A 144179-nucleotide genomic window follows, 5' to 3' on the forward strand; every position below is an offset into this window, starting at 1 on the left:
TGGGATAATGATGCTAATTATGCCATCTTCGCCGCTCACCATATTGGTGGAGTCCTTAAAGTTTTGGAGGATGGCACAGATGTCAGATATCCATGCCATCTCATCAGCTCTTATGTGCGGAGGCTGACCTGAATGCCGACGGACGTGTTGAAGCTGGTACCCAACAACTGCCCTCTGCTGCTCACAAATCTTTCCAAACATCAGTAACGTTGATATCCAACGCATGGTCACATCGCACACCAGTCGGTGAGCTGGAAGCTGCAAATGCTGCTGAAGCACTGCCAGGGCGGCGGAAGCTGTAGCTGACTTTCTGAAATGGGCACAGACGCTGCGTACTTTCACAAGCTGCTCTGACAGATCTGGGTAGGTTTTGAGAAACCGCTGAACCACTAAGTTGAACACATGGGCCAGGCATGGTACAAGTGTGAGCTTGCCTAGCATCAGAGCCACCACCAGGTTCCGGCCATTGTCACACACGACCATGCCTGGCTGTAGGTTCAGAGGTGAGATCTACAGATCTGCCTTCTCTGCTAGAGGTTTCAACAACTCTGCTAGAGTTTTCAACAACTCAGCAGCAATGTCACCTACAGTTCTGCTAATTGTTATTGGCACCCATGAAGTTTAAGTAAATAATCTGGAATATCTCCTAAAAAAAATGAATCAAGAGATGGAGGCTGAAGAGGAGGAGGAGGTGGTGGTGGTGCAGGAGCTGTAGAAAGTGGGGACAACCCTGATTGACCCAGGACCCGCATTCCTCTGCATCGGGAGGATGTGTTCTGTTCCAGGGTTGGACTGGGTCCCAGCTTCCACAATATTAACCCAGTGTGCCATCAGTGAGATGTACCGTCCCTGGCCACAAGCAGGTGTTGACTTGTTTTGGTTAGGCGGTCCTTCCCAGAAACTGCATTGGTGAGGGTACGGTAAATGTTCTGGGACAAGTGCTTATGTAAGATTTGGATGCCACACCGGGAGCAATGGAGGCGGCAGGGGACCGGGGACCGATGGACAGCTGTCACCATGAGATTGTGAAAAGCTTCCACCTCCACGAGCCTAAGGCCATGGCCCCACTATCAGTATTTGATCAGTATTTTTTCTCAGAAGTGGGAGCCAAAACCAGGTGAGGAACAATCAGAGAAAAGGTATAATAAAAACAAGTGCACCAATTCTGTATTTATCACCCACTCCTGGTTTTGTCTCCCACACCTGAGAAAAAATCCTGACCGAATACTGACGACATACTGATAGTGGGGCCATGGGCTAAAAGGCAAAATTTCTAGTGCAAGCAGTCAAGAAATGTGGCAGTTTAGTAATGTGGCCTGTATTGGTTGCATATTTGCGCTTGTGTTCCAAGGACTGGGGTGGGGACTACTGAACGCTGTACTGGAAGAAGGATGTGGTTGCGGACGGTGATGGTTTCAAGTGTGCAACAAGAGGTGCACGGTGAGAGATAATGGACAGAGGATTGGCGTGCACGTACAACCGGGGAAGAGGCAGTGGTGTCACCCACAGACACTGTTTCTGGACCCTGCCGTTTGGCCCATCAACTTCATCGTCCACCACCTCATCTTAGACTTCCGCACCCTGGTCCTCCTCCTGACTTGCTGTCCATTCTGTTTCATCATCATCTACCTCTTGCGACAGTAATTGCCCTTGGTGACCATGGCTGCTCAAATACTTGGGCATCGCTACATGCGATTTTCTGTTGCGCCGCTTCAAGCGGACCAAGCCAGAGGACAGAATCTATAAATGGAAAGATGGACACTCCGAAGAGCTGTTCTGTTCAAGTGTGGGATGAGTTGTCTCCGGGCACTCGGCATGGTGGGAGGAAGGAGGATCATGGTGTGGAATATGCAGACTCAAAGCAAAAACACATTCCTCAAACCATAATCTGCAAAAACACTAGGAGCATGCCCTCATCATCTCCTGCAACTTTCTGCTCTGTGGCCTCCCTTCTAACACTCTTGCATTCTTCCAATCCATCCTAAACTCTGCTGCCTGACTAATCCACCTGTCCCCCCGCTATTCCCTTGATTCTCCTCTCGGTCAGTCCCTTCACTGATTGCCCAGAGACTCCAGTTCAAAACCCTAACCTTGGCATGCAAAGCCATCCTGTCTCCTCCATACATCTGTGACCAAGCCTCCTGGTACTTACCTGCACGCAACCTCCCATCCTCACAAGATCTCCTTCTTAACTAACCCTCTTATCTCCTCTTCCCACAATCTCATACAAGATTTATCCCATGCATCCCACTACTCTGGAACTCTCTACCCCAAGATATCAAACTCTTGCCTACTGTTGAAACCTTCAGGAAAAGAAACCAGAAGACCCACCTCTTCCGACAAGCGTAGAATCTGCAGTAACCCTCGCTCCACCATATCGCTGCATAACCAGCTCTACCCTCACCTACTGTATCCTATTCCTCAACCATCCATTGTAGACTGGGAGCCCTCGTAGGCAGGGTCCTCTCTCCTCCAGTACCAGTCGCCGTCACGTTTTTATTAAGATTATTGTTGCTATGTATACACCTTTTTCACATGTACAGTGCCATGGAATAAATGGAGCAATAAAAAAATACTACTACTAATAACAAAAATGTGATACAGACTCACGACATGATGTGGGTGCATGTTGTGCTCCCTCAGCAAGCACAGTTTCATCTTACCCACAGCCTTGGCCTTTGCGTGCACCATCACCATTACATCCATTTCCCTGTCCCTTGCCCATGTTAAATCAAGTTTAATATTTGTCATGTAACCAAAAAGGTCTGTATTATTACCGCAGTAATATAGGATCACGTCTAATGACCAAGGTTTTAGGCAGTGACCTGGGAGTCAGATGCTTCCAGGGGTCTTCCCCATGGAGTTCCCATGTCTTTTCAGCACTGTATGGATGTGTCTGATCAGGTTTCACACACCACATGGCTAGATAAGGTTGTAAAATGTTAAAGTTACATTTACTGGTGAATGTAGTTTTCACTGTTGAAAGCAATGCGGAAGTGCTAAAACGCACGAAAAACACTATGTGTGAACATAGCCCAAGGTGTGGAGGAGCATCTTTTTTGCCTTATTCACAAGTCATTACCCTGGAAAGAATGTCCCTTAATATTTTTTCCAGGAAAATCCATGTTAGTTTCGTTTTTGTATGTTTTATTGTGAGTCCGTAAAAGTGGTGTATGCTTCCAGGGGTCTTCCCCATGCTGTTCCCATGTCATTTCAGCACTGTTCCCATTGATTAGGGAAATTTTTAGGTCCCTTGCAGACCTCCGGGAGGGCGAGGGGAGGGGGGCGCGCGCGCCAGAAAAATGCTCAAGTTACCCATAAACTTACATTGGGCTTGTTGCTCGGGTCACCCATGAATGTATCAAGTGCATCTTTTTGCCTGTAATAAGATGACTGCTGAAAAAGGAGTCAAATATTTTAGCATTTTATTTTCAAGTTTAGAGAAAAATAAATAAAAAAAAATGCATTTAAAAAAAAAATGTAGCAAACAGTTGAGTTAAACAATAGTCTGTTTTCTGACTATTATTTTTACAATTGTAATGTTATTTTGTCGTGTCTTCAGCACATATAGTCAGGAAAGAAAAACAATGTAAAATATAAAAGTTAAAATACAGTTAGAACTGGCCCAGGAAAATAAACCTTGGTCGAGGCACAAAGGTTTTTACATGGGCACCTTTGTGCCCACCATGATTTTATATGTAGGATTCCAGGAGCACCCTGGATGAAAATGCTACTTAATAAGTAATGCATGTAACTTGGCAAGTACAGTGGGTACGGAAAGTATTCAGACCCCTTTAAATTTTTCGCTCTGTTTCATTGCAGCCATTTGGTAAGTTCTAAAAAGTTCTTTTCTTTTCTCATTAAAGTACACTCTGCACCCCATCTTGACTGAAAAAAAACAGAAATTTAGAACTTTTTTCAAATTTATTAAAAAAGAAAAACTGAAATTTCACCTGGTCATAAGTATTCAGACCCTTTGCTCAGACACTCATTTAAATCACAAGCTGTCCATTTCCTTGTGATACTCCTTGAGATGGTTCTACTCCTTCATTGGAGTCCAGCTGTGTTTAATTAAACTAATAGGACTTTATTTGGAAAGGCACACACCTGTCTATATAAGAGCTCACAACTCTCAGTGCATGTCAGACCAAATGAGAATCATGAGTTCAAAAGGAACTGCCCAAGGAGCTCTGAGACAATTGTGGCAAGGCACAGATCTGGCCAAGGTTACAAAAGAATTTCTGCATTACTCAAGGTTCCTAAGAGCACCGTGGCCTCCTTAAAGAAGTTTGGGACCACCAGAAGTCTTCTTAGTCCTGGCCATCCAGCCAAACTGAGCAATCGTGGGAGAAGAGCCTTGGTGAGAGAGGTAAAGAAGAACCCCAAGACCACTGTGGCTGAGCTCCAGAGATGCAGTAGGGAGATGGGAGAAAGTTGCACAAAGTCAACCATCACTGCAGCCCTTCGCCACTCAGGCCTTTGTGGCAGAGTGGCCGGACAGAAGCCTCTCCTCAGTGCAAGACATATGAAAGCCCGCATAGAGTTTGCTCAAAAACACATTAAGGACTCCCAGACTATGAGAAATAAGATTCTCTGGTCTGATGAGAAGAAGAGAGAACTTTTTGGTGATAATTCTAAGCGGTATGTGTGGAGAAACCCAGGCACTGCTCATCACCTGCCCAATACAATCCCAACAGTGAAACATGGTGGTGGCAGCATCATGCTATGTGGGGTTTTATCAGCTGCAGGTACTGGACAACTGGTTGCAATTGAAGGAAACATGAATGCGGCCAAGTACGAGATATCCTGGATGAAAACCTCTTCCAGAGTGCTCTGGACCTCAGACTTGCCCGAAGATTCACCTTCCAACAAGACAATGACCCTAAGCACACAGCTAAAATAACAAAGGAGTGGCTTCAGAACAACTCTGTGACCATTCTTGACTGGCCCAGCCAGAGCCCTGACCTAAACCCAATTGAGCATCTCTGGAGAGACCAGAAAATGACTGTTCTTCACCAAAGTTCACCATCCAACCTGACAGAACTGAATAGGATCTGCAAGGAACAAAGGCAGAGGATCCCCAAATCCAGGTGTGAAAAACATCATTCCCAAGAAGACTCATGGCTGTACTAGCTCAAAAGGGTGCTTCTACTCAATACTGACCAAAGGGTCTGAATACTTATGACCATGTGATATTTCAGTTTTTCTTTTTTAATAAATTTGCAAAGATTTCTACAGTTCTGTTTTTTTCAGTCAAGATGGGGTACAGAGTGTACTTTAATGAGAAAAAAAAATGAATTTTTTAGAATTTACCAAATGGATGCAATGAAACAGAGTGAAAAATTTAAAGGGGTCTGAATACTTTCTGTACCCACTGTATTTAAATATATTAAACAATGAATACTATACAGCAATGCTCTGCTTGACAATGATATATTAGGACAATAATTTAAAATTATACTAACATGGACATTTTTTTAGCTACTTTGACATGGTTTAAATCATAGGTTAATATCCCTCACTGTTGAATAAAACGTAGTCTTTTCAGATGATAAAAATCAATGTTGTAGAAGTGACAGTCTAGCTAGCATCACATCACAATAGCTTTTGGAAAAGCTTATACTCCATACCATTCTCCAATCTGGGAGCATGAACCAGATCTAAAGCTATACAGCGTAAAAGATTAACCTGATGAAAACAAATCATCCCCCCATCCATGTTGTGCCTATGTTGTTCTGTTCAAACCCATCAGCTGTTAATGCTCAGGGCATGCCATCTTTTCACCAATTCTTTGGGTTTGTTGAGCATTTCATTCCAGTGTTCCAGCTCTCGTCCTCTAGTATACATGAATGGTCCAACCACAACACGGCCCAGTAAGTTACCGGCACTTTCTAAATTCGAAAGAAATCACAATAGTTAGTCCATGTAAATATAAATGGGTACTCCAATTATCACTTGGAGATGCCATAACATTCTGATCTCCAGGGCTCACACTTCTGGTACCCAACTAATCTGGAAAACAAAAGATTTAGGGTTTTCCATTCACATTGACAAATTTCCTGCACAGGGATGAGGTGTGCTATACAGTTGCAAGTGAATGGGTGGTCTAGACTCTAGAGTACAACAGGTGAAAAATAACATTGGAAAGGAGCCAGAGATTTTAGCTTGTGATCTTCTCAGTTTATGCATTGTTGGTAAACTGGTTGTCAAACACAAGTGGTTTGTGAGTGATTCCTAGCTGTCACTATGATGAGAATCTCCTTTTATTCCACAAGTTTGTTCAAAGTAAGAAATATACTCCTGGCTCTTCAACTATACAAACGTCCACTAGGTATCTTTATGTTTGGCCCGGGTATTAAAAAAAAAAAAAATAGTTAAACAGGAGTGCAATCTGTTCTTTAATTCCTTCCAAATCCTTATATAATTACATTTTAGAAGGTCAAATAAGAAATCAAGGCAACAAACATCTTCTCAATCAAATTATTGCTGGGCTTTTAAACAGTCATTCCGTATTTTTCCCCCTACCCCTCCCCCTCCCTAACTTACACAGCGAGCAGTGTCTAGATTACGCTAACTGGCATTTAAATTACTTCTAAAAGCCTTATTCTTAGCTCTGCTACATAATGTACAATTATTTTGTAAGCTAAACTTCTATACATGCTAGATGCTTAGAGAGCATGTGTTTCTAAAATAAAAAATACTAATAATTATTTGCAAATATAAAGCGCTGTGGGAGCCATTCGTGACCATATTGGTCTACCCCAGCTTTCCGAGTAACAAATTAAATTGGTTGCCAAGGATCAGTGATAAGGTAGATTTTTTTTTTCAATTTCTCCCTTAAAAAAAACAAAAATTCTCTTGTCCATGCGCTATATCTAGTGTATTGAATGAGGATTCAGGTGGATGGGGTTGAGCTGTAAAATCAGTTATAACCACTAAGAATGGTGCATATTGTGGGGAAAAAGCAGATTCTTATTAATCCTGGACAATCCACTTTTAAAATTATAACACAACTGACTAAGATACACTGTTTAAATGGACATCTGTGCTCGATATTTTCCCGATATGGTGTAAAAATAACTGTGCTGAACCCTAGACAATGTGACGGCATGTACCAAGCCCTGACAGTAATATGTTTAACTAGTGAAAAATTATATGGGCCAGGTGAAGGTTGACTAAACAGGTGGGAAGGCAATGCTATTTCACACAGTTCTGTTGTTGGATTTTCCATTTATGTTATAGGATATGGAAATATTTAACTAAGATTTGAAAAAAAAATGTATTCCTAGCTCTGATCAAGGTGCACTCCTTAGGGCACAATCATACTTCCATATTTGCAGGATGTTTTATCAAAATATTTAACAAAACAAGGATTCAATTGCGGCAAATGAAAGATGAAAATCTTTCCCATTGTTCAGTTTGTTGGGATTGCCATTACATGAAGCAGAAACGATTGGCCGATGAACCATAGAATGCGAAATGTGACTTCTTGGGGTCTCTTCACTGAGAAACCTGCTGATCAAAAGAACAAAAAAGTCTTTGGTCCTATTTGAATGGAGTGGCGGACACACACACACACCTGGTCAGTACCAAGTCTATTAAATTAAAGCTGCACTCTGTAACGCTACAGTATGCAAACATGGAATATATGAAATTGGAATTGCATTGCTGCTCTAGAAAAAAAAAAAGTTAGAAATGAAGATACTTAGCGCATAAATTGGCCAATTCATGTGTGCCCAAGAGCCATCAACAAGGTGACCTTCTTTGCTAGTAACCTAACCTAATATAATACCTTTCCTCGGGTGATAGCCTACAATAATATGGGTAGCATGAAAAATCCCTAACAGTGAAATGACGGCTGCAGGATTAAAGAGATTCTAGCGGAGCTTAAAATAAGTATTTTATTTAATTACAAATTAAAATATACACACACACACACACACACACACACACACACACACACACACACACACGCACACACACACACATTAAAAAATAGGGTAGTGAACAACCTTCAAAAAAAGGGGAGGCACCTGTACATCACAATTTCCAGTGGTTAGTATTATGACTACATGGTTACCTATGTCTCATATAGGGCTGACATGGTAATATAAACATGTAATATGTTAAGTAGCAAGTGGTGTATCATTATAAGCAGGAAACCATAGTCTAAGTGTGCAAAATATGGGTCAATAAAAGGTGCTAAGTGCTTTACACAAGGATAACAGTTTCCTGCATCATAGTTAATACACTAAAGTTCAAAGTATCAGAATACATAGCATAAGAATACAGGATCTAGATCAATAAAGTGCTACGTGCCAATTGGTTTTACACTAGGATAATAGTATCCTGCACTAAGTTCGTATACTGCAACTCAGGGTCAAAATATCAGCCAACATTACCTATTTGATATGAGAAACCAGAGGAAAGGAGAGTATGGTGCCATGCCTTCCAAACTCCAACGCCATTTTGCTACCACTTCTTCCAGACGCCCCCAGAAGAAGCGGTAGCCAAACAGCATTGGGGTTTGGGAGAGTTTAAGTAGAAAGTAGAACTCTCACTGGCACTACAGGCTCCAGGTACGGGCAACGACGCAAAGGTAAAAACCACGTCAAGTCAACGAGCCACCTCCAGGTCAGGTATCTAGAGGCACCGGTAGTGGTGCACAGCTTATAAATTGATATTGTCCATAATTCAAACAGAATAGCAGCACCCAGTACCAACGGATAGTGTTAACCTTTTATTCAAACATAGTAAATGTAAGCTGTGCCAGGCAGAAACCATCCCAAATCGAAATCGGCCATTGTGATAGTGTCTGCCCAGCAGTGTCTACATATTTTTGGATAGAAGCTCAGCACTATCCATTGGAACGGAGTGATGCTACTCTGTTATATGGAGAGGTGTCCTTTTTTTTAAATTAATTGTAAATCAAATATTGCCAACTCAGTGATGGGATGACAAATGTACGGCAGCCTAGCCCCTCTAGTCTTCATTTCAGGTACAATAACAGCTCAGCATTAAATTGATTTCGTTGTGGAACCAATGGTGTGGCCATTTCTCCAAAGTGTTCCAGGAGCAGATTTCTAACACAACAACGCCAGGTTGAATGTTGCTGGTGCTATTGTGAGCAGTCAGCATAGCATTAAATGTTGTACAATGGCCTGCAGCATCTACCATTAATCAAACCTGGGATGTCATTGGTCAGCAATTACAAAGTGCAGCCAGCAGTGAATCTAGATAATTGGCCCAAATGCATTCAGTGTGGCAGAGCATTGCTCAACCATTAATAATCCAGGTAAGAATAAAATAACAGCACTCAATACCAAATAAAGTGCTGACCTTTTATTGAAGTATAAAATCGCTAAGCCCTCTCACTATGAGCAGAGCACCAACCACTGCCTGTTTCCTTTTCTACCTGCCTTGAGGAGTGGAGTGCTTTTAGATCTGTGGATGGTTGTTTCCCTCTCTGTCTTAGGCTCTTTGACTCGTCTGGATATTTCCAGTACTGGAAAAAACAGATAGCCGTGTCTGTGTGTGATACATGTGGCATATGTGTGCTGCATCACTAGCACACGTACCGGCGCCTGGGAATCAGGGGTGCAGTTTGCGCTGTTCCCAAGTGCCGGGTGCTGAATGCTGCCCTAATCAATCATTGCCCCCTGCTTATGCTGCAATAAAGCATCAGTTTCATCAGTGTTCACGTGTGGGGAACGTTTTGCCGCCCATGCTGCGGGTAAAATAAAAACAAAAAAAAAACATACATGTCAGCGCATTTAGCCTACGGACACAAGGTCCATGAAAAACACATTGACATGTGCGCAGACCCATTCATTAGAACGGGTCTACGTGTGTCAGTGTCTCCAGTGCGTGTGAAAATGGTCACCACACGTACCGGAAACACTGACATGTGAAAGAGCCCTGACTAAGTAGCTATTTGGAGTTTGTAGTGTCGGTGAGCATTACTCTTTTTTACAACCATTAATAACCTCATTGATAGACAAAGCATGTATGTGCGAGGATGTTTGCATGTGGTGCTCAAACCAGATACTGAATAAATTAAAAAAAAAATGTTGTGTTAAGGATTTGTAAATGTTTTATTTTTTCTCCTATCATTTGCATATCAATCTTTAAATTTTCATAATTGCACAATTTTCCTGCTTGGTGATGCAACTTCAACAAGGATGTGCATATGATAGAGAGTTATTGCCACCTCAGCCATGAAAGGTGGAGAAGGGAATATACCTTTAAGATCAAAGTTTCAAATTACTTACTGTCTCCTTCAATATTTTGCAGGATAGAAAGACTAAGACTTGCTGTATCTAATTCACTCTGTTCCAACTTAAAACTGAAGGTTTCATTATAAACAGGATTTGGAGTTCCAAGGAGAGCAGCAGTCTTCTTGCTCTTGATAAATCTGTTGTGATTCATAAGAGACACCTTAACATATGCAGAGCCTAAAGAGTGCAAAAAAAAAAAAAATTATTAACCACACTGAAATATTCCAGACTGTAGGTACAAGTCCACCACAAATAAATGTACTGTACTGCTAAGTCATGTTGTGAGGTGTCACACTGGGCATCTTGCTAATGATCCTAAGGAAGGAAGAGTTCAGTATAAAGTAATTTATGCACCATTTAAACAAAAAAAAAGAAACCTTACAATTTTTATCAACAGGGAAAAATTACTACAAGCATATTTCTTTTAAAGGGGCATAAGTTAGCAAGATTTCACACTGCAAACTATATGCACATGTTCTTTCAAAAACAAGTACAGAAATACTTTTACATGGCCAGTCCATTCCTCAATTATTGAAAAATCGAAATCCTTTGCCTGAAGTCATACAGCATAGAGGCTGCCAGTCAAGCAGGAGAAGGATTCACTAGGCTGGTAAAAGAGCTGGAATGACAGAGGCTACAGATCTATAAGTAGTTTTTCAACCTCTTTTGCATATCAATTCAAATGCAGATTTCTCAGTGACAGAGGAATTAACTGGTTGTTATGTAAATGTAATGCTGGTCTTGTCTTTGAAATATATAAATAGTTTGGGAGGGGTGAAATCCTGCAGACAGATTCTCTTTATTACCACTGTAGTACATTGGTTCACTAGGCTGCATATAGAGGTAGACACAGTAACACTGTCTCTTTAAATCATCTGCTGGGTTTATTAAGACTGCTGCATAAACCACGGTAAAGTTAGCAAAAACAAACACTGCCTTCCCGGCCCAACAGGAAAAAATAAAACAAAAACGTATGAGAGTCCTTGTTGCTACGGGTAACCGCCCACTTCAGGAACAACCAACCCCCTGTTTAGCTTTCCTTTACATGCCAAAACAGCTCCAGAGCTTTCACCTCCAAGCCCACTGACAACTGGACTGATGGGAATTCTAAATAAAGCCCATATAGATATGCAGTTACCAGAAAAAAAAACAACTTTACATATGTGAACCCTCATATGGCGAGCACTGCAAGGATTTTACGATGCTGGTGCCAGGAGTGGCCCGTCATGTGACCGCAAACATGCGATATGCGTACTTCTGGCCACAATCCAAATAGACTGCTTCCAGCTTCACTCAATACACTTGGAGTGAGTGAGGCCATGCCCATCTAGTCTGATTGTGGTCAGAAGTATGCGTATCACATACTTGTTGTCACATGACCGCCATTCTTGGCGCTGATATTGCGCACAGTTTTACACTGGACAACATATACACACACACACACATATATATATATATATATATATATATTTATATTTTTTTTTTTATTTTTTTTTTCCATTCTTTTGTTGATTTACATGTTGGGTAATGTGACAAGACAATGACATTTAAACATACATCTCTATCTTGAGGTGGTTTTACCTTAACTTGTGCAGCAAAATTACTATTTTGCCTTGTCTGTCCATAGAACATTTCCCAAAGTATTGTAGAAGGCCCAGATAGTTTCTGTAAAACTTGAGAATAGGCAGCAATTTTTATAGTGAAGTGGACACCAGAATGTAACTTTGTCTCGTCTTTCCATGATCAGAAGGCTCCCTCATTGCTTTTTTTTTTTATTATTTATAATGGACACATGAACAAAGGTTTTTGCAGTTTGTATTTATCCAACTGTGGATTTATGTACAGTATGTCCAGGTCTTTAGGAATGCATTTGTAGCCTTTTAAAAGCATCATGTACAGTATCTAACATCTTCCAAATGCTCCTGAAATCTGCTTTGCTAAAATTGAAGACAAATACAAAATCAGACTACATTTTATTTTATTAGTCATTAAATGCAGAAATACGGGTAATTCCAAAGGGTTATTTCTTGCAACTATTACGCACCAGTTCATTAGGACTTTATTTTTCATAGGTGTTTTGTGAACCTGAAAAAAAGGGTTTCTACTCTCCACAAAAACTGTTGTTATTTTAGTGAACAATGGAGGTATAACTGTCGAAAAGTCACAATGTCCTAAGAATTGAGTGGTAAAAGTAAAATTGTAAAAAAGCAGCTGAATTAAATAGGTAAGGGCCTACATTTTTACACTGCAGAGACCATTTTACTCTACACAACACCCTTAAGAAATTGCAGTACTAAATCTAACACTATGGTAATATTTCAGCTTCACCACAAGAATATGCAATGAAAAATGTAGATACTTTGCAATAAAAAAAAATGTGTTTATTATTGTGTTTCCCGAGTTACAAGTGACTTTGAAAGGAAGAAAGAAGTTCCATTACTTGTATTTCCTTCCTTTATGGAATCTGCCATATTTCTCTTCAAGGATAATCAGATTTTGCTAAAACCAGACATCAAGACTAACAAGCAATAATGAAGATAGTTGAAAATGGGAATACGTCAGACATATTGCAGAATGAAAAAGTTCTACATTTTATATGTCTGATAAACATAAGGAATTATTCTGCATATTCCAGTTAGCCCCTTCTCTGGCTAAAGTAGTCCAGCTGTCCTCTATAAGTTCCCAAATGCCTACAATACACATTGCCATTTGTTGTAATTTTAATATTTATTCAATAAATATTTTGCATAGCAAACAATGCAAGTTATACTACTTTATTACAAAGCACAACAAATTTGAAGTTTATACAGTAATTTGCCGTCTCTCTATATCTGCAGATGGACACAGGTGCTCTAGTGCACATCACATGACCTTCCAGAAACCATCATGTGACATTTCAGATGAAATTGGGGTGCCCACGCACTTTAAACCGCCCAGGGTCCTGACTATCCTTAATTCACCCCTGTAGAAAAAAAAAAAAAAAAAAAAGTGTTCCCTTTCATTATCACAGACAGGATTACAATGAGACTGCCCAAAAAACCTATGGTACAGTATACCAATTCACAGACTAAAAAAGATAAGCCCTAGCAGCCAGTGTGAAAACAGATGTTTCAGGATTTTTTTAAATGGTTATCCATTAACAAGCAAATAATCCTCCTGCTCAGCAATTCCGAGAACGACGGAACCTTGAATGGGCTCTGCAGTACCAAGGCTTGAATGGAGTGGAGGAGCACAGGCTTGACCTTTGCGCCTTTCAGTCTCAATAGGACTTTTCCAGATTGCAATTTAAATTTTTTTTTTAATATTATATATATATATATATATATATATATATATATATATATATATATATATATATATATATATATATATATATATATATATATATATATATATATATATATATATATATATATATATATACACACACACACACACACACACATACATACATATACATATATACACACACTGCTCAAAAAAATAAAGGGAACACTCAAATAACACATCCTAGATCTGAATGAATGAAATGCTCATTGAATACTTTGTTCTGTACAAAGTTGAATGTGCTGACAACAAAATCACACAAAAATCAATGGAAATCAAAATTTATTAACCAATGGAGGCCTGGATTTGGAGTCACCCCCAAAATTAAAGTGGAAAAACACACTACAGACTGATCCAACTTTGATGTAATGTCCTTAAAACAAGCCAAAATGAGGCTCAGTATTGTGTGTGGCATCCACGTGCCTGTATGACCTCCCTACATTTGTGGCCTGCTGGAGGTCATTTTGGAGGGCTCTGGCAGTGCTCCTCCTGTTCCTCCTTGCACAAAGGAGGAGGTAACGGTCCTGCTGCTGGGCTGTTGCCCTCCTATGGCTCCCTCCACATCTCCTGGTATCTGCTCCATGCTCTGGACACTGTGCTTACAGACACAGCTACCCTTCTTGCCTCAGCTCGCACTGATGTGCCATCCTGGATGAGCTGCACTACCTGAGCAACTTCTGTGGGTTGTACTGTAGACACCGCCTCATGCTACTGTACCTCTAGGGGTGAGAGCAATGGCAAAATGAAAAAAGTGACCAAAACAGCCAAAAAGGATGAGAACAGAGAAATGGTCTGTGGTCACCACCTGCAGAACCACTCCTTTATAGGGGGTATCTTGCTAATTGCCGATCATTTCTACCAGTTGCCTGTTCCATTTGCACAACAGCAGGAGAAATTGATTCACAATCAGTGTTGCTTCATAACTGGAAAGGTAGATTTCACAGAAGCGTTAGCGACTTGGAGTTACATTGTGTTGTTTAAGTGTTCCCTTTATTGTTTTGAGCAGATAGATAGATAGAAGATTTTTTTTCTCTGATGTCACATTTCCTTTAAGAATTTACAATTTAATGTTTGTTATCCATTATGGTTTTACCCGTCTCTAAATTACATTGGAAGCATTTGTTATTATGATGAAACAGCAGCTGTTATTGTGCATCAGGAGCAGCTGGTACATGAGATTATTAAATAAATGTTATAATTATAACGGCTATTAGATATCTGCTGGTTGGGCCATGTTAAAGTTAAAAAAAACAAAAAAAACTTTTATTCTGTTTCTTCACATGATCATGACAGAATTAAGGGCAGAAGACTTGATCGAACTGAACCTCTGGAAATCGACAGTCAAATTTCATTAAAATTCACAGATCCCGGCGAATTGGTGCAAATTGATGTGAATTTGTGAATTGCAAAAAATAAAAAGCCTAGCATTACAAATTTACACATTATTGAAGATTGCATCATCCAGAGAGAAAATTCACATTACGTCAATCATGGCCTTCCCAGTAACGCCTTGAGGTCATAACATGGTATAGCACAGCCAATCAGGGGGTGGAGAGAGGAAAACTATCAAAGGCACTATAAAAAGGTGAGGGCAAGGAAAGCAGCAACCATTTTAAGGTTTTAGATTATAAGGAGAGGAGGTCAGGGTGCACAGATCGAGACAGAAAGGCCAAAATCTGAGTTTAATGCACAACTGCAGTGATACAAAACATAGAAAATGGGAGTGGTAGTCTCGGTTTGTGTATAGGGAATGATGGGGAAGTACAGGAACTACCTAGTGTGTGATTGAATTGATTGATCTGTATATACTGCAATACAGTGCCTTAACCCCTTCCTGAGATTGAACATATCGGTATCCTATTTTGAAGGTGTTTTCCATAAATTAATGTACCAGTACGCCCAGGTGATCATATAGGAACAGGAGTTGTTCCCACACAACCACCACTAGGTGCTCAGCTTAATGGCTGAACTCCTGCTTTAAACAGCCAGGACTGGTGCCAGAGCCACCCCCTGGCTTAACCCTCAAAATGGATTGATCACTAGCAATCGCAGCATTTAGAAGGTTATGAAATAGAGGGAGCTCTCCCACTCCATTGGCACAGCGATCACAGGAAAACAATGTTTGTCATGCCAGCTGGATGGCAAATAATGACATACTGGTCTACCAAGTATAACGGCCTGAGTGAATGAACAAACTGGAGACAATAAGCGCAATAGGGTCTTAGAGTGGAAAATGGGGAGATAAAAGATTTATGCTCACCTTAGGGGGTTGTGAGAGTCACAACCCCTATATCTGCTTAGAGAATAGGCTGCTGTAGATCCACAATATGAAGATACTTGTGAGGTTGGAAATAAGTGGGTACAAATCAGTGCTGCCGACCCGCCCCCAGGGCCGTGGGGTACTCTGTGCCGGGCCTATAGATGCTGGGAGAGGGATATGTCACAGTAGCGGCGGCGGCCCAGTCCGTGGCCCAGGGCGGTCAACAAAAAGGGGAGAAATATTTATATGGGATTTGTAGTTCTTAGGAAGTGTTCGTGACGCCACCTGTGGTTTCTGGTAATAGGTACCAGCGCTGCTTCAGACCTCTGGGGTGGTTGATAGGGCAGCAGGGTTGGAACGGCTCCCCACAGGTGGAGCGGGCCCCAGGGCAGTGTAGTAGGGATGGTGGTGATGCTGGGGCTTGTAGTGCAGGAGAGATGGCGCAGCGGAAATAACTGACGGAGGCAGTGGAGTGCAGTCATCCGAGTTTACTCACAGTTCTGTTTAAGTTCCTCAGGTACACTGTACGGGTGTCAGCCTCCCGCGTCGCACTGCATCTACCAGCCAAGGGGTTCAGCACTTTCTCAAGTATATCGGGAACGCTTGACAGAAGGCTCTTGTATGCGCCATTCTAGACAGACTTCCCGCGCTGGATGTTCTCCCTTCTGCCCTGCGCTTCCCCACACACAGTCCCTATCGGGTGCTCTGAAGTCCCTCTGGGCAACCTGGAGTTCCCGGACCTACTTGATGCCCTTCACGGTGACTAGGGTGAGACTGTGGCAACTGTACCATGGCACTGCAGAAGCCTCCGGTTTTCCAGCCGAGACCTGGAGTAACATGGCTGGTCCAGGGACCGGTTCCCTTCCTGCGGCCTGAACCCTCTGACGCTTGGCAGATTCGGGCATACGGGTGCCGTCCTGCACTCACCGTACCCCCTGGGATCCCTTATGTTACCGGAGCCTTTCTCCTCTGCTCCCCTCCTGGGCCTCTCTTACTAGTAGTGTTGAGCCACCCCCGTAGTGTTCGAGTTCGGTTCGGTTCGTCGAACACCCGTGTGTTCGCCGAACTGTTCGTCGAACACCTTCGAACACCGTTAAAACCAATGGCAGGCAAACAAAAACACATAGAAACACATAGAAAACACCTTCAAAGGTGTCCAAAAGCTGACAAACTGCTCAGAAGACATAACTAACACATGGAAAAGTGACAAGTACATATAGTCATGCGAAAATAAAAGAGGTGGAGGAGTAAAAGGAGGGGGAGACACAGATATAGGCATGTCATGCCCTTCTAAAATCCAAAAAGTGAGAAGCCGACACGGCCAGTCCGCTCCTGCCCGTGCCACCTCCGTGTCGCCGGGTTTGTGCCAGAGCCACGGTGAACCCTGACGGCCAGCCCCCCTCTCCCAATACTGGTGCCTGTCCGCTGGTGGGTCAAGCAAGCCCCCCTGTGATGGAGGCAGCTCTAAGCTTTTTAATTTAAAATTGTCTCTCTAATTTGAATGAATACACTTTAAATCCATTTACAAGGATCTATTGGAGGGCAAGTCTCATGCCAGCAGCCGCGTAATTCCAGCTCCAGTAGCGTCCACTAAAGCTGCTGCAGCTAAAAAGCTTTTAAAAAGGATCGAGCTCGGCTGTCCACCTCAAGGCATCCTACTGCCAGTCCCAGCCCCTATGCCTTGGGGTGCCTCCTGATGCTCTTCACTAAGTATCCCATGGTCCCGAAGCATTTCCTTTGAAAAAATTAAGTGTCCAAACTACAGGTGGTGTAGCTTGCTTAACAGCCGGGATAATCCGCTTACTAGCAGACACTGCTACTAGGCACAAAGTATTTCCTGGGCTAGATGCAGTTAAAAATTTGTAATTAGATACTCTCGTTGGATGCTGAGAAAGCATTCCATAGAGTCTCCTGGCACGCCATATATGATTCTCTTAAAAAGCTTGGGGTAGGGGTCTAGGGGACCCTTTTATAGCCAAAATCACGGCCCTGTATTGCAATATGTCACCTAGGCTGAAGATAAATGGAACTGTAGCACCCTGAGGGCTCGGTTGCTAAAGACGTATTGCACCTCACCCAGAGGTGTGATATCTCACTCTCAGGTAAGGATGGAGTGTGGATCAGGACCCGACACCTGCATGCATTACACCACATTGCCGTGGGGCAGGGCGACCAATATGCCCCTGAGATGGGCACGACAGTCCCTGTCCCTGGCTGGAGTGGGGGGAGGGAACACTGAGGAAGGGGAACCCTGTAGTGCAGGAGCAGGGAGGAAGCAGTTCCTGGGTGCATTGAGAAGGGAGTATAAAAGGTGGGCACCATCTTAGTTCAGTGCAGAGAAGTCTGAGCAGAAGTGGCAGGGAGCAGGGGCTCTGCATGAGCTCTGCTCCGGAGGCGGGCCTAGTAACAGAGGCCCAGGCCTGGAAGAGGGAGAAGGAAGGAAGAGGAGCGGAGAAGGCTCCAGGAACGAGGAATGAAGGGATCCCAGGGGTGCGGACGGGCGAGTCGCCACCGCACGCCCGAATCCACCTGCGTGGAGGGGTCAGGCCAAAGGGGGAGACCGGTCCCCGAACTAGTGGAGGCAGGAAACGACCCTCAGCTAGAAACCGGAGGCTCTGACATTTTATGTGGCGCAGCCCCTCGCTACACCCGCTAGGAAGGCACCACATAGGGTCAGGGAAACTGGCGCCAAGTTTACCAAGAGGAGGCCCGAGGCAGCCGGACAGAAGTGTTGGTAAGAAAGGCCAGACAAAGGACACACAAAGGGGGTCCTGTGAAGTGCTCCAAAGTTATCTGGGAGTTGTCTGAGCCCCTCACCTGGTGAGCACAGTACGACGTGGGCAGCCGTTACCTGCAGACGTGGTCTGGATAATAAGAACTGTGAGTAAAGGCCCTGAACTGCATCACTGACTCCGTGTCGTTACTGCTGCTGCCCTGCACCATCACCCCCATCCTCCGCATACACTGCCCTGAGGCTATACTCCTCCCGTGGGGAGTTATGCTACGCTCTGCTGCACCCACAACACCAGCCTCAGTGGTCTGCCCTGTAGCGGCGGTTCACTCTGACCGCAATCCACGGGTGGCGTAGTCGGACATTTAAACATGAAAACCACATAAATAGTTCCGCCACTGGTTTGACCGCCCTGAGCCACGGAACTGGGTCGCCGCCACGAAGACTACAACCACCAGCATCCACCAAAAAGGGTCCGGCTCCGGGTGTCCCAAGGCCCAGGGGGTGCGTCAGAACATTTTCATCACCTTTCACAATCACCAATGGGACAAGGCAGTGATGTCCTCTGTCCCCTCTCTTATACATCCTAGTGACGGAGCACCTGCTCTCATCAATTCGCCATAACCCCAATATTAGGTGGATTGAGGTGGGAGGCACCGAGTACAAGTGCTCTCTATTTGCTGATGATGTCCTAGTATATATCACTCAATCACATATATCCATCCATGCTGTTATGGCTGAAATAGATCACTTTGTTACATGGTAAAATTTTAAAATCAATGCAGCGAAGTCTGAGGCCCTCGATGTCTCCCTCCCCAAATCCATATAGGATTCCATCCAGTCCAACTTTCCCTTTGCCTGGCCCTCACAGGGTATCAAATACTTAGGAATTCCTATTCATAGAGACCTCTCCCATCTATGTTATCTTAATTTTGGGCCCTTTATTGAACAACTCCATACAGACCACGGTTGGCAAGTTAGAACTGTAAGATTCACTACGTGAACCACTGGTGTTTTGTGGAAAAGCACATGTACACTGCGTTCCAAATTATTATACAAAAAGTGTTTAGGAGTGATAAGGGAAGAATTTGTTTGTTTGTCAGTTAAACTCATTGATGGTGATGTGTGTCAGGGCTCTTTATATCACTGTAAGCAATTGCAGACACCTGTGCTAATTAGTTTGGCAGGTGTGTCCAATGAAAGGCAAGACTACTTAAGAAGGCTCTCTCACATTATTAAGCAGCCTACATTTTCTGCCAAAATGGGAAAGAAAAAGGATGTGTCGGCTGCTGAGAAGCAACAAATTGTGGAGTGTTTAGGTCAAGGCATGACTACAATCAACATTGTGCGATGATCAGGATGAAGTGTCTTGGCAATCAAGAAGTATGTAGCTGATTCACAGTACACACTTGTGCGTGCTGATAAGGGCAAATTGAGGACTCTTTCCTACAGGCAATTACGTCAGGTTGAAAGAGCAGCGGCAAAAAAGCCTTGTCATAGCAGCAGACAAGTTTTTGAAGCTGCTTGTGCCTCCAACGTCCCCCGAACAACAAGATGCAGGGTCCTTCAGAGGTTTGCAGCTGTGCATGCGCCATCCTGTCGACCTCCTCTATCCACTTCACACAAGCAGAAACGGCTCCAGTGGGCCAAACATTACATGAAGACTGATTTCAAAACTGTTTTGTTCACGGATGAGTGCCGTGCAGCGCTCGATGGTCCAGATGGATGGAGTGGAGGATGGCTGGTTGATGGACACCCCACGCAAACACGGCTACAGCGCCAACAAGGAGGAGGTGGAGTAATGTTTTGGGCTGGAATCATGGGGAGAGAGATTGTCGGCCCCTTTAGGATCCCTGAAGGCGCTAAAGATGAACTCCATAATGTATGTGGATTTTCTCAAACAGCACTTCCTGCCATGGTTCAAGAAGAAGAACCGTGTATTTCACAGCAAGATCATTTTTCTGCATGATAATGCACCATCTCATGCTGCACATAAAACATCTGCATCTCTGGCTGATATGGGCATAAAAGGGGACAAACTTATGGTGTGACCCCCATGCTCCCCTCACCTCTACCCCATTCAGAACCTTTGGAGCATCATTAAAAGGAGTGTCTATGATGGCGGGAGGCAGTTCACATCTAAGCAACAGCTCTGGGAGGGTATTCTGTCCTCATGCAAAACAATTGAAGCAGAAACCATCCAAAACCTGACAAATTCAATGGACGAGAGAGTTCAGAAGCTCCTTTCGAACAAGGGGTCCTATGTGAAAATGTAACATCACCTAGAATAAAGTTTTGAGTTGAAAACTGTTTGATTTCAGTTTCTAACAACCTGCTAATGCTTATAATTTCAAAAATGACCATTTTTTTGGTCTTTATTAAAATGAAAAGGTTGATCGAAAAGTTTGGGGGATCTAAGAGTGTGGCAACCCAGTAGTCATGATTACTTCGAATTCTGACAATATGAGGGTCATGCTGCAGGTAGTGCAGCAAGAAGGCACTTATGTGCCTTGCGCATCTCGGAGCCCCAAAATTATTTTCCGGGCTAGATGCAGCTAAAAATTATTTTTTATTTTAAATCTGGTGAAGCTTTAGTATAGATGGCCTAATAGGATCAGTGCTGCACACTGCTACAAAGCCCAAATTATTTTCCAGTCAAGATACAGATAAACATGATTAGTAATTTGAAAGCTTAAAACGGTTGGTAGGGTGATTTTAACCAATCATCAAGCTTTTACTCTCCCCAGGATGACACAGGGGTAGAAAAGTCGTTTCGGATCCATGATTTGTTCATCTTTATGAACGTGAGTCTGTCTACATTATCAGTGGAGAGCCGCGTGCGCTTATCTGTCAGCACACCACCAGCAGCGCTGAACACACGTTCAGACAGAACACTGGCTGCGGGGCATGACAAGATCTCCAAGGCGTAAGTGGCTAGCTCCGGCCATTTATCCAGATTGGAAGCCCAAAAAGAGCAAGGGTCCAGTGACACAGTCGTGGCTTCAATGTTTACTTGGAGATACTCCTGTACCATCGTCTCTAGGCGTTGACTATGTGTCAGACTTCTTGTCTCCTGTGGCCTTGCAAAGGATGGGCTAAAGAAGTGGTGAAATGATTCCGCAAAATTGATGTTACCAGCAGATACTGTGGTTCTGTCACGGTTTGAGTGCTGAACACTTGACGGTCCCACGGTTGGCAAGTTCTAACTGTGAGATTCACTACGTGCACCACTGGTATTTTGTGGAAAAGCACATGTAAGATTCTGCAACAGTCTCTGCTGATACTCCTGCATGCGTGCATCCCTTTCTATGGCAGGAATAATTTCTGCAAATTTACTTTTGTACCGGGGATCTAACAGTGTGGCAACCCAGTAGTCAGGATTATTTCTAATTCTCACAATTCGAGGGTCATGTTGCAGGTAGTGCAGCAAGAAGGCACTCATGTGTGTTGCCCATCCAGGAGCACCAAGTCCCTGTTGTGTTGGTGGCGAGGTAACAATCATGCTTCCTTCCTCTGTCCTCTCCCCCCAACCTCGCACAACAGAAATGTGATCAAGGTCTCCCTCATCTGATGAGTCTTCCATCAGTTCGTCCTCCACTTCTTCCTGGGCTCCTGCACCTTCCTCACTAGTTTGGCTGCTACCATGCGCCCTGGTAAAACCATCTCCCCCACCCTCACATGCCTGCCGCCTTGGTGCTGCCGACCGTCTGGACCTTGCAGATGTTAGCCCTTCCGCATACAACTCCTCCTCCTCTACTTCCTCCACCTCCTCTTGTGCCACCACCTGACTCCGAATTCTGTTTAACATGTGCTCCAGCATGTAAATCACCGGAATAGTCATGCTGATAATGGCATCGTCAGCACTAAACATCTTCGTCGCCATTTCAAAACTGTGCAGAAGGGTGCATAGATCCCTGATCTGAGACCACTCCTCCAGCGTGATTTGCCCCACCTCTGAATCTCGTTGGCCCAGGCTATACGTCAGAACGTATTGCACCAGGGCTTGTCGGTGCTGCCACAGTCGCTGCAACATGTGCAGAGTTGAATTCCACCGGGTAGGCACATCGCATTTTAGCCGGTGAAGTGGCAGGCCCAACGACTTCTGTAGAGATGTAAGTCGCTGAGCTGCGGGATGCGAACGGCGGAAGTGAGCACACAGCGACCGTGCCCTCTGCAGAAGGCCATCTAGTCTGGGATAGTGGGCTAAAAATTGCTGGACAACCAGGTTCAACACGTGAGCCATACAAGGCACGTGTGTGACATTGCCCCGGCGAAGGGCCGCACCCAGGTTTGCAGCATTGTCGCACACGGCCTTCCCTGGTTTCAGGTCCAGTGGAGACAACCATTCATGAAATTGGTTCTCCAGAGCTGACCACAACTCCTCAGCTGTGTGACTCACATTTCCCAGACATTTCAATGTAAAAACCGCCTGATGACATTGAGCCCTACTGCCAGCATAGTAAGGAGGTGTGCAGGATCCCTTCTGCGCAGTTAGAAAGCTTGTGGCATGACCAGACAGGCTTTGGGTGCAGGTGGAAGACCGAGAGGAGGTTGAGGAGGCAGAAGCAGTGGTGGAACTTTGACATAAAGAGGATTGACGCACAACTCGTGGGGACGGCAAGACTTGGACAGCAGCCCCTTGTCCTGCTGTCACCATATTTACCCAGTGCCCAGTCAGCGACATGTAACGCCCCTGTCCATGCCTACTCGTCCAAGTGTCTGTGGTGAAATGCACCCTGTCACACACAGAGTTTCTCAAAGAAGCGGTGATGTTGTGTGCGACATGCTGGTGGAGCGCAGGCACACCTTTCTTTGAGAAGTAGTGCCGACTGGGCATCTGGTACTGGGGCACTGCGACGGACATAAGGTCTCGAAAATCCTCTGTGTCCACCAGGCGGAAAGGCAGCATTTCTGTAGCCAAGAGCTTGCAGATGGTGAAATTCAACCTCTTAGCTTTCTCATGGCTAGGAGGAAATGGTCTTTTACTTGTCCACATCTGAGGGACCGAGGGCTGGCTATTGTGCTTAGACGGGGTTGATAAGGGTGTCCCCGGCAAACTGCCGGTCTGTGAGGAAGATGCAGGCGGACATGTTAGGTTGCCTTGATCCAAAGGTGGTGCTATCGATGTCGGACAGCGCTCAAGACCAGCTGGTGTTACCACCTCCAAAGAAAATGATGACCTGCCAATCACGCTGGCTGTTGCGGGTAAAGAGGTGGCAGGTCTGCGCCCCAAAACAGGTGTGACTGCTGTCCCCCCAGTCACAGAGGATGAAGAGGCCGCGGATGCACAAGATATGGCAGACGGTGGTTGGCCCGGCCGGCTAGACCGCATTGTAGCACACTGAGCTTCCCACTGCAACTTATGCTTCATGTCCATGTGCCGGTTCATGCATGAAGTACTCAAACTATGTATTTTTTGGCCTCTACTTAGCTTTTGCTGACAAATGTTACAGATAACACGAGTTGGGTCATCTTTATCGATCTGAAAAAATGCCCAGGCTATGCAAGGCTTAGCACCCATGCGACCTGAAGAGCCACCACGACTTGTGGTGAGAGGCAGAGTTGTGTTTGAGGATGCAGTTGTTGACGTGCTTCCAGTACTACGTCTCTGTCCAGGAAGGCGCAACCTGACCTCGTCGTCACTAGCATCTTCCTCCACCTCCTCTGCTGACCTCATCTCTTGGCTGACTGTGGGTTGACAGTAAGTGGGATCTCCGACCTCATCATCATCACCCTGTGCGTTATCACACCCGTCGTCCTCAGAGCCAACCTGTTCCTGCCCTGACAAAAAACTAAAGTTGTCGCTCCAATCAGGTATTTGAGTCTTATCATCGTCTTCCTCATTGTCTCCACCAACAGGAGTTACAGTTTGGGAATGAGGGTCTACATTATGGTCAGAACCTTCTGCGTCTGGTCCTGGATCCGACTCAAAGATTCTGGGCATCAGTGCAGGTCATTTCCTCGTCTGGATTCACAGAAGCGCTGGAGTCGACCTCTGATTCCCAGGCTATAGTATGAGTAAACAGCTCTGCAGACTCAACCATCTGTTCTACCTCATACTCAGACGGGCAGCTGGAGATTTGGGAGCTGTGAGGAAGCAAGTGCGATTTGGGTGACACCTTTGAGGACTGGAGTATTTGTGATGTTGAAGTTGATGTGGAGGAGAGCCCACTTAAAGGAGCACTTGATATCCGTTGAAGCACCTGCTGTTTTTGTGCCTCATCTGGAATTTGTAGCGATTGGCGTGGCCGTAAGAAAGGGATCTTATCACATTGTCCGCTAAAAGAAGTAGACATTTTAGTTTGGCTGGAAGATGGTCTTTCTTCTGCACCTACCCCACGGACACAACCTTTTTTCCCCTTCCCAACATGCCTATTCCCCTTTCCACCAGCAGCAGGCCTTTTTCCACTCATTTTGGTGGTTAACTAATTCACAACTCTGGAGTTGTTTGCACAAAAAAACAATGGATGGTAACCGAGCAGAGCTGAGTGGCCAAACTGTGGTATTAGGCCAAAACTATTGGCTGGGTTAGATGCAGAAAAAAATTATTTTTAATTTGCAACCTGATGGAGGTCAGTATAGATGGACTAATAGACCAAGTCCCACACACCGCTAGAAGCCCAAATATTTTTTCAGAGCTAGATGCAGAAAAAAATTATTTTTAATTTGCAACCTGATGGAGGTCAGTATAGATGGACTAATAGACCAAGTCCCACACACCGCTAGAAGCCCAAATATTTTTTCAGAGCTAGATGCAGAAAAAAATTATTTTTAATTTGCAACCTGATGGAGGTCAGTATAGATGGACTAATAGACCAAGTCCCACACACTGCTAGAAGCCCAAATATTTTTTCACAGCTAGATGCAGAAAAAAAATATTTTTAATTTGCAACCTGATGGAGGTCAGTATAGATGGACTAATAGAATGATGCTATGCCCAAAAGATTTTACTTCACTAGGTGCAGTAAAAAAATTGGTATTCTATACACAGGTGGTATATCTTGCAACACAGATAGGCTACTCCACTGACTAACACACTCTGCAATAGGCCAAAAAGGATTAGCTTTGCTAGATTCAGCCAAATGCTGTGAAAAAAACTTGCACAGCACTGGCACAGACCTGCCTGGCAAAAACTGATAGGAACTGACGTAACCTAGTCCTGAAAAGGACTCCAATTACAATTAGTCTTTACTCCCACAATCTATCTATTTAAGAGCACAGACCTGCTTGATAAAAGTCGTAGGAAATGCTGTAACCTAGTCCTTAAAAAGGACTGCAATCACAACTATTCCCTACTCCCAAGCTATCTGTATATTTGTGCGAAAATTGGCTTGAAATTAACAAGGTATAGCGCACACAGCAACAGCGGTGCCGTCTAACACGCAGCTGCAGCAGTGAGAAAATGGTGGCGACGGGGAAAATGGCTTGGTCTTATAGGGCAAGGACATGTGACATACACTGCCAATCACACATGCCCTTGCTTGTGTGAAAAAAAGCACTTCGCTCCGTGTGTGCGCTGCTGATAGGCTGACAGATTGCACCTCCCCACTGCAAATGCGGGAAAGAGAAAAAAAAATGGAGCTCTTCATTGTTCCTGCAGAGATCCATCCCCTGCCCCTCCCCCCGCCCCGCTGTACACTCAAACTGCGTATTAACATTAATTTTCATCATTACTGAGAAAAAATCCAGTTATGATTTTGGTGCACGAACAGTTATCGAACATAACCTCGAACAGCCGAATTTTTCTCAAATTGTTCGTGTTCGCCGACCGGCTCGAACACCGCCCAAAACAGCTCGAATTTGAGATTGGCTAACAGTTCGAGTAGAACAACGCTCATCTCTACTTACTAGGCCCCACTCATGGAGCAGAGCTCCTGAAGAGACTCTGCTCCCCTCCTTTCTCTCACTGAATCCACACTGACTAACTCCCTACTCTAAGATGGCTTCCCTTTATATACACCTATAAAAGTGCTCCCCTGTACTGCGTCCTCCACCCACACCCACTACTGGTTCCACCTCTCTTTGGTTCCCCCCACTCCAGCCGGGGACGGGGCAGCAGAAGGAGTGCATAATGCCCTTCCAGCCAGCCTGGAGTAGTGTAGTGTTGAATGCGGGTGTTGGGGTCCTGGGCAGCACTCCCTCCTTACCTGAGAGAAGGATACACCACACCTCTGAGTGAGGTGCAGTACCTCTGTGGCGACTGAACGCTCAGGGGCGCCACACTGCCAATGCTCCAGCAAGGAGGAAACCGGAATGGTTGAAATGCGGTTATATTTGTCAACTCGTTTCAAAGTAAACATACTTAATCAGGACTAGTGTTGAGCCACCCCCGTAGTGTTCGAGTTTGGTTCGGTTCGTCGAACACCAGTGTGTTCGCCGAACTGTTCGTCGAACTGTTCGTCGAACACCTTCGAACACCGTTAAAACCAATGTCAGGCAAACAAAAACACATAGAAACACATAGAAAACACCTTCAAAGGTGTCCAAAAGATGACAAACTGCTCAGAAGACACAACTAACACATGGAAAAGTGACAAGTACATATAGTCATGAGAAAAGAAAAGAGGTGGAGGAGTAAAAGGAGGGGGAGACACAAATATAAGCATGTCATGCCCTTCTAAAATCCAAAAAGTGAGAAGCCGACACGTTCAGTCCGCTCCTGCCCGTGCCACCTCCGTGTCGCCGGGTTTGTGCCAGAGCCGCGGTGAACCCTGACGGCCAGCCCCCCTCTCCCAATACTGGTGCCTGTCCGCTGGTGGGTCAAGCAAGCCCCCCTGTGATGGAGGCAGCTCTAAGCTTTTTAATTTAAAATTGTCTCTCTAATTTGAATGAATACACTTTAAATCCATTTACAAGGATCTATTGGAGGGCAAGTCTCATGCCAGCAGCCGCGTAATTCCAGCTCCAGTAGCGTCCACTAAAGCTGCTGCAGCTAAAAAGCTTTTAAAAAGGATCGAGCTCGGCTGTCCACCTCAAGGCATCCTACTGCCAGTCCCAGCCCCTATGCCTTGGGGTGCCTCCTGATGCTCTTCACTGAGTATCCCGTGGTCCCGAAGCATTTCCTTTGAAAAAATGAAGTGTCCAAACTACAGGTGGTGTAGCTTGCTTAACAGCCGGGATAATCCGCTGACTAGCAGACACTGCTACTAGGCACAAAGTATTTCCTGGGCTAGAAGCAGTTAAATATTTGTAATTAGATACTCTCGTTGGATGCTGAGAAAGCATTCCATAGAGTCTCCTGGCACGCCATATATGATTCTCTTAAAAAGCTTGGGGTAGGGGTCTAGGGGACCCTTTTATAGCCAAAATCACGGCCCTGTATCGCAATACGTCACCTAGGCTGAAGATGAATGGAACTGTAGCACCCTGAGGGCTCGGTTGCTACAGAGGTATGGCACCTCACCCAGAGGTGTGATATCTCACTCTCAGGTAAGGATGGAGTGTGGATCAGGACCCGACACCTGCATGCATTACACCACATTGCCGTGGGGCAGGGCGACCAATATGCCCCTGAGATGGGCACGACAGTCCCTGTCCCTGGCTGGAGTGGGGGGAGGGAACACTGAGGAAGGGGAACCCTGTAGTGCAGGAGCAGGGAGGAAGCAGTTCCTGGGTGCATTGAGAAGGGAGTATAAAAGATGGGCACCATTTTAGTTCAGTGCAGAGAAGTCTGAGCAGAAGTGGCAGGGAGCAGGGGCTCTGCATGAGCTCTGCTCCAGAGGCGGGCCTAGTAACAGAGGCCCAGGCCTGGAAGAGGGAGAAGGAAGGAAGAGGAGCGGAGAAGGCTCCAGGAACGAGGAACGAAGGGATCCCAGGGGTGCGGACGGGCGAGTCGCCACCGCACGCCCGAATCCACCTGCATGGAGGGGTCAGGCCAAAGGGGTAGACCGGTCCCTGAAACTAGTGGAGGCAGGAAACGACCCTCAGCTAGAAACCGGAGGCTGTGACATTTTATGTGGCGCAGCCCCTCGCTACACCAGCTAGGAGGGCAGCACATAGGGTCAGGGAAACTGGCGCCAAGTTTACCAAGAGGAGGCCCGAGGCAGCCGGACAGAAGGGTTGGTAAGAAAGGACAAAGGACACACAAAGGGGGTCCTGTGAAGCGCTCCAAAGTTATCTGGGAGTTGTCTGAGCCCCTCACCTGGTGAGCACAGTACGACGTGGGCAGCCGTTACCTGCAGACGTGGTCTGGATAATAAGAACTGTGAGTAAAGGCCCTGGACTGCATCACTGACTCCGTGTCGTTACTGCTGCTGCCCTGCACCATCACCCCCATCCTCCGCATACACTGCCCTGAGGCTATACTCCTCCCGTGGGGAGTTATGCTACGCTCTGCTGCACCCACAACACCAGCCTCAGCGGTCTGCCCTGCAGCGGCGGTTCACTCTGACCGCAATCCACGGGTGGCGTAGTCGGACATTTAAACATCAAAACCACATAAATAGTTCCGCCACTGGTTTGACCACCCTGAGCTACGGAACCGGGTCGCCGCCACGGAGACTACAACCACCAGCATCCACCGAAAAGGGTCCGGCTCCGGGTGTCCCAAGGCCCAGGGGGTGCATCAGAACATTTTCATCACCTTTCACAATCACCAATGACAAGGCAGGGATGTCCTCTGTCCCCTCTCTTATACATCCTAGTGACGGAGCACCTGCTCTCATCAATTCGCCATAACCCCAATATTAGGTGGATTGAGGTGGGAGGCACCGAGTACAAGTGCTCTCTATTTGCTGATGATGTACTAGTATATATCACTCAATCACATATATCCATCCATGCTGTTATGGCTGAAATAGATCACTTTGTTACATGGTCAAATTTTAAAATCAATGCAGCGAAGTCTGAGGCCCTCGATGTCTCCCTCCCCAAATCCATACAGGATTCCATCCAGTCCAACTTTCCCTTTGCCTGGCCCTCACAGGGTATCAAATACTTAGGAATTCCTATTCATAGAGACCTCTCCCATCTAGGTTATCTTAATTTTGGGCCCTTTATTGAACAACTCCATACAGACCACGGTTGGCAAGTTAGAACTGTAAGATTCACTACGTGAACCACTGGTGTTTTGTGGAAAAGCACATGTACACTGTGTTCCAAATTATTATGCAAAAAGTGTTTAGGAGTAGAGATGAGCGTTGTTCTACTCGAACTGTTCGCCAATCTCAAATTCGAACTGTTTTGGGTGGTGTTCGAGCCGGTCGGCGAACACGAACAATTTGAGAAAAATTCGGCTGTTCGAGGTTATGTTCGATAACTGTTCGTGCACCAAAATCATAACTGGATTTTTTCTCAGTAATGATGAAAATTAATGTTAATACGCAGTTTGAGTGTACAGCGGGGCGGGGGGAGGGGCAGGGGATGGATCTCTGCAGGAATAATGAAGATCTCCATTTTTTTTTCTCTTTCCCGCATTTGCAGTGGGGAGGTGCAATCTGTCAGCCTATCAGCAGCGCACACACGGAGCGAAGTGCTTTTTTTCACACAAGCAAGGGCATGTGTGATTGGCAGTGTATGTCACATGTCCTTGCCCTATAAGACCAAGCCATTTTCCCCGTCGCCACCATTTTCTCACTGCTGCAGCTGCGTGTTAGACGGCACCGCTGTTGCTGTGTGCGCTATACCTTGTTAATTTCAAGCCAATTTTCGCACAAATATACAGATAGCTTGGGAGTAGGGAATAGTTGTGATTGCAGTCCTTTTAAGGACTAGGTTACAGCATTTCCTACGACTTTTATCAGGCAGGTCTGTGCTCTTAAATAGATAGATTGTGGGAGTAAAGACTAATTGTAATTGGAGTCCTTTTCAGGACTAGGTTACATCAGTTCCTATCAGTTTTTGCCAGGCAGGTCTGTGCCAGTGCTGTGCAAGTTTTTTTCACAGCATTTGGCTGAATCTAGCAAAGCTAATCCTTTTTGGCCTATTGCAGAGTGTGTTAGTCAGTGGAGTAGCCTATCTGTGTTGCAAGATATACCACCTGTGTATAGAATACCAATTTTTTTACTGCACCTAGTGAAGTAAAATCTTTTGGGCATAGCATCATTCTATTAGTCCATCTATACTGACCTCCATCAGGTTGCAAACTGAATATAATTTTTTTCTGCATCTAGCTCTGAAAAAATATTTGGGCTTCTAGCAGTGTGTGGGACTTGGTCTATTAGTCCATCTATACTGACCTCCATCAGGTTGCAAATTAAAAATAATTTTTTTCTTCATTTAGCTCTGAAAAAATATTTGGGCTTCTAGCAGTGTGTGGGACTTGTTCTATTAGTCCTTCTATACTGACCTCCAGCAGGTTGCAAATTGAATATAATTTTTTTCTGCATCTAGCTCTGAAAAATATTTGGGCTTCTAGCAGTGTGTGGGACTTGGTCTATTAGTCCATCTATACTGACCTCCATCAGGTTGCAAATTAAAAATAATTTTTTTCTTCATTTATCTCTGAAAAAATATTTGGGCTTCTAGCAGTGTGTGGGACTTGTTCTATTAGTCCTTCTATACTGACCTCCAGCAGGTTGCAAATTGAATATAATTTTTTTCTGCATCTAGCTCTGAAAAAATATTTGGGCTTCTAGCGGTGTGTGGGACTTGTTGTATTAGTCCATCTATACTGACCTCCATCAGGTTGCAAATTAAAAATAATTTTTTTCTGCATCTAACCCAGCCAATAGTTTTGGCCTAATACCACAGTTTGGCCACTCAGCTCTGCTCGGTTACCATCCATTGTTTTTTTGTGCAAACAACTCCAGAGTTGTGAATTAGTTAACCACCAAAATGAGTGGAAAAAGGCCTGCTGCTGGTGGAAAGGGGAATAGGCGTGTTGGGAAGGGGGAAAAAGGTTGTGTCCGTGGGGTAGGTGCAGAAGAAAGACCATCTTCCAGCCAAACTAAAATGTCTACTTCTTTTAGCGGACAATGTGATAAGATCCCTTTCTTACGGCCACGCCAATCGCTACAAATTCCAGATGAGGCACAAAAACAGCAGGTGCTTCAACGGATATCAAGTGCTCCTTTAAGTGGGCTCTCCTCCACATCAACTTCAACATCACAAATACTCCAGTCCTCAAAGGTGTCACCCAAATCGCACTTGCTTCCTCACAGCAACCAAATCTCCAGCTGCCGGTCTGAGTATGAGGTAGAACAGATGGTTGAGTCTGCAGAGCTGTTTACTCATACTATAGCCTGGGAATCAGAGGTCGACTCCAGCGCTTCTGTGAATCCAGACGAGGAAATGATCTGCACTGATGCCCAGAATCTTTATGAGTCGGATCCAGGACCAGACGCAGAAGGTTCTGACCATAATGTAGACCCTCATTCCCAAACTGTAACTCCTGTTGGTGGAGACAATGAGGAAGACGATGATGAGACTCAAATACCTGATTGGAGCGACAACTTTAGTTTTTTGTCAGGGCAGGAACAGGTTGGCTCTGAGGACGACGGGTGTGATAACGCACAGGGTGATGATGATGAGGTCGGAGATCCCACTTACTGTCAACCCACAGTCAGCCAAGAGATGAGGTCAGCAGAGGAGGTGGAGGAAGATGCTAGTGACGACGAGGTCAGGTTGCGCCTTCCTGGACAGAGACGTAGTACTGGAAGCACGTCAACAACTGCATCCTCAAACACAACTCTGCCTCTCACCACAAGTCGTGGTGGCTCTTCAGGTCGCATGGGTGCTAAGCCTTGCATAGCCTGGGCATTTTTTCAGATAGATAAAGATGACCCAACTCGTGTTATCTGTAACATTTGTCAGCAAAAGCTAAGTAGAGGCCAAAAAATACATAGTTTGAGTACTTCATGCATGAACCGGCACATGGACATGAAGCATAAGTTGCAGTGGGAAGCTCAGTGTGCTACAATGCGGTCTAGCCGGCCGGGCCAACCACCGTCTGCCATATCTTGTGCATCCGCGGCCTCTTCATCCTCTGTGACTGGGGGGACAGCAGTCACACCTGTTTTGGGGCGCAGACCTGCCACCTCTTTACCCGCAACAGCCAGCGTGATTGGCAGGTCATCATTTTCTTTGGAGGTGGTAACACCAGCTGGTCTTGAGCGCTGTCCGACATCGATAGCACCACCTTTGGATCAAGGCAACCTAACATGTCCGCCTGCATCTTCCTCACAGACCGGCAGTTTGCCGGGGACACCCTTATCAACCCCGTCTAAGCACAATAGCCAGCCCTCGGTCCCTCAGATGTGGACAAGTAAAAGACCATTTCCTCCTAGCCATGAGAAAGCTAAGAGGTTGAATTTCACCATCTGCAAGCTCTTGGCTACAGAAATGCTGCCTTTCCGCCTGGTGGACACAGAGGATTTTCGAGACCTTATGTCCGTCGCAGTGCCCCAGTACCAGATGCCCAGTCGGCACTACTTCTCAAAGAAAGGTGTGCCTGCGCTCCACCAGCATGTCGCACACAACATCACCGCTTCTTTGAGAAACTCTGTGTGTGACAGGGTGCATTTCACCACAGACACTTGGACGAGTAGGCATGGACAGGGGCGTTACATGTCGCTGACTGGGCACTGGGTAAATATGGTGACAGCAGGACAAGGGGCTGCTGTCCAAGTCTTGCCGTCCCCACGAGTTGTGCGTCAATCCTCTTTATGTCATTTTTCCTCCACTGCTTCTGCCTCCTCAACCTCCTCTCGGTCTTCCACCTGCACCCAAAGCCTGTCTGGTCATGCCACAAGCTTTCTAACTGCGCAGAAGGGATCCTGCACACCTCCTTACTATGCTGGCAGTAGGGCTCAACGTCATCAGGCGGTTTTTACATTGAAATGTCTGGGAAATGTGAGTCACACAGCTGAGGAGTTGTGGTCAGCTCTGGAGAACCAATTTCATGAATGGTTGTCTCCACTGGACCTGAAACCAGGGAAGGCCGTGTGCGACAATGCTGCAAACCTGGGTGCGGCCCTTCGCCGGGGCAATGTCACACACGTGCCTTGTATGGCTCACGTGTTGAACCTGGTTGTCCAGCAATTTTTAGCCCACTATCCCAGACTAGATGGCCTTCTGCAGAGGGCACGGTCGCTGTGTGCTCACTTCCGCCGTTCGCATCCCGCAGCTCAGCGACTTACATCTCTACAGAAGTCGTTGGGCCTGCCACTTCACCGGCTAAAATGCGATGTGCCTACCCGGTGGAATTCAACTCTGCACATGTTGCAGCGACTGTGGCAGCACCGACAAGCCCTGGTGCAATACGTTCTGACGTATAGCCTGGGCCAACGAGATTCAGAGGTGGGGCAAATCACGCTGGAGGAGTGGTCTCAGATCAGGGACCTATGCACCCTTCTGCACAGTTTTGAAATGGCGACGAAGATGTTTAGTGCTGACTATGCCATTATCAGCATGACTATTCCGGTGATTTACATGCTGGAGCACATGTTAAACAGAATTCGGAGTCAGGTGGTGGCACAAGAGGAGGTGGAGGAAGTAGAGGAGGAGGAGTTGTATGCGGAAGGGCTAACATCTGCAAGGTCCAGACGGTCGGCAGCACCAAGGCGGCAGGCATGTGAGGGTGGGGGAGATGGTTTTACCAGGGCGCATGGTAGCAGCCAAACTAGTGAGGAAGGTGCAGGAGCCCAGGAAGAAGTGGAGGACGAACTGATGGAAGACTCATCAGATGAGGGAGACCTTGATCACATTTCTGTTGTGCGAGGTTGGGGGGAGAGGACAGAGGAAGGAAGCATGATTGTTACCTCGCCACCAACACAACAGGGACTTGGTGCTCCTGGATGCGCAACACACATGAGTGCCTTCTTGCTGCACTACCTGCAACATGACCCTCGAATTGTGAGAATTAGAAATAATCCGGACTACTGGGTTGCCACACTGTTAGATCCCCGGTACAAAAGTAAATTTGCAGAAATTATTCCTGCCATAGAAAGGGATGCACGCATGCAGGAGTATCAGCAGAGACTGTTGCAGAATCTTACATGTGCTTTTCCACAAAATACCAGTGGTGCACGTAGTGAATCTTACAGTTCTAACTTGCCAACCGTGGTCTGTATGGAATTGTTCAATAAAGGGCCCAAAATTAAGATAACATAGATGGGAGAGGTCTCTATGAATAGGAATTCCTAAGTATTTGATACCCTGTGAGGGCCAGGCAAAGGGAAAGTTGGACTGGATGGAATCCTATATGGATTTAGGGAGGGAGACATCGAGGGCCTCAGACTTCGCTGCATTGATTTTAAAATTTTACCATGTAACAAAGTGATCTATTTCAGCCATAACAGCAGGGATGGATATATGTGATTGAGTGATATATACTAGGACATCATCAGCAAATAGAGAGCACTTGTACTCGGTGCCTCCCACCTCAATCCACCTAATATTGGGGTTATGGCGAATTGATGAGAGCAGGTGCTCCGTCACTAGGATGTATAAGAGAGGGGACAGAGGACATCCCTGCCTTGTCCCATTGGTGATTGTGAAAGGTGATGAAAATGTTCTGACGCACCCCCTGGGCCTTGGGACACCCGGAGCCGGACCCTTTTTGGTGGATGCTGGTGGTTGTAGTCTTCGTGGCGGCGATCCGGTTCCGTGGCTCAGGGCGGTCAAACCAGTGGCGGAACTATTTATGTGGTTTTGATGTTTAAATGTCCGACTACGCCACCCGTGGATTGCGGTCAGAGTGAACCGCCGCTACAGGGCAGACCGCTAAGGCTGGTGTTGTGGGTGCAGCAGAGCGTAGCATAACTCCCCACGGGAGGAGTATAGCCTCAGGGCAGTGTATGCGGAGGATGGGGGTGATGGTGCAGGGCAGCAGCAGTAACGACACGGAGTCAGTGATGCAGTTCAGGGCCTTTACTCACAGTTCTTATTATCCAGACCACGTCTGCAGGTAACGGCTGCCCACGTCGTACTGTGCTCACCAGGTGAGGGGCTCAGACAACTCCCAGATAACTTTGGAGCGCTTCACAGGACCCCCTTTGTGTGTCCTTTGTCTGGCCTTTCTTACCAACACTTCTGTCCGGCTGCCTCGGGCCTCCTCTTGGTAAACTTGGCGCCAGTTTCCCTGACCCTATGTGGTGCCTTTTCCTAGCGGGTGGAGCAAGGGGCTGCGCCACATAAAATGTCAGAGCCTCCGGTTTCTAGCTGAGGGTCGTTTCCTGCCTCCACTAGTTCGGGGACCGGTCTCCCCCTTTGGCCTGACTCCTCCACGCAGGTGGATTCGGGCGTGCGGTGGCGACTCGCCCGTCCGCACCCCTGGGATCCCTTCATTCCTCGTTCCTGGAGCCTTCTCCGCTCCTCTTCCTTCCTTCTCCCTCTTGCAGGCCTGGGCCTCTGTTACTAGGCCCGCCTCCGGAGCAGAGCTCATGCAGAGCCCCTGCTCCCTGCCACTTCTGCTCAGACTTCTCTGCACTGAACTAAGATGGTGCCCACCTTTTATACTCCCTTCTCAATGCACCCAGGAACTGCTTCCTCCCTGCTCCTGCACTGCAGGGTTCCCCTTCCTCAGTGTTCCCTCCCCCCACTCCAGCCAGGGACAGGGACTGTCGTGCCCATCTCAGGGGCATATTGGTCGCCCTGCCCCACGGCAATGTGGTGTAATGCATGCAGGTGTCGGGTCCTGATCCACACTCCATCCTTATCTGAGAGTGAGATATCACACCTCTGGGTGAGGTGCAATACGTCTGTAGCAACCGAGCCCTCGGTGCTACAGTTCCATTTATCTTCAGCCTAGGTGACGTATTGTGATACAGGGCCGTGATTTTGGCTATAAAAGGGTCCCCTAGACCCCTACCCCAAGCTTTTTAAGAGAATCATATATGGCGTGCCAGGAGACTCTATGGAATGCTTTCTCAGCATCCAACGAGATTATCTACTTACAAATTTTTAACTGCATCTAGCCCAGGAAATACTTTGTGCCTAGTAGCAGTGTCTGCTAGTCAGCGGATTATCCCGGCTGTTAAGCAAGCTACACCACCTGTAGTTTGGACACTTAATTTTTTCAGAGGAAATGCTTCGGGACCACGGGATACTTAGTGAAGAGCATCAGGAGGCACCCCAAGGCATAGGGGCTGGGACTGGCACTAGGATGCCTTGCGGTGGACAGCCGAGCTCGATCCTTATAAAAGCTTTTTAACTGCAGCAGCTTTAGTGGACGCTACTGGAGCTGGAATTACGCGGCTGCTGGCATAAGACTTGCCCTCCAATAGATCCTTGTAAATGGATTTAAAGTGTATTCATTCAAATTAGAGGGACAATTTAAATTAAAAAGCTTAGAGCTGCCTTCACCACAGGGGGGCTCTCTCGACCCACCAGCGGACAGGCACCAGTATTGGGAGAGGGGGGCTGGCCGTCAGGGTTCACCGCGGCTCTGGCACAAACCCGGCGACACGGAGGTGGCACGGGCAGGAGCGGACTGGCCGTCTCGGCTTCTCACTTTTTGGATTTTAGAAGGGCATGACATGCCTATATCTGTGTCTCCCCCTCCTTTTACTCCTCCACCTCTTTTCTTTTCGCATGACTATATGTACTTGTCACTTTTCCATGTGTTAGTTGTGTCTTCTGAGCAGTTTGTCATCTTTTGGACACCTTTGAAGGTGTTTTCTATGTGTTTCTATGTGTTTTTGTTTGCCTGCCATTGGTTTTAACGGTGTTCGAAGGTGTTCGACGAACAGTTCGACGAACAGTTCGGCGAACACACGGGTGTTCGACGAACCGAACTCGAACACTACGGGGGTGGCTCAACGCTATTTAGGAGTGATAAGGGAAGAATTTGTTTGTTTGTCAGTTAAACTCATTGATGGTGAGGTGTGTCAGGGCTCTTTATATCACTGTAAGCAATTGCAGACACCTGTGCTAATTAGTTTGGCAGGTGTGTCCAATGAAAGGCAAGACTACTTAAGAAGGCTGTCTCACATTATTAAGCAGCCTACATTTTCTGCCAAAATGGGAAAGAAAAAGGATGTGTCGGCTGCTGAGAAGCAACAAATTGTGGAGTGTTTAGGTCAAGGCATGACTACAATCAACATTGTGCGATGATCAGGATGAAGTGTCTTGGCAATCAAGAAGTATGTAGCTGATTCACAGTACACACGTGTGCGTGCTGATAAGGGCAAATTGAGGACTCTTTCCTACAGGCAATTACGTCAGGTTAAAAGAGCAGCGGCAAAAAAGCCTGGTCATAGCAGCAGACAAGTTTTTGAAGCTGCTAGTGCCTCCAACGTCCCCCGAACAACAAGATGCAGGGTCCTTCAGAGATTTGCAGCTGTGCATACGCCATCCTGTCGACCTCCTCTATCCACTTCACACAAGCAGAAACGGCTCCAGTGGGCCAAACATTACATGAAGACTGATTTCAAAACGGTTTTGTTCACGGATGAGTGCCGTGCAGCGCTCGATGGTCCAGATGGATGGAGTGGAGGATGGCTGGTTGATGGACACCCCACGCAAACACGGCTACAGCGCCAACAAGGAGGAGGTGGAGTAATGTTTTGGGCTGGAATCATGGGGAGAGAGATTGTCGGCCCCTTTAGGATCCCTGAAGGCGCTAAAGATGAACTCCATAATGTATGTGGATTTTCTCAAACAGCACTTCCTGCCATCGTTCAAGAAGAAGAACCATGTATTTCACAGCAAGATCATTTTTTTGCATGATAATGCACCATCTCATGCTGCACATAAAACATCTGCATCTCTGGCTGATATGGGCAGAAAAGGGGACAAACTTATGGTGTGACCCCCATGCTCCCCTGACCTCTACCCCATTCAGAACCTCTGGAGCATCATCAAAAGGAGCGTCTATGATGGCGGGAGGCAGTTCACATCTAAGCAACAGCTCTGGGAGGGTATTCTGTCCTCATGCAAAACAATTGAAGCAGAAACCATCCAAAACCTGACAAATTCAATGGACGAGAGAGTTCAGAAGCTCCTTTCGAACAAGGGGTCCTATGTGAAAATGTAACATCACCTAGAATAAAGTTTTGAGTCGAAAACTGTTTGATTTCAGTTTCTAATAACCTGCTAATGCTTATAATTTCAAAAATGACCATTTTTTTGGTCTTTATTAAAATGAAAAGGTTGATCGAAAAGTTTGGGGGATCTAAGAGTGTGGCAACCCAGTAGTCATGATTACTTCGAATTCTGACAATATGAGGGTCATGTTGCAGGTAGTGCAGCAAGAAGGCACTTATGTGTCTTGCGCATCTCGGAGCCCCAAAATTATTTTCCGGGCTAGATGCAGCTACAAATTATTATTAATTTTAAATCTGGTGGAGCTTAGTATAGATGGGCTAATAGGATCAGTGCTGCACACTGCTACAAAGCCCAAATTATTTTCCAGTCAAGATACAGATAAACATGATTAGTAATTTGAAAGCTTAAAACGGTTGGTAGGGTGATTTTAACCAATCATCAAGCTTTTACTCTCCCCAGGATGACACAGGGGTAGAAAAGTCGTTTCGGATCCATGATTTGTTCATCTTTATGAACGTGAGTCTGTCTACATTATCAGTGGAGAGCCGCGTGCGCTTATCTGTCAGCACACCACCAGCAGCACTGAACACACGTTCAGACAGAACGCTGGCTGCGGGGCATGACAAGATCTCCAAGGCGTAAGTGGCTAGCTCCGGCCATTTATCCAGATTGGAAGCCCAAAAAGAGCAAGGGTCCAGTGACACAGTCATGGCTTCAATGTTTACTTGGAGATACTCCTGTACCATCGTCTCTAGGCGTTGACTATGTGTCAGACTTCTTGTCTCCTGTGGCCTTGCAAAGGATGGGCTAAAAAAGTGGTGAAATGATTCCGCAAAATTGATGTTACCAGCAGATACTGTGGTTCTGTTACGGTTTGAGTGCTGAACACTTGACGGTCCCACGGTTGGCAAGTTGGAACTGTGAGATTCACTACGTGCACCACTGGTATTTTGTGGAAAAGCACATGTAAGTTTCTGCAACAGTCTCTGCTGATACTCCTGCATGCGTGCATCCCTTTCTATGGCAGGAATAATTTCTGCAAATTTACTTTTGTACCGGGGATCTAACAGTGTGGCAACCCAGTAGTCCGGATTATTTCTAATTCTCACAATTCGAGGGTCATGTTGCAGGTAGTGCAGCAAGAAGGCACTCATGTGTGTTGCGCATCCAGGAGCACCAAGTCCCTGTTGTGTTGGTGGCGAGGTAACAATCATGCTTCCTTCCTCTGTCCTCTCCCCCCAACCTCGCACAACAGAAATGTGATCAAGGTCTACCTCATCTGATGAGTCTTCCATCAGTTCGTCCTCCACTTCTTCCTGGGCTCCTGCACCTTCCTCACTAGTTTGGCTGCTACCATGCGCCCTGGTAAAACCATCTCCCCCACCCTCACATGCCTGCCGCCTTGGTGCTGCCGACCGTCTGGACCTTGCAGATGTTAGCCCTTCCGCATACAACTCCTCCTCCTCTACTTCCTCCACCTCCTCTTGTGCCACCACCTGACTCCGAATTCTGTTTAACATGTGCTCCAGCATGTAAATCACCGGAATAGTCATGCTGATAATGGCATCGTCAGCACTAAACATCTTCGTCGCCATTTCAAAACTGTGCAGAAGGGTGCATAGGTCCCTGATCTGAGACCACTCCTCCAGCGTGATTTGCCCCACCTCTGGATCTCGTTGGCCCAGGCTATACGTCAGAACGTATCGCACCAGGGCTTGTCGGTGCTGCCACAGTCGCTGCAACATGTGCAGAGTTGAATTCCACCGGGTAGGCACATCGCATTTTAGCCGGTGAAGTGGCAGGCCCAACGACTTCTGTAGAGATGTAAGTCGCTGAGCTGCGGGATGCGAACGGCGGAAGTGAGCACACAGCGACCGTGCCCTCTGCAGAAGGCCATCTAGTCTGGGATAGTGGGCTAAAAATTGCTGGACAACCAGGTTCAACACGTGAGCCATACAAGGCACGTGTGTGACATTGCCCCGGCGAAGGGCCGCACCCAGGTTTGCAGCATTGTCGCACACGGCCTTCCCTGGTTTCAAGTCCAGTGGAGACAACCATTCATGAAATTGGTTCTCCAGAGCTGACCACAACTCCTCAGCTGTGTGACTCACATTTCCCAGACATTTCAAAGTAAAAACCGCCTGATGACGTTGAGCCCTACTGCCAGCATAGTAAGGAGGTGTGCATGATCCCTTCTGCGCAGTTAGAAAGCTTGTGGCATGACCAGACAGGCTTTGGGTGCAGGTGGAAGACAGAGAGGAGGTTGAGGAGGCAGAAGCAGTGGAGGAACTTTGACATAAAGAGGATTGACGCACAACTCGTGGGGACGGCAAGAATTGGACAGCAGCCCCTGGTCCTGCTGTCACCATAGTTACCCAGTGCCCAGTCAGCGACATGTAACGCCCCTGTCCATGCCTACTCGTCCAAGTGTCTGTGGTGAAATGCACCCTGTCACACACAGAGTTTCTCAAAGAAGCGGTGATGTTGTGTGCGACATGCTGGTGGAGCGCAGGCACACCTTTCTTTGAGAAGTAGTGCCGACTGGGCATCTGGTACTGGGGCACTGCGACGGACATAAGGTCTCAAAAATCCTCTGTGTCCACCAGGCGGAAAGGCAGCATTTCTGTTGCCAAGAGCTTGCAGATGGTGAAATTCAACCTCTTAGCTTTCTCATGGCTAGGAGGAAATGGTCTTTTACTTGTCCACATCTGAGGGACCGAGGGCTGGCTATTGTGCTTAGACGGGGTTGATAAGGGTGTCCCCGGCAAACTGCCGGGTCTGTGAGGAAGATGCAGGCGGACATGTTAGGTTGCCTTGATCCAAAGGTGGTGCTATCGATGTCGGACAGCGCTCAACACCAGCTGGTGTTACCACCTCCAAAGAAAATGATGACCTGCCAATCACGCTGGCTGTTGCGGGTAAAGAGGTGGCAGGTCTGCGCCCCAAAACAGGTGTGACTGCTGTCCCCCCAGTCAGTCACAGAGGATGAAGAGGCCACGGATGCACAAGATATGGCAGACAGTGGTTGGCCCGGCCGGCTAGGCCGCATTGTAGCACACTGAGCTTCCCACTGCAACTTATGCTTCATGTCCATGTGCCGGTTCATGCATGAAGTACTCAAACTATGTATTTTTTGGCCTCTACTTAGCTTTTGCTGACAAATGTTACAGATAACACGAGTTGGGTCATCTTTATCGATCTGAAAAAATGCCCAGGCTATGCAAGGCTTAGCACCCATGCGACCTGAAGAGCCACCACGACTTGTGGTGAGAGGCAGAGTTGTGTTTGAGGATGCAGTTGTTGACGTGCTTCCAGTACTACGTCTCTGTCCAGGAAGGCGCAACCTGACCTCGTCACTAGCATCTTCCTCCACCTCATCTGCTGACCTCATCTCTTGGCTGACTGTGGGTTGACAGTAAGTGGGATCTCCAACCTCATCATCATCACCCTGTGCGTTATCACACCCGTCGTCCTCAGAGCCAACCTGTTCCTGCCCTGACAAAAAAACTAAAGTTGTCGCTCCAATCAGGTATTTGAGTCTCATCATCGTCTTCCTCATCGTCTCCACCAACAGGAGTTACAGTTTGGGAATGAGGGTCTACATTATGGTCAGAACCTTCTGCGTCTGGTCCTGGATCCGACTCATAAAGATTCTGGGCATCAGTGCAGATCATTTCCTCGTCTGGATTCACAGAAGCGCTGGAGTCGACCTCTGATTCCTAGGCTATAGTACGAGTAAACAGCTCTGCAGACTCAACCATCTGTTCTACCTCATACTCAGACGGGCAGCTGGAGATTTGGGAGCTGTGAGGAAGCAACTGCGATTGGGGTGACACCTTTGAGGACTGGAGTATTTGTGATGTTGAAGTTGATGTGGAGGAGAGTCCACTTAAAGGAGCACTTGATATCCGTTGAAGCACCTGCTGTTTTTTTGCCTCATCTGGAATTTGTAGCGATTGGCGTGGCCGTAAGAAAGGGATCTTATCACATTGTCCGCTAAAAGAAGTAGACATCTTAGTTTGGCTGGAAGATGGTCTTTCTTCTGCAGATGTTACTGTTGCTTTAACACCTACCCCACGGACACAACCTTTTTTCCCCTTCCCAACACGCCTATTCCCCTTTCCACCAGCAGCAGGCCTTTTTCCACTCATTTTGGTGGTTAACTAATTCACAACTCTGGAGTTGTTTGCACAAAAAAACAATGGATGGGAACCGAGCAGAGCTGAGTGGCCAAACTGTGGTATTAGGCCAAAACTATTGGCTGGGTTAGATGCAGAAAAAAATTATATTCAATTTGCAACCTGATGGAGGTCAGTATAGATGGACTAATAGAGAAAGTCCCACACACTGCTAGAAGGCCAAATATTTTTTCAGAGCTAGATGCAGACAAAAATTATTTTTAATTTGCAACCTGATGGAGGTCAGTATAGATGGACTAATAGAGAAAGTCCCACACACTGCTAGAAGGCCAAATATTTTTTCAGAGCTAGATGCAGAAAAAAATTATATTCAGTTTGCAACCTGATGGAGGTCAGTATAGATGGACTAATAGAATGATGCTATGCCCAAAAGATTTTACTTCACTAGGTGCAGTAAAAAAATTGGTATTCTATACACAGGTGGTATATCTTGCAACACAGATAGGCTACTCCACTGACTAACACACTCTGCAATAGGCCAAAAAGGATTAGCTTTGCTAGATTCAGCCAAATGCTGTGAAAAAAATTGCACAGCACTGGCACAGACCTGACTGGCAAAAACTGATAGGAACTGATGTAACCTAGTCCTGAAAAGGATTGCAATTACAATTAGTCTTTACCACAATCTATCTATCTATTTAAGAGCACAGACCTGCCTGATAAAAGTCATAGGAAATGCTATAACCTAGTCCTTAAAAGGACTGCAATCACAACTATTCCCTACTCCCAAGCTATCTGTAGATTTGTGCGAAAATTGGCTTGAAATTAACAAGGTATAGCGCACACAGCAACAGCGGTGCCGTCTAACACGCAGCTGCAGCAGTGAGAAAATGGTGGCGACGGGGAAAATGGCTTGGTCTTATAGGGCAAGGACATGTGACATACACTGCCAATGACACATGCCCTTGCTTGTGTGAAAAAAGCACTTCGCTCCGTGTGTGCGCTGCAGATAGGCTGACAGATTGCACCTCCCCACCGTAAATGCGGGAAAGAGAAAAAAAAATGGAGATCTTCATTATTCCTGCAGAGATCCATCCCCTGCCCCTCACCCCGCTGTACACTCAAACTGCGTATTAACATTAATTTTCATCATTACTGAGAAAAAATCCAGTTATGATTTTGGTGCACGAACAGTTATCGAACATAACCTCGAACAGCCGAATTTTTCTCATATCGTTAGTGTTCGCCGAACGGCTCGAACACCGCCCAAAACAGCTCGAATTTGAGATTGGCGAACAGTTCGAGTAGAACAACGCTCATCTCTAATCAAGACAAACCACAATGAATCATATTTATGGCATGGCCTAACTGGTATTATGCCAGCATGAAGCTGACAGGTCTAATTCATTGTAATGCATGTGTATTACAGTGCATTTTTACTGTAACATCCACCGCGTGTTTCTTTCTTAAAAACATCCATTGACTCAAAACCACCACTACAGCTGTAAATTTATCCCAGAGTTGTGCAATTCCCAACATGGGGTCTCTTAAAGGCAGGGAAGTTTAGGGTCTTTGCGAGATCCATTTTTTGAGCCCCTACGTACCAGAACAGCAAAGTATTCTAGGAAAGTTTGCACTTCAGAAGCTAAATTGCGCGCCTTCCCTCTAGACACCTGCCGTGTGGCCAAACAGTACTGTACAATCACATATGGGGTATCATGTTCAGAAGAATTTGTGTAACAATTTAAGACTATTTTTACCCATTTCCCCTAGTGAAAATGGAAAATCTGAGGTTAAAACAATTTAGTGGTAAAAACATAATTTTTATTCAATGCTTAATGGTTTAAAAGTCTGTGAAACACCTGTGGTGTCAAGATGATCACTGCACTCTAGAGGAGTTAACTGAGGGGCGTAGTTTGCAAAATAGGGTAACTTATGGGAGGAATCTGTGATTTTGGCAGGGGCTATCCTAAAGGGATATCGCAGGCAGCCGATGGCTTGTCATGATGGCCGGAGGTCTAATGAAGACCCCCGTGCTTGTCATGACTGTGCTCTTGTGAATGCCAGCTTCATGCTGGTGTTCATAGGAGATAGTGATTTATGCTTTATACAGCAATACCAGAGTATTGCTTCATATAGCACAAGAAATCAGATGATAGCAGGCAGAAGGCCCTTAAGGGGACTACAAATAGTGAAAAATGTTATTAAAAATATGAAGAAGAAAAATGTGAAAGTTAAAAAGTCACCCCATTCAAGATAAAGAAAAAAAATAAACGTACTATTGATACGTTTGTAATAGTCCAATCAGGTTTAACCCAATTGGTAAACGGCGTAATGAGAAATTTTTTTCTCAAATAAGACATTCGTATTATGGGTTTTTGGTGGCAAAAAAATAATATAGTGTAGTAAAATCCGATCAAAGCATCATATCAAAAATATCTACTCTAAAAAGTTTTCAATAAAAATTAAAAACAAGCACTCATACAGCCTCAACCAAAAAAGTTGGTGTATTTTAAGAAATTTTAGAAAATATTTTATTTATATAGATATAGAGACATATACACCATATATAAAGATAAAGATACAGTGGGGAATCTAAGTATTTGATGCAAAACCAGCAGTGTAAATTTTCACACCTATAAAGAATGGAGAGATCTGTAATTTGTATCATAGATACACTTCAACTGTGATACAGAATCTAAAAATAAAAACCAGAAAAATCACATTATATGATTTTTAAATAATTTAATTGCATTTTATTGCATGAAATAAGTATTTGATCACCTACCAACCAGCAAGAATTCTGTCTCACAAACCTGTTAACTAAGAAGCCCTCATACTCTGCACTGATTACCTGTATTAATTGCATCTGTTTGAACTCGTTACCTGTATGAAAGGACACCTGTCCACACACTCAATCACACTCCAACCTCTTCACTATGGCCAAGACCAAAGAGCCATCTAAGGACACTAAGGATAAAATTGTAGACCTGCACAAGGCTGGGATGGGCTACATCACAATAATCAAGCGGCTTGGTGAGAAGGCAACAACTGTTGGCGGAATTAGAAAATGGAAGAAACACAAGATGAATGTCAATCTTCCCCAGTCTGGGGCTCCATGCAAGATCTTGTCTCATGGGAGAAGGATGATTCTGAAAAATGTCAGGAATCAGCCCAGAACTACAAAGGAAAGATCTGGTCAATGACCTGAATAGAGCTGGGACCACAGTCTCAAACATAACTATTAGTAACACACTACAATGACCATCTGGATGATCCAGAGGAGGCATGGGAGAAGGTCATGCGGTCAGATGAGACTAAAACATGTTAGGCTATGGGTTGAACTAGATGGACTTAGTCTTCCTTCAACCTTAACAACTATGTTACCATGTAAAATATAACTTTTTGGTATCAACTCCACTTGCCATGTTTGGAGGAAGAAGGACGAGTACAACCCCAATAACACTGTCTCAACTGTGAAACATGATAGGGGAAACATCATACTTTGGGGGTGCTTTTCTGCAAAAGGGACAGGACGACTGCACTGTATTGAACGAGGGATGGATGAGGTCATGTATCATGAGACTTTGGCCAACAACCTCCTTCCCTCAGTAAGAACATTGAAGATGGGTCGTGGCTGGGTTTTGCAGCATGACAATGACCTAAAACAACCAACCAGGGCAACTAAGGAGTGACTCTGTAAGAAGCATTCCAAGGTCCTGGAGTGGCTCCAGACCTGAACCCAATAGGAAATCTTTGGAGGGAGCTGAAACTCAATGTTGCCAGGCGACATCCTAGAAACCGAAAAGATCGGGAGAAGGAGGCCAAAATCCCTGCTGCAGTGTGTGCAAACTTGGTCAAGAATTACAGGAAAATCTGACCTCTATAATTGCAAACAAAGGTTTCTGCTCCAAATATTAAGTTCTGTTTTTCTATTGCAGCAAATAGTTCAGGCAATAAAATGAAAAATTAATTACATAAAATCATACAATGATTTTCTGGATTTTTTTTAGATTCTCTCTCACAGTTGAAGTGTACTTATGATAAAAATTACAAATCTCTCCATTCTTTGTAAGTTAGAAAACATGCTAGTAAATCCCATAAAATGATTTGTGTTATTGTGACACCCCAGGGGTCTGGTTGTCACAGTGATAGAGATATTACGTCTGAGAGCAGGTGGGAGGTCCTTTGGTCAGGGATCCTGTGCATGCCACACCTCCTGCCCAGCCTTGGGAGGGGAAGAACTTCCCCTGTATAAACCCGGGGCTGAGGCAGGGTGAGTGAGTCCAGGAAGAGTAGAGACAAGAGCAGCATAGGAAGCAGCAGAGTCACAAGGAGTCAGGGGCTGGCAGCTAAAGAGCTCGCCCTGACTAAGAAGATTCTTTACCGGACCCGGAGTCCGAGGCTGTGGGGACTAACTTCTACCCAGCAGCAGAATCCGTCAGGCAGGGGATTTCAGGTCCCCTGGCCCAGAAGCCCGAAGGCCCGGTCACACGCGTGGGACCAGCACCACCATCGTGGAGCGGAAGCCATTAGAAGGCCCCGAGTCACCGGCCATACGGGTGAGCACCACACGGTACACTCAGGGACGTGGGCTACTTACATCAGCTTCTAGCAAGGTAGCCAGAAGAGTACAGTCAGCTTGGGAGGCCTACAACTACGCCTGGCCAGGGGAGATCCCATCTGCTCAAGGACTGACCAGGCCCCGTTCGCTAGCAAGTACTCCGGGAGGGTCTATCGTTGTTACCAGTAAAGACCCTGAACGCTACCATACCGTCTCTGAGTGGTTCCTGCTACCCCCATCATCCACGTCGGCTGCCCTGAGGCCATACCCCTCCCGTTGGGGGTTATACTATCACGCTGCACCATCCTTCCACCGGCCTCAGCGGTCTGCCCTGCAGCAGCAGCCCCCCTGGCTGCATTCAACGGGTGGCGTAGTCATCAACCATTTTCTACCGCTAACAGACTGCCGTCCAGTTTGACTCCCTGGGCACGGACCGGGTCACCGCCACGAGACTACAACCCTAAACAGATCCGGCTCCGGGTAAGCTCCCGCGTGCGCAACGCAGCGCGACATAGGCCCAGGGGCGCGTCATTATTCAATAGTACAACTCCTCCCACAGAAAGAACCAAGCCCTCAAACTATGTTAACGAATAACAAAAAAAAAAGAAGTTTTGGCTCTTGAAGGAGAAGGAAAAAAACAAACAAGCAAAAAAAAAAAAAAAAAAAAAAATAGAGAATAGTTATGTTGGGAAGGGTTTTCTTCTCATTTAATTTTTAAAGAAAATAAGTTTCAGAAATTTAAATGCAACAGTCATCCTCAAAGTGTGCGTTTTTACTCTTTTTCTTCTAATCTACATAGTTTTTTTTTTTTTTTTAAAACTTGTAATAATTCAGAATAGTACCGATACATGTTACACAAATACAATGGGCTGTTTCAGGTGCTGGCTTTTGGGACATGTGCCTACTTAGCTTTTCTTTTTGCATCTTTTTTTTTTACCATACATTGCATAACTATGCATTTGGAAGCGGAGTACCTACCTGGACTTTGTTAAATCATCCTCTTTGGCCAGGGGGAGGCGTGTTAACTACTTTAGCAGACAGTCTAAAAATAAACCACACTAAATCCAGATATTTTACTGTGCTGGTCTCCTAGTAGCAGCACCAAAGTTACTACTAGCACCAGTTGTCTAAGCAGTACCAAGCACAGGACACAATTGCCCTCTTTTTTTCCCCCTCGATGGGGAAAGCAGCTTGACCAGTAAGTTGAGCAAGGCTCAAGGTGTGATCCTCCTCATGAGTGTCTTTCTGGACCCTGTCCTCATCCACAGGTGGTACCTGACCATTGTCATCCCCATAACCAACCTCATCTACTTTCTGTACTTTTCCTCCTCTCCCACTGTGGTGTGGTAAATTAGCCTTGTGTGTGCCCAAAAAACATGCATCCAGTCATCAGTTTGTATGGAAACTTAGAAAAACAAAATCCTTTAGTATTCCATTAATGCCATTTTCTTCAACAAAATTATCAATTTTTATATAAATTAGTTTTTGGTGGTCGGGTAAAGTTACATGGTAAAAACCCATGTAGGATTGGGCCCCTACCCAGGACTGGGAACATAAAAGGCTCTGGTTCGGTTTCATTACTTATACTCTTTGTATTCACTATGAAACAAATATCTGGTAGCTTAGGAGACAGTTATCTTGCTCAATGCAGTTGGATACATCTTCAAAAGGATGGCGAGAGTTATCTTGAGAAGATATCACTTCAAAGGTTTCAAGTTCAACAGAATTTAATTTATAGTAGTAAGGGCTAGTCTTTCTTGTGATGTAACTGAAGAATCGACAAACAGATATTACAACAGCACAATTCTCTGATACAGGTTCTCCATTCAGTAATGTCATTTATTGGCACACAGTCACATGGATGTAGAAAATGATTACTTGAGACACAGAACTTGGATTCTCTGTTTTCCCTGGTCTAAAAACACCATGTTATACACGGAAAGAACTATCTAAATTTGACAAGACATGCAGACAAGTGTCACTTGTCCAAAAATGGATGGCCAACCTCAGGTCAGCACCCTGCATGTATAGTTTATAAAATAATGATAAATGCAACAATTGTCTATTAACATACTTCAAAAACTGAGACTGCACTGTATACTCAGGACACATAAACCACTAATTTGCCAAAAAGCACAAGAAGTCAGTGAATATTATGTTTCATACAAGGAAAATAAAAAAATCTTAAATTAAAATAAAGACAAAAAGGTGTCACTCATAAGAACTAGGACGACCAGAAAACATCAAATGATATAACGATTATGCAAATAGATGAATAATTCACAACAATTATATCAGAAGCATGATCAATATGAATAATGTAATAAGCAATAGTGGAAAGTAAACTCTTGCTTGAGCTGTTGACACAAGTGTGATAACAGTCTATCCCTCCACCCCAAAGCGCGTTTCGCAAGTCTTCATCAGGACAGTTACACGCCTCCTGACAAAGACTTGTGAAACATGCAAAGTATATTTTTTAGACAGTTTATTTTAAAAAGTATGCCTGTGCAATACACTATTAACTAGTGGTAACATACAGCCTGTTTAGCAACAGTTTAACCATAGCCAGATATATTAAGGGGAAACTGTCACCAGAAAAAAAAATGCTGTTAATCTGCAGGGTAATATCGTTACTAACCTGTCTGGCGCCTGCACTTAGGAGAAAATGAACTTTATTTTCCACGACAGCATTCCAGTTTCAGTTGTGGAGGGGTGTGTGTGTGTGTGTGTGTGTGTGTGTGTGTGTGTGTGTGTGTGTGTGTGTGTGTGTGTGTGTGTGTGTGTGTGTGTGTGTGTGTGTGTGTGTGTGTGTGGAGTGCCAGCATGGGTTCAGTTACCGCTCTGAGAATACAGAACGGTGGCTGTAATCGCACCCCTGGCCCTGACTGACAGACTCTGCATTCGGGCCGGTTGTCAGTCAGGACAAAAGGCATGGTTACAGCCGCCGCTTTGTGTACTCATCACATTCTAATTTCAAAAGCTGTTGCCGCTATGACTATTACTTATTAATGTAGTACAAGTTTACTTAGCACTAGTGATGAGCAAGCATGCTCGTCACTACTAGCGACTCGCCCAAGCATCACCGTGCTCAAGATTCTCAGTACTCTGCGAGTATTTTTTGAATATTCGGATGGGAGCTCGAGTCCACGCCCCACTTTTGGCAATTTTAGGCAGCCAATTAACATGCGGGGATTGCTTGACAGTCACTGCAATGTCGTAGCCATATTGGCAGTGGCATTACAGCAATTGGCTGGCCGCATAGCGTCATCAGGTCTATATAAGACCCAGGAGCAGGGCTGGTGTCAGCACCCAGGAAAGTGCCGGGGCCCTGGACCATCAGGGGGGCCCACTCGCTGGCGAGGCTCAGACTACTCCCAAGCATCTCTGCAGGACCATTGGCGCTGTTTGATTGCCATCACTTTACCAGACATGGCCGCGCGCAGTGCGGATGTGTCTGCTAGTAATGACACGTCAGAGTCGACACTGTGTCTTTAATTTTGCTTGTGTGTCCCCCCGGTCACGTCATTACTTGCACACACAGCCACACAGCGCACTGCCAAGTCTGGTAAAGGTGACGGCAATCAAACAGCGCCAGCTGTCGTGTACAGATGCTGGAGGAGAGACCTGGGCCCTGATGAGGGCAGGTGAGCGAGGCTTGTTACCAGCTTCCCCAATCCCCATATTAAAAATATTTCTAAATGAGTGTGTGCGCGCATGTCTGCATATGTGAAGGCTGAGGGGACAGCCTGGGCCCTGTGTTTTATACCTGCCGTATATTTCTCCGCCGTATCAGTGCATCATGAATTGTGGTATGTGTTAAAGGGGCCTACTGAGACTCTTGCACCCGGGGCCACAAAAACCTGCAGCTGGCCCTGCCGGGACCCTATGCTCATCACAGTCTACCCTGTACACAGTCAGAGTAGGGAGAGGTGCTGCAGCTGAATGAGGGAGAGAATTTTACCTGTGTTTAGGCAGGGATTCCACACAACTTGTATTTATTTAATCTGCAATACCAGTCCTTGTAAGGGCTTATTCTGATGAATATAAATACTGCTGTTAACAGTAGTTAGGCGGAGTTTGTGGAGAGATAGTCTAGTACAGGATAGGGTCCATGGCATGTTCTTTCTGCTGCTGGAACTCAATAGCCCAAGATATCAGGGATAATATTCTTTTTGATCTGAATTCTGATAATTTTTGTTTAAAGCAATATAATACACCATTTATACTGGTTCATTTGTTTGTTAACGGCATACAGCCTGACTTGGTTGATTTGAATAGCATTGCTATATAGTGCTTGCAGAGAAACTTGTCCGAGGTGGTCAAATATTACTGTGGTAATAATCCAATTTTTTGAAGCTGAGCCGAGACATAATATACTTCCATTTAAAATGGGCAAGGCGCGTGGTAAGGGACTGGGAAGTGGATGTGATGCTGATGGTGAACACAGAGGCAGAGGATGTGGGCAAGATGAAACGGGAGCACAACAAACACCCACTTTTTTAGGGGGTGCGGAACACCACTCTTGAAGCCAGAGCAATGTGAAAAGGTTGTTAGCTGAATAGCAGATAATGCTTCCAGTCAGTTTGCCACCACCACCCCGTCTTCCACACGGTCCAGTCTTAGTAGCCGTGAGTATGGAACACATAATCCTAACCCTGATCCTCCTTCCTCTCACCAAGCAGAGTGCCCAGAGGCAAGCAAGCCACACTTGGACACTCCGAAGAGCTGTTCACATTTCCATTTATAGATTCTGGCCCCTCGCCCTGCCCACTTCAAGCAGGAGTTGCATGAGGAGATCGCATGTGGTGGCAATGCCAAAGTATTTGAGCAGCCACGGTCACAAGAAGTCAATGGTGAGAAAGTGCAATTACTGTCACAAGAGGTAAATGATGAGACAGTTGCCAGGAGGAGGACCAGGATGCTGGCGTGGAAGACGAGGTGGTGGATGATGAAGTCACTGACCCAACCTGGCAAGGTGACATGCAGAGCAAAGACAGCAGCACAGAGCGGGAGGTATTCGTAGCATCACAACAGGCAGGAAGAGGCAGTGGTGTGGCCACAGACACAAGGGGGGGGGGCAACTGTTCCCCAGGACACCAATACAAGGGAAGTTGCCAGTCCAACTGTTAGGTCCTCCATAGCATGCTCAGGCACATGACAGCAAAGCACCCGACTAGTTGGGCTGAACGGCAGGGTCCAGAAATAGTGTCTGCAGGTGACACCACTGCCTCTTCCCCTGTTGTACGTGCACGCCAAGCCTCCATCCTTTATGCAGGCGAGGATACCTCCCACCCTGTACTTGTCATTGAACACTTGCAATCTCTGTCAGCAACCACGTCCACGTCCTTGTCCCAGCATAGCGTTCAGTTGTCCCTACCAGAGTCCTTGGAATGAAAGCGCAAATATGCAGCCACCCACCAACAGGCCACAATGCTAAATTGCCACATTTCCAGACTGCTTACACTGGAAATGTTGCCTTTTAGGCTCGGGGAAATTGAAGCTTTCCACAACCTCATGGCAGCGGCCATCCCTTGGTACTCGGTCCCCAGCTGACATCTATGCCGTTCAGCAAAACTTTGGAGGACTTCACCAAGATGGTGAGCAGCGATGATGCCATAATTAGCATCACCTGCCCGCTTCTCTGCCTACTGAAACACTCACTGCTCACAATTAAAAAGAGGTGGCTTCGCAGGTGGAGCACGATGAGATGGAGCAAGGAAGTATACAGCGTGAGGCTACACAGCTCAGCCTCATCTCATCTTCTCAACGTGGATTGGGTGATGAAAAGCAGGAGAAGGATGAACAGGAGCAGGTTTCCTGCACTACAAACTGTACTACCCACACCACCTTCATACATCTGTTTAGTGTGGATGACCTGAAGAGGGGATGGGGGGGGGGGGGGACATGTCATCCTCTTGGTGGGGAGACAGGGAAGTCTTGGCTGTTAGCAGTTTGACACACATGGCTGAGTTTATGTTCTGCTGCCTTTCCCGTGACCTGTGTGTTGCACACATTTTGGGCAACAGTAAATTATTGGTTGGTCACCCTTCTAGACCCATGCTACAAGGAGAACTTTCAATCTCTCCTTCCTGTGGCAGAGAGGTCTAATAAAATGTTGCAGTACCAGAAAGCCCTTGTTGCAGAATTATTAAAAAAAAATTCCAATCTGAAAACGCTAGTGGCAGAGGTTACAGTTCCTTAGACAGCCAAGGAGCACAGGCGAGAGAGACACACACCAGATGCAGCAGAGGCAGGGGAACACTGTGAAAAGGTGTGGGACAGTTTTCTCAGACCCTCCCAGTGCCCAGGCCCTGATGTGCGGGGTACTTTGACAAGCACTGTGTGTGCTTGAGCCTGATTTTCCAAGTTCTACATCACCGAGGCTTGGCACCTCAGGGACACATACCTCCCATCCACACCTGTCCAGCAGCAATCTTACATACCACCCCCTTCTGCCCAAAGCCATGGGGCTTGGTACCTTCCAACATACAATAGGCCCTTGATAGGGCATCAGCATTCCCATGTTGTTTCCCAGGCCTATGCTCCACCTGAAAACTAAAATCCTGTAGGGCTAGTAACCACCTAGTTACTCGGGCATTGTTCCTCTTCTCGCATGCACCTCAGTGGGGCATGGTCCGACACCAATCTGAACCTTCTACCTAACAGGTAATACTTCAGAGAGTGTCCAATGCCCATTTGATGGCCAAACATTCTTTTTTCCACTATGTAGTAGTTCTTCTCACACGTGGACAGCTTCTGACTGAGGTACATTACAGGGTGTTCCGCTCCATTAATCTCCTGGGACAAGACTCCTAGCCCAAAAGCCGAAGCGTCCGCCTGAACCACAAACTCTTTGAAGAAGTTGGGCGCCACCAAGATTGGCTGTTTACAGAGGGCCAGTTTTTAGTTCCCAGAAGGCAGCTTCAGCTTCTGGCGACCACTTAGCAGAGTTCGACCCTTTTAGAAGATCCATCAGTGGGGCTGCTATCCGGGCAAAGTTAGGGACAAATCTCCGATAGCCCATAAATGCCCTAACCTGCTTCTTCGAGAAGGGCTGTGGCCAGTTCTGGATCGTCTCAACCTTATTTATTTTGTGGTTTTATTTCCCCCTCTACCAACCACATAGCCCAGATACGTGGCTTCCTCCATCCCCATAGCAAATTTCTTTGGGTTGATGGCAATGCCTGCCTTCCTTAGGGCGTCGAGTATGACTTGAACTTTACCAAGATGACTTCCCCCAATCCTGGCTGAATATGACAATGTCATCTAGTTAGGCCGCTACATACTTTTTGTGGGGCGCCAAGATCTGGTCCATGGCTCTCTGGGTTGCAGGGAGCTCCAGCCACTTTCCAAATGGCATCCTGACGTACTGATAACATCTGTTTGGCGTTGAGAAGGCAGTCTTCTCATTGGCCTCTTTGGACAGGGGAATTTGCTAGTATCCTTTGGTGAGGTCCAGAGTGGTGATTTACAGAGCTGGTCCAAGCCTTTCAATAAGCTCATCTATCCTAGGCATTGGGTAGGTGTCAAACTTCGAAATCTCATTCAGCTTCCTATAGTCATTGCAAAACCGCCATTCTCCATCTGGTTTTGGCACTAAGACTAATGGGACTGGACCAGTCACTCTTGGACTCTTCAATGACTCCCAGGTTATGCATCCGCTTCACCTCTTCCAAGATCACCTCTGCGGGCGTCTGGGATCCAATACAGTTTTAGGTTGATGCGAACATGAGTCTGAGTACCTCATGCTCAATGACCTAAGCGAGTCCTGACACCTCCGAAAAACAGGTATTTATTTTGCTGCAACAGCTCCAGACATTGCTGTTTCTGTAAGCAGAGCAATGCATCTGCCACCTTAACATATTCCGCGTTGACGTCAGACTTTGCTACCAGAGAAGGAGCTTCCAAGGGTTCTCTGTCCTGCCATGATTTAATCCGGTTAACATGGTAAACTTGGTAGGGCTTCCTCTTCCCCGATTGATGGATTTTATAGTTGACTTCCCCAACTTTCTACACCACCTCATAGGGACCCTGCCATTTGGCCAGAAACTTGCTCTTCACTGTGGGCACTAACACAAGTACTCGATCTCCTGGGTTGAACTGTCTCACCCTGGCTGACCCATTACCTCCTTCACAATGGGCATCATGTTGGCAATATGCTCCACCACGTTCCTATAGGGAGTGGTCTCAGATTTCCAGGACTCTTGCCACATCCAGGAGTCCTTGAGGGTGTCCACCATAGAGTAGCTCAAATGGGGAGAAGCCTGTGAAAGCTTGGGGAACTTCCCTGATGGAGAACAACAGATAGAGAATCAGACAGTCTCAGTCTCAGCCATCCTTCTCTACTGCTTTCCTCAACATCGCCTTCAAGGTTTTGTTGAACCTCTCCAGCAGTCCATCCATCTGGAGATGGTACACTGAGGTTCTTAGTTGTGCAATCTGCAGGGTCTTGCACAATTCCCTCATGACCGTCGACATAAATGGAGTCCCTTGGTCCATTAGAATCTCCTTAGGCAACCTCATTCTGAAAAATATAAGGACCAACTCCTCGGCTATATACCTGGTGGAGGAGTTTCGTAGTGGTATGGCCTCCGGATACCGTGTAACATAATCTAATACCTCCAGGATATACTGATGCTCTCTGGTGGACTTGGCCAGGGGCCCCACTAAATCCATCGTTATGCATTCAAATCGGACCTTGATGACAGGTAGCGGTACTAGAGGACTGCAGAAGTGGGCCACCAGGGAGTTTAGCTGGCATGTGGGGCAGGAACCACAATATGATTATGGCTCTAACATCCTGGCCAGTAGAATCTCTGGAGGATCCATTCCTGGGTCTTATCTGCCCCCAGGAGACCACTCAACACATGGGAATGAGCCATAGCTAACACCCTGCATCTATAGGGCCCTGGCCCTAGTAACTGCTCTATTAACTCACCCCTTGGCTTGGTTACTCTATACAGCAAAATGAGGGAACCTGTCGGCCCCTGGCTCCCGAGCACCCCATTTAACACTAACAGTTTTAAGAGTTAAATTCCTGAGTTGGGCAGTTCCAAAGTTTCCCTAGGACACCTCCAGCTCTGGGATGTTGGACTCAGTAGATGCTACTGTAGCACCCTGAGGATTCGGCTGCTACAGGAGTATTGCACCTCAACCCAGAGGTGTGATATTCCACTCCCGGGTAAGGAAGGAGTGTGGAACTGAGCTCAGATAGACTGCATGCACTACATACATCCCATTCCAGAGGAGCAGGCCGACGGCACTCCCACTTAGAAATGTGCAGGTGCGACCGAGCCTGTTCCTGGCTGGAGTGGGAGGGGGGAGGAACATCCCATGTAGTGTAGGGGCAGATAGGGGGAGCAGTCTGGGTAGTGGTAGGAGCTCATTGGGTGCTGGTCACCTGAGCTCACACATAGAGGGATATAAAAGGAGGGCACCAACTAGGATCAGGGTCAGACGCAGAGAGTAAGTCAGATGCAGAGAACAAGTCAGACGCAGAGAGTAAGTCTGCTGCAGAGGAAGTCAGCCTGCAGCAAGGGAGCAGAACAGACCTGAGCCTGAAGAGTGAGAGAGTGGAGTACAGAAAGACCCAGAGGGGGACAAAGAAGGGACCCAAGAACCCAAATAAGAACACCGGGTGAGGAGTCAGCAGAAGGGTACCGGAACCCAAGCTGGTGGGGGTAAAGACATTCCCCAGCCAGAGACCGGAGACCGTGGGCAGAGTCTGTCACGGTCACCCACTACATTCACCCTGAAGGCACACCACATGGAGGGTCAGGGAACCTGAGGCCAAAGGTTGCCCAACAGAAGGCCCGAGGGAGCTGGATTTAGGTGAATCACTGGTGGGGACGGCTGAAGGAAGGACAGAGGGAGAGCTCAGGGCCACGCTCCGGACTTGTTTGGGGGTTGGCCGGATCCAGGACCTGGTGGACGCAGCACGGCTCGGGAGGTCACTTGGAGCTAGAGTGACCAGGAACATCTGCAGTAAGTAAAGACCCTTAACTGCACTACCCGAGTCTGTCATCATTACCGGCTGCACCGCACCACCACAACCCCCATCCTCTGCGCCTGTCCCCTCTGAGGCTATACCCCTCCCGTTGGGGGTTATCCCACCAAGCTGCACATCCACCATCAGCCTCAGCGGACCCTGCTGCAGCGGCGGCCACAGTGACCGCATTACAACGGGTGGCGTAGTCGACACAAAAGAACTCTTATAACATCAGTAAGGACTGCCACATAACACTTAGCTTGACGCCCTGGGCACGGGACCGGGTCACAGCCGCTCGGAGACTACAACCCCCCATCTGATCCGGTGCCGGGTATTCCCCTCAAAAAGGAATATGTCCCAGGGGGCGCGTCAACTTTGGCGTAGTCGGCAGGATTACGTGCCCGCAACACCCGGGTACTGCGTGCCTGAAGAAAAGTGCAAGTTTACCTTAGAAAGAAGACTCCTGCCGGTTCCGGAGGGTCCACGCCATCGGACTCCATCACCAGTCGTTTCCCGCCGATTGTCCGCCATTTCCAGCTTGTTCCCGCCATCTGCAGAGTTTCCCGCCACTGGGCGACGCTTCCCGCCAAAACCGCAGATTTCCCGCCTTGGAAGAGCAGCGGACGCCATTATGGGCGTGCCAAAGGAGGGTAGGAGGCCACCTCCCATCGTGGGCCGGGACAGAAAATGGCGCCAAAAGTGGAAACCGCCCCCACCAACAGAGACTGTGATGCTGGAGGTGTCTGTCAGCGTGAAAGAACTCCCCCTGGAGCTGACAGTCACCGAGTTGCCCCGGGACCGCCCTCGAAGTGGGAGGAGACGAAAGAAAAGAGCAAAGATGGGTGTCGCTTGGAGCAGTGTAGAACGAGCGCACCCGGAGGCAAGAGGTCTAATGAGAAGTAGCGGAGAAGCTCACCCGGAGTCGAGGAGAGAAAGAGTGGACCCGGGAATGGAGCGGCAGCAGAGCAGCACCGGCCCGCTGGCCAGGAGCCTGCTGGAGGAAGAAGGAGGAGAGCAGAGCAGCACCGGCCCGCTGGCCAGGAGCCTGCCGGAAGCAGAGCAGAGCAGCACCGACCCGATGGTCAGGAGCCTGCTGGAGTCAACAACCCCGCTAGGCTTAGCGGAGATCCTGGCGCAGCTTCCCCGAGATCGGGAGTGCGCGCGGAGTGCCCTGGAGGGCCTCGCGGGAAGGATGGCCCGAGTGCAGAGGGAGATCCTGGCGGAGTGGGGCCGGGAGATGGCCCAGCAAGCTGGAACCCGTCCACGGAGCCCGCTCCCTTGGAAGAAGACATCGACTGCCTCTGCGGATGACGCGGGAGGACCCAAGGCCGGAGACGGCGCAGAAGAGGGAGCGAGACGCATGGCAGCAGGTAAGGGGGATGCCTATACCCCATACCGGAAGACCGCTTACCTGCCCCAGCTCCCCGTCGCAGAGCCCGAAGGTCCCCCGGCCGTACCCGAGACCGCCATGACATCGCCACCGACTAGGCCCCGACCGGAAGCCGCCGTCGCGACCCCGATGACGTCACGCATCGTGACCCGGAGCGTGGCGCCGGAAGAGGAGCCTCCGGCCTGGTCACAGGGCCTAGCATTTCCGGGCGCCGCATCCAAAGCAGAGCCATCTACCTCCGCGGAGCCTCCGGCCTGGTCGCAAGGCCAGGTAACCCAGGGCGCCGCCGTCCTAACGGTGCCCTTCACCTTCCAGGTGCCCCAGGCCTGGCCGCAAGGCCTGGGCAACCCGGGCGCCACCACCACCGCGCCCGCGCCCGTAATACCTAGGGTGCCACATCTGGGAGAGGACCCCTTCAGCCAGCTAACGTGGCCGGACGGTCGGCCTTTCATCTGGCCCGAAGGATTCTTGGAGCTGGAGCGGCAGAAGCAACTAGGTCCCCTGTGTGAGCCCCTGATCCCGGCTCCAAAGCCCGTGACTCGGGTCTCGCCTCCCCTAGAAGAGGCTCAATTTGCGTGGGACCCCAAGGGAGAAGATCTGATGGGGTTCACCGGAGAGACTCGGGCAGCTGCAGCAGCGCGCACAGAGTGTTGCCGTCAACAGCTGGCAGAGTTCAAGAGAGAGCGGGAGGAGAGGCAGGCCAAAGAGCAATGGGCCCAGACCCGCAGCGCGGAGCAAAAGAGTCGGACCAGAAGGGACCCCCGTGCAGCAGATCGTCCCCGTACCATCGGGACGGTAATAAAGTTTAATGCGCAGCATGGGTGGGGCTTCATAAGGGACCGGAACACCATGGGTGACGTCTTCGTTACACGACGGGACGTCGAGTCCCACCTGCCAGAGGGTCACAAAGGCCGTGACCTCTACGTCGGTGATGAGGTAACGTTCACCCGGCACAAGTGTGCCAAGGGACCTTACGCCCTCCACGTGCATCGCCTGACGGAGGAGGAGTTGCGGTGCGAGGAGGAGGAGCAAGAGGACCCGGACGGGTCTGAAGAAACCACCAGCCGTAAGATAAGAGCAGGAGGCAGACGCCGTTGAGTGCGGCAGAGCAGGAGACTGTATATAGTTGCCTGTCGGGGCACAGTGAATCGGAACTGAAACTGAAACTGGAACTGTTGTTGCTGCTAAAATAGTCCCCGTTGGGACCAGCGAACTGTTACCTGTAACCCTTTCCATACCAGGCTGAGGACTGTGAGCAGCCATCCCTTTCCCTTTACCTGGCCGGGGACTGAGAACGGCCAAAATTCCCTGTACATAGTTGCGCTTGCTAAAGCGCCCCCTACCGGTTTTATAGGAAAAACCATTTTTCTAAAAGACTGTCGCACTCTACCTGGTCACGAGTTGCACGGTGACCAGAGGAACAGAAGAGAGAAAGAGACGACGAGAATGTTGTTTACCTGAAAAAGTTTATATATATATTTATATAGTATTTCGTATAATATTTAATATGTTTTACATGTTTATAAAATGTTGTATGTTTTGGTGTTTTTTGTCTTTGCAGCCCGAGGACGTGCTGTGATTTACCAGGGGGGAATGTAGCACCCTGAGGATTCGGCTGCTACAGGAGTATTGCACCTCAACCCAGAGGTGTGATATTCCACTCCCGGGTAAGGAAGGAGTGTGGAACTGAGCTCAGATAGACTGCATGCACTACATACATCCCATTCCAGAGGAGCAGGCCGACGGCACTCCCACTTAGAAATGTGCAGGTGCGACCGAGCCTGTTCCTGGCTGGAGTGGGAGGGGGGAGGAACATCCCATGTAGTGTAGGGGCAGATAGGGGGAGCAGTCTGGGTAGTGGTAGGAGCTCATTGGGTGCTGGTCACCTGAGCTCACACATAGAGGGATATAAAAGGAGGGCACCAACTAGGATCAGGGTCAGACGCAGAGAGTAAGTCAGATGCAGAGAACAAGTCAGACGCAGAGAGTAAGTCTGCTGCAGAGGAAGTCAGCCTGCAGCAAGGGAGCAGAACAGACCTGAGCCTGAAGAGTGAGAGAGTGGAGTACAGAAAGACCCAGAGGGGGACAAAGAAGGGACCCAAGAACCCAAATAAGAACACCGGGTGAGGAGTCAGCAGAAGGGTACCGGAACCCAAGCTGGTGGGGGTAAAGACATTCCCCAGCCAGAGACCGGAGACCGTGGGCAGAGTCTGTCACGGTCACCCACTACATTCACCCTGAAGGCACACCACATGGAGGGTCAGGGAACCTGAGGCCAAAGGTTGCCCAACAGAAGGCCCGAGGGAGCTGGATTTAGGTGAATCACTGGTGGGGACGGCTGAAGGAAGGACAGAGGGAGAGCTCAGGGCCACGCTCCGGACTTGTTTGGGGGTTGGCCGGATCCAGGACCTGGTGGACGCAGCACGGCTCGGGAGGTCACTTGGAGCTAGAGTGACCAGGAACATCTGCAGTAAGTAAAGACCCTTAACTGCACTACCCGAGTCTGTCATCATTACCGGCTGCACCGCACCACCACAACCCCCATCCTCTGCGCCTGTCCCCTCTGAGGCTATACCCCTCCCGTTGGGGGTTATCCCACCAAGCTGCACATCCACCATCAGCCTCAGCGGACCCTGCTGCAGCGGCGGCCACAGTGACCGCATTACAACGGGTGGCGTAGTCGACACAAAAGAACTCTTATAACATCAGTAAGGACTGCCACATAACACTTAGCTTGACGCCCTGGGCACGGGACCGGGTCACAGCCGCTCGGAGACTACAACCCCCCATCTGATCCGGTGCCGGGTATTCCCCTCAAAAAGGAATATGTCCCAGGGGGCGCGTCACTACCTCATCCTCATTGCAAAGCAGCACACACATAGGAAACTTGTCCACTACAGTCTGCGGCAAGGTTTCTCTATGTGTGATCTGGCTGTCATCCCAGAACAAAAAGTCCCATCCAATTATTATGGGGTGCAATAAGTCCTTGACGACCTCCACTTCATGAGGCACTGTGCCATACTCCGTGCTTACAGCCACCTGGGCCACAGAATAGTTCTATATGGCCAGGGGCAGGACACCTCCAACAGAGGATTGAAAGGGACCGATTACCCAGCTGCGATTCAGTTGCCTCCTGGGACATTGAACGCCCACCCAGTGAGGATTTAGGCCCCTTCTTTTGGGAGCCATCCCCCTTTGGGAACCACAGAAAGGTGACCTCTCCCCTGCCTGACCACTCAAGGAACCCTCTACTGCCCAGTACCTCTCCACTAAGCGCACCAGGTCATCTGCATTTTGGGGATCTCCCAGGGCAACCCAGGACTGAAACAGCTTCGGCTGAGTGGATAAACCGATCCATGACCAACCTCTCAAACATCTGGGCTGGGGAACAAGTCTCTGGCTGCAGCCACTTCTGGACCAGATGCAGAAGGTCAAACATTTGCGACCGGGGAGGTTTGTCCTTGTGGAAGTCCCAGAGGTGGACCCCTTGTGCCCTGACTGCCAGGGTTACGCCAACCAAGCCAGGATCTCAGCCTTAAGCTTGCTATACTCCTTAGCATCTTGCAGGGCCAAATCAAAGTACGCCTTCTGTGGTTCCCTGGTCAGATATGGTGCTAGAACCTCTGCCCACTGCTCCGGTGGCAGTCTCTCACGGTCCTCTACCCTCTCAAACATGGCAATGAACGCCTCAACATCATCCCCCGGAGTAATCTTTAGCAACGCCCCTCTCATGGTTTTCCTCACCCAAGTCTTGTCGCTTCAGCTTGGAGGTGGTGCGGCTTCTCTGACGCAGACAGCCTCTCTCAGGAGTGTTATCTGTTCCTGCTGCTGTTGTTGCTGCTGCCGTATTAGTTGCTGCTGTAATTGGAATTGCTGCATCAACAGTTTATTAGTCTCCTGCTGAGCTTGTTGCTGCTGCATATTTGCCTGTACCAGTTGTTTTATAAGCTCTTCCATGGTTGCAGGACGCGCTTGTACTGCCTTGACCTAGGAAATGCAGTGACCAGACAGAAATCACCTGTCCCCTGGGATTTCTGCCTGCATTCGAAGTACAAATTTGTGAGGGATTGGCTCTGCGGTAGATGCTGGTTCACACACAGGGATGCAGTTCGCTGGTTCAAACAAACGGGCGGTTTATTAAGAGTCCATAAACTGGTCAGGAAAACAAAATAGAACAGCCTCTTTCAGGTTCAAAAAGGTATAACTGAACAAAACTCAAAATAACCAGTCCATACACAGCATGGCCTCAGCCATTTAAATGAAGTGCTTTCCTCTGATTACACCAGGATCTGAGCGGAACGTGCAAGGTCTGCTCATCTTGCAAAACACACAACGTGACAGATTGAGACAGCCCCAGCTGCCTTAAATAAGACCTTCCAAGACCTGGACTGGAGGTAAGTGAGCACCCGATCCCACCTAGCTCTTTCAGCTGCTCGTAAAACCCAGCCCCATAATCTGGGCCCATTAAACACCTCTCAGCGCTGTGTGCTGGAACCTTCTTTTTAGAGTCCTACATCACCAAGGCTTGGCACCTCAAGGACACATACCTGCCATCCACGACCTGTCCAGCTGCAACCTTACAACACACACACACAAACACACACACACACACACACACACACACACACACACACACACACAGTAAGATGGTCGCTGGACAGGTCTTTGAGGGGAGATATGCATCATCTAAGTTGGTAGCTTTGGGGTTGTAAACCCAGGAAAGCATGTAAAGTGCTGAGAGGGTTAATAGGGCGTATCAGGGATGGTTTTACGAGCAGTCATAAGAGATGTGTGGGAATGGCTGCTCACATATTACCAACCCAGGGGGCATAGTTTGGTAAATAAAATAGAGACCAAGTGTCTCATTCAGTGTCTGTGTCTTGAGATGTGTGGATCTCCAGTGTATTGGTCTGTTGCTGGAGGTGTGGAGACCCCCCCGTGTGGTTTGCTGAAGGAAATGGACCCGAGTGAGCGAACCTGCTGTGTTGTATGAACTGTTTAGTTTTTATTTTCACTCTGTGCCGGAAAAGGATGTTTTTGTTTGCTTATGCTGAGCGGTTTATGAAGTCTGAATAAACCAGCCTGAACCTTTTTATGAAACCGCTTCCTGTGCCTACCTCAACAGCACACACTACAACACACACATGCTTCTCACTAAATAGAATATCAAAAAGTTAAATTTCAGTTCTTCAATACAAGTGAAACTCATTATAGAGAGTCATTACAAACAGTGATCTATTTCAAGTGTTTATTTCGGTTAAGGTTGAGGATTACAGCATACAGCCAATGAACACACAAAAGTCATTATCTTAGTAAATTAGAATAACAAAAAATACCAGCAAAGGCTTTCTATGCGTTTAGAAATGTACCTTAGTCTGTTTCAGTAGGCTCCACAATCATGGGGAAGACCGCTGACTTGACTGATGTCCAGAAGGCAGTCATTGACACACTCCACAGATGTCCAGAAGGGCAAGCCACAAAAGGCCATTGCTAAAGAAGCTGGCTGTTCCCAGAGTGCTGTATCCAAGCATATTAATGGAAAGTTGAGTGTAAGGAAAAAGTGTGGTAGAAAAAGGTGCACAAGCAACTGGGATAACCGCAGGCTTGAAAGGATTGTTAAGAAAAGGCCATTCAGAAACTTAGGGGGGAGATTCACAAAGAGTAGACTGCTGCTGGAGTCATTGCTTCAAGAGCCACCACACACAGACGTATCCAGGACATGGGTTAAAAAAGTGTTGCACTCCTTGTATCAAGGCACTCATGACCAATAGACAACGCCAGAAGCGTCTTACCTGGGCCAAGGAGAAAAAGACCTGGATTGTTGCTCAGTGGTCCAAGGTGTTGTTTTCAGATGAAAGTAAATTTTGTATTTCTTTTGGAAATCAAGGTCCCAGAGTCTGGAGAAATAGTGGAGAGGCACACAATCCAAGCTGCTTGAGGTCTAGTGTGAAGTTTCCACAATCAGTGATGGTTTGGGGAGCCATGTCATCTACTGGTGTAGGTCCATTGTGTTTTATCAAGACCAAAGTCAGCACAGCCATCTACCAGGAAATTTTAGAGCACTTCATGCTTCCCTCTGCCGACAAGCTTTTTGGAGATGGAAATTTCATTCTTCAGTAGGACTTGGCACCTGTTCACACTGCGAAAAGTACCAATACCTGGTTTAAAAACAACAGTATCGCTGTGCTTGATTGGCCAGCAAACTCGCCTGACCATAACCCCATAGAGAATCTATGGGGTATTGTCAAAAGGAAGATGAGAGACACCAGACCCAACAATGCAGACGAGCTGAAGGCTACAATCAAAGCAACCTGGGCTTCCATAACACCTCAGCAGTGCCACAGGCTGATCACCTCCATGCCATGCCGCATTGAGCAGTAAATGATGCAAAAGGAGCCCAAACCAAGTATTGAGTGCATTTACTGAACATACATTTCAGTAGGCCAACATTTCGGATTTTAAAATAATTTTTTCAAGCTGGTGTTAGTGGCCTGAAAAAACAAATTTAAAAGCTACAAAATATTAACACTTAAAAGGGGTATTCCCATCTCCAAGCTGTAGTAGGTGTAATAATATTAGCAAATACTTCCAATTAGAAATGTAGTATAGTTTTTCTGATTAGCAATGTCGCTTTCCCCATGTAGGGCATTGCAGTAGCTTAGGTATCCATGGTTACGACTACTGATATAATGACAGTGGCCGTAAACATGGATACCTAAGCTAATGCAATTCACTGCACATGAGGTAATAGACATAGTGAATCAGAAGAACTATGCTAAATTTGCAATTGAAAGCTGCTGCTGCATTTTGGGATGGGAAAATCTTTGAAATGCTTTTTCACATTTCCAGGCCCCGACACTCCACCAGCTGATCGCCCAAAATCCCCCTTACCTTCCAAATAGAGGTGAGTAGTTCAGGTGACCGGAGCGTACAAAGTGGTGCACGTATTGAATAGAAAGCATAGGCTTCTGTAGCAGTGTGCACCTCTCAGGTTGGTGGGGGGGATCTCAGAACCTGGCCCACACCGATCTGCTCATTAGGGCAATGAAATATTTTGTGTTTTATCAGCCTATTAGCATTGCTGATCAATAAGGTTGATAGACTACTAATGATTTATTGAGGTACTGATATAAAATATGTTTTACGTGATATGTCTATGGTATATCTGTATTTTGGACATTTACCAATATGGGTAACAGAGGCCCAAGGCCGTTTTCAGAGGCAGTTTTTGGGTATGAATGTGTGTCCCACTACTGGCTTTGGCTTGCAAAGAGCATAATGAACTTGTGTGTTTTGGACCCATTCCTGGTATTGGGTTACAAATACGGATTGAAAAATACTGTAGTGTGGAAGTGTCATTTGGCTGCTCCACAGCATTAGTTTTAAATGCTCAGTGTGAGTTACGTCATACAGCCTATATGCACCCCTCATTCCATAATATCTAATGGCAGACTGCATTCTGCCAATTGATTCAATAATTAATACTTGGGAACGCTCTGCATTAATCTTTCAAGAAAAAAAAAACCCCTCTTATAAAAAGGTCTATTGCATTGTTAAAGAGTTGATATGCACAGTTGTCTATTGGTTGTGTTGGGCATCGTAAATCATGCTCATTTACCCAATTTTCACCCTTCTTGCCATCAGTGAAAAAAAAAATTCACTTACAAAAAGAAATCCTACAATTACTCAGTTACAGCCATTACAGTGGGACCGGAGTGACATTCACTAGCACAGTCCTTTAAATGGCTATAAAAGCAGACCACATTAAAGTTAATCAGGCCCACCTTAAATTAATTTAGAGATTACCATAACTTAATTATTAACAAAAGGAAGACATCACATTTATCATGAATTTGGTTTTACTGGACACGAGTGCTAGCTGCAAATGTATTACTCTTTGTGACTGTCAGACATATCTAATGACATTTCAAGGTCATCATCCAGCAAGCGCCGCAATAATGACTCAACCTTATTCTCTCATTTGCATCAGGCATATGACTCATTACTTTGGCTGAATAGAAGTCCAAATCTCATTTATGGACCTGTTATCAGAAGTTCATCCGTTAAAATTCAATTTCTTATAAATGCAAACACAGAATTGTGTGTGATCATGGACAGATCCTATGAAATAAAATCCAATGCTTAAGATAAGAGAATCTCACATTCCCAGTTGGAACAAAAAGAAAGTAAAAACATAACTTGTGTATTATAACTTCGTACTTAAAAGTGATATTTTAGAAGAAAAAAAAAAAAGAATTGGAGCTGAAATTAAGTTGACTAAAATGATTCAGCTTTCGGATCTTTGGCCACTTTCTGTAATTAAAAACGAGGTTGACAACCCTGGCTACTTGTCAAAGCTTTCAACGTGTCCTAGTATTCTGCCTTGTATAAAATGTTTAATGTACTTGGGTAAAATCCAAAATAAATGTAAAGTTGTACAGAAAATAATTTAAGAGACTTTAACTAGATGCATGTGCCACTATTATGTTCTCATTCAGAACAGTTATGAAGTGTAGAATTAGCCGCATGCTTTATTTAATAAGTGGTAGATAGTCTGTGCCCTCCATGCATGTGGTCCTTCCATCTGAAGATCATTTAATTGCCAATTATTTAAGCACCTTGCTGTTTATGGCTAATAGGAAAGTAAACCTGTCTATGGTACACTATCTAAACTGAATGCATGAAGATGAACTACCATCCGAAAGTATCTTCATTATAAAAAGGGAGGAGAGTATGGATAATACTGTTTTTGAAAGTTAAATAAGAGGAAAAGCCTTAGTTACTTACCGGTAACGGGATTTTTCGGAGCCCATGACAGCACCACGTGAGAGAGAGGATCCGCCCATCAAGGACAGGAAACCTACAGGTTAAAAAGGGCAGCCCTCTCTTTCCGCCTCAGTTTAGTTAACAGAGCATGAGAGTACCGCCAAGGTTAGTTATAACAAAACATAATCACATTAAGTACATTACTTTTCATCAATTTCCCACAAGGGTGCACAAAAAGAAATCAAATCTACAGGAGTGCACAACACCAGTGAAGGGAGGGAATATACGGGTGCTGTCATGGGCTCCAAAAAATCTCGTTACCGGTAAGTAACTAAGGCTTTATTCGGTCGTCCATGACAGCACCACGTGAGAGAATTACAGAGACGAAGGAAATTAGGGAGGGACCACAGCTTGAAGCACCCTTCTCCCGAAAGTGAGATCTGCAGAGCCACCCAGATCCAATCTATAGTGCCTATAGAAAGTAGAGGGAGAAGACCAAGTGGCAGCCTTACAAATCTCCTCAATGGAAAGCCCTGTCTTCTCCGCCCAGGAGGTTGACACCGCTCTGGTAGAATGCGCCCTCAATCCCTCCGGTATCTCTTTATCCCCTGAGGAGTATGCGAGGGAAATGGCCTCCTTGATCCATCTAGTGATTGTAGCCTTTGAGGCCTTACAACCCTTCCTAGCCCCCTGATAGCAAATAAATAGGGACTTATCCTTTCTAAAGCCATGTGATACTTCTAAGTACCTTAGTACGCACCTCCTAACGTCTAAAGTGTGAAGTCTCTCCTCTTTTTGATTTTTGGGCGGAAAGCAAAAAGTTGGGAGAACTATTTCCTGGGTTCTATGGAATCGAGTGGCCACTTTAGGAAGAAAGGCTGGATCAGGTTTTAATATAATCCTATCGTCCAGAATTTGCGTGAATGGAGGGCATATTGAAAGGGCCTGTAGGTCACTGACTCTCCTGGCTGAAGTTAGGGCTACTAACAGGACCGTCTTTAGGAAAATATTTTTGGGGGGAGACTAAATCTAGTGGCTCAAAAGGAGGACTGGTCAAGGCATCCAAGACATAATTCAGATCCCAGGGAGACATCTTTGCTTTGGTAATGGGTCTACACCTTAAGGAAGCTTTTATAAAACGGCCTATCCAATAGTTATCTGCAATATTGGAAGAAAATAAAGCTCCCAACGCCAACACCTGTACTTTCAAGGTACTGGTAGTGAGACCTAATTCTAAGCCTCGCTGCAGAAATTCCAGAATTTTCCCAATAGGGGGCCCCTCCTCCACCTTAACTTCTGCAAAGGACAGAAACTTCCTCCAGGTCCTGGCATAAATACGGGTGGTAACAGGTTTTCTGCTAGCCAGCAGAGTATTCACTACATTTGCGGGGAATCCTTTGTTGGTCAATAACACCCTCTCAAATTCCACGCCGTCAAATGTAGACTCGGGGTTGGAGGATGGGAAAGTGGCCCTTGAGTGAGGAGGTCCGGAATCTCCGGAAGAACTCAGGGATCTGATATGGACATCTTCCGGAGACAAGGGAACCACGGTCTTTTGGGCCAAAAGGGACATACGAGTATCACTCTGGCCCGGTCTGCCCTGATCTTTTTTATCACCGCTGGGAGCAGGATCATGGGAGGGAAGGCATATGGCAGAGGAAACCTCCAGGGAACCATAAAGGCGTCCACTGCCAGGGGTCCTTCTCTGGGGTCTAAGGAACAAAAATTTTCCACTTTCCGATTGGCTCTTGTTGCGAATAAGTCCACAGACGGAAGGCCCCACATTTCTACTATTCTGGAGAATATTTGTGTATTTAGGGACCACTCTCCTTCTTTTACAGAAGTACGGCTGAGGAAATCCGCTGTGATGTTTTCCTTGCCTTTTAGATGAGTAGCCGAAAGAGAGAGACAGTGATCTTCGGCTTTCAGCAGAAGTGCGTTCGCTACCCTCATCAAGTTTCTTGAGCGGGTTCCCCCTTGGTTGTTTATGTAAGCTACCGTGACTTGATTGTCCGAGAGTACACGGACATGCTGGTCCTGAAAATATATAAGGAACTCGTTGAACGCATGCTGCACCGCCAGAAGCTCCTTAACATTTGATGACAACTGTTGCTCACTGCTTGACCAGGTTCCCTGCACTAATTTCCCTTCAAAGTGAGCTCCCCAACCTGTAGCACTTGCATCAGTGGACAAGACTGCAGTTGGACTACATTCCCAGGGAACCCCTTTAGCAAGATTGTCTTGTCGTAACCACCATGTAACATACCTGGCGGCGTCCTTGCATAGTGGTCCATCTCCCACTGTGCAAGAGCGCGCACTTGATCTCCTGTCCAGAATGTCTCTCTGGTTCCCTCCATGCTGTCTGTTTGTGTCTGTTTCTGCTGCTTAAGGGCGGCGCCCGATCACTTCCTGCTTTTTGTACCTGCTGTGGGTCACACTCCTTGTGCGTCCTCAGCCTATTGTTGTCTGTCACCTGGTATATAGCTCAGCTGCTCCCATCTATCCCTGCCTGAGCATAGTGTTTCATTCAGTGTGTGCTTGCACTCTGAAGGTGCCAGGTCCCGTTCTGTGTTCTCTTGTCTGCCTATCCTGGAGGCTGTATTTCCAGGCCTGTCTGAACACGCTCCTAGCCTGTTCCTCCTGCCTTCTAGGGGCCGATTACCTAGACCCGTTCCTGTATCTTGTCTGACCTGTCTGAACACGCTCCTAGCCTGTTCCTCCTGCCTTCTAGGGGCCGATTACCTAGACCTGCTCCTGTATCTTGTCTGTCCTGTCTGAACACGCACCTTGCCTGTTCGTCCTGCCTCTCTGGGGGCCGTATTCCCAGACCCGCTCCTGTATTCCGCTGCAGTGTCGGTCTCTTCCGTACACTCAGTTTCAGTCTGAACTCTCTCCTATCCTTTACCTGTTTTGCCTCTATGTCCGTTCCTTTCCTTTTTCTGCAGAGTCTGTACTCGTACCTAACTCCTGCTTGTTGTCTCTGTACTCCCGTTTGTGAGTTTGTGGTCCCCTCGCTACTTCACTGCAAGTACCCTGTGGGTATCTGGCTCTGCCTTTCCCTTCCTGTCTGTTCCGTGTGAACAGAGCCCTGTCCGTCCTGCTTTGACTCCTTGCTCACTGCTCCGGCAGCCTTGCTCCGCTCTTACCCTTTTGCTCACTGCTCCGGCAGTCCTGTCCTGCCCTGCTTCTGCCCGCTGCTCCGGCAGTCCTGTCCTGCCCTGCTTCTGCCCGCTGCTCCGGCAGTCCTGTCCTGCCCTGCTTCTGCCCGCTGCTCCGGCAGTCCTGTCCTGCCCTGCTTCTGCCCGCTGCTCCGGCAGTCCTGTCCTGCCCTGCTTCTGCCCGCTGCTCCGGCAGTCCTGTCCTGCCCTGCTTCTGCCCGCTGCTCCGGCAGTCCTGTCCTGCCCTGCTTGTGCTCGCTGCTCCTGCAGCCCCGTCCTGCTCTGTTCTTGCCCACCGCTTCGGGCGTTCCCTCTCTGCTGTGGTTGTCTACCGCATCTGCGGTTCTGTGACCCAGTCTGTACTGGGTCTTAACCTTTCTGTGCTCCAGCCCGTCCTTTCGGCCAGTACCTCCCTGCCTGCATACTCGCCTGTATCCACCCATCTGCATACCTGCCGTGTTTGCTTATATCCACCAGTCTGTGCCAGCCTAACCTGCCTGTTCCTGAGTCCCAGTGTGTACTGGGTCCTATCCCGCCTGTGTTCCTACCTGCTAGTGCCTCCCTGTCTGCACTCTAGCTGTGCTTGCCTGTACCCCTCTACCTGTATTGTTCCTGAGTCCCAGTGTGTACTGGGTCCTATCCCGCCTGTGTTCCTACCTGCTAGTGCCTCCCTGTCTGCACTCTAGCTGCGCTTGCCTTTACCCGCCTGCCTGCATACCAGTCGTGCCTGCCTATACCCTCCAGTCTGTGCGCCAGCCTAACCAGCCTGATCCAGTAATCCCTGTGTGGGTCAACCCCCGTGTCCGGAGTTTGACCTGGTCCCTCTGCCCGGTTTCTCCCTGGTGCACTGGCGTCGTATGCCGTCGTGCCATCTTGGTCGGATCGGCCAGATACTTAGTCACGCCCCTCCAGGCACTCTCCGGTTCATGGTCCAGTGGAATCACTACAATCACACGCACACGCCGCTCAGCCCGGGCGTGTGCATAACACACCAACAAAGGGACCATATGGCACGAGGACCTAGCGTAAACTTACGGTCTAGATGCCCCTCTAAAGCTGCGTTATTGTATAACACATCCCACTGAAAGGCTCTTGAATGCAATTGTGACCAACGAACTGCAGGAAAAGTGGAGGTGAAGGTTCCCAATAGTGACATGGCCTTACGGAGTGACATAGAAGGTTTACGTATACATTGTTCTACCAACTCCCGGATTCTATCAATTTTCTCTTCTGGAAGACAACATAGCTGTTTCCTGGAATCTAATATAACACCCAGATATTGTTGTACCTTGAGTGGAGATAGAAAAAGCCAGACTAAATTTAGAAACCACCCCAAACTCTTTAAGACCGACATGGTCTCCTGCAGGTGGGTCTCGCATTGAACCAACAAATTCCCCACTATCAGGAGATCATCCAGGTAAGGGATAATTAGAATGTCCCTTTCTCTTATATGGGCCATAACTTCCGCCATTACTTTAGTAAAAACCCGTGGGGCTATAGTTAAACCGAAGGGGAGTGCAGTGTATTGGAAGTGTTTAACCACCCCGTCTATTTCAATGGCCAGCCTCAAGTATTTCTGGTAATCACTATGAATTGGGATATGGTAATACGCATCTTTGAGATCGAGCACTACCATATAGCAGTGGGGAAAAAGTAACTTTATTACGGATTTTAAAGGTGTGTATTTTAAGGAAATTATTCAGGGATTTCAGATTTATAAATTGTCCTGAAACTTCCATCCGGTTTCGGAATCAAGAAGAGCGGGGAGTAGAAACCAAGATCCTTTTCAGCTTCCGGAACCTCAATCAGGACGTGCTTTCTTATTAGGATTTGTACTTCCGAAACGAGGGCAGCCTGGCGTTCTGGGGAAGAACTGGAGGGAACAACCATGAACCTTTTGTGAGGCAATGCTTTAAATTGAAACTTAAGACCATACTTAATCAGGCTCAAAATCCAATTACTATGAGAAATCTGTTCCCAAGCCGGGACAAAAAAAAAAATGACAATCTCCCTCCCACCTGGGCTGATTGTGTATCCCCTGGCTTCTGCTCAATTTTTGGAGACGGACCAAACAGTAGACCTCTACCTTTTCGACCTCTTTCATCAGACTTGTCTTGCTCCCTGAAATATCTCTTCCGGAAAAATTTCCTCTTCCGGAACAATCTCTTAAAGGAGGGTAGACGAACTGATGGAAACCCCTTCTTAGGGTCCCCCGCTTTCTCCAATAAGTCGTCCATGGTCTGACCAAAGAGGTATTCCCCTTCACACGGGATTGTACACAGTCTGGACTTTGTCTGTAAATCCCCTGGCCAGCTTTTAATCCACAAGGCTCGCCGAGCCGCATTTGACAGTGCTGCTGACTTTGCTGCCAACCTCACCGAGTCCACAGATGCATCAGCAAGAAAAGCTGCCGCCCCCTGAACCAGTGGAAGGGAAGAAATGATGTCTTTCCTAGAAGTCCCATCCTTCAACTGACTGTCTAGCTGTTCAAGCCACACCATCAGGGCTCTGGACGTACAGGTAGCTGCTACTGTTGGTCTCAGTGCTCCCGCAGCTGTCTCCCATGCCCTTTTCAGGAAAGTATCAGCCCGTCTGTCTAGGGGGTCTCTCAATGCACCCATATCTTCGAACGGGAGGGAAGTTCTTTAGTAACAGCAACATCCAGCTTGGGTGCTTTTAACCAGGAGGAACACATAGCATCCTCAAACGGATATTTCCTTTTAAAGGATGGAGGAACACTACCCTTCTTGTCAGGCTTTCTCCACTCCTTATCAATGAGGTCTTTCACCCTTGAATTTACTGGAAAGACCCTTCTCTTCTTTAGCCCCAGACCACCAAACATAACATCCTCAGCTGACTTCTCTACCCTCGAGTCCACTATCCCCATTATAGATCGGACGGCTTTTACTAGGGCATCGACCTCCTTCAGGGGTAAGCACTGTCTGTCTGGCTCACTATCAGAGGAAGAGAAGGCGGAGGAGGAAGCGACCGATAGCTCAGAGTCTGAACCCGGCTGGGTTTCTTGAGGAATATGCCCAGACTCTGAACCTTGCAATGCTTTACCTATTTCTTCCCTTATTAAAGTTCTTAGGCCTAGGGAAAAATCTGGGGTCTCCTCCGATATCATTTTGCTGATACAAAGCTGACAACCTTTTGCTATAAGAATCAGGGAGTGGACAGCTGCATAAGGCACACTCTCTGTGCTTGGACTTCGAGGAACATTTCTTGCTCTAAAAGAAAGTCATAGATAGAAAGAAGGAGGAAACATTAGTAGAACTTTCACGAAGATTCCACTCACCCCACAGAACCTTCGGTACCGTAGAAGCAGAAGAATCCAGCATGCATGGCAAGGAATCACGCCGCACCAGACCGTCCTTCCTGCTCTTAGTGGTAGCTCTTCTAGTTGTACGACCAGCAGACCCTAGCCGGGAATGACGCTGCGCCACTAGTTGTGAGGGCTCCCCAGAGGGCTGCTCCTGCAGCAGATGTTGTTGCCTAGGTGACAGCTCCTGTGAATCTTCCATAGCTTACAATGTAAGAATGGGCTGGGAAGCACCTCTGTATGTTACCAGACCCTTTATATACTGGCCATACCGGTACCATGTGTGGGTGTGTGTTTCCTTTTTTTTTTTTTTTTTTTTTTTTTTACCCAGGAGGGCGTTACCTGCTCCTTGGTCTTCCTCCCCAGGTCCAGGTGGGATCCAGGTGGGCTACTCGCCGCCAGGTCCTCAATCCCCTGGCGTTCAGCTGCTCGCGCCAAAAAATTCAAACGAGCCCCGCCCCTTCCGGTGACATCACAGGGCTTCCTGCCCGGCGCACCGGAAGTCGCGTCAGAAGGTCGCGCCAGTCACGTGCGCCGCCAGCGCGACCTGGATCTCCTGCAAGCGGTAGCGAGGGGGGGGGGGGGAGCCCGCTAGCGGCCCCACACCTGGCAGACATCTACCTCCCGTGAGGCGATGTCGCGCCTGCCGCAACGCTCACGGAGGCGCCCCCATGAGCCCTGCCGTGGCATCTCCAGAGGACCGGGACGGACCGGCTCCAACCACCTGCTGTGGCCCTCTCTGGGACAGGAGTCCATCTTCTGCAGATAAGCCTGCAAGGTCCCCCATCATGGACAGGAAACCTAAACTGAGGCGGAAAGAGAGGGCCGCCCTTTTTAACCTGTAGGTTTCCTGTCCTTGATGGGCGGATCCTCTCTCTCACGTGGTGCTGTCATGGACGACCGAATAAATAAAGAATAATCATTTCAAAGCAGGAGGGAGGGGGGATTATAATAACTGATGTGCACACTGACCTCGCAGTGTTATACAGGTTATCTAATGCCAGAGTTAATTTAATGGAAAACAGCAACATAGAAAATAGAAGTCTGCACCCCTGTAATTTTAAACAGATTTTCCAGTTACTTTAAAAGCTGCACAAATGTGTACAACACATACATACAGAACTTTTACTCCGTAAATAACCAGGAGTACTAATAATTCCATACAATGCAGTCATTCAGAGCTGTATAAAGCAGTACAGAAGAATCCCAATATTGATATCTCACTGACACAGTACTGTCCATCAGTTATTAACTGCTGTGACAAAATATTGTAGAACAATGTCCACATAATACTGCATTTACAGCCAAATAATACTACTTTAGAAAGCACACAATGCCATCATACAGTGCTCAATATGCAGTACCCAAAAATTACTTTATAGGAGTTTTTATAATCTAGCCAATTCCCAGTATACACCACAATTCAGTAAACAGGTTATCCACTTTTTAAATTGATGACCTAATCTTAGGATAAAGTCATCAATCTAAGTGTTGCCCACATTTCCCCGGGAAGACACGTGTATTGTTGCAGTGTAATTTAGATGCAACATTATTATTATTTATTTATATAGCGCCATTGATTCCATGATGCTGTACATAAGAAAGGGTTACATACCAAATACAGATATTGCTTACAGTAAACAAACTAACAATGATGGACTTGGTACAGAGAGAAGAGGACCCTGCCCTTGCGGGCTTACATTCTACAGGGACATATTTAGTACTGTGTGTTATTAGTGATAGTTCCCTACTGCTGGGCAGAACACAATCTATTAGGGAAAGATTGGGCTAGTCCCAACTATTAATCCTGAGTGGGAGGGGCTAAAGTGAAGGGACAGACAGCTTGTCACACAAAGTCAGATAGGGCCCAGCGTGCAGTAGGAGCAGACCTATGGTCTGACCAGTGAGCAGATCCGCATGAAATGGGTGTCCCTGAAGAGAGAGAAGACAGAGGCAATGGATAGCGAGAGTCAGGAAAAAGGCAAAAAAAGTGACAAACTGTGTGAGTGGTTCTCCGGAGACGGAATATGGGACAGGAGGCCTAGTGGTATGGTCCCGAGTTCACAAGCCAAAGTAGTAGCGGGACGCTTCAGAGCAAAGAACGTTAGACTAAGAGTGCCCCAGGTGGTATTTCCAAGTCGTCGGCAAACAAAGACGCTAAGTAATGGCCTTAGTGGCATAAGTAGTTCCCCTTAGGCAAAAAAGGATGCTAAACCACAGGATATTAGTACAGTACTCTTGCATACTGGACTGTAGGGTCATTATTTGGGGACAAGGGAAGCTCCCAAAGCACTGTGCTGGGTTGTGGTGAAGGCAGGGGAACTAACTGAAGCAGAACTGTTTGAGTTTAGGAAGTAAATGTGCATAAAAGTGTTCCGTGTGTTGAGAGAAACATCCGTGAAGAGTTGCACCCACTATCCACTGTACATACTCCTCCTCACGTTATGATTCAGTAGGAGAAAAGTTTATTTTTAAATGGTGGTCTCCCTCATTAAACTTGATAGCATCTGATCCTGGCCAGCCAGAGTCACCAGCATTATGCGGTCTGCAAGGGCGTAGCACCCCCGTGGACAAAGTCCTCGCACCCAGCCAGGACCTCAATTTTCACATAGTGTGTCGGGGCATGAAACATGAGTGCTTTGCCCACGGCTATCGCCCCGCGCAATGTTACACCAGAACATTGGGGGTCTGATAACAGATCTGTGGGAGTGCTGGTTACCACCTCTGGCAGTGGCTGGATGTAAACTATGTACAGAGCAGAACACCACAACTCTGTATATTGTTCTGCAGCCACTGTAGATTAGTTCCTATTGCAGAGGAGCTGATCCAGCTGCCATCGGAGGTTAACATATAATTTGGGGAAGCTCAGAGAGTGACCCCCACCGATCTTCTGCTAATGATTAATCCGAAGGTTAGGTAATTAGTATAAAAAGAGTGGACAACCAGTTAACAGTCTCCGTTCTCTCAACGGTTTCGTAAAGTGTCTGAACACAACAATAGGGGAATCCATAGAACGAAGCTTTAAACGTCAATCTCCAAAATACAAACAAAAGGTGTTCCACAGTATCACACAAACATTTATTGCACTTTTACAAGGCTGTGTTCACACTGCATTTTATGCAGTGCGCTCTGAAGCCATTGGCTACAATAACACAAACAGAGTTTAATTGGGCTCCATTTGTTGAGGTGGGGTTGCATTGGTGTTCAGTTTTTTCCAGAGAGCGCAGCACAACTTCCTTAACCAGCATCTATCTCTGACATATCCATAGGAAGCTGCAGCATCTGGATTCCAAGCTTTATAGGTGTTGTGTCCCACACAACCCTATTAGGTGAGCAGTTTTAATACTTCTGTAACACTATTTACATTGGATAAGACCTTATTACGCTCTTACATTTTTTCATGAGATGGTTAAAGTGACTCTTGCATTGAGCAGGGGGTTGGACACGATGACCCAAAAAGGTCCCTTCTATCTCTAACATTCTATGATTCTATGTAGGCACTAGTGTTGAGCGATACCTTCCGATATTGGGAAATATCGGATCGGACCGATACCCAAAAAATATCGGATATCGCAGATTCCGATACCGGAAACCAATGCAAGTCAATGGGACACAAATATCGGAATGAAAATAAACCCTTTCTTTCCTTGTAGGTTAATTCTACATGAAGGAAAACAACTAAGAAAAATGTAGAATGTATTACATGAAAAGCCGGCAATTCGGCAGCGGTATACACCGGTACCTGACAATTTAGAATAGAAAGAATAGAGCATCACACATAGATTAGATAGATAGAAACATGTCAGTCACATATATAATAAGTACAGTGATAGTGTTGATTACTGTACTTGTCATTTAGTGTTAAAATAAAGGATTTATTTAAAAAAAAAAAAAAAATTGGCGTGGGGTTCCCCGTAATTTTAGTCTCTAGCGGAGGTTAAGCAGACGGCTGGGGCAGATGTTTGAAGCCTGGGAAGGGGGTAATACCCACGGAGCTTCCCAGGCTACTAATATCAGCCCCCAGCTGAATACTTAGCCTTTACTAGCTATTAAAATGGGAGACCCCAAAAAAAATGACATGGGGCCCCCCCTATTTTAATAGCTAGCAAAGGCTAGGCTGCCAGCTGGGGGCTGATATTAATAACCCAGGAAGGGTGCCATGGGGGACCCCACATCATTTTTTTTGGGGTCCCCCATTTTAATAGCTAGTAAAGGCTAGGTATTCAGCTGGGGGCTGATAATAGTAGCCTGGGAAGCTCCGTGGGTATTACCCCCTTCCCAGGCTTCAAACATCTGCCCCAGCTGTCTGCTTAACCTCCGCTAGAGACTAAAATTACGGGGAACCCCACGCCAATTTTTTTTTTTTTTTTTTTTTTTTAATAAATCCTTTAACACTAAATGACAAGTACAGTAACCAACACTGTCACTATACTTATATATGTGACTGACATGTTTCTATCTATCTAATCTATGTGTGATGCTCTATTCTTTCTATTCTAAATTGTCGGGTACCGATGCTGAATTGCCGGCCGGCTTTTTTAAAGAGACCGTGCATGAAAACACTATTATTTTTTTTAATAAATCCTTTAAACACTAAATGGCAAGTACAGTAAGCTGAGCGCTGCCATCCAGCTTGTCATCCTTCAGAGACACTGCAGAGCGCAGGCATTATGGGAACTTCCGATTCCGGTATTCGATATTCTAAAAGTATCGGAACTCAGATACTGAAATATCTGGTATCGACCGATATTCGCGGTATCGGAATGCTCAACACTACTAGGCACACTAGTTTGTTCTGCACTCCAGACCCTCACTTACCCCTTTGTAATAGGATGACACAGGAGAACCACTAAATAAGTTATTGGATGCAGGTATAAAGTTTTGTTAAACATGTATATTATAGAAATCTTAACTATACCATAATATAGTATTTACAATTCTATGCTGTAATATTGCCTTTATATGTATTCACTGTAACTTTTCGATATTTACATGTTGTGTTCTCCTTTGCTGCTCATGTATTTTTTCTTCATTTATCTATCAGTACACACACAAACACACTTTGATGATATTTGAGGAAAACTGAAGAAAAATAGGTAGTGTGTTTTTTCACTTTAAAAATTGTATATATTTATTTTTTTTCATTTTAAATTTACTCCCCCCTACATTTTACACACTGTGCCCTCCTTAAAAAAAAAAAAAAAAAAAAACGACCTTTGGGTTGCATTTTCACTAGAGATTAGCAAATAAATTTGAGTGGAATTGAATTCTATAAAACTCTGTATAACTTTCTGTAAATTGCTTCCATGTTTTTTTTTTGAATTGTGAAAGGTCATTAAAAGGTTAAAAAAAAAAAAAAAATCCTTAAGCTCACCTCTCTGGTCATCGACACATCTTCAGCTTGCCGTCGCTCGCGCACACAGTGATGTTCTGGCACAATTACCTTTTGCACAGAACCTTCCCAGGGTCCATGAAAGCTGTAAGTGCTGGCCCAGCATGAGAAGTCTGGGGATTTCAGCCCATGTGGCAGCAATCTGAAGCTGAAGCAAGGACTGGATGGGTGACGGTCAGGAGCGGAGAGGTGAGGAGACTAAGGAATTTTTTTTTTTACGCTCTGGGGTTTGGAGACACCACAGAGCATAATTAGGGACATGAAATTCATGGAGAATAACTTTGTGAATTTTATTTCCCAAGGAAAACCCGTTAAATTTTGCCTGATCCCCTAAGCTCCAATTTTAATCATTTTAATTTATATGCGCAGTCCAAAAGTAAGTAGTATCTTAACGTGTCCTTCTCCTGTCATGTTGTGATTAAGGGTCAGTGAGGACCCAAAACATTTAAGAGACTTCCATTTCACCGTCCATTAGGTTTTATGCTGAAACATAAATCAAAGCATTTTCAAGTTTTATAACAAGCGCATGTTTCACGTAAACGTGCTGCTCTGCATTCTGTGAATCCCTAGTAAGAAACTGGACTAAATTGTTTATGGATTTTAGTTCATTTATGCAGTTTGATATTGTCAGACTTTATAAAATATTCCCCAGCGCAGGGATTGTTTGGTTTTAGTACGTTCTAAATAATCAAAGAAAGGTTTTACTCACTGATAATGCCACGTTCCTCCTGGAACTGAATACCCTTAGCTCTGAGGACCACCACTGTCAAACGTCCAAGGTAATCATTGTAACTTAAGGAGAACTGAATGTCCCCATATTCTGATGGCGGCTTTAAAGAAAATAATGCAAATATTTCAAAAAGTGATTAGATCATCATAATCTAAACTGAGAATTGTGGATGTTTTTACATAATCGGTTACCTCTAAATGTTCTTGTTCCAAGTCTCTCCAAATAACCAGCTTTCCATCATCAGTCAAGTTCTCATTTTTCAAAGGAAAGATAACTTGTCCTAATAGATGGTGCTTCTTTATTTTATCCACATGGAAGACAGAAAACCTAAGAGTCCTTTGATGTAATGTTTTTCCAGAAACCTATGGAACATAAAGATGCTGCACGTGAAAATATTGCAATATAGAGCAAGAGAATCTTCCATTTAGCAATCTATGCAGGGTAGTTTAACACTAAGAAGTAGATTAGAAAAACTCCAGCATCTTCTCCGTATCCATCACTAGAGATGTAAAAGTTAAAACGTCCATTTTATTAGTTCCATTAAAAAAGCGCCATATGTAAGGCAGACCTTACATGTTTCGAACCAAACAGGGGTTCTTAATCATAGGTTACATTGCTATAGTTAAAAGACATACACATATATACATATTATACACACACACACATATGGACTGAAAGCAAAAGAGAAAATAGGGTGGAGACAACAAAGAACAGGAAGTTCATTAGTGAATGAAAAACCTCCTGAGGATAATTGCTCATTAATATGCATAAATTAAACTTATGTGCATGGTATGCTGGCAAATTAAGTACACCATTAGAAAAAAAAGTATCAAAAAAATGTACATTAGATCATTGCGAAAATTGAGACCATTGGGAATGCGAGAGTTAAGTTTAAGAATCCATGAGGCTTCTCTGGCTAAGAGAAGCTTGCCTCCATCTCCTCCTTATGTGTCTTTGCACCTTATCTATACCAATAACCTTAAGGCTATGTGCAAACGTAGCAGATTTGATGCAGAGCGTTTTTGCCTCTCTCTGGCAGGAAAAAACACATGCAGATTTACATGCATTTTTTTCTGCCAGAGAGGAGTGTTTTTTTCAGCGTTTTTTATATGCGTTTTTTCAAGCACTTTTCCAAGCGATTTTGATCATCACTTGGAAAAGTGCTTGACAAGTTGGTCACACAATACAAATCCATGCAACCGGCATGGATTTATAATGTGTGAACAACTTAGATGCTTTAAAATGCTGAATCTAAAGTAAAAAAAATAAATAAATAAAGTTAAAAATAAAAAAAACCTGTATACTCACCTCTCCGGTCTCCTCCCAGCGGCGATCCTCTCTCCTCAGCGTCCCGCGGTGTACTGGCAGGACCTGCGGTGACGTCATTTAGTCAGCTGATGGTCACGCATCCATCACCTGACGTCAGCGGTCGCGTGACCATCAGCTGACTAAATGACGTCACCGCAGGATGTCGAGGAGAGAGGACGTGGCCAGGAGAGGACCGGAGAGGGGAGTATACAGGTTTTTTTTATTTTTAACTTTATTTTTTCTTCACCACGTGGTAGCCGGAATGAAGAGGAGTTGTAGTCTCCTCTTCATCCTGGGTACCACACGCACCACGATTATGCTGCAAATTCATGGCCATTGAATTTAATTGAAACGCAGCAAATCCACATATACCTGCGGGTTTGCAGCGTTTCAATCTTCGTCAATGGCCGCGAATTTGCAGCGTAATTGCGGTAGAAATGGTCATGCTGCATTTTGCAACGCAATGCGAATTTGGCGCGCTAATTAGCGCATCATGTGCACAGCACATCCAAATTCACATTGCTTTGCATGGCAGACTGTTTTACAAGTGTTTTCTCGGCCGTAAAAACGATCACCACAGTGAAAAATCAGCAAAATGTTTGCTGAGCTCTGACATGGAGCGACTCACTGCATTAGGATTTGGAGTCGCTCCAGTAACAAGCTCTGCGATGCGTCTTTTAAGCATGTGGCTTGTGCAAACTACATAAAATTTTTTGCAAGATGTGCACAGTGCTTGATAAATGACATATGTACTGGAGCAATTAATAAAGTGCTTGATATTATAGATTTTGCCTGCACTGTCAGTAAATGTCTGGGTCTTAAACATAAATTTGCAAATATTACACTTGAGGCCTCCACACTTATAGGATCCATTAATATGAAGCCATGTGTCTGACCTTGGGCTTTTGGTGGACAAAAAACTTGGAGATAATAAATTTCCTCTATTGGGGGATATTTTAGCAATAAAATTAATTCCTTCCTTAAGGATGCTCTGAAGTACCTTATCCTGGTGTAATATACAAGCATATTTCCGAATTAAATCTGTAATAGCCTGATAGTCTGTACTATAAGCTGTGGAGAAAGTAACTTGTTTATTTCTCTTACATACCGTATTATTCTCCAGTAAAGATGTCTGTTTTGTGAAAGGCTATATTACGGGCTCTACAAATATGTGTATTTGAGTAGCCTCTAAGTTTTCTAATCTACTTCTTACTGCTTCTCATCCCTGGATTTGAAACCAAGGATTTCCGTGCACCAGTGGACCCTTATGGCATATGCATGGTAGGCTGAAATTTTCCCTTATACACCTAGTTTAACACTGCTCTACTTAATTTAATAGGCTATGTTGCAGTGGGTATCCAGAAACCTTACTGGGCAGGGAATAACAAAAAAAATACGTCAGCAGTTTTTTTTCTACAGTCTGAGAGCAGTATGATGTAGGGGCAGAAAGCCGGATTCAAGCTATAGATCACTTATTGAACTGCTTGGTGCCGTTTTGATAGAATCTTTTTTCTCTGCTGCAGATGTAGCAATGGTCTTTATGCGGAGCGGTGTAAAACCCAGCCCAGACTCCTGATTGGTATATTCCTTTTTACACTGTAAATTGTCAGCAAGCTGCTAATCAGTGGTGCAGGTGGAGTTACACAAATTAGCTGGACTGGCTTACATGTGACACTTAGTCCTCTAATGATAATCTCCTGCTAATAAAACACTGGATTGTATTGAAATTTCAGCAAGCTAGTGAGCAAAGTGACATCCCTGGAATGAGGGTCTCCGCTCGTACATTACGCTGCTCTCAAATCAAAATAGTAAAAAACTCCCTTAAAATTCTCATATATAATAAAGCCAGCAAAACCAACTTTTATCCTTCTTTCAGCAGGACCTGACTAACATGTGTTTATAGGGGCCCACCATCTTTTCTCCAACGGAAAGGGAAGAGGGATTCTGCATTTTGTTTTCCGTCTTTAAAAGTAGAGGCTTAGCAACTTCTTCCCATCCATAAAACTTGCAATGTGAGTTAAGCTGTTGGAAGGGATAGCTGTTGGCCAAGCAAGCATTGGGTTGACAGCCATTTAATTTGTATGACCACCTTCACCTTAACTTTAATTCTGAAGATGTATGGAACGTTGTAATTGGACCCTCCATCCATCCATCAGAAAGTGTCAGCGTAATTTAATTATCACTTCCGTTTTGTTTTTTTTGCCACACACCATTTCCACTAAAATTCCCAAGATGAGTCGCTAGTTATTGATTGGGCAGATTTATACAGGGAATTTTCGTGTTGTGTGGCACCTTTGAAAGGTTTTTTCACTTTTAAAAATGTTCATATGGGTCAAACATCAAGTAGAATTAAAATATCACTCACAGAACATCTTTCTGCGATTAGGTTATATGGTGAAAAACTAAAAGAAATCTAGAAAAAACATTGGGGAAGAAAAACCAAAATGACGCCGATATAAAAAAAAAAAAAAGAGATGAAACAACGACAGGACAGGCATATTTGGGTGCATAAACATATGGTCTCAGAATTAAGATGGATGGTTTTAGAGGAGGTATTTGTTGCTGATGTAAACAAGATAAAAATGGAAATTACTACAAAGAGAAGTATGTTAGATATAGTCCCTTGATACAATGTCTCCTAAAGGAACGAATGAGAAATGTAGTTCTAATGTTTTTCTATAAAGATAATGGTGATGTGCGCCTTTAGTGCGTTTTTTGCAACATTTGCTTATACTCAAGGCAATCTTACATGTTATTGTAGACATGGTGATTGAAATATTTGAAAGTGAATTAATATACAATGTATATGTAATTCATTTTATATGTTTTAGTACCAGGTTGAAGGATTGGTTCTGGAAAGATTGCAGGTTTGGGAAAGGGGGAAGTTCCCCTGAAACGTTGCCGCAGGTGTGTTTTCCTGATAGTCGGGTAGTGTCTCTGCCCTTCTGTTCCATCTAGAGCAGCGCTCATATGCACATGGAAGGTCACACCAAAGGTCTGACAGCAACTTGGAAGCTTGATGGAGCCCACTCCGCAGTCTAGATGTTTTTCACAGTGGTGATTATAAAGATTTACGAAGTTTAAAGACTTTGAATGTATGTTAATGAGAAATATGTGGATAAAGAATATAAAGAAAAGACTGATGTGCCGTTTTTGATTATATGAATTTGTTGGCAGCTCGAAGGGACAACTGCAATATGGCTACTTTGTGTGGGACCCAAATATTTAATAAGGCCATTTTGCTTTATTTTTTGGAATGAGAAGTTTATAACACATGAATGAGGAAAGGTACAGCCTGGAAATACAGAGGACAGTCTTGCTAAACCTGATAAACAGTATTTTTCTCACTTCTAGTCAGTCATGAGAATGTTATTGGATGTCTTTAGGCTTCTTTAGGCTGGGTTAGCTCTTCACTTTCAGCCCATTCACTTGTCAAATATGAAGAATAAACCTGCAATGTCTTTTTTCATCTTAGATCCAATTTAAAATATAAATCATAAAAATTTGTATAACTGCAGGTTTCTGATTGAAGAAATTTTAGCCCAAATCAACGCAAAGACCTCTGATCACTTTGAGATGCACTAGAGCACTTCTACAGCATACAATGCCATGTCGGTCATAGAAAGCAATAATACTACAATAAGAAAGGAATGGCTTCTCCAAGCATCAATCCTGTATTCTGGATGTGCTGTTAGCTAATTGTATGCAAAGACTTTCAGCCATTTTGGAACATTTATCTAATGTTATAGTGATAGCATGGCTATTGTATTTGTTGTACTTTGCTGCCATTTACTGGCCGTTGTTATAATATGTGGTCATGTAGTACCCATCATACTTTTCTGTCTGAAACTCCTATCATCTCCTTCCCTTCACTTCCTTCTTGTCAGTGCCATCTTGGACAACACATACTGCAGGACTGGAGAAAGGATTCTCTTGTTACCTCTAACCGCATGCTTCCAATATCAACTCTAACTTCTACCTCATCTTCATCCCTTCACCTTGCCTGATGGCTCACCTCATCTCAAGGTACTGTGAATTCATCACTGCATCATCCTTCCGGACTAATCACGTGCAGTTCAGAAGAATAGAAGCACAGGTTAGTGAGTAACACCATCTGCCATTGCTTATAGAGAGAGATCAGTGTTCGCATCCCTCAGACACATCACCCATGTAACATCGGTGGCGGAATGCTGGATAGGGCATTTATATGGGTTAGAAGTGGGTGACTGCTTTTTTAGTTTGTGTACAGTGAAAGGGATTTACATACACAGCATCAGTCGTTTCCTAGTATAGGATTTACGGTCACGACTAGTGTTGAGCCACCCCCGTAGTGTTCGAGTTCGGTTCGGTTCGTCGAACACCCGTGTGTTCGTCGAACACCTTCGAACACCGTTAAAACCAATGGCAGGCAAACAAAAACACATAGAAACACATAGAAAACACCTTCAAAGGTGTCCAAAAGCTGACAAACTGCTCAGAAGACACAACTAACACATGGAAAAGTGACAAGTACATATAGTCATGCGAAAAGAAAAGAGGTGGAGACACAGATATAGGCATGTCATGCCCTTCTAAAATCCAAAAAGTGAGAAGCCGACACGTTCAGTCCGCTCCTGCCCGTGCCACCTCCGTGTCGCCGGGTTTGTGCCAGAGCCGCGGTGAACCCTGACGGCCAGCCCCCCTTTCCCAATACTGGTGCCTGTCCGCTGGTGGGTCGAGCGAGCCCCCCTGTGGTGGAGACAGCTCTAAGCTTTTTAATTTAAAATTGTCTCTCTAATTTGAATAAATACACTTTAAATCCATTTACAAGGATCTATTGGAGGGCAAATCTCATGCCAGCAGCCGCGTAATTCCAGCTCCAGTAGCGTCCACTAAAGCTGCTGCAGTTAAAAAGCTTTTATAAGGATCGAGCTCGGCTGTCCACCGCTAGGCATCCTACTGCCAGTCCGAGCCCCTATGCCTTGGGGTGCCTCCTGATGCTCTTCACTGAGTATCCCGTGGTCCCGAAGCATTTCCTTTGAAAAAATGAAGTGTCCAAACTACAGGTGGTGTAGCTTGCTTAACAGCCGGGATAATCCGCTGACTAGCAGACCCTGCTACTAGGCACAAAGTATTTCCTGGGCTAGATGCAGTTAAAAATTTGTAATTAGATACTCTCGTTGGATGCTGAGAAAGCATTCCATAGAGTCTCCTGGCACGCCATATATGATTCTCTTAAAAAGCTTGGGGTAGGGGTCTAGGGGACCCTTTTATAGCCAAAATCACGGCCCTGTATCGCAATACGTCACCTAGGCTGAAGATAAATGGAACTGTAGCACCCTGAGGGCTCGGTTGCTACAGAGGTATTGCACCTCACCCAGAGGTGTGATATCTCACTCTCAGGTAAGGATGTAGTGTGGATCAGGACCCGACACCTGCATGCATTACACCACATTGCCGTGGGGCAGGGCGACCAATATGCCCCTGAGATGGGCACGACAGTCCCTGTCCCTGGCTGGAGTGGGGGGAGGGAACACTGAGGAAGGGGAACCCTGTAGTGCAGGAGCAGGGAGGAAGCAGTTCCTGGGTGCATTGAGAAGGGAGTATAAAAGTTGGGCACCATCTTAGTTCAGTGCAGAGAAGTCTGAGCAGAAGTGGCAGGGAGCAGGGGCTCTGCATGAGCTCTGCTCCGGAGGCGGGCCTAGTAACAGAGGCCCAGGCCTGGAAGAGGGAGAAGGAAGGAAGAGGAGCGGAGAAGGCTCCAGGAACGAGGAACGAAGGGATCTCAGGGATGCGGACGGGCGAGTCGCCACCGCACGCCCGAATCCACCTGCGTGGAGGGGTCAGGCCAAAGGGGGAGACCGGTCCCCGAAACTAGTGGAGGCAGGAAACGACCCTCAGCTAGAAACAGGAGGCTGTGACATTTTATGTGGCGCAGCCCCTCGCTACACCCGCTAGGAAGGCACCACATAGGGTCAGGGAAACTGGCGCCAAGTTTACCAAGAGGATGCCCGAGGCAGCCGGACAGAAGGGTTGGTAAGAAAGGCCAGACAAAGGACACACAAAGGGGGTCCTGTGAAGCGCTCCAAAGTTATCTGGGAGTTGTCTGAGCCCCTCACCTGGTGAGCACAGTACGACGTGGGCAGCCGTTACCTGCAGACGTGGTCTGGATAATAAGAACTGTGAGTAAAGGCCCTGGACTGCATCACTGACTCCGTGTCATTACTGCTGCTGCCCTGCACCATCACCCCCATCCTCCGCATACACTGCCCTGAGGCTATACTCCTCCCGTGGGGAGTTATGCTACGCTCTGCTGCACCCACACCAGCCTCAGCGGTCTGCCCTGCAGCGGCGGTTCACTCTGACCGCAATTCACGGGTGGCGTAGTCGGACATTTAAACATCAAAACCACATAAATAGTTCCGCCACTGGTTTGACCGCCCTGAGCCACGGAACCGGGTTGCCGCCACGGAGACTACAACCACCAGCATCCACCAAAAAGGGTCCGGCTCCGGGTGTCCCAAGGCCCAGGGGGCGCGTCAGAACATTTTCATCACCTTTCACAATCACCAATGGGACAAGGCAGGGATGTTCTCTGTCCCCTCTCTTATACATCCTAGTGACGGAGCACCTGCTCTCATCAATTCGCCATAACCCCAATATTAGGTGGATTGAGGTGGGAGGCACCGAGTACAAGTGCTCTCTATTTGCTGATGATGTACTAGTATATATCACTCAATCACATATATCCATCCATGCTGTTATGGCTGAAATAGATCACTTTGTTACATGGTCAAATTTTAAAATCAATGCAGCGAAGTCTGAGGCCCTCGATGTCTCCCTCCCCAAATCCATATAGGATTCCATCCAGTCCAACTTTCCCTTTGCCTGGCCCTCACAGGGTATCAAATACTTAGGAATTCCTATTCATAGAGACCTCTCCCATCTATGTTATCTTAATTTTGGGCCCTTTATTGAACAACTCCATACAGACCACGGTTGGCAAGTTAGAACTGTAAGATTGACTACGTGAACCACTGGTGTTTTGTGGAAAAGCACATGTACACTGTGTTCCAAATTATTATGCAAAAAGTGTTTAGGAGTGATAAGGGAAGAATTTGTTTGTTTGTCAGTTAAACTCATTGATGGTGATGTGTGTCAGGGCTCTTTATATCACTGTAAGCAATTGCAGACACCTGTGCTAATTAGTTTGGCAGGTGTGTCCAATGAAAGGCAAGACTACTTAAGAAGGCTCTCTCACATTATTAAGCAGCCTACATTTTCTGCCAAAATGGGAAAGAAAAAGGATGTGTCGGCTGCTGAGAAGCAACAAATTGTGGAGTGTTTAGGTCAAGGCATGACTACAATCAACATTGTGCGATGATCAGGATGAAGTGTCTTGGCAATCAAGAAGTATGTAGCTGATTCACAGTACACACGTGTGCGTGCTGATAAGGGCAAATTGAGGACTCTTTCCTACAGGCAATTACGTCAGGTTGAAAGAGCAGCGGCAAAAAAGCCTTGTTATAGCAGCAGACAAGTTTTTGAAGCTGCTTGTGCCTCCAACGTCCCCCGAACAACAAGATGCAGGGTCCTTCAGAGGTTTGCAGCTGTGCATGCGCCATCCTGTCGACCTCCTCTATCCACTTCACACAAGCAGAAACGGCTCCAGTGGGCCAAACATTACATGAAGACTGATTTCAAAACTGTTTTGTTCACGGATGAGTGCCGTGCAGCGCTCGATGGTCCAGATGGATGGAGTGGAGGATGGCTGGTTGATGGACACCCCACGCAAACACGGCTACAGCGCCAACAAGGAGGAGGTGGAGTAATGTTTTGGGCTGGAATCATGGGGAGAGAGATTGTCGGCCCCTTTAGGATCCCTGAAGGCGCTAAAGATGAACTCCATAATGTATGTGGATTTTCTCAAACAGCACTTCCTGCCATGGTTCAAGAAGAAGAACCGTGTATTTCACAGCAAGATCATTTTTCTGCATGATAATGCACCATCTCATGCTGCACATAAAACATCTGCATCTCTGGCTGATATGGGCATAAAAGGGGACAAACTTATGGTGTGACCCCCATGCTCCCCTGACCTCTACCCCATTCAGAACCTTTGGAGCATCATTAAAAGGAGTGTCTATGATGGCGGGAGGCAGTTCACATCTAAGCAACAGCTCTGGGAGGGTATTCTGTCCTCATGCAAAACAATTGAAGCAGAAACCATCCAAAACCTGACAAATTCAATGGACGAGAGAGTTCAGAAGCTCCTTTCGAACAAGGGGTCCTATGTGAAAATGTAACATCACCTAGAATAAAGTTTTGAGTCGAAAACTGTTTGATTTCAGTTTCTAATAACCTGCTAATGCTTATAATTTCAAAAATGACCATTTTTTTGGTCTTTATTAAAATGAAAAGGTTGATCGAAAAGTTTGGGGGATCTAAGAGTGTGGCAACCCAGTAGTCATGATTACTTCGAATTCTGACAATATGAGGGTCATGCTGCAGGTAGTGCAGCAAGAAGGCACTTATGTGTCTTGCGCATCTCGGAGCCCCAAAATTATTTTCCGGGCTAAATGCAGCTAAAAATTATTATTAATTTTAAATCTGGTGAAGCTTAGTATAGATGGCCTAATAGGATCAGTGCTGCACACTGCTACAAAGCCCAAATTATTTTCCAGTCAAGATACAGATAAACATGACTAGTAATTTTAAATCTGGTGGAGCTTATTATAGATGGCCTAATAGAATCAGTGCTGCACACTGCTACAAAGCCCAAATTATTTTCCAGCCAAGATACAGATAAACATGATTAGTAATTTGAAAGCTTAAAACGGTTGGTAGGGTGATTTTAACCAATCATCAAGCTTTTACTCTCCCCAGGATGACACAGGGGTAGAAAAGTCGTTTCGGATCCATGATTTGTTCATCTTTATGAACGTGAGTCTGTCTACATTATCAGTGGAGAGCCGTGTGCGCTTATCTGTCAGCACACCACCAGCAGCGCTGAACACACGTTCAGACAGAACGCTGGCTGCGGGGCATGACAAGATCTCCAAGGCGTAAGTGGCTAGCTCCGGCCATTTATCCAGATTGGAAGCCCAAAAAGAGCAAGGGTCCAGTGACACAGTCGTGGCTTCAATGTTTACTTGGAGATACTCCTGTACCATCGTCTCTAGGAGTTGACTATGTGTCAGACTTCTTGTCTCCTGTGGCCTTGCAAAGGATGGGCTAAAAAAGTGGTGAAATGATTCCGCAAAATTGATGTTACCAGCAGATACTGTGGTTCTGTTACGGTTTGAGTGCTGAACACTTGACGGTCCCACGGTTGGCAAGTTGGAACTGTGAGATTCACTACGTGCACCACTGGTATTTTGTGGAAAAGCACATGTAAGATTCTGCAACAGTCTCTGCTGATACTCCTGCATGCGTGCATCCCTTTCTATGGCAGGAATAATTTCTGCAAATTTACTTTTGTACCGGGGATCTAACAGTGTGGCAACCCAGTAGTCAGGATTATTTCTAATTCTCACAATTCGAGGGTCATGTTGCAGGTAGTGCAGCAACAAGGCACTCATGTGTGTTGAGCATCCAGGAGCACCAAGTCCCTGTTGTGTTGGTGGCGAGGTAACAATCATGCTTCCTTCCTCTGTCCTCTCCCCCCAACCTCGCACAACAGAAATGTGATCAAGGTCTCCCTCATCTGATGAGTCTTCCATCAGTTCGTCCTCCACTTCTTCCTGGGCTCCTGCACCTTCCTCACTAGTTTGGCTGCTACCATGCGCCCTGGTAAAACCATCTCCCCCACCCTCACATGCCTGCCGCCTTGGTGCTGCCGACCGTCTGGACCTTGCAGATGTTAGCCCTTCCGCATACAACTCCTCCTCCTCTACTTCCTCCACCTCCTCTTGTGCCACCACCTGACTCCGAATTCTGTTTAACATGTGCTCCAGCATGTAAATCACCGGAATAGTCATGCTGATAATGGCATCGTCAGCACTAAACATCTTCGTCGCCATTTCAAAACTGTGCAGAAGGGTGCATAGGTCCCTGATCTGAGACCACTCCTCCAGCATGATTTGCCCCACCTCTGGATCTCGTTGGCCCAGGCTATACGTCAGAACGTATTGCACCAGGGCTTGTCGGTGCTGCCACAGTCGCTGCAACATGTGCAGAGTTGAATTCCACCGGGTAGGCACATCGCATTTTAGCCGGTGAAGTGGCAGGCCCAACGACTTCTGTAGAGATGTAAGTCGCTGAGCTGCGGGATGCGAACGGCGAAAGTGAGCACACAGCGACCGTGCCCTCTGCAGAAGGCCATCTAGTCTGGGATAGTGGGCTAAAAATTGCTGGACAACCAGGTTCAACACGTGAGCCATACAAGGCACGTGTGTGACATTGCCCCGGCTAAGGGCCGCACCCAGGTTTGCAGCATTGTCGCACACGGCCTTCCCTGGTTTCAGGTCCAGTGGAGACAACCATTCATGAAATTGGTTCTCCAGAGCTGACCACAACTCCTCAGCTGTGTGACTCACATTTCCCAGACATTTCAATGAAAAAACCGCCTGATGACGTTGAGCCCTACTGCCAGCATAGTAAGGAGGTGTGCAGGATCCCTTCTGCGCAGTTAGAAAGCTTGTGGCATGACCAGACAGGCTTTGGGTGCAGGTGGAAGACCGAGAGGAGGTTGAGGAGGCAGAAGCAGTGGAGGAACTTTGACATAAAGAGGATTGACGCACAACTCGTGGGGACGGCAAGACTTGGACAGCAGCCCCTTGTCCTGCTGTCACCATAGTTACCCAGTGCCCAGTCAGCGACATGTAACGCCCCTGTCCATGTCTACTCGTCCAAGTGTCTGTGGTGAAATGCACCCTGTCACACACACAGTTTCTCAAAGAAGCGGTGATGTTGTGTGCAACATGCTGGTGGAGCGCAGGCACACCTTTCTTTGAGAAGTAGTGCCGACTGGGCATCTGGTACTGGGGCACTGCGACGGACATAAGGTCTCGAAAATCCTCTGTGTCCACCAGGCGGAAAGGCAGCATTTCTGTAGCCAAGAGCTTTCAGATGGTGAAATTCAACCTCTTAGCTTTCTCATGGCTAGGAGGAAATGGTCTTTTACTTGTCCACATCTGAGGGACCGAGGGCTGGATATTGTGCTTAGACGGGGTTGATAAGGGTGTCCCCGGCAAACTGCCGGTCTGTGAGGAAGATGCAGGCGGACATGTTAGGTTGCCTTGATCCAAAGGTGGTGCTATCGATGTCGGACAGCGCTCAACACCAGCTGGTGTTACCACCTCCAAAGAAAATGATGACCTGCCAATCACGCTGGCTGTTGCGGGTAAAGAGGTGGCAGGTCTGCGCCCCAAAACAGGTGTGACTGCTGTCCCCCCAGTCACAGAGGATGAAGAGGCCGCGGATGCACAAGATATGGCAGACGGTGGTTGGCCCGGCCGGCTAGGCCGCATTGTAGCACAGTGAGCTTCCCACTGCAACTTATGCTTCATGTCCATGTGCCGGTTCATGCATGAAGTACTCAAACTATGTATTTTTTGGCCTCTACTTAGCTTTTGCTGACAAATGTTACAGATAACACGAGTTGGGTCATCTTTATCGATCTGAAAAAATGCCCAGGCTATGCAAGGCTTAGCACCCATGTGACCTGAAGAGCCACCACGACTTGTGGTGAGAGGCAGAGTTGTGTTTGAGGATGCAGTTGTTGACGTGCTTCCAGTACTACGTCTCTGTCCAGGAAGGCGCAACCTGACCTCGTCGTCACTAGCATCTTCCTCCACCTCCTCTGCTGACCTCATCTCTTGGCTGACTGTGGGTTGACAGTAAGTGGGATCTCCAACCTCATCATCATCACCCTGTGCGTTATCACACCCGTCGTCCTCAGAGCCAACCTGTTCCTGCCCTGACAAAAAACTAAAGTTGTCGCTCCAATCAGGTATTTGAGTCTCATCATCGTCTTCCTCATTGTCTCCACCAACAGGAGTTACAGTTTGGGAATGAGGGTCTACATTATGGTCAGAACCTTCTGCGTCTGGTCCTGGATCCGACTCAAAGATTCTGGGCATCAGTGCAGATCATTTCCTCGTCTGGATTCACAGAAGCGCTGGAGTCGACCTCTGATTCCCAGGCTATAGTATGAGTAAACAGCTCTGCAGACTCAACCATCTGTTCTACCTCATACTCAGACGGGCAGCTGGAGATTTGGGAGCTGTGAGGAAGCAAGTGCGATTGGGGTGACACCTTTGAGGACTGGAGTATTTGTGATGTTGAAGTTGATGGGGAGGAGAGCCCACTTAAAGGAGCACTTGATATCCGTTGAAGCACCTGCTGTTTTTGTGCCTCATCTGGAATTTGTAGCGATTGGCGTGGCCGTAAGAAAGGGATCTTATCACATTGTCCGCTAAAAGAAGTAGACATTTTAGTTTGGCTGGAAGATGGTCTTTCTTCTGCAGATGTTACTGTTGCTTTAACACCTACCCCACGGACACAACCTTTTTTCCCCTTCCCAACACGCCTATTCCCCTTTCCACCAGCAGCAGGCCTTTTTCCACTCATTTTGGTGGTTAACTAATTAACAACTCTGGAATTGTTTGCACAAAAAAACAATGGATGGGAACCGAGCAGAGCTGAGTGGCCAAACTGTGGTATTAGGCCAAAACTATTGGCTGGGTTAGATGCAGAAAAAAATTATATTCAATTTGCAACCTGATGGAGGTCAATATAGATGGACTAATACAACAAGTCCCACACACAGCTAGAAGGCCAAATATTTTTTCAGCGGTAGATGCAGAAAAAAATATATTCAGTTTGCAACCTGATGGAGGTCAGTATAGATGGACTAATACAACAAGTCCCACACACAGCTAGAAGCCCAATATTGTTTCAGAGGTAGATGCAGAAAAAAATATATTCAGTTTGCAACCTGATGGAGGTCAGTATAGATGGACTAATACAACAAGTCCCACACACAGCTAGAAGCCCAATATTTTTCAGAGGTAGATGCAGAAAAAAATATATTCAGTTTGCAACCTGATGGAGGTCTGTATAGATGGATTAATAGAACAAGTCCCACACACAGCTAGAAGCCCAATATTTTTTCAGAGCTAGATGCAGAAAAAAATTATATTCAATTTGCAACCTGATGGAGGTCATTATAGATGGACTAATAGAATGATGCTATGCCCAAAAGATTTTACTTCACTAGGTGCAGTAAAAAAATTGGTATTCTATACACAGGTGGTATATCTTGCAACACAGATAGGCTACTCCACTGACTAACACACTCTGCAATAGGCCAAAAAGGATTAGCTTTGCTAGATTCAGCCAAATGCTGTGAAAAAAACTTGCACAGCACTGGCACAGACCTGCCTGGCAAAAACTGATAGGAACTGATGTAACCTAGTCCTGAAAAGGACTCCAATTACAATTAGTCTTTACTCCCACAATCTATCTATTTAAGAGCACAGACCTGCCTGATAAAAGTCGTAGGAAATGCTGTAACCTAGTCCTTAAAAGGACTGCAATCACAACTATTCCCTACTCCCAAGCTATCTGTATATTTGTGCGAAAATTGGCTTGAAATTAACAAGGTATAGCGCACACAGCAACAGCGGTGCCGTCTAACACGCAGCTGCAGCAGTGAGAAAATGGTGGCGACGGGGAAAATGGCTTGGTCTTATAGGGCAAGGACATGTGACATACACTGCCAATGACACATGCCCTTGCTTGTGTGAAAAAAAAGCACTTCGCTCCGTGTGTGCGCTGCTGATAGGCTGACAGATTGCACCTCCCCACTGTAAATGTGGGAAACAGAAAAAAAAAAATGGAGATCTTCATTATTCCTGCAGAGATCCATCCCCTGCCCCTCCCCCCACCCCGCTGTACACTCAAACTGCGTACTAACATTAATTTTCATCATTACTGAGAAAATAATCCAGTTATGATTTTGGTGCACGAACAGTTATCGAACATAACCTCGAACAGCCGAATTTTTCTCAAATTGTTCGTGTTCGCCGAACGGCTCGAACACCGCCCAAAACAGCTCGAATTTGAGATTGGCGAACAGTTCGAGTAGAACAACGCTCATCTCTAGTCACGACTTTAAATGGTAGGCATCAGCAAACATGCAAGTTCACAGCAACCAGTGTGCAGCAGGTTTCTGACCCCGGCCATATACAGGAATGGTTATCAACAGCTATATGTCAAAGCCAGCCACTATATATCAGAACGTACCTGGAACACAAAATTCTCATCAAACTGTGGGTTCACGGTTTTACGCCTAGTCTTTGACTGTAGGTAACGTCTCTCATCAGGCAGAAGATGCATTTTCACAAAGGGGTTGCAGGAGTCTGAGCTGAAATGGAGGTTCCTCACTTTGATAAGCGACACAACTAGCCTCTCCGTCTCATATTCATATTCTACAGCAAACCAGATGCGGCCAATGTTTCCCTCTGGAAAATCCGTTTCTTCGTTGTCTTCTGGATATTTATACAAAGCTGGGTTGATGGAACCCAGAACATATGCTCCACCTAATTAAAAGAATACAATCAATGTAAAGTAAACAGCCAAAGTATCATGTAAAACAATAAGACTGGACAATAAAACAGTTTAGAGTATGACTTCTTCATTAGCCCAACATGATGATGTACTAATAACATTAAGTCCTGTGAAAGTGGCACAATTTTAATAATATAACTTTACCCATAGAACAGAATGATGATCGAGGGAGGAAATCTGGGGCAACATAGGGCTCACTGTCCTCCTGAATGCGTTCTCCATCTTGTAATCCAACCCAATCTCTTCCATGAAACTTTGGTGGAACAACGAAGGGTACACTTTTATTCCTTGAATTGTCAGAAAAGTAGATAAGGCCATAAGAAAATTAATCTTTGTACTTTTATAGTCATACATACATAGTAGCATGTAAAATTGTTTGCATGCAAACTGCTGTATATCCTTTTACATAACTAAGCACTAGCCGATCACTTATAACTTTATAAGGATTTTCATTGCAACAGTGGATATGTAGGTCGGATAGTTTCTTTGTGTGCTACCAGGGAAATTGATTTTGGAAACCCAACCTGAAGCCATAGAAAATCTGTGCAAATCCACTTTATACTGCATTTTAATCTTTGAATCTTTGTTCTTGTCATTGCAAATGCAGAAATTATTAATATCAGGTTTTTGGAGAGTCAGCCCATTATAAATAGACTAGTGAGAACTGACTGGTTACAAAATGATTTCTCTACTGCAGAACTGCTTAGCTCCTGATGCCATAGGTTCTTGCCTAAAAGTGCCATATTAATACTCCCTCTATTGTACATAGTATGAGCAGATGAAAGGACAGCCATCTGTAAGCTAGCAAAAAGCAAAGTGAACAGGAAGAGGAGCCACACGACTACTGGATCAGACTACAAAGGGTTTGTTTGTAGTCTAATCATGCAGACAAAAATGTTAAAAATCATTGCTTTAAAAAATGATTATTTTATCCAATATAAGTATGGGGGTGTGGGGGAGGGATTTATACATTGAGAATAATCAAAAACATGTTGGAAAGGTTATGCACTTAAAGGTTTTTTTTTGTTTGTTTGTTTTTTTTTTTTTTTTTTTTACACTTAACATTGAAATTACAAAACCAAGAAGGAAAAGCTGTGTAATTATGTACAGTTGAAACCAGAAGTTTACATACACTATATAAAAGACACGTATGCAAGCTTTTCTCAATATCTGACATGAAATCAGAATAAACCTTTCCCGTTTTAGGTCAATTAGGATTACCATATTTTGAGAAAGAGAAAGAAAGAGAGAGAAAGAAAGAAAGAAAGAAAGAAAGAAAGAAAGAAAGAAAGAAAGAAAGAAAGAAAGAAAGAAAGAAAGAAAGAAAGAAAGAAAGAAAGAAAGAAAGAAAGAAAGAGAGAGAGAGATGTTTTAAGGCATTTTTACTTACTGCAAAGTCAAACGTTTACATGCATTTCATTAGTATTTGGTACCATTGCCCTTAAACTGAATGATTAGGGTCAAATGTTTCTGATATCCTTCCACAAGCTTCTCACAATAGTTGGTCGGAATTTGGGCCCATTCCTTCTGACTAAACTGGTGTTTACTGATCCAGGTTTGTAGGTTGCCTTGCTCGTACCTGCCTTTTCAGCTTTGCCCATAAATTTTCAATAGGATTGAGATCAGGGCTTTGTGATGGCCAGTCCAAAACATTGACTTTGTTATCCTTAACCCACTTTATTATCATTTTGGCAGTATGCTTCGGGTCATTGTCCATTTGGAAGACACATTTCCACCCAAGCTTTAACTTCCTGACTGATGTCTTGAGATGTTGCTTCAGTATTGCTACAATCTTCTTTTCTCATTAGGCCATCTATTTTGTGAAGTGCACCAGGCCCTCCTGCAGCAAAACAACCCCACAACATAATGCTGCCTCCCCTGTGTTTCACAGTTGGGATGGTGTTCTTAGGCTTCCAAGCTTCTCACTTTTTCCTCCAAACTTAACGACGGTCATGCCCAAAAAGGTTAATTTTAGTTTCATCATATCACAGGACAGGTCTCCAAAAATTAAAGTCTGTCTTCCTGTGTGCATTTGCAAAAATTAATCTGCCTTTTTTTATGTTTCTTTTGGAGTAATGGCTTCTTCCTGGCAGAGTGGCCTTCCAGCCCATGTTGATACAGTACTCGTTTCACTGTGGATATTGACATAATCTTACCAACTTCCACCATCATCTTCACAAGGTGTTTTGCTTTTGTCCTTGGGTTGATATGCACATGTCGGACCAAAGCACGTTCGTCTCTGGAACACAGAACCCATCTCCTTCCTGAGCGGTATGATGGCTGGACATTCCTATGTTGTTTGTACTTGCATAGAATTGTTTGTACAGATGAACGAGGCACCTTCAGGTATCTTGAAATTGTACCCAAGGATGAGCCAGACTTGTGCAAGTCCACAATTTCCTTCCTGGTATCTTGGCTGATTTCTTTAGACTTTCCCATGATGCTACACAAAGAAGCGGTGTGTTTCAGGTGTGCATTAAAATAAATCCACAGGTGTCTCTCCAACTCAGATGTTGCCAAAAAAACTATCAAAGCTTCCAAACACATGACATCATATGGGCAGTCCAGAATTGTTTAAATGCATAGTAATCAAGTGTATGTAAACTTTTGACTTTGCAGTAAGTAATAAAAATGCCTTAAAACATTCTCATTATTCTGGCAAAATATTAAAAATGATGGTAATCCTAACTGACCTAAAACAGGAAAGGTTTATTCTGATTTCATGTTAGATATTGATAAAAACATGCATATGTGTCTTTTTATATAGTGTATGTATGGTTTCAGCTGTATATCACATGATAGACATGCAAATGATGAAAAGATAGCAGCTAAATTTTCAAAATATCCATTGATTTAATATTGAGCGAGTGTGAGCACCACACAGAAATCCCAGCACTTACTCACCTTTGCTAATATTAATGAGGTTATTAATGGTCGTCCGAGGAACGTTCAGCAGGGCTGAATGCACTTAGGCAAATGATCAAGATCCAGTCTATACTGCAAGTGAAATTAGATGTCACATAATGTCTATACAAATCATCAAAAGAAGTTTGCATGACATGGGGCTATGAGCCAGACATCCAGCTACAAGCATTCCATTGACCTCACGCCATTGCTCCTAAAGACTATCCTGGTTCAGAGCAAGATGGCAATGAAAGCTGGAACCTGAGGTCTATCCTCTTCCTCAAGGAGTCCGGCTTTTGTCTTTGATGCAATGAAAACTGTAGAGTGGTCTAGAGATCACATGGGCTGCCATGAATGAAGGGTCCTTTGGGGAAAAAATGTGAAAGTGTCCCAGAAGTCATTTTTCAATATGTCAACGTGATGCCACATATTGCTCACCCTACTGTGAACATCCTGCATGGCCTACACGTGTTACCATGGCCTGCAGAGTCTCTGGACGCATCTCCCATCAGCACATCTGGGACGTCATTGTTCGGCAATTGCAGGGGCAGCTGCCAGCAACGGATCCTGATGATTTGCCAAGTGCATTCAGCGTGGCAGAATATTCCTCAGACAACAATTAAAAACCTCAATGATTGCAGTTAAGCCTGTAAATGCGGGGATTTCTGCATGTGGCAATCATACCTGATACTAAATAAATAAAGATGTTTTGTAAATTGTGTCCCCATGTTTTAATCATTTGTAGATCATTAACATGTCTATCCCTCCTGTGATTTCCATAATTCTACGACATTCCCTTCTACATGTTTCAATTTTAATGCAGAGGAGTGTATTACATAAGGAAAATAATGACATTACTGTTGGAAATGTTTATATTTTAACGGGGTGGTTTTGTAACCAAAATGTCCTTTCTAAATATTTATTTTTACACCCTAACCACTTTTGTAACTAGCTTTATAACCTACACTTATTCCTATCTAGCCAATTCCTAAATGTCTTTATTTTACTTAATTTCCTGTGACGTTTTGTTTGAAGGGAGTCTCAAACAGGACATCACAGAAGGCTAGGGCTGCACTCACTTTCCTGCAACGTCCATCATCCCTCCTGGAACAGGAAGTCATTGGTGGGGTGGCTCTGCAGTTACAGTTTCTTGCATCGCCACCTTCTATAAAATGTCCTGAATCCTGGGTGATAGACACTGCGGACGGTGCGAGTGCAGCGCTGACACTCTGCTTCCATCTCCGCTGCTACTTCTAACAGTGAAGCAAGATGTCATCAGGGGATGGTGATAGAAGCACCACCAAACACAGCTTCTAGCACAGCCCTAAAATGAATTATCTTTGGGACGATGCTGGTGTGAGTCACTGCTTCTATCTTCGCCCCCTGATGTCAGCTGTGATCGAAGCAGGTTATGAGCACTGCTCTCACCTCTCCCTCGGTATCCATCACCCAGGATATCTTCAGAGGGGGCGGCAATGCAAAAAAAATGTACTACGTAACTGCAGAGCTGCCCCCCGTGACGTTCTGTTCCAGGAGGGGCGATGGATGTTTCAGGGAGCGAGTGCAGCCCCAGCCTCTTGTGATGTCCTGATTCAGACTGCTCTCAAATGAAATTTCACAGGAAATAAAGTAAAAAAAAAAAAAAAAAAAGAAACACACACACAACAACATTTAGAGATTAGCTAGATGGGAATAAGTGTAAAGTATTGTATAATAAGGCCAATTACAAAAGTGGTTAGGGTAGACATTTAAAAACGACATGTTAGGTGCCAGACCACCCCTTTTAAGTAAATAATTTATAGGAACAATCCCTATATGTTAACAAAAACAAACATTACATACTGGGTCAATATAACAAACCTCAGTAGGATCATAGAAGTCTCACCCCATGTCACTGGCATGATTCGATGAAGCAAAAGCACCTTCGTCAACACGAATGTTTTCTGTGTATGTTGGAGTGCTCACATTCAGTAGTTCTCCATAGGATGGTCCTCTAAAGCATCTTTTCTTCCATAAGATGTAAATACTGATTCCAAGCAGAAGCAGCAGAAGTGCAGCCCCTACCACACCACCAGCCACAGCAGCTGCCTGTTCTAATAAGTAGTAAAAGTAGAGCTTTAGGTATATACAGTTCAGCTGCATACATCATGAATGGAAGAATGTCTTGTTGTGGCATCTTATACTGTCAAAATCACAATGAGGCTAGCTTTAAACTGAATGATCACAGTTTTGTTTAAGTCCAAAATTTTGTGGTGATAGATATATATATTTTGTGTTTAGATATTCATTTCACTTACTCAGATTAGCTTTTGATTAAAGGGAGCTTACCATATAATTTTATACATTAATACAGTATGCACCCTCGTGGGGATGTCTGGTTGCCAGAAAGGTATCATATCAAGGAAATTTGTCAGAATGATCCAACCCCTCCTCCCACAAAAACACTATACTGTTTCCTCACGGAAATGGGCCAAGAAACGCTAGGTAATCCTTGTGCCAGCTAATGCAATGACAATCCTGATGTGCTGTGCACATCATCAGGAAGTTTCTTGTCAGGATTTGCATTGCGTTTAAATCTGCGTTTTTGCTGCATTTGTCACCCATTGACTTCAATTGAGTCAGTAAAATACGCAGCAAAAACGCAGGTATAAAAGTATTTACAGATTCTTGCTGCGTATTTGACTGATTCAATTGAAGTCAATGGGTCAAAAACACACAAAGAATTGACCGCGGGTGACATGTGTCGGCTGAATAGAGACAAGCCCTCCCCATCAGCCTACAGATGCTGCCGCTGATGTTAGTGAGAGCTGGCACCACTGATGGGAGCTGTCAGTCGGCGTCTGTGCTGGCAGTGAGGAAAAAAAAAAAAAAAGTTAAAATAAATGAATGTTAAAATAAAAAACACACATTATACTCACCTATTCACCATAATTCTGAATGTCCCACGGTGAGCCGATCACCCGGCAGCACTCTATACACTGACATAAGCGTGATCGCTCCCAGCAATGTATAGCACTGAGCTGACGGGAGAGAGGTCACATGAGTTCATCAGCTGATGAGCTCCGGTGACCAAACTTACTGCACCGATGCTGTGCGAGTACACTCCTGTGTCAGTGTATAGCCTGCTGTCCTCTAGAACAATCTCAAGTGACCCAGATCTTTGTGGGACACTCTGGATTAGGTCATCACGTCAGACAGGTGAGGAATATGGTTGTTTTTTTTTTTTGTTGTTTTTTTAACAGATAATGGCTTCAAAGGTTTAGGCGTTAGGTGGGTATACTATGCTTTTTATTTTTAAATAAATGATTAAAACCCATGTGGACTTTTATTTCAAAGTAAAGGATTTTTTTCAGGCCATGTGTTGATTTCAAAACCTTAACTATGGGGTTAGTAATGGGGGCGTCTTATTGACACCCTCAATTACTAACCTGGGCTTCATGTCAGCTGCCAATAAAAGGCTGACATGAACCCCAACCTTATTACTCCACTTGTCACCGCACCAGGGCAAGTGGGAAGAGTGAGGCCAAGCGCCAGATTTGGCGCATCTTATGGATGTTCCATTTCTGGGGCCACTAAGGGGTGATATTATTAGCCTCAGAGGGGGCCAGCATCCATGGCCCCTTACCTGACTATTAATATCAGCTCACAGCTTTCTGTTTAGCCTTTGCTGGTTAGATTTCATAGGGGGATCCTGTAATCTAGCCAGTAAAAGCTAAGCAAACAGCTGTGATCTATTAATAGCTAGGGAACATTTTTTGACTAATAGCCCCTTCCCCGACTAGTAATATCAGCCCCAAGCAGTAGTCTTTCCCTCTGCTGGTTATGAAAATTATGCCGGAGCCCAAGCCAAATTTTTTACATTTAATTCTTCATTTTATTTCATTTCTAAGAAATTTCATGCTAACTGTGCTTGTTTTGGACACTGCATAAACTCACCCGCAGCATGTAAATTTCTGTAGCAGAAACGCTTGTCTCCGTTGCAGATTTTGACCGATTGAAACATTACATGTGGTGGATCCGCATGTACTTACAAAACAAGTGCGGTATTAGAATGCAGTGTTTTGGACACAGCAAAAATATGCTGCGCCCAAAGCGCTGCTGGCTCCTTATTGTGGGGACGTAGCTTAAAGGCTAACTAACAACTGTGAGCGGTTAGTAATAGCCAGGAAACATTTTGGCCTAACGGCTCCTTTCTAGGATAAAATAGAAGTCCTCAGCTGCCCCAGAAATGACACTTCATATTTGAATGGCATTAGGAGTAATGTGATTAGGTGGCGCTGACACCAAACCCTAGGTTTAGTCATGAAGGCGTGTCAGACACCCTCATTACTAAACCTGTAAGTAAAAAGTTAAATAAACACACACACACACACACACACACACACACACACACACACACTTTATTTGAAATACAACAGACTCATTCTTTAATCATTTAAATTAACCAATATACTCACCCCAGGTCCGACTAATCGTTAAAGCGATGTCCCAAGTTTCTTTTTTCAAATATCTTTATTTAGCTCCAAAAACGCATCAAAATGCACATTTTTTCTTAGCGTTTTTGCTGCCAAGACATGCAGAAACCTTGCAGAAACTTCTGCAACCAAATACTCAAAGTGCGCACATAGCCTTAATATTCTGGGAATGCTATGCACATGCAACTGACTGTCATTCTTACTGGCTTATAAAAGGGCAACCCATGGCTGACAGAGGGGGGTAGCACCCACCATTCACCCTCTTCCAAGTTAAATGGTACAAGTGCAAATAAGAAGCCTTGCAATATAAAATACTAGAGAAATTAGTTTTTTTTCTCATCCTGGGCTGATTATTCATCCTCAATTGACAGGTTTAAAAAAGTGATTACAGGGTCCACTTTACATATATTGCTAGTTTTCCTAGTTTGCTTATTTGTATATATCCTCACTTGTCTTCTTGCTTCCTCTCCCATTATTGTAAAAATCCATTTAATAAAAATAATTTTGATAAAAAAAAAAAAAGTGAACACAGGTTCTCATTACTGAGATACAAGAAAACAGCTGGTGCTAAAGTTCTATGGAGAAATTAACTGCTTTAAACTTACAGAAGAAGGTCTGTCTGCCTCTAGCTACGCCCTCCTCCATAGAATCTTAAAAAGCATCAGCTGAGCCTATCACCAATGAATGGAGGGTGGAAGAAGCAGATTTTGCTTATAAAATAGATTACAAAAGTTGCCTAACTGTGGCATCTAAGGGATTAAATAGAAAGGATCAGCGGCATCTCCTATCCATCGTGGCCATAGCAGCATGAGCTGGGATAATTTCCCCACTGGTGCACAAGCACTGGAAATAAATGTATGTATGTATGTATGTATGTATGTATGTATATTTTGTTAATGCATTCTGCATTAACAACCCCCAGCAGACGATATACATACATCATACATTTCCCTAGTCTACAGGTCATACATTTCAGTGCTGCAGTGTTCTACACAGAGGTCTGGTAACAGTAATATGTCAGTGATATTCCAGTGATTAATACATTGCATTTTGTCTGACTTCATTCATTATTAATTTATATGCAAAAGCAAATTGCGTCTGTCTAGATACTCATCAGAAAAGCAAGTTTAGAAATATTTTAATGCGTTCTATTATGTCACAAACCAGTCAGTTTAGTATGCGCAGACTACCTTTGGCGGAGTTATCCGAGAAGCCTTTAGCATTGTTTTCTCTGCATTGGGGAGTCTCGCATAACTTGCTGCTTCAGTAACACGCTGCTATGGCCTGAACGCTAAGACAATTGGAGTCATATACTTGTTTGGGCAGGGAGATGAACTATACACCTAGAAGACGCAGCTACTGCGACTGAGCTACACTCAGGGATGTCAACTTCATCTATTTTCTAGATAGCTTATTAAAAAAAATAAATAAATAAAATATAGTCACTGGCAATTTTTTTCCAGACACATTGAAAAGCCATAAATCATCATCATTAGAAGTGATACATACAGCTGATATGAAGACATAAGCTGCACTCATGGTCAGTATAGTTTTCTGCTCAGGGTGGAATGGAGGCACAGAGCTGATACCAGCCATGCTCCGCTCACCTAGGTGAAAGTCAGCGGTGATAAAATCTGGATAACTAAAGCTCTGGAATAGTTCTAGCATTGCTCCTTTTAGAAAAAGAACATGTGCGTCCCTACATTTGCCAGCTCCAGCTGTCTGCTCGGAGTGCATTCACCACCACCCATTCAAATTAGCTATTTTACATGGAGCACAGAGATTGTAGCTTACATAGAGATAAAAGATATAAGCGACCAAACAGGTTTCCCTTAATAATAAAAAAAGTAATTTGCTCTGGCTTTCTGTTGTGGTTAATCCCATAGTGCTCGTATTAACTTTTCCATTGTAAAGTACACAGATGCATCCTGTCTAGAACTTCTACTGTCACCGCACAGCTCCAGGTGTTCAGGCACAGCAGGTAACTCACCAGACATTGCTGCTTGTCCTCAGGTGCAGGAAGACGCAGCTGCTATGAAGGATTTTTCTTCCTTGGTCTTCTCATGTGCTACCATAACCAAATGTGGACCTTATCTAAGCAGTTTTACAGGCACACTCCATTCATGGTCACCTCCTCATGGAGCTGTGCTGTGAGAAGCCTCCTGAGTCCTCCCCTCCTCCTTATCTATGTCTTCTGTTGTGAGGAGAGGTAGCTGACAGGGGCGGAGAGGAAATGGGTAATAATGAGCCATTTAGTCATTTCTCATTCAACATCAGCTGTTTCTCTTGGATCGTTTGCAGATGTTTATATCCGAGCCTCCATAGATAAAGGAGATTTTGATGATACTAAGGGCTCTCTCACATTCATAAAAAAATCGCTCCAATGTTGCTCCTGAAAAGTAGGACGAGTGTCATGCGAATACAATGCAATTTTTCTCACCTGGCATCCGTATGACATGCGTATGCAATCCGTATGCAATGCATTTTTAACCCTTTCCCAACATTTACAATATATATATACGTCATGTCAATCATGCGTGCGATCACCGTGACTAAGTGCACGGTACTTCCATAATTGCCCCTGCTGCTTCTCACAGCAGGAAACACGATGCCATCTTCCCAGAGGGTGACAACGTCCCCCCGCAACTACGATCGCTGTGATTGGCTGTTCAATTCTGAAATCCTGAAATCAGCCTAGGATCGGTGCTATAAGAGCACTGATCCTAGGCTGGTGCCTGGCAACACCAGCCTCACATGAGCCAGCCCTGATTGGGGCGATCGATGATGACATCAATAGCACCAATCAGAGCGCACAGAGGCGGCGTGACCTGGCAGTGATCGCCCTGTACTTAATTCTAGCTGGGGATTTGTACTCTGTCCGATTGGGCGCCGCGCTGGGACTTGTGGTGCCACAAAAGCCTGTGTTATCACAATTGCTGCTGCTGCTGGATCTTTGCTGCTCCTGTTGCCTGCTGCTCCTGCTGTAAAGAAGAAGAAAGAAGTGTTCCTGATCCTTGATCCTGGCCTGATCTCTCCTCATCCACTGCAATCCCCCTCTCCCCTCCCCCCCTTTTCGTCCCTCTTCCCACCCACCCTTTCTGCCACCGAGCGCTGATCAGTACTTGATCGCTCGATTTTCGCACTGATCAATGTCCATGCTCGCTGTTTTCTAGGACTTTTTTTGTCCCTGTCCATTCCCCCCCCTTTGCACCACCTCCGTGCATGCATCCAGCAGTTGCCAAGAGTTGATCAGTGATGCAAATCACTGATCTGCACTTGTGCTCGCTGTTTTCCACAACTTTTTATTTTACTAACTATTTTAACTATGCTGGTGGTCAAGTACAAGTACAAGAGGGATGTCCTTTTCTTGACCACCATACATGGCGATGGCAGCACCCCAACCGCTGTACAAGATACCTCTACACAGGTCCACAAACCAAACTCTGTACTTGGGTACAACAAGTACATGAGGGGAGTTGATCTCTCTGATCAAGTCCTCCAGCCATTCAGTGCCATGAGAAAGGCCAAGGTGTGGTACAAGAAGCTGTTCATGTGCATCGTATAGATGGCAATGTACAGTGGTGGCCAAAAGTATAGGCACCCCTGCAATTCTGTCAGATAATACTCAGTTTCTTCCTGAAAATGATTGCAATCACAAATTCTTTGGTATTATTATCTTCATTTAATTTGTCTTCAATGAAAAAACACAAAAAGAATTGTCCTAAAGCCAAATTGGATATAATTCCACACCAAACCTAAAAAAGGGGGTGGACAAAAGTATTGGCAAAGTTTGAAAAATCATGTGATGCTTCTCTAATTCGTGTAATTAACAGCACCTGTAACTTACCTGTGGCACCTAACAGGTGTTGGCAATAACTATATCACACTTGCAGCCAGTTAACATGGATTAAAGTTGACTCCACCTCTGTCCTGTGTCCTTGTGTGTACCACATTAAGCATGGAGAAAAGAAAGAAGACCAAAGAACTGTCTGAGGACTTGAGAAACCAAATTGTGAGGAAGCATGAGCAATCTCAAGGCTACAAGTCCATCTCCAAAGACCTGAATGTTCCTGTGTCTTCCGTGCGCAGCGTCATCAAGAAGTTTAAAGCCCATGGCACTGTGGCTAACCTCCCTAGTTGTGGACGGAAAAGAAAAATTGACGAGAGATTTCAACGCAAGATTGTGCTGATGGTGGATAAAGAACCTCGACTAACATCCAAACAAGTTCAAGCTGCCCTGCAGTCCGAGGGTACAACAGTGTCAACCCGTACTATCCGTCGGCGTCTGAATGAAAAGGTACTGTATGGTAGGATACCCAGGAAGACCCCACTTCTTACCCCGAGACATAAAAAAGCCAGGCTGGAGTTTGCCAAAACTTACCTGAGAAAGCCTAAAACGTTTTGGAAGAATGTTCTCTGGTCAGATGAGACAAAAGTAGAGCTTTTTGGGAAAAAGCATCAACATAGAGTGTACAGAAAAAAAAAAGAGGCATTCAAAGAAAAGAACACGGTCCCTACAGTCAAACATGGCGGAGGTTCCCTGATGTTTTGGGGTTGCTTTGCTGCCTCTGGCACTGGACTGCTTGATCGTGTGCATGGCATTATGAAGTCTGAAGACTATCAATAAATTTTGCAGCATAATGTAGGGCCCAGTGTGAGAAAGCTGGGTCTCCCTCAGAGGTCATGGGTCTTCCAGCAGGACAATGACCCAAAACACACTTCCAAAAGCACTATAAAATGGTTTGAGAGAAAGCACTGGATACTTCTAACGTGGCCAGCAATGAGTCCAGACCTGAATCCCATAGAACACCTGTGGAGAGATCTCAAAATGGCAGTTTGGAGAAGGCACCCTTCAAATATCAGGGACCTGGAGCAGTTTGCCAAAGAAGAATGGTCTACAATTCCAGCAGAGCATTGTAAGAAACTCATTGATGGTTACTGGAAGCGGTTGTTCGCAGTTATTTTGGCTAAAGGTTGTGCAACCAAGTATTAGGCTGAGGGTGTCAATACTTTTGTCTGGCCCATTTTTGGAGTTTTGTGTGAAATGATCAATGATTTGATTTTTGCTTCATTCTCTTTTGTGTTTTTTTCCTTGCAAGCAAATTAAATGAAGATAATAATACCTAAGAATTTGTGATTGCAATCATTTTCAGGAAGAAACTGAGTATTATCTGACAGAATTGCAGGGGTGCCAATACTTTTGGCCACCACTGTACAATGCTTTCGTGCTATCATGATGTGCAGGCCAGACTGGGACCTTCCTTTAGTTCCAGGAAGTAGTGATCAAGGCCCTAATATTTGGCAGTCAGGAAGGAGCATGCCCCAGTACTTCCAGAACTAAAAGTGCCCGTATTTTACCAGGGCAACATTTCCCCGAGGAGGTCCCTCAAACTGCAAAGAGAGTAAGGACTCAAAAAAGGTGCAAAGTGTGTTACAGAAGGGGGATAACGAAAGAACATCATTTATCAGTGTGACACCTGCCCTGACAAACCAGGTCTGTGTATGAAAGACTGTTTCAGAGTCTACCACTTATCCATGGACTAATACATTTATTTCTTACTTACACAACTCACATATCACAACCTGATGCACTATACACTACTCACGTATGCCAACCTGACGAACACTACATAACTCACGCATGCCACCACATAAAAAAATTCACAGACCAGGAAAACACTAGATCAATTCAAATATAGGGTCACTTGTGGGGATTTCCCACAAAAAAAATGTGGAAAAAATGTAATTTTTTCATTTTCACAACTCAATGTTATAATTTTCTGTGAAGGACCTGGGGGTTCAATGTGCTCACCACACATTTATTTAAATTCCTTTGGGTCTAGTTTCCAAAATGAGGTCATTTGTGGGGGATTTCCACTGTTTGGGCACATCAGGAGTTCTCCAAATGCGACATGATGCCCGCAGACCATTCCATCAAAGTCTGCATTACAAAACGTCACTCCTTCACTTCCGAGCCCTGCCATGCACCCAAATAGTGGTTTTCCTCCACATATGGGGTATCAGCATACTCAGGAGAAATTGCACAACAGATTTTGGGGTCCATTTTTTCCTGTTACCATTGTGAAAAGAAAAAATGTGGGTCTAAAATATCATTTTTGTGGAAAAAAGTAGATTTTTTTATTTTCACCACTCCACGTTATAAACTTCTGTGAAGCACTTGGGGGTTCAAGGTGCTCACCACACATATAGCTAAATTCCTTGGGGGGTTCAAGTTTCCAAAATGGGGTCACTTGTGGGAGGTTTCCACTGTTTAGGCATATCAGGAGCTCTCCCAACGCAACATGGCGTCCGCTCTCAATTCCAGCCAATTTTGCATTGGAAAAGTCAAACAGTGCTCTTTCCTTTCCAAGCCCTGCCATGCGCCCAAACAGCAGTTTTCCCCCACATATGGGGTATCAGCGTATTCATAAGAAATTGCACAACAACTTTTGGGTCCTATTTCTCCTGTTACCCTTGTGAAAATAAAAAAATTGGCTCTAAAATATCATTTTTATGGAAAAGGTGTGATTTTTTATTTTGACGGTTCTACGTAATAAACTTCTGTGAAGCACCTGGGGGTTCAAAGTGCTCACCACACATCTAGATACATTCCTTTGGGGGTCTAGTTTCCAAGATGGGGTCACTTGTGTGGGGTTTCCACTGCTTAGGCACATCAGGAGCTCTCCAAACGCGACATGGCATCCTCTCTCAATTTCAGCCAATTTTGCTTTGAAAAAGTCAAACGGTGCTCCTTCCCTTCCGAGCCCTGCCATGCGCCCAAACAGCAGTTTTCCCCCACATATGGGGTATCAGTGCACTCAGGAGAAATTGCACATCAACTTTTTTACTCTTACCCTTGTGAAAATAAAAAATTGGTGTAACAAGTAACATTTTTGTGGAAAAAAGTTAAATGTTTATTTGTTTTTCGACCCTGAACTTCTTGAATGTGATTTTGAGCACTTTGAGTGGTGCAGTTTTTAGAATGGTGTCACTTTTGGGTATTTTCTGTCATATAGACCCCTCAAAGTCACTTCAAATGTAATGTGGTCCCTAAAAAAAATAAGAAATCGGTGGTCAAATTTTAACCCTTTTAACTTCCTAACAAAAAAAAATTGTTTCCAAAATTGTGCTGACATCTAGAATATGTAAATGATTGCAACATACTACGTGGGGGTAGTAACTATGAATGTTATATACCTCAAGTATGAAGATGTTTATATGTGGAACATATGATCAATGTTTAGCTGACTGTGAATAATGGCATAATTTAAAATTGGGACATCTTGTATCTGTCAATTGTATATTACAAAATATTATATGCAGCACTGTAACTTCTTCGGAATTGACATTGTATGTTGATATAAGCTTATAGATCAGACTCCTTGTTTGATCTACAGTTTGGTTATCTTAATTTTTGGTGGGATATGTACTGTTTATTAACTGCCTCCCGTTCTCACTCTGTATCATTTAGCTTTAACAAACTTGCCTTGAGGGCCGACGCACGTATTTGCGTCATGCTTGCGGCGAGTCCCCCGACTTTCGGCATCCCATCGTGAGGACCTGCGCTATGGTCAGCTGATCGTGACGCGGGTGCCACGTGATGCCAACGCCGTGGGCCGCCCCGCTTGTTATGACATGCTATGCGTCACCAAAGGTCCTCAAACAGATTGACCGGAACACGGTCTGTGCATGTGGTGATTGGTGTGTGGACATTTGAAAGGATTACTCTGACACTGCCATATGCCCCCTGACGAAGGTTCGCCGAAACGCGCTTTGGGGTGGATGTACACCCATTCAGCCGTTGGTATGCTCTTGGCTTCCCGTATTTAAGGTAGCTATATATTCCATATACAACATACTTAACTATGTATTGTCTACAAACTGCCCTAATTGGTGGGGATACTTGAGTGGTAGTATGGATTGGAGCATATAACTTATTGTTGATTGTGTTGATATGCCAAAGGGACTGGATGTTCTGTATGTCCGTTCTTCCCTGTACATGGCCATTGGTGTCAAACACTCCTTATGCAATTGAACTGTTTTTAATTAACACATGTTTAATAAAGGTATATTATTTTTACATTAACAAATGTCTATGGGCTTCATGTCACTATCTTTTTTTTTCCTCTCCTCGGTTGTTTTTGCGATGCCCCCTTAATAATTGTCCATGAGTATTCCTGTAGTGGTATTATACCTCTTGTGAGATTGTGCGGACTCTTCTGTGGTATGTCTTAAAAAGTTTGCTAATGTAAAGTAAACATGTGAGAAATGTTATTTATTAACGATTTTGTGTGACATAACTCTTTGATTTAAGGGCATAAAAGTTAATAGTTTGAAATTTGCAAAATTTTCGCCAAATTTCCAATTTTTTCAAAAATAAACGTAAGTCATAACAACATTTTTTTTACCACTGTCATGAAGTACAGTATGTCATGAAAAACATTCTCAGAATCACTGGGATCTGTTGAAGCGTTCCAGAGTAATTCATAAAATGACACTGGTCAGAATTGTAAAATTTGGCCTGGTCAGGAAGGTGAAAACAGGCTCTGGGGTGAAGGGGTTAACATCATCTTTTACATATTGTAATTATGTAATTTAATGCTAGTTTACAAACTAATAAAGTAATTTTAAATACATAGATAGATAGATAGATAGATAGATAGATAGATAGATAATAAAGTTGAAAGGCACTAAAGGGTGTTTAGCCTTATTGAAACTATTAAATGAATAAGAAATTACTGCTGTTATCAACTCCAACTACCATTACCCCAATTGCCACCACACCAGGGCAATCGGGAAGAGCCAGGCGAAGCGCCAGAATTTGCACATATGATGTAATGTGCCAATTCTGGGCCAGCTGAGGGCTTGTATTTTTAGGCTGAGAAGGGCCCAATATCCATGGACCTTCCCAGTCTGATAATATAAGCCCACAGTTATCTGCTTTACCTTGGCTGATTATCAAAAATAGGGTGGACCCCACATAATTTTTTAAAATTATTTATTTAATAGATTAAATAAGGCTAAACACCCTTTAGTGCCACATGAAAGGCACTAAAGGTTGAAAGTTTATTATATGTAGGGGGCTTGTAACATTAAATATCTATAGGACATCAATCACATCTATTCTATATATCTATTCTATTCTGACACTTCTGGCGGTGAATTTACTGTACTCGGCTGATGAAATGTCAGGGTTTCCTTTGATATGTGTGCGTAAAAATTGGGCGGCACACACATAGTCCGTGTGCCGTCTGATATTTTTCTCACACCCATTGACTTGCAGTGGTGAATGCAATATGATTCTCACATCCACTCACAGTATGCTACAATTTTTCCACAGTTCGATTAGAGCTGAGGAAAAACTCGCAGATGAAAAAGTCATTTAATAACATTGGTCATAGTACAATTGGATGTTTTCTCGCATTGCACTCCTCTATGTTACACGCGAATGTGAGCGAGCCCTAATGCTCTATCTCAGTTCAGAATATTCTACCCAGAAATGCAGCTAACTAGAGTTATCATATCTAATTCTACATTTCCTTTGTAGTGATCACTGTTTGTGAGGGTCATGGTATTCAGTCCCACAACAGACAGTCCCAAACTCTGATCAGAGAGCGATCATAGTGTGATCCGATTCTCTTGGACGACAAAAAGATGGAAAACAAAATTTCTTCATCTTCTATATTCTATGAGTCCTTGGAAATTGCAGATGTCATCTGAGTGCAGTCCGATGTTTTCCACGCACCCATAGATTTGAATGGGTGAGTGGCATCCAATTTCAGAGTGAAATCACAGCATGCTGCAATTTTTTTCACTAACAGATTCGGTCAGTGAAAATATCTTGCATCAGCACTGACGCATTGAATAACATTGGTCCGAGCGCTATCCGATAAAAAATCGGATAACACTCATCTGGTGTGAGCGAGCCCTATGGCTCAGAAGGGGGTATAATCAGTCTGTGTGCTGTCCACATGCAAAAAGGTAACAGGTACGGGCAGAACAAGGACCAATTTGAGTCACAGTGAACATTTAACAAACAGACCATCAGAGCATGCCCTGCTAGTTTCTGATTTTGGATCTGACTCACCAGTCATAACTCAAAGGATGCGCAAAAAAGTGATCACATATAGGTTACCATCCTTTTTGGCAGATCCATAGCCATTATTAACATAAGGAAACTGGTTTGACCTATTGTATTGTTGATGTACAAATTGGATGTCATACGGAAGTAAAAAATGGACATAAAGCATAGATGACAATATGGATAAAAATTTGTCTAACTTTTCTCTCCATCGAAATCGGATGATTTCGCATACTCTCATCTGAACCCAGCCTAAGGTCACGTGCAGCGTTGAGTATTTGGTGAGTTTCAAATGAATAAAAGGACTTATCAATATGGAAACCTCTGGACATTTTTTTTTAATTAATTGCATGTCTTTTGAGCTGAAAATTCAATTTTGCAGTAGGATCTTATTAAATGATTAGCAATATTTGGCTTTTAGGCCATGTGCACATCTTGAGTATTTGATGAGCTTTTTACCTCAGTATTTGTAAGCCAAAACCAGGAATGCAGAAGTGGTGACGTGTTTGTATGTTACTTTTCCTCTGATTGTTCTACTCCTGGTTTTGGCTTCCAAATACTGGGGTAAAAAACTCACCAAATACTCAATGTGTGCATGTAGCCTTATAGGCTCCTGTTTCCATGCACATTGCTGGCTGCAGAATGAGATTAAGGCAGGGGTCCAGATGAACGTATGAAATGTCATCCGATTTTCATCCAAAAATTTAGTGAAACTTTCATTTGAACAGCCCTACTTAATACAATGGTTAGTGTACGGCCCAACTTATACTCAAACAGCACACATCCGTATAATATACTTGTCTGTACAAACCTGTAAGGAGTACTTACCGATTTTCGGGCGGTCCGACCACTTGGACCCCCACAGATTCCGAAAACCATTGCCCTGAAGAGCCCTGTGTGAATGGAGCACTGTTCGATCGTGCGCAGTGCCACTCGATTCATTCTTATGTGAGTGCCAAATACTGACCAATTGCAGTACTCTACTATCTCCAGTGGTCCCATTAATAGCACAGGTCTGCAAGAATAAAATAGTTTGAAAAGTAAGAGGTGGTTTTATATACATTCGATGGAAAAAATTCCATCACGTACAGTTTTTTCACAAACTGCCTCCATAGGCTTTTTCTTGCACCATACTTTGACCCCTTTGCATGATCTTTGGTGGATGATTTTGCTGTTATTGGATTGGTTAGAAATTAATGGACACTGTGCTGTGATTGGCTGCTGTGGGCTGAATAGATTTTCTTAACCCAGCTTCCAAAGAGTATGGTGGTGTCCATAGCATCCAATCATAGCATATCTTTCATTTTACCTCAACAGTATAAGAAATGAAAGCTGCACTGTGATTGGTTGTTATGGGCAGTAAAGACAGATTCATTATTAGTCACAGTTCATAACAGTGTGTTGGTGTCCATAGCAACCAATCAGCACACAGCTTTCATTTTACCTCAGCAGTATAAGAACTGAAAGCAGCACTGTGATTAGTTGCTATGAGGAGCAAAGGCAGATTTTCTTTTAGACAGAGTTCATAAAAGTGTGATGGTGTGCTTACTACGATTCCTTTCAGTATTCAGTGGTTGTGGTGGATTAAGCTTCGGTTTCTAACAACGTGATCGAAATGGCTACAAAGAGGTGTCGTAATTCACCTGACAACTTTTACTACATTTGCAGTTGTTTTGTAGTGAACAAACAACGACGGAACATTACAGACTTCAATAGAAAAGTGTATTATGCGTAATTTGGTGTAAAACTAGGTGATCAAGACAAGTCATGGGCTTCACATGTAGTGTCTTCTGTTTGTGTAGAAGAACTACAAGTTGTTGTCCTTCTACAGTTTGACCACTAGTGGCTGCTATATTCACCTTAATAATTGTGCTGCAATCCCACTCCTTACCACTGGAGGCTGCTGTTGTGTTCTGCAATTGCCCTTTACTAAGATGGCAGATTCTTAACCTGTGGGATCCATCTTGTTTCCTGTTTGGGCATACTTAAAGCTGCATGGATCTCTCACTCATTGTTTGAGTATTGTGTCTAGCTGTTAGCCTAGTTCCAGTCTCCAGCTCCTGGACATTCTTACCCAGACTGTTCTCACCTGTCTACGGATTGTTTCCTACAACTCCTTTGCTAACTTCAAGAACTTCTTCTACCGCTTGCTGTTCCTGCTTGTGCTCCTTTGGCCACTGGTTTCCAGCAGTACTATGCCAGTATCGTAACAGGATACTTAAGCCTTCATCATGGATGCCGCTGAGGGAAATTTGGAAGTTCATATAAATAAGATGAACTCTTTGCTTAGAAATATAAGGAAGCAGTAGATAAATCTCACAGACCTTCTCCACCTTCCAAGTGGGTGCTGAATTATGACTTTCCACCAAGAATTTGAAACTCCCTATACCCTCACCTAAACTGGGTCAAAAATTGATTGGTCCTTTTAAAGTAATTGGACAAGTTAGCTCAGTAGCTTTTTGCCTTCAACTGCCCAGAACACTGAAGATATATCCAGTGTTCCATGTCTCCTTACTAAAGCCATTTGTTCTAAATCCTTTTCCAGGGTGTCGTCTACCTCCTACTGATCCTTCTGAAGTGGATGGGCATGAACATTACACAGTTGAACAGGTCCTGGATTCCAGAATATTCCGAAACAAGTGGCAGTACCTGAACATTCTTACCCAGACTGTTCTCACCTATCTTCGGATTGTTTCCTACAACTCCTTTGCTAACTCCAAGAGCTTCTACTACCGCTTGCTGTTCCTGCTCGTGCTCCTTCGGCCACTGGTTTCCAGCAATACTACACCAGAATCATAACAGACAGTGGTCTAAAGGGAATAAAGAGAGCTTTTGTTTTGGCATGCCTATGTTCTGGAGGGAACCGCAAAATCATAGTGATGACTGCTACTTTTGTACGTGCAATGTGGAGGGATTCAACCTTAAAAATAAGAAGGAAATTATATACCCAGACCTCCGATCAGCGATTCGCCCTGTACCTCACAGTCCAGGAATACCCGTCCCTTCACCTCCAGAGAAACTTGAATATACATCTGATTCAGAAGATTCAGAACATAAAGATCAGGAATCTGACAAAGACTTTTATGTTAGTTTCAACGAGCCACAGCTTTTATCAGAGCTCGAATTAAATTATTTATTCAGGGACTTGGACCTTCCTAAACATTTTGCAGAACTTTTAGGCTCTAAACTAAAGTGAAAGAACCTGATAGCTCCTGGTACCTGTTTTTCATTGAATAAAAGCAGAGAAAAGGAATCCCTTCCATACTTTTCTCAAGACGGTGCTCAAGTGTATTGCTGTGATGTTCCTGGGCTGATGAAAAATTTAACATTGAGTACAATGTGAGCGAGTGGAGACTCTATTGATTCATCAAAAAAAAGTCTGAAAGCTGTGCTACTGCACAATGGCAGCAAGTATGCGTCAGTGCCTTTAGGGCATTCTGTGCACTTCAAGAAAAGCTATGAGAATTTAGACTTTATTCTTAAGAAACGTAACTATGAAGAATAAGGGTAGTCAATATGTGGTGATCTGAAAGTTCTCTCTTTGCTCCTTGGGCAGCATCGAGGATACACAAAGTACCGATGCTTTTAGTGTGAATAGGACAGCCAGGATAGGACTCATGACTGGAGCCAAAAAACACAGCCAATGAGAACATCTTTGCAACCTGAACTCAAGAGCATAGTTTCAGAAAGTTTAGTTGATCCCACTAAAGTTCTCCTGCCACCACTCCACATTAAGCTTGGACTGATGAAGCAGTTTGTGATAGCTCTCCCGAAAGAAAGAGAGACTTTTAAGTAGCTGTGTACCAAGTTTCAGGGACTGTCCTAAGCAAAGCTGAAGGAAAGCATTTTTGTGGGTCTGGATATTCGGAAGCTCATGAAGGACAACATGCTCAAAGCAAAAATCAAAGCTGTTAAGAAAAGGGCTTGGGATTCTTTTAAAGAAGTCGTGAAGAAATTTTTAGGTAACAGCAAAAGATCCAAAATTTAAGTCCATCGTGGAGAACATGCTGAAACCTTTCAAAGCCTTAGGTTGTCTGATGAATTTGAAGTTACATTTTTTACATTCCCATTTAGACTACTTTCCTGAAAACCTTAGTGTTGTTAGCGAGGAGCAAGGAGAAAAATTTAATCAGAATATCATATGCAAATTGCCTCTTCAGAAAAAAAGAGGACTTGAACTCTATAGCGCCAACTATTGGAAGCAGAAATCCTACAAGTCACAATCGACCCTTTAACGAGTTGTGCAATATGACTTCGGATAATAGCCAAATCAGAATCTCAATTTGCAGACACTGTGTTTTGGGCTATTAGCCCTCATCAGTGCAAAGTATGAAAACTGATTTGGCTAGGTGAGAGGCTCTGGACTGAGGTCTAAAGGGTAATGTTTCTCCTTGTGGAGAGTGACATACTGGCTCTGGCATGCCAAGGTAAGGAGGCTTATTCACAATGCTCCTCTGGGAAATTTAATATGCAAATTGCCTTTTCAGAGAAAAAGAGGACTTGAACTCTATAGTGCCACCTATTGAAAGTAGCAATCGTACAAGTCACAATCAATCCTAGGATATCAAGGAGATGAAGCAGCGATACTAAGGTAAATGGAATGTGAACATGATGGGGGACTACTGCTGGATGCTTCACTGAGAAGATCCGCAGGCCTTCTATAAGAGAAAAGGTATCATGAGAAGCTTTGAAGAGATAAGGAAAAAGCTCAAGAATTAATTTCCAATAATGTTGCGGAATGAATATTGTGTACATTTTTTGCTACAATAAAGATTTTTCCTGTTCATCTCGCTTGCACATAGTTTCATATGTGTTTTGTGTAAAATCCATACGCGATGGTTAAAAATAGAAGTGTTTTTGTTAAATCACGGCATAAGAAAACAGGGATCAGTCATGGGATTAGAAAAAATGTTTCATAAACCCAAATTTTGCATACCTGTGTAACTAGTGAAGCAACAATGCGCATGATCAACCATCGCTCCATTTACATGGGGCTCTTCAGAGGTTTGGATACCTGCGGTCAGACCCCCATCGATCAAGAAGTTATTATACATATAAATATATGTAGGCGCTGGTAAGTAAGCCTTGTTGTACCTTCTGCAAGGAGAGACAACCAACCACAGGTTGTCAGAATTGGATAAATCCAATATTTGAGAAGTAGATATATGAAGGGGCTTGCGCTGGTAAGGTTAGGTTTTGGTATAGAATGGTTGTGGTGGAAGATCTGCGGACTAGATAGCGAGAGATCAGTAATAGATTGACCTGGATAATTGAAGGAATAGACTAAGCCTAAGGAGAGAGAATAATTCTGGTTCATACAATTAGATAAAATTAGTTAAATAAATAGGTAGGATTTACCTGTTTAAAATGGTAATTGATGCCTGGAAGGATGAGCATCTCTCTCTCTCTAGTCCGTGGATCTTCCACCACAATCACGACCACCACAATTGTCCCACTATATGGACTCATTCTCCATTCAATTCCAATCCAGGTGAACCCTATTCCTCTCCGCCAACGTGGTGAGTGCGCAAGTTTACTAATCTCTCTCTCCCCCTTTCTTATTTTAACCTAGGAGACTACCTGGACCCTTCTTACCACACTCATCCTCAACCAACATCTGAGATCCCTTTGTTTACCGTCTAGACCCCTGAATTAAGCTCTAATTTATTTTTCAGGAACTTTATTTTATTTCCCCCCTCTCCATTTTATTGTAATACTTGCCCTAAATAAATATTGTGCTTTAAACCCGCCAACGTTTCTAATATTTTTATTATCCCTTCCATTTAACCTCTATACCAAAGCCTAACTTTACCAGCGCAAGCCCCTTCAGTTATTATACATAGTTTAAAACTGAATAACAATGTATGAGGATATTAATTAGTAATGTGGAGTATATTATTCCCTCATAATATATATGGTTTATTTATATTTTATTGAACTTGTGATGCATTCAGATTAAACCAAAACGCAAATACCACATAGTTCAGCCTTATATTTAGATAACTGAGACTTGACACATTGACTTTTAACCAGTAAAATATATTTTTACAGTAATAAATTGTTTAAGTAACTCACACATGTGGTTGACTGCTGTAAAGTAAACTCATTTCTGAAATTCATGACATTACACAACACATTAACCTTGTTAAAGAAAATAGTCTCAACCTTTTTTGTTAAGTGAAATCATTGTTTGTCAAAACGCAAAACAAACTTCCTAGACAAATAATTGACTTTTCACATTTCTTGAGATGTTGGTGGCTCAAATCTACTTAAATAATTTATTTTAAAAAATGAAAGGAAAGTCCATATAATGTGCCTAATGCAAACAAACTTGTCCCTTCGAAAAAATGTCAGAGTTGCCCGTAGCAAGCAATTATAACACATTTTATAAGGTATGGTGGGGACAGTAAAAACTTAAATCTGATTCGTAGCAATGGACCATTATATAGGGCACCTGTTTTTGTTTTGTTTTTTTACCAAAATATGTGCTGATTAATAGATTTATATACCGTAACTAGTTTTTTTAGATAAATTCCAAATCCCATTTTTTCCTTTACACAGCAAATAAAATTCTGGCTACCCACAGACAACACTAGGGGGAGCTCACATATTACAAATTTATACTGCTCCTGTTAAGGTGCATTTGCAGTAATCTTCCTCATTGGCAGCTGAAATATGACAACAGACAAGGCCGTACCAGCAACAACTAATTACATATATCATTATATGGTAATATACACACTTGGCAGATCGTGTAGTCCTCATAGTACTCAATAGTGCAAAGAGAATTAGCCAAATAATTTTGGCTACAAGAACAGATTAGAAGTTTATATATTTTGCATTTTTAATAGAGACGTACCTTGTAATTGCAATGTAAAAGATTTATTAGCCTTTCCTACAAGAGCTGAAAGCTATAATTAAAACAAACACTTGGCTACAGTTCATCCCTTTTATGTATCTACTCGGTAAACTAAAAAATTGGGAACTGAAACAGTTAAATGATGATTATTTGAACACTGTTTCTTGGCAGCACATTAAAAATTAAAATCTTAAACTGATTAAACAGTATTCTGTATATTGAGATTTGTTACAATGTAATTATTCTTTTTTCTTCTACATTATTTTGGACTCCAGAAATACGGTATGCAAATATGCTCGAATAAGAATAGATGAGATGAAGAGATCAGTGCATACAAGGAAAAGGAAGAGATGCCATTCGTTGAATGCAAGAGTGGCATCACTCTTTAAAGTATCATTCTGAGCTCTGTTAGAGCTAATCAGAGATTTGCGGAAATTGAAATCTATGACAGTTCTTTAGGTACCACATCACTTATTTTGGAGTGTAAAGCAGTGATCATACAGGTGCTATTGGTTCAAATACAGAATGCCACAACTGATGAAACACAGACAGAGCAGTAAGTGGATGAGAAAAAGGAAGTTAATAATAAAAAGTGTTTAATAATCTTATTATTCAGCCACACTAGTTTTAGGATGGCCCCCATTTTCTTAGCATTTCTATTGATTACACCTTAACGGCATCCTTAAGAGTGTTGAAGGAACTTAACAGGACTAGAGATGAGTGAACTTGTTCTGAAAACATTCGCCAATCTCAAATTCGGCACGAACATTGCACATTCAGATTCATGTTTGTACCCCCCAGCGTTTTTACTTAAAATCGGCACAGTTCGTTAAACGATCGCGTTTCCAATTATGCTTTTGTTAGGAGTTTGACTAGGATAGTGGTGCTGTATGATGAGCGGGAGGGGGCATGTTTGATGAGGGGAGGGGGTGGGGAGAGGTCAGAGGAGTGGCACACTTTTTTATTTCTTAAATTAATGGGTGGAGATTCCGCCAGCCAATCAGGACGCAGGAACCATCCACAACGTCGAGACACAAGGGCTTGTGTCATTGGCTGCCGAAGTCAGATGTCCCTCTCCATATCAAGAACGGACATGTTGTTTTGGCGCCATCTTGTCAGTGTAACAGTGCATAGAGGCTGCTCCTGCTGCTACTACTGGATTGTGAGATAGTTAGCTAGGCAGTTGCTTGTCAGTCAGCTAAATAGATAGGATCCTGTGTGGCTGTGAAATCGACCTTCCAGCAGATCAATCCTTTTTGCTAATAGTGTGGTCCTGAGACACTAGGCCACATTTCAGCATATAACTGTGTTGTGCTGCTAATATTGTGCTCCATGCAGGAGTACACCTTTGAAACTCTAAATTATTTCTGATAATAACGTGACGCTGAAAAAGGCCACATTTGTACAAAGAAAGATTTGGTGCTGGTATTTTTTTTGGCCACTCAGGAGTTCACATTACAAAATCTTATTTTTTTCTGCTAATAATGTGGTGCTCAAACAAGGTCACATTTATGCATAGAGGAACCTGAAGACCCACCTCTAACGACAAGCGTACAACCTGCAGTAACCCTCGTTCCACCATACCGCTGCACGACCAGCTCTACCCTCAACTACTGTGACCACCCATCCCTTGTAGAATGTGAGCACTCGCGGGCAGGGTCCTCTCTCCTCATGTACCAGTCACTGACTTGTATTGTTCAAGATTTTTATAATTATAATTGTTTTTGCTATGTATACCCCTTTCACATGTAAAGCGCTATGGAATAAATGGCACTATAATAATAAATAATAATAATAATAGAAAGAGTTGGTGCTGGTAATTTTTTTGGCCAGGTAGGAGTTCACATTATAAAATCTAAATTTGTTTCTGGTACAACTGTGCTACATAAATCGGGTCACATCTGAGCTTATAATTCTTTTGTGCTGATATTCTGCTTCATCCAGGGGTCCACATTAGAAAATCTAAATTTTGTCTGCTACTACCGTGCTAAAGAAACTAGGCCACATTTGAGCTTTTAATTATTTTGTGCTCATATTCTGCTCCATCCAGGAATTGACATTAGAAGATCTGATTTTTAGTTTCTAATAGCGTGTTCCAGCCACACTATTTGAGCAAATAAATACTGATTGGTAATTTAGTGACAGGTGACTGACAGGTTTGGGCCTAGGAATGTGAAACAGCTGGTTAAAAGAGGGGAAGGGTGCATCCAACATGAGTGGGAAAAAGCAAGGTTGTGGTTTAAGGGGAAATAGGCTTGATGTTCAAGGTGTACGAGGGGTAGGTGGTAATGTTAATGAAAGCTCTAATGAACAAACACCGTCACGTCCTATCCAAGCTGAGCTGTTCACACATTCTATGCCATGGGCATCAGAGGTCTGCTCCAATATTTACGGATTCAAGAGGAGGAAAGCATCTGCACCGGTGCCCAAAATTTTTCTGTTGGATCCGAGGCTGAATGAAGTAGGGCCCGAGCAGAATCCTGACCCTCGTCTCCAGACTTTAACCCCGGGGAGGGAAGGTGAGCCTGATGAGACTCAGATACCTGAGGCATACATGGACTACACTGTGCTGTCAGGGCAGGAAGAGAAGGAGAGTGACCCTCAGGGCAAGGAGTGGGAGAACTGAGAGGATGACGATGAGGTTGTAGATCCCACGTGGTGTGAACCCAGAGGCATGCAGCTGAATAGCTCAGCAAAGGAGGTGGAGGAAGAGGAAGGGGTTACATTGTGGCCTCATGCACAAACACGGAGTGATGCACCACGACAAGTACTGTATCCTCAGTCACAACTGTGGCTGCGGCCAGCAGCGGTTGCGGGTCTGCAGTTCGCAGAGGCAGCAAGGGTTGCGTAGCCTGGGCATTTTTTGACACCCAAGGATGACCCAACTCACAATATCTGCCAGCTTTGTAAAAAATGATTCAGTAGAGGCAAAAATTGCAATAATTTGACTACATGCATGAACCGGCACATGCACAATCAACATGTGTTCGTCTGGGAACCTCACTGCGATAAAATGTGGACTAGCAGGCCTCAGCAACCACCTGCCGCCCCATCAACCGCATCTGCTGCTTATTCCTCCTCCGTCACCTTGGCAAGTGTTCTCACACAGGTCTTCGGTCGCACAACCTCCAATTGTTTACCCGCTCCAGTCGGGGTAAGTGAGAGCCAGTCAGCTTTTACAGAAGTGGACATGCCTGCTGTTTTTGTTTCACCAAACAGACCACATCTTTCTCAATCTACCGTAACATCTCCGCCTGCACCTCACTCACAATCCAGCAGTTTGTCGTGTGCGCCCTACTCCACCGGTTCTCAGCACAGAAGCCAGCCCTCAGTCCCGCAGTTGTGGTCACGTAAAAGATTGTTTCTTTAAGTCAGGAAAGCACGTCTAGCCAATCAGAGCGCAGGAAGCATCCATAATTAGAGATGAGCGTTGTTCTACTCGAACTGTTCGCCAATCTCAAATTCGAGCTGTTTTGGGCGGTGTTCGAGCCGTTCGGCGAACACGAACAATTTGAGAAAAATTCGGCTGTTCGAGGTTATGTTCGATAACTGTTCGTGCACCAAAATCATAACTGGATTTTTTCTCAGTAATGATGAAAATTAATGTTAATACGCAGTTTGAGTGTACAGCGGGGTGGGGGGAGGGGCAGGGGATGGATCTCTGCAGGAACAATGAAGATCTCCATTTTTTTTTCTCTTTCCCGCATTTACAGTGGGGAGGTGCAATCTGTCAGCCTATCAGCAGCGCACACACGGAGCGAAGTGCTTTTTTTCACACAAGCAAGGGCATGTGTCATTGGCAGTGTATGTCACATGTCCTTGCCCTATAAGACCAAGCCATTTTCCCCGTTGCCACCATTTTCTCACTGCTGCAGCTGCGTGTTAGACGGCACCGCTGTTGCTGTGTGCGCTATACCTTGTTAATTTCAAGCCAATTTTCGCACAAATATACAGATAGCTTGGGAGTAGGGAATAGTTGTGATTGCAGTCCTTTTAAGGACTAGGTTACAGCATTTCCTACGACTTTTATCAGGCAGGTCTGTGCTCTTAAATAGATAGGTTGTGGGAGTAAAGACTAATTGTAATTGGAGTCCTTTTCAGGACTAGGTTACATCAGTTCCTATCAGTTTTTGCCAGGCAGGTCTGTGCCAGTGCTGTGCAAGTTTTTTTCACAGCATTTGGCTGAATCTAGCAAAGCTAATCCTTTTTGGCCTATTGCAGAGTGTGTTAGTCAGTGGAGTAGCCTATCTGTGTTGCAAGATATACCACCTGTGTATAGAATACCAATTTTTTTACTGCACCTAGTGAAGTAAAATCTTTTGGGCATAGCATCATTCTATTAGTCCATCTATACTGACCTCCATCAGGTTGCAAACTGAATATAATTTTTTTCTGCATCTACCTCTGAAAAAATATTTGGGCTTCTAGCTGTGTGTGGGTCTTGTTCTATTAATCCATCTATACTGACCTCCATCAGGTTGCAAACTGAATATAATTTTTTTCTGCATCTACCTCTGAAAAAATATTGGGCTTCTAGCTGTGTGTGGGACTTGTTGTATTAGTCCATCTATACTGACCTCCATCAGGTTGCAAACTGAATATATTTTTTTCTGCATCTACCTCTGAAAAAATATTGGGCTTCTAGCTGTGTGTGGGTCTTGTTCTATTAATCCATCTATACTGACCTCCATCAGGTTGCAAACTGAATATAATTTTTTTCTGCATCTAGCTCTGAAAAAATATTTGGCCTTCTAGTAGTGTGTCGGACTTTCTCTATTAGTCCATCTATACTGACCTCCATCAGGTTGCAAATTAAAAATAATTTTTATCTGCATCTACAGTACCTCTGAAAAAATATTTGGGCTTCTAGCTGTGTGTGGGACTTGTTGTATTAGTCCATCTATACTGACCTCCATCAGGTTGCAAACTGAATATATTTTTTTCTGCATCTACCTCTGAAAAAATATTGGGCTTCTAGCTGTGTGTGGGACTTGTTGTATTAGTCCATCTATACTGACCTCCATCAGGTTGCAAACTGAATATATTTTTTTCTGCATCTACCTCTGAAAAAATATTGGGCTTCTAGCTGTGTGTGGGTCTTGTTCTATTAATCCATCTATACTGACCTCCATCAGGTTGCAAACTGAATATAATTTTTTTCTGCATCTAGCTCTGAAAAAATATTGGGCTTCTAGCTGTGTGTGGGTCTTGTTCTATTAATCCATCTATACTGACCTCCATCAGGTTGCAAACTGAATATAATTTTTTTCTGCATCTTGCTCTGAAAAAATATTTGGCCTTCTAGCAGTGTGTGGGACTTGTTCTATTAGTCCACCTATACTGACCTCCATCAGGTTGCAAACTGAATATATTTTTTTCTGCATCTACCTCTGAAAAAATATTGGGCTTCTAGCTGTGTGTGGGACTTGTTGTATTAGTCCATCTATACTTACCTCCATCAGGTTGCAAACTGAATATATTTTTTTCTGCATCTACCTCTGAAAAAATATTGGGCTTCTAGCTGTGTGTGGGACTTGTTGTATTAGTCCATCTATACTGACCTCCATCAGGTTGCAAATTGAATATAATTTTTTTCTGCATCTAACCCAGCCAATAGTTTTGGCCTAATACCACAGTTTGGCCACTCAGCTCTGCTCGGTTACCATCCATTGTTTATTTGTGCAAACAACTCCAGAGTTGTGAATTAGTTAACCACCAAAATGAGTGGAAAAAGGCCTGCTGCTGGTGGAAAGGGGAATAGGCGTGTTGGGAAGGGGAAAAAAGGTTGTGTCCGTGGGGTAGGTGTTAAAGCAACAGTAACATCTGCAGAAGAAAGACCATCTTCCAGCCAAACTAAAATGTCTACTTCTTTTAGCGGACAATGTGATAAGATCCCTTTCTTACGGCCACGCCAATCGCTACAAATTCCAGATGAGGCACAAAAACAGCAGGTGCTTCAACGGATATCAAGTGCTCCTTTAAGTGGGCTCTCCTCCACATCAACTTCAACATCACAAATACTCCAGTCCTCAAAGGTGTCACCCAAATCGCACTTGCTTCCTCACAGCTCCCAAATCTCCAGCTGCCCGTCTGAGTATGAGGTAGAACAGATGGTTGAGTCTGCAGAGCTGTTTACTCATACTATAGCCTGGGAATCAGAGGTCGACTACAGCGCTTCTGTGAATCCAGACGAGGAAATGATCTGCACTGATGCCCAGAATCTTTATGAGTCGGATCCAGGACCAGACGGAGAAGGTTCTGACCATAATGTAGACCCTCATTCCCAAACTGTAACTCCTGTTGGTGGAGACAATGAGGAAGACGATGATAAGACTCAAATACCTGATTGGAGCGACAACTTTAGTTTTTTGTCAGGGCAGGAACAGGTTGGCTCTGAGGACGACGGGTGTGATAACACACAGGGTGATGATGATGAGGTTGGAGATCCCACTTACTGTCAACCCACAGTCAGCCAAGAGATGAGGTCAGCAGAGGAGGTGGAGGAAGATGCTAGTGATGACGAGGTCAGGTTGCGCCTTCCTGGACAGAGACGTAGTACTGGAAGCACGTCAACAACTGCATCCTCAAACACAGCTCTGCCTCTCACCACAAGTCGTGGTGGCTCTTCAGGTCGCATGGGTGCTAAGCCTTGCATAGCCTGGGCATTTTTTCAGATCGATAAAGATGACCCAACTCGTGTTATCTGTAACATTTGTCAGCAAAAGCTAAGTAGAGGCCAAAAAATACATAGTTTGAGTACTTCATGCATGAACCGGCACATGGACATGAAGCATAAGTTGCAGTGGGAAGCTCAGTGTGTTACAATGCGGCCTAGCCGGCCGGGCCAACCACCGTCTGCCATATCTTGTGCATCCGCGGCCTCTTCATCCTCTGTGACTGGGGGGACAGCAGTCACACCTGTTTTGGGGCGCAGACCTGCCACCTCTTTACCCGCAACAGCCAGCGTGATTGGCAGGTCATCATTTTCTTTGGAGGTGGGAACACCAGCTGGTGTTGAGCGCTGTCCGACATCGATAGCACCACCTTTGGATCAAGGCAACCTAACATGTCCGCCTGCATCTTCCTCACAGACCGGCAGTTTGCCGGGGACACCCTTATCAACCCCGTCTAAGCACAATAGCCAGCCCTCGGTCCCTCAGATGTGGACAAGTAAAAGACCATTTCCTCCTAGCCATGAGAAAGCTAAGAGGTTGAATTTCACCATCTGCAAGCTCTTGGCTACAGAAATGCTGCCTTTCCGCCTGGTGGACACAGAGGATTTTCGAGACCTTATGTCCGTCGCAGTGCCTCAGTACCAGATGCCCAGTCGGCACTACTTCTCAAAGAAAGGTGTGCCTGCGCTCCACCAGCATGTCGCACACAACGTCACCGCTTCTTTGAGAAACTCTGTGTGTGACAGGGTGCATTTCACCACAGACACTTGGACGAGTAGGCATGGACAGGGGCGTTACATGTCGCTGACTGGGCACTGGGTAACTATGGTGACAGCAGGACAAGGGGCTGCTGTCCAAGTCTTGCCGTCCCCACGAGTTGTGCGTCAATCCTCTTTATGTCAAAGTTCCTCCACTGCTTCTGCCTCCTCAACCTCCTCTCGGTCTTCCACCTGCACCCAAAGCCTGTCTGGTCATGCCACAAGCTTTCTAACTGCGCAGAAGGGATCCTGCACACCTCCTTACTATGCTGGCAGTAGGGCTCAACGTCATCAGGCGGTTTTTACATTGAAATGTCTGGGAAATGTGAGTCACACAGCTGAGGAGTTGTGGTCAGCTCTGGAGAACCAATTTCATGAATGGTTGTCTCCACTGGACCTGAAACCAGGGAAGGCCGTGTGCGACAATGCTGCAAACCTGGGTGCGGCCCTTCGCCGGGGCAATGTCACACACGTGCCTTGTATGGCTCACGTGTTGAACCTGGTTGTCCAGCAATTTGTAGCCCACTATCCCAGACTAGATGGCCTTCTGCAGAGGGCACGGTCGCTGTGTGCTCACTTCCACCGTTCGCATCCCGCAGCTCAGCGACTTACATCTCTACAGAAGTCGTTGGGCCTGCCACTTCACCGGCTAAAATGCGATGTGCCTACCCGGTGGAATTCAACTCTGCACATGTTGCAGCGACTGTGGCAGCACCGACAAGCCCTGGTGCAATACATTCTGACGTATAGCCTGGGCCAACGAGATTCAGAGGTGGGGCAAATCACGCTGGAGGAGTGGTCTCAGATCAGGGACCTATGCACCCTTCTGCACAGTTTTGAAATGGCGACGAAGATGTTTAGTGCTGACGATGCCATTATCAGCATGACTATTCCGGTGATTTACATGCTGGAGCACATGTTAAACAGAATTCGGAGTCAGGTGGTGGCACAAGAGGAGGTGGAGGAAGTAGAGGAGGAGGAGTTGTATGCGGAAGGGCTAACATCTGCAAGGTCCAGACGGTCGGCAGCACCAAGGCGGCAGGCATGTGAGGGTGGGGGAGATGGTTTTACCAGGGCGCATGGTAGCAGCCAAACTAGTGAGGAAGGTGCAGGAGCCCAGGAAGAAGTGGAGGACGAACTGATGGAAGACTCATCAGATGAGGGAGACCTTGATCACATTTCTGTTGTGCGAGGTTGGGGGGAGAGGACAGAGGAAGGAAGCATGATTGTTACCTCGCCACCAACACAACAGGGACTTGGTGCTCCTGGATGCGCAACACACATGAGTGCCTTCTTGCTGCACTACCTGCAACATGACCCTCGAATTGTGAGAATTAGAAATAATCCTGACTACTGGGTTGCCACACTGTTAGATCCTCGGTACAAAAGTAAATTTGCAGAAATTATTCCTGCCATAGAAAGGGATGCACGCATGCAGGAGTATCAGCAGAGACTGTTGCAGAATCTTACATGTGCTTTTCCACAAAATACCAGTGGTGCACGTAGTGAATCTCACAGTTCCAACTTGCCAACCGTGGGACCGTCAAGTGTTCAGCACTCAAACCGTAACAGAACCACAGTATCTGCTGGTAACATCAATTTTGCGGAATCATTTCACCACTTTTTTAGCCCATCCTTTGCAAGGCCACAGGAGACAAGAAGTCTGACACATAGTCAACACCTAGAGACGATGGTACAGGAGTATCTCCAAGTAAACATTGAAGCCACGACTGTGTCACTGGACCCTTGCTCTTTTGGGCTTCCAATCTGGATAAATGGCCGGAGCTAGCCACTTACGCCTTGGAGATCTTGTCATGCCCCGCAGCCAGCATTCTGTCTGAACGTGTGTTCAGCGCTGCTGGTGGTGTGCTGACAGATAAGCGCACGCGGCTCTCCACTGATAATGTAGACAGACTCACGTTCATAAAGATGAACAAATCATGGATCCGAAACGACTTTTCTACCCCTGTGTCATCCTGGGAGAGTAAAAGCTTGATGATTGGTTAAAATCACCCTACCAACCGTTTTAAGCTTTCAAATTACTAATCATGTTTATCTGTATCTTGACTGGAAAATAATTTGGGCTTTGTAGCAGTGTGCAGCACTGATCCTATTAGGCCATCTATACTAAAGCTTCACCAGATTTAAAATTAAAAATAATTTTTAGCTGCATCTAGCCCGGAAAATAATTTTGGGGCTCCGAGATGCGCAAGACACATAAGTGCCTTCTTGCTGCACTACCTGCAGCATGACCCTCATATTGTCAGAATTCGAAGTAATCATGACTACTGGGTTGCCACACTCTTAGATCCCCCAAACTTTTCGATCAACCTTTTCATTTTAATAAAGACCAAAAAAATGGTCATTTTTGAAATTATAAGCATTAGCAGGTTGTTAGAAACTGAAATCAAACAGTTTTCAACTCAAAACTTTATTCTAGGTGATGTTACATTTTCACATAGGACCCCTTGTTCGAAAGGAGCTTCTGAACTCTCTCGTCCATTGAATTTGTCAGGTTTTGGATGGTTTCTGCTTCAATTGTTTTGCATGAGGACAGAATACCCTCCCAGAGCTGTTGCTTAGATGTGAACTGCCTCCCGCCATCATAGACACTCCTTTTAATGATGCTCCAAAGGTTCTGAATGGGGTAGAGGTCAGGGGAGCATGGGGGTCACACCATAAGTTTGTCCCCTTTTATGCCCATATCAGCCAGAGATGCAGATGTTTTATGTGCAGCATGAGATGGTGCATTATCATGCAGAAAAATGATCTTGCTGTGAAATACACGGTTCTTCTTCTTGAACCATGGCAGGAAGTGCTGTTTGAGAAAATCCACATACATTATGGAGTTCATCTTTAGCGCCTTCAGGGATCCTAAAGGGGCCGACAATCTCTCTCCCCATGATTCCAGCCCAAAACATTACTCCACCTCCTCCTTGTTGGCGCTGTAGCCGTGTTTGCGTGGGGTGTCCATCAACCAGCCATCCTCCACTCCATCCATCTGGACCATCGAGCGCTGCACGGCACTCATCCGTGAACAAAACTGTTTTGAAATCAGTCTTCATGTAATGTTTGGCCCACTGGAGCCGTTTCTGCTTGTGTGAAGTGGATAGAGGAGGTCAACAGGATGGCGTATGCACAGCTGCAAACCTCTGAAGGACCCTGCATCTTGTTGTTCGGGGGACGTTGGAGGCACAAGCAGCTTCAAAAACTTGTCTGCTGCTATGACAAGGCTTTTTGGCCGCTGCTCTTTCAACCTGACGTAATTGCCTGTAGGAAAGAGTCCTCAATTTGCCCTTATCAGCACGCACACGTGTGTACTGTGAATCAGCTACATACTTCTTGATTGCCAAGACACTTCATCCTGATCATCGCACAATGTTGATTGTAGTCATGCCTTGACCTAAACACTCCACAATTTGTTGCTTCTCAGCAGCCGACACATCCTTTTTCTTTCCCATTTTGGCAGAAAATGTAGGCTGCTTAATAATGTGAGAGAGCCTTCTTAAGTAGTCTTGCCTTTCATTGGACACACCTGCCAAACTAATTAGCACAGGTGTCTGCAATTGCTTACAGTGATATAAAGAGCCCTGACACACATCACCATCAATGAGTTTAACTGACAAACAAACAAATTCTTCCCTTATCACTCCTAAACACTTTTTGCATAATAATTTGGAACGCAGTGTACATGTGCTTTTCCACAAAACACCAGCGGTTCACGTAGTGAATCTTACAGTTCTAACTTGCCAACCGTGGTCTGTATGGAGTTGTTCAATAAAGGGCCCAAAATTAAGATAACATAGATGGGAGAGGTCTCTATGAATAGGAATTCCTAAGTATTTGATACCCTGTGAGGGACAGGCAAAGGGAAAGTTGGACTGGATGGAATCCTATATGGATTTGGAGCGGGAGACATCGAGGGCCTCAGACTTCGCTGCATTGATTTTAAAATTTGACCATGTAACAAAGTGATCTATTTCAGCCATAACAGCAGGGATGGATATATGTGATTGAGTGATATATACTAGGACATAATCAGCAAATAGAGAGCACTTGTACTCGGTGCCTCCCACCTCAATCCACCTAATATTGGGGTTATGGCGAATTGATGAGAGCAGGTGCTCCGTCACTAGGATGTATAAGAGAGGGGACAGAGGACATCCCTGCCTTGTCCCATTGGTGATTGTGAAAGGTGATGAAAATGTTCTGACGCACCCCCTGGGCCTTGGGACACCCGGAGCCGGACCCTTTTTGGTGGATGCTGGTGGTTGTAGTCTTCATGGCGGCGACCCGGGCGGTCAAACCAGTGGCGGAACTATTTATGTGGTTTTGATGTTTAAATGTCCGACTACGCCACCCGTGGATTGCGGTCAGAGTGAAACGCTGCTACAAGGGCAGACCGCTGAGGCTGGTGTTGTGGGTGCAGCAGAGCGTAGCATAACTCCCCACGGGAGGAGTATAGCCTCAGGGCAGTGTATGCGGAGGATGGGGGTGATGGTGCAGGGCAGCAGCAGTAACGACACGGAGTCAGTGATGCAGTCCAGGGCCTTTACTCACAGTTCTTATTATCCAGACCACGTCTGCAGGTAACGGCTGCCCACGTCGTACTGTGCTCACCACGTGAGGGGCTCAGACAACTCCCAGATAACTTTGGAGCACTTCACAGGACCCCCTTTGTGTGTCCTTTGTCTGGCCTTTCTTACCAACACTTCTGTCCGGCTGCCTCGGGCCTCCTCTTGGTAAACTTGGCGCCAGTTTCCCTGACCCTATGTGGTGCCTTCCTAGCGGGTGTAGCGAGGGGCTGCGCCACATAAAATGTCAGAGCCTCCGGTTTCTAGCTGAGGGTCGTTTCCTGCCTCCACTAGTTCGGGGACCGGTCTCCCCCTTTGGCCTGACCCCTCCACGCAGGTGGATTCGGGCGTGCGGTGGCGACTCGCCCGTCCGCACCCCTGGGATCCCTTCATTCCTCGTTCCTGGAGCCTTCTCCGCTCCTCTTCCTTCCTTTTCCCTCTTCCAGGCCTGGGCCTCTGTTACTAGGCCCGCCTCCGGAGCAGAGCTCATGCAGAGCCCCTGCTCCCTGCCACTTCTGCTCAGACTTCTCTGCACTGAACTAAGATGGTGCCCACCTTTTATACTCCCTTCTCAATGCACCCAGGAACTGCTTCCTCCCTGCTCCTGCACTACAGGGTTCCCCTTCCTCAGTGTTCCCTCCCCCCACTCCAGCCAGGGACAGGGACTGTCGTGCCCATCTCAGGGGCATATTGGTCGCCCTGCCCCACAGCAATGTGGTGTAATGCATGCAGGTGTCGGGTCCTGATCCACACTCCATCCTTACCTGAGAGTGAGATATCACACCTCTGGGTGAGGTGCAATACGTCTGTAGCAATCGAGCCCTCAGGGTGTTACAGTTCCATTTATCTTCAGCCTAGGTGACGTATTGCGATACAGGGCCGTGATTTTGGCTATAAAAGGGTCCCCTAGACCCCTACCCCAAGCTTTTTAAGAGAATCATATATGGCGTGCCAGGAGACTCTATGGAATGCTTTCTCAGCATCCAACGAGAGTATCTAATTACAAATTTTTAACTGCATCTAGCCCAGGAAATACTTTGTGCCTAGTAGCAGTGTCTGCTAGTCAGCGGATTATCCCGGCTGTTAAGCAAGCTACACCACCTGTAGTTTAGACACTTAATTTTTTCAAAGGAAATGATTCGGGACCATGGGATACTTAGTGAAGAGCATCAGGAGGCACCGCAAGGAATAGGGGCTGGGACTGGCAGTAGGATGCCTTGCGGTGGACAGCCGAGCTCGATCCTTATAAAAGCTTTTTAACTGCAGCAGCTTTAGTGGACGCTACTGGAGCTGGAATTACGCGGCTGCTGGCATGAGACTTGCCCTCCAATAGATCCTTGTAAATGGATTTAAAGTGTATTCATTCAAATTAGAGAGACAATTTAAATTAAAAAGCTTAGAGCTGCCTCCACCACAGGGGGGCTCGCTCGACCCACCAGCGGACAGGCACCAGTATTGGGAGAGGGGGGCTGGCCGTCAGGGTTCACCGCGGCTCTGGCACAAACCCGGCGACACGGAGGTGGCACGGGCAGGAGCGGACTGGCCGTGTCGGCTTCTCACTTTTTGGATTTTAGAAGGGCATGACATGCCTATATCTGTGTCTCCCCCTCCTTTTACTCCTCCACCTCTTTTATTTTCGCATGACTATATGTACTTGTCACTTTTCCATGTGTTAGTTATGTCTTCTGAGCAGTTTGTCAGCTTTTGGACACCTTTGAAGGTGTTTTCTATGTGTTTCTATGTGTTTTTGTTTGCCTGCCATTGTTTTTAACGGTGTTCGAAGGTGTTCGACGAACAGTTCGACGAACAGTTCGGCGAACACACGGGTGTTCGACGAACCGAACCGAACTCGAACACTACGGGGGTGGCTCAACACTATCCATAATGTCCCAGACACAAGGGCTTCTGCAATTGGCTGCTAAAATCACATGTCCTCTCCATGTAAAAAGTGGCCATGTTCCCTCAGCGCCATTTTATGTGTGTCACTGCTGGAGACAGATGCTGCTCCTGCACCCAGCTCCTGTGTAATGAGAGATATTAGCTAGATAGATGGGTGATTCTGTGGAAGTCAGATGGTGTAGATAAGTCCTGTGCTGTGTACCTGTTCAGTCGACCTTGTAGCACTTCTTTTTGTTTTTGTGCAATTACTGAGACTCTGACAGAAAAAGCAGGGCCTATGACATAAATCAGTGTTGTGCACCGGTTGTACTGTCTGTGCTCCATGCAGGGGTATACCTTCAATCTATTTTTGCACTTGCTAATGTGATCAAGCAAGCAAGCCCTTGTACCCCACTTTTTGATTTTGTTTCTTCTGCAGAGCTTGTCAGTGCAGAGCTTTTGAGTGCAGCGCACAAAAACCTTTTTTTTTTTCATTTGCTAATGTGATAGTGCACGCTGTGTTAGCTCAGTTTGTCATTTTTTTGGTGGATGAACTTCAGCTGTATGCACAGTAAAACAAATATTTTTTCTGTTGCTAGCCACAGTCTATCAAAGATTTTTTTTGTGTGGCAAACGTGATACAGTCTGCTAAAAGCCACCTACTATCTTCGTGGCGGTGAACCTCAGCTGTTTTCAAAGTAAAAAAATAGATTTTTTTGTCTTGCTAGGCAGAGTCCACAAAATATTTTTTTGTGTGGCAAACGTCATACACTCATCTACTCGTCAGCTACTACGTTAGTGGTGGTGAACTTCAGCAGTTTTCAGAGTAAAAAAAAAAGATTTTTTTCTGTTGCTAGCCACAGCCCACCAAAGATTTTTTTGTGTGGCAAACGTCATACACTCTGCTATACGTCAGCTACTACGTTAGTGGCGGTGAACTTCATTTGTTTTCAGAGTAAAAAAAATATTTTTTCTGTTGCTAGGCAGAGTCCAAAAAATATTTTTTTCTGTCGCAAACGTGTTACACTCTGCTATAAGCCACCTAGTCCTTTTAGTGGCGGTGAAATTCAGCTGTATTCAGAGCTTGTGCAGAGTCAAAAAATCTATTTTTTGCAGTTGCTAACGTTATACAGCAGGCTAGATCTGAGTTTGAAATAGTTTGGAGAATATCTCCTATGTTATACATGCGTCATCCACAGTAAAAAAATACTTTGTTAGTTTCCTAACACTATACAGCAGGAACATCTCAGTTTGAAATAGTTGAATATCTCGTATGGTATACTGGTCCCATCCACAGTAAAAAAAATACTTTATTTGGTTCCTAATATTATACAGCAGGGACATCTCAGTTTGAAATAGTTTAGAGAATATCTCGTATGTTATACAGGCGTCATCCCCAGTAAAAAAAAATACTTTGATTCCTAACATTATACAGCAGGATCTTCTCAGTTTGAAATAGTTTGGAGAATATCTCCTATGTTATACAGGTGTCATCCACAGTAAAATTACTTTGTTCGGTTCCTAACACTATAAAGCAGGAACATCTCAGTTTGAAATAGTTTGGAGAATATCTTCTATGTTATACAGGCCTCATCCACAGTAAAAAAAATACTTTGGTTCCTAATGTTATACAGCAGGGACATCTCAGTTTGAAATAGTTTGGAGAATATCTCCTATGTTATACAGACGTCATCCACAGTAAAAAAAATACTTTGTTCGGTTAGTAACGTTATTCAGCAAGCCATATCTTACCTTGTCATATAGTGCTGCTGAAATTCAGGTGTGTGCAGAGCTGTTGCAGATGAAAAAATCGAATTTTGTTTTGCTAATAGCATGTTCCTACCACAGTATCTGAGCAACACGAGTGGGAAAAAGAGAGGTCGTGGTGGAAGGGGGAACAGGCTTGGTGTTCAAGGTATACATTGGTTAGGTGGTAATGTTAGTGAAAGCACTAGTGAACTAACACTGTCATGTCTTATCCAAAGACAAATGACAACTTCTGTTACTGGATGGGCTACTGCACTCCCTTTCTTTGTCAGCCGCACAGTGGATGGCAAGTGCTGCTTTAAGTGGCCTCTCCTCTTCTTCCTCCACCTCAACATCACACACAGTACAGTCCACATTGGTGGCACCCCAATTACCCTTGCTTCGCCCCATGTCACAACTGTCCACGTGTCCAACTGACTGTAGCATACCACAGATGGGCAATTCTGTAACTATTAACCCATTTTATACCATGGGCATCAGAAGTGTACTCCAAACATTTACAGAGTCAAGAAGGGGAGGAAAGCATCTGCACCGATACCCAAAGGAAAGCATCTGCACCGATACCCAAAATTTTTTTAGTTTTTTTTAGGTTGGATTCGGGGCAGGACGGAGTAGGATCCGAGCAGGTTCTTGACCCTGGTCACAGATGTTAACCACCAGGGAGGGAGGTGATCCTGATGAGACTCAGATACCTGAGGCTCAAGCGGACTGTACTGTGCTGTGAGGGCAACAAGAGGAGAAGGGTCACTCTGAGGGTGAGAAATGGGATAACACATTGGATGATGACGAGGTTGAAGATCCTACTTGGTTGGAACCCAGAGTCACGCAGACACGGAGTGATGCAAGCACGAGGAGCACTGCATCCTTATCCACAACTGTGGCTGTGGCCAGCAGCAGTCACAGGTCTGCAGCTTGCAGGGGTAAAAAGAGGGAAAAAGTGCAATAATTTGACTACTACATGCATGCACCTTCACATGTGCACACAACATGCATTACGCTGGGAATCTCACTGCGCTAAAATGCAGACCAGCGGACCTCAACAACCATCAACTGCCCCATCAAATGCATCCGCTGCTTCTTCCTCGTCCTCTGTTACCATGCCAAGTATTGTCACGCAGGTCTCCCACCACAAAACTTTCCGGTTCTCTACCCGCTCCAGTCAGGCTGAGTGCAAGCCCGTCAGCTGTAACGGAAGCGGACATGCCTGCTGTGTTTGTTTCACCGAGCACACCACACGTTTCTCAATCCACCGTAACATCTGAGTCTGCACCTAACTCATGATCCAGCAATTTGTCCGCTTCACCATACTCCACCCTCTCTCAGCAACGTTGTGGTCACGCAAAAGATTGTTTCATCCTACACATGACAAAGTTAAGAGGTTGAACTCCACCATCTCAAATCTGTTGGCCACGGAAATGCTGCTTTCCGCCTGGTAGATACAGACAGTTTCTGAAAGCTGATGGTCATCGCAGTCCCCCAGTAGCAGTTGCCCAGTCGCCATTTCTTCTCTAAGAAAGCTGTGCCTGTGCTACACCAGTATGTCGAAGACAATATCACCCATTCCTTGACTAAATCTATATCTACCATGGTGCATTTCACCACAGACACCTGGATGAGTAAGCATGGCCAAGGGCGTTACATCTCGCTGACTGGGCACTGGGTGACTCTGGTGGCTGTTGGGACAGTCAGAGAAGGGGCTGCTCCACAAATCTTGGAATCCCCAAGGTTTGCAGAGAGCTTCAATCAGCAAGATATCTTGAGTAAACAGTATTTACTTCATACTGGTTAAACATGAGATACAATTCAGTGTCACACAGTCCGTGTGCTGCATACATAACACATTCAGGAAAGAAAGAAAAACACAGGAAGTAAAAACAACCAACAATTGAGAGCTTTTCTCCCCCACATTACAGCAAGCATATAACTTTACACACTATTGCCATCTGCTGTCTGGCTAATTTAAAGTCCTCCTTTCATTTATAATAAGTCCTAATCTGTTGTATATGCCAACACCCTTTCTCAACAGTAAGGACTTATTCAATCAAACCCAACTTTTTTATTAGTCTCTGGTGTTTATCAACATTCAACGCCTTCGTGAAGATGTCTGCTGTCATTTCTTCAGTAGGACAATACTCTAACTTCAAGACTCCTTGTTCCTGATGATCTCTCAAGAAATGATATTTCACATCAATATGCTTGGTTCTTGGATTGACTCTTTCCATCTGAGCAAGAACAAGACATCCTTGATTGTCCTCTTTCAGTTTTGTTGGTTCCAACTGTGGTTGTCCTAATTCTGTCAACAATTGTCTTAACCACAGTACTTCTTGACTCACATGTGCTGCGGCAACATATTCTGCTTCTGTTGAAGACAGTGTCACAATTGACTGTTTCTTACTTGTCCAACTTATTGGTCCACCTGAGAGAAAAAAAATATGTCCACTGGTAGATCTTCTGTCAGTTGGATCTCCAGCCCAATCTGCATCAACATATTCTGTTAAAATGCAATTCTCACTTGTGGGTAATTTCAGCTTAACATTGCTAGTTCCTTTCAAATAACGCATTACTCTCTTCACGGCATTCCAATCAGCTTTATTTGGTTTTGATACCTTTCTACTCAGGATTCCTACTGCTGCTGCGATGTCTGGTCTTGTAACAGTTGCTAGATACAGTAGTTTTCCTATTGCTGTTCTGTATTCTTCATTATTTGGTAGCATATTTTTTTCACTGTTCATCTCTTTGAGATAATTAGTTTCCATTGGAGACTTTACTGTTTTTGCATCCATTAATCCAAATTTTTCTGTTATGTCTTGAATCATGTGATTTTGATTCAGTAGGAAACTTCCGTCTTCTTCTCTTTCTACCTGTATTCCTAGGTACTGTTTTACATTTCCCAAGTCTTTGATTTCGAAATGTTGCTTCAGGATTTTTAGAATGTTTTCTTTATCCCTTTCTTGTTTAAAACAAATCAAAATGTCGTCTACATATATGAGTACATAAATCCATCTATTAATCAGCCTTTTTGTGTACAAGCATGGATCAGCTTTGCTTCTTTGAAATTTTTCATTTGTAAGTACTTCCGTGATTTTGTCATTCCACGCTTTATCTGCTTGCTTTAAACTATATATGCTTTTTCTGTAGTTTGCAAACTTTGTTTGGATTTCTTTCATCTTTGAATCCTGGAGGTTGTTCCATGTAAATGTCTTCTGTTAAATCTCCATTCAGAAAAGCTGTCTTTACATCCAGATGTCTCAGTTCCATCTGTTTCATTGCTGCAACTGTAAGTAAAGTTCCTATTGTAGTGTGTTTGTAAACTGGAGCAAATGTCTCATCATAGTCTTCTCCATATTTTTGAGAATACCCTTTAGCTACGAGTCTTGCTCGGTATCTTTCAGCTGTGCCATCTGTTTGGTATTTTACTTTAAAAATCCATTTACATCCTATGGCTTTTCTTCCTTCTGGCAAATCTGTTAGTGTCCATGTATTTGAATCATGCATGGATTTAATTTCTGTTTCTGTTGCTTCCATCCATTTATTAGCTTCTTCTTCAGGAAGTTTAGATATGTCTTCCCAAGAGGTAGACTCATAGATTTTTCTTATGCTTGTCTTGTATGAGAGACGTTTTGGTGGTTTTCCTTTGTTCTCTCTCATTGAACGTCTTGGTTCTGTGACTGTTTGTAGTTGTGATCCTTTGCAATTTTCACTATATCCAACGAATATTCCTTCCATGGATCTGTTTTGAAGTTTGGAACGTTTTTCTGTTGGAATGAATATAAAAACTTTACATCCAAAAACTTTTAAATGATTGATACTTTGTTTCATACCTTGCCACAGTTCATATGGAGTTTTCGTCAGTTTTCTGGAAAAAAGTCGGTTCTGTAGATATGTAGCTGTCATTGCTGCCTCACCCCAATATTTCTCTGGTAGTTTGGAATCTGTCAGCATACATCTTATCATTTCTGTTAGAGTTCTGTTTTTCCTTTCTGCTACTCCATTTTATTTAGGTGTGTATGGAACAGTTTTCTGGTGTTCTATTCCATTTTGTCTTAAGTATTCTTCTATTCTGTGACCTGTAAATTCACCTCCATTATCACTTCTGATGACAATTGGCTTCCTTTGAAATTTGTTACTTGATCTTGTTACATATTCTACAAGTTTATCAAAAACTTCACTTTTGTTCTTAATTAAGTATGTGACTGTGTATCTTGAGTAGTCGTCTATAAAAGTCAACATGTATCTATTGCCTCCTGATGTAGTCACTTTCATCGGTCCACATACGTCAGTATGCACCAAATCAAGTGGTCTTTCGCTTTTCATCTCACTCTCTTTTGGAATAGATATCCTTGTGGCTTTGGATTTTATACAACATTCACATCTTATGGTAATTGAGCAATCTGATATCTTTAAATCTTTTGTCAATTCTTTTCTCTGTAGTTCCCTTATACTGTCAAGGTGTTTATGTCCTAGACGTCTATTCCACATGTGAATACAGTTTTTGTGATCATGTGTACATACCTTCATCTGTTCCTTTTGGTGTGTCAAAATGATATAATTGTTCATCTGCCTTGACTTTAGTGATCACCTTGTTTCCTGCAATAATTGCACACTCATTGTCTTTGAATTTTACTGTAAGTCCTTTTGCTGTTAAACATTTCACAGATAATAATCCGCCTTCCAATTTTGGAACACACAACACATCCTGTACAAGTATCTTTGAATCTTGTCCGAACTTGTTTGAACAATTTAGCATACCTTGTCCGATACCTTCTGCGGTTATTTTGCTTCCATCTGCAAGATAAATGGCTTCTTTCTTATCTAAATCAAGATCAGTAAAGAAATTCTTGTCACTTGTCATATGACTCGTTGCTCCTGAATCAATAAACCAACCAAGTGATGATTTCTTGTCTGTTACTTTAAATGTGCCATTCCAATTATTCTCACATGAATCGGAAATTGTGTTTTTTACTTTCTGTGTATGCTTTTTATGTTGTAATTTTTGTTGTTCTGCTTTCCATATGGTACAGTCTTTCTTTAAATTACCTTTTTTCTTATATCTGAAGCATTCTCTTGTCTCTTTATTATAGAGTTTTTTAAATTCTGTAGCTTTAAGAGCGTTTTCACCGTCCTTTTCAGTAGAAGAATCATTTCTTTGTTCTTTTCTTCTCTGATATTCATCTATTAGTCTTGTTTTCATAAAATCTAATGTAATGTCAGTTTCTGGTCTCGTCTCAAGGGCATTTATCAAGGCTGTATACGAATCTGGTAAACTGCGCAATAATATAGTTGCTACATGACTATCTTTAATGTCTTCACCAATAGATCTTAGCTGTGATATCACTTCCATCATTGAGAATGTGTGCTTCTGCATGTTGTCATTTGCACTCAATCTCATACTGTAAAGCTTTCTTAATAAAAATAACTTGTGATTCAAGCTAGGTCTTTCATACAGTTTTCTTAATTCTTCCCACATTCCTTTAGCTGTTTCTTCATTTCTTATATGTATTAATTGAGCATCATCCACTAATAAGCTAATGGTGGCTCTCGCTCGTCTATTCTTCTTATCCCATGTCTGATTATCTTGATCTGGTCTTTCTGTAACAATTACTTCCCATAAATCATCCTTAGATAACAACATCTCTACTTTGAATTTCCATAACTGATAATTTTCACTATTCAGTTTAGCTATTGTGAATTTCAGTTCTGTGTTACTCATCATCTTTATATAGTCTTACTTGTTTAGAGAGTTGTACTGAAGATATTCTCCTTTTTTTTCTTCTTGATAGTTCCTGTATGTCCTGCTTGTGTTGAGTTCTCTGTAATTATATCCAGCTCCTGGGATCATGAATTCCTCTGTCACTCTGTATCTGGATTTATTTCCTTCTGTTTACAGAGCTTATCTGTGTGCTCCGTTATCTGGGGTTATAAACCAGGATCCTCTTGTAGTGCGGGCCTGTTGAGTCTGGGCTTTAGTGTCTGGGCTCCGGCCTGAGTGCATCTTCTTACAGTCACCACTGTACTTACGAGAGCTTCAATCAGCAAGATATCTTGAGTAAACAGTATTTACTTCATACTGGTTAAACATGAGATACAATTCAGTGTCACACAGTCCGTGTGCTGCTTACATAACACATTCAGGAAAGAAAGAAAAACACAGGAAGTAAAAACAACCAACAATTGAGAGCTTTTCTCCCCCACATTACAGCAAGCATATAACTTTACACACTATCGCCATCTGCTGTCTGGTTAGTATTAAGTCCTCCTTTCACTTATAATAAGTCCTAATCTGTTGTATATGCCAACACAATCAACCTCTGCCTTAACAAGACACGCATTCCAACAGTGCAGAGTGAATCCACACCATCTGCATACTGCGCAGCCTCCGTACTGCACACCACAATCAGGCAGTCTTCAAATTAATATGCCTTGGAGATCGGGGTCATATAGCTGAAGAGTTGTGGACAGCTCTCCAAGCTCAGTTTCAGCAATGGCTGTCTCCGCTGAACTTGGAGCCAGGGAAGGCCGTGTGCGGTAACGGTGCAAACCTGTTGGTGGCCCTACACTGTGGCGAACTCACACACATGCCTTGCATGGCTCAACCTGGTGGTACAGCGATTTTCCCACAACTATCCCAGCCTGGATGAGCAGCTTTAGAAAGTACGGAAGCTGTGTGCTCACTTACGCCGTTCGCATCCCTCATGTCATCGACTTGCATCGATACAGAGGTCTTTGTCCATGCCAGTTAACAGGTTAATATGCCATGTACCGATGCGGTGGAATGCCACTCATCACATGTTGCAGCGACTGTGGAAGCAGCAATGAGCCCTGTCGCAGTATGTCATGTCGTACAGCCTGGGTCAACGCAGTACGGACGTGGGGCATATCACGTTTACCGAGTGAGAACAGATTAACGACCTCTGCACCCTTCTGAACAGTTTTGAAATGGCTACTAAACTAGTCAGAGCTGACAATGTGTAACATCCCTGGCGGCGTGCTTGCATAGTGCACCACCTCCCACTATGCAAGACCGCAATCTTACCTGTCAGTCCAGCCTGCAAACCAAGCTCCAGTTCATGCTGTGTGCATGTCTCTTGACTGACTGCTTAGGGCGGCGGCCCGGTTACTTTCTGATTCTTATAGCTGTTGTGGGGGCACCCCTAATGCGTCTCCAGCCTATTGCTGTGAGTCACTGGATATTTAAACCCCCTCCACCCAGAATGAGGTGCCTGAGCAACACTAACTTTCAGTGTGCTTCTTGCCTCTGAGCTGCCAGGTCTTGTCTCGTATCTTGTCTGTTTCTGCCACCCTGGGGGCCGCATACCCAGGCCTGTTATCTTATCTGTTTCTGCCACCCTGGGGGCAGCATACCCAGGCCTGTTATTTCTGACTTCTAGTCTGTTTCCGCCACGCTGGGGGCAGTATACCCAGGCCTGTTATTTCTGACTTCTAGTCTGTTTCCGCCACTCTGGGGGCTGTATACCCAGGCCTGTTATCTCTGACTTCTAGTCTGTTTCTGCCACTCTGGGGGCTGTATACCCAGGCTCGTTCTTGTATCTCTTTGCAGTAGCAGTTCCTGTCTGAACTGCATCCTAGCCTGTTACCTGTTTGTCTCTATGTCCGTACCTTCCCTTTTCCTGCAGTATCTGAACCTGCACCTAACTCCAACTCGTTGTCCTTATTCTTCTGTTTGTGAGTTTTGTGTCCACTCGCTACTTCATAGTAAATACCGTGTGTGAATCTGGTTCTGCTTGTCCCTTTCCCTTCCTCCGTATCTTCCTCCTGTGTTCTAGCCATCTTCCTGTATTTTCCAGTCTGTTCCATGTGAACAGAGCCCTGTCCTCTCTGCATGCACCTTCAGCCTTGTTCGGCTCTGCTTGCTCACCGCGCCAGCGGTTTCTCTGTGCTCTGACTTGCCCACCGCTCCGGCGGCTTCTCTCTGCTCTGCCTTACCCACCGCTCCAGCGGCTTCTCTCTGCTCTGCCTTACCCACCCCTCTGGCGGCTTCTCTCTGCTCTGCGTTGCCCACCGCTCTGGCGGTTCCGCTCTGCTCTGCCTTGCCCACCGCTCCGGCGGTTCCGCTCTGCTCTGCCTTGTCCACCGCACCTGCAGTTTCACTCTGCTCTGCCTTGTCCACCGCACCTGCGGTTTCGCTATGCTCTGCCTTGCCCACCGCTCTGGCGGTTTCGCTCTGCTCTGCCTTGTCCACCGCACCTGCGGTTTCGCTATGCTCTGCCTTGCCCACCGCTCCGGCGGTTCCGCTCTGCTCTGCCTTGTCCACCGCACCTGCGGTTTCGCTCTGCTCTGCCTTGTCCACCGCACCTGCGGTTTCGCTCTGCTCTGCCTCGCCCACGCACCTGTGGTTTTCACTCCGCTCTGCTTGCTCA

The 144179-nt window shown here is 45.0% G+C and overlaps 1 protein-coding gene across 1 annotated transcript; it reads right to left on the minus strand.

Moving 5' to 3' along the window:
* Positions 1-5355: 5355 nt before the first annotated feature.
* Positions 5356-105405, minus strand: LOC141273695 (synaptotagmin-15-like). Its single transcript, XM_073685951.1, has 8 exons — positions 105201-105405; positions 100621-100828; positions 95976-96118; positions 95508-95803; positions 80162-80332; positions 79950-80070; positions 10272-10454; positions 5356-5891 (listed from the first exon to the last, which is right to left on the minus strand). The coding sequence occupies exons 1-8, from the start codon at positions 105205-105207 to the stop codon at positions 5749-5751; spliced, it is 1272 nt and encodes a 423-aa protein (XP_073542052.1). The 5' UTR covers positions 105208-105405; the 3' UTR covers positions 5356-5748.
* Between the last annotated feature and the right edge of the window lie 38774 nt (positions 105406-144179).

The sequence above is a fragment of the Phyllobates terribilis genome, unplaced genomic scaffold (genome assembly GCF_046119375.1).
Source record: "Phyllobates terribilis strain yellow unplaced genomic scaffold, ASM4611937v1 Scaffold_5__5_contigs__length_657084704, whole genome shotgun sequence".
Lineage (NCBI taxonomy): Eukaryota > Metazoa > Chordata > Amphibia > Anura > Dendrobatidae > Phyllobates > Phyllobates terribilis.

Excerpts from the sequence above, each read along its gene's own strand:
- LOC141273695 (XM_073685951.1), bottom strand. Across the intron at positions 95,804-95,975 it reads ATCATCATTCTGTTCTATGG|GTGGAGCATATGTTCTGGGT; the intron begins GTAAAGTTATAT and ends TCTTTTAATTAG. Across the intron at positions 10,455-79,949 it reads GGAGGAACGTGGCATTATCA|GCTCTGCATATGTTAAGGTG; the intron begins GTGAGTAAAACC and ends TGCACTCTTTAG.